The sequence below is a fragment of the Barbus barbus genome (genome assembly GCF_936440315.1).
Source record: "Barbus barbus genome assembly, chromosome: 29".
Taxonomy (NCBI): Eukaryota; Metazoa; Chordata; class Actinopteri; order Cypriniformes; family Cyprinidae; genus Barbus; species Barbus barbus.
In genome coordinates, this window is record NC_136757.1 from 22918554 (window position 1) to 23019603 (window position 101050).

At 36.8% G+C, this 101050-nt stretch overlaps 3 protein-coding genes across 3 annotated transcripts; all 3 read left to right on the top strand.

Annotated features, from left to right (window-relative positions):
• Positions 1 to 7689: 7689 nt before the first annotated feature.
• On the top strand, positions 7690 to 46802 carry LOC306849861 (centrosome-associated protein 350-like). The gene is made up of 39 exons (XM_079385227.1): positions 7690 to 7827; positions 8671 to 8755; positions 12978 to 13074; positions 13150 to 13196; positions 13407 to 13521; positions 14573 to 14729; positions 14909 to 15468; positions 16981 to 17094; positions 18710 to 18832; positions 20382 to 20498; positions 21502 to 22124; positions 22830 to 22954; positions 23496 to 24388; positions 24912 to 25062; positions 26692 to 26807; positions 27032 to 27203; positions 28408 to 28661; positions 28765 to 28934; positions 29029 to 29139; positions 29386 to 29526; positions 30233 to 30366; positions 30765 to 30872; positions 30977 to 31143; positions 31239 to 31441; positions 31646 to 31833; positions 33566 to 33653; positions 33792 to 33935; positions 34081 to 34238; positions 38158 to 38384; positions 39018 to 39211; positions 39479 to 39632; positions 40626 to 40786; positions 40955 to 41091; positions 41191 to 41273; positions 41386 to 43325; positions 43655 to 44122; positions 44227 to 44373; positions 44499 to 44621; positions 44741 to 46802. Exons 3-39 carry the CDS (start codon positions 12990 to 12992, stop codon positions 44900 to 44902), a joined length of 9060 nt encoding a protein of 3019 aa, XP_079241353.1. The 5' UTR covers positions 7690 to 7827; positions 8671 to 8755; positions 12978 to 12989; the 3' UTR covers positions 44903 to 46802.
• Positions 46803 to 48219: 1417 nt separating this feature from the next.
• On the top strand, positions 48220 to 73893 carry LOC306849904 (sulfhydryl oxidase 1-like). The gene is made up of 12 exons (XM_079385283.1): positions 48220 to 48530; positions 49983 to 50083; positions 51738 to 51786; positions 52949 to 53051; positions 53579 to 53669; positions 53978 to 54123; positions 56973 to 57107; positions 57625 to 57754; positions 63129 to 63251; positions 64259 to 64397; positions 66612 to 66788; positions 72247 to 73893. The coding sequence occupies exons 1-12, from the start codon at positions 48242 to 48244 to the stop codon at positions 73131 to 73133; spliced, it is 2370 nt and encodes a 789-aa protein (XP_079241409.1). The 5' UTR covers positions 48220 to 48241; the 3' UTR covers positions 73134 to 73893.
• Positions 73894 to 85210: 11317 nt separating this feature from the next.
• On the top strand, positions 85211 to 98571 carry LOC306849021 (LIM/homeobox protein Lhx4-like). The gene is made up of 6 exons (XM_079383859.1): positions 85211 to 85495; positions 88595 to 88766; positions 91555 to 91757; positions 94687 to 94841; positions 94923 to 95094; positions 96560 to 98571. The coding sequence occupies exons 1-6, from the start codon at positions 85411 to 85413 to the stop codon at positions 96946 to 96948; spliced, it is 1176 nt and encodes a 391-aa protein (XP_079239985.1). The 5' UTR covers positions 85211 to 85410; the 3' UTR covers positions 96949 to 98571.
• The last annotated feature ends 2479 nt before the right edge of the window (positions 98572 to 101050 follow it).

Consider the following 101050-nt stretch of genomic DNA (forward strand, 5'->3'; position numbering starts at 1 on the left):
TTCTTGAGACAGAAATTCATTTTCACACCACAGTAACCTCATGAGATTAATATCAAAATAACGACAATGATTTAAGCTTTAAAGCTTCTGGTAACAAACAACCGCATACATAAGACTCTTCATTAAGCATTTTTGCTTTAGATTTGCCATTTTTACATCAAATCAAGAATGTCACATCTTTTAGTATGGTTTAATTGGGTAGTTGGATTTATCTCATGTGAGCTGATACTTGACAGTTATAAGAATAATAGCTTGATAATATATGGCATCAATTCTAAGAAAAGTTAGAAGACCTCACTCCTTCAGAAACAAATTCAAGACAGGAAAAGTTAAAAAATAATAAAACAGAATAACATCAAATGTATCCTTTCCTGGAAAGCTACCTGACAGATAAATCCAGTCTTAGTCACAAATGTTTCAGTGCCCCTCAACACAGGACTTAAAAGCTTTCAGCCAGAAGCAGCCTGACCTATAGCAATTGTACACTTTACTGCTTTTGAGGTCTAAATCAAATACATCACTTCAAAGATGATGAAAATGTTTATGGAGTTCTGGAGAAGGAGCCAAAGAAATATCCACATACATATAAAGGATGTGTTAGGCAAGCAGGCATATTTATGTCCAGCGGTAGAACTGGGAGTATGAATAGAATTGAATAATGAAAAATGTAACCAGTAAAAACGATATTTTAAATATGCATATAAATAATAAAAAGTTTAAATAAGTAAAATAATTGAGATATAGCATGATATTTTGAAATTTAAATTAAAGTTTCTCCTGATGTGTCTCCTCTATACTTTGGGGGGAAAAAAAAGATATCAGTCATTTAACAAATTTTGCTCAGATTTATCAAGATACCAAAGTCTGCCACAGAAAGTGAGAAATTTCAATATAACCTCAACATTTTTTAATGAAATTCTTCCAGGACCAAATGATCTGAGCTATGCTAGCCACGTTAATTATAGAGCTCTGTACTCCCACTATGCCAACATTGTCTCTATTTTGATTTCCCAAAGAACTTTAGGAGAATCATCTGACAAAATATATCTATTTCTTCTATCCTACCTCTCAATATTCTCCACTTTGTTTCTCTCTATCGGTGTAATAGCGGCTATACTAGACCTGCATGGTTATCCTAAACCAAGGCTGGGGAAATAAACCAAGAATCTAAGGAAATAGTTTGAGTTTAAAATTCTGCTCCGTCCCCTGCTGTTAGTCTACCATGAAAATTACACTCATTTGCACTATATGCATTTTAATTATCACCACCGTGAATAGAATGAGCCCAAGCTGCTTTGAACAACAATCATCAACTTTGCTGTGGACACAAAGCAAGACTAAACACATAATGATAATCCGTTACTCCTCTTCAAAAAGCATGATGAAACAGCTGAGAGCAGAGAGGAAATATGGCGAAGGCTCAAAGTGCCTTTGGAAATAATTTCTTATGGAGCATGAAGTCATGGGTTTTTAATAGCATGGTTCCAGATTCAAAGACAAGGGCCTGAAAGTGATGAGATTTACAGTTATGCAGACTGTCAGATTTGATATTCAGACAGACTTACACTGATGCTTTCAGCGTCAACCTGTAAGAGCTTCAAAGAAAGCAAACCAAAGCACTTAGTAGCGTGCGGACAATCCATTTGGACAGATTTGGCTAATTTGCATCATAGTTTAAAGTAATAACATTACTTTAATATCTTTGACCCTTGTGATGCATCTCATTGTTTTCTCCACATCCTATGCCATGAATCGCTTGTTTTTAAGTTAAAAAGTCTAAAAGAATTGTGCCTCAAGACTTCTGCAAAGACTGAACGCAAGAACACATCTTCCTTCAATGGCTCCTGAGATGAATAACATAAACAAACATGCTGCTATCGTCTAACTAAAAAATAGGTCTATCGTGCAAATAAGTTAATTTATCTTATTAAGCTCTGAGAGTCGTTATCAAAAGATTGTCACATTTAAGGTGGCAAGAGGTATCACATTCAGCGAAATGATAAAGGACCCTATTACTGGGGTGAAATACAATTACAGCAAGTATAGGATAGCCTGGCTATCTCATTTAGAAACCTGGAAAAACAATACTCGGTTACAAGGCATGTTTGAATTCTGGAGAGCGCTGACAAGTCACCTATAATGGCACGCTAAATGGCCTGTGTCACCATGACGGCTTCGCCCATTTTGAAAATGAGACTCCATAAGTCACGCTGAGTTTCTGTAAATGCTGGTGCTGAAGACCTGAGGAGCATTTGAATTAAACAGCTCTGAATTTAATCAAGGTGCATGTAACTTCCTCTGAGGACAGAGTGGAGACTTTCACATCAGAACAGACGGAGAGAATGAGCTCAAAACTAATCAGGGGCTAATTATGCTGAAAAGATGCTTTAATCGAAGATTGCCAGACCCTGAATTACAGCCTCGCTCATGCATTGGTGCACCTTTAATGCTCTACGCTAAGAACTAGCTGTGATTTATTTTTTATTTTTTGAAAAAGGCCTATTTTACCACTCAAGTACTTGAGGGCTCTCTGCAAATGTTCTTATGGCTGAGTGTTAGGTACAGTACAGTCCTCTAAATCAAATATATTATCTCCCATCTTTTATAAAATTTAAAATATATTCTTTAGAGCAACAACTGCATGATACATTTGAAAGACCATCTCATTTGAGTGAGTTTTTTGGCTGTTTTTTTTCATAATAAACAACAGATGCCCCTGTGGGATATTAATTAATTCTAGCAACGTGTCTTAACATTTCTGAGGTCGCACGAAAGTTGTTGTCAAAAAGGTCATGCCTTCACAGTCACATGAAGTCATCAAATTTTGAGGGTTCAAACAGATGATGCATGAAAGCAAAAAACCTTAATTAAAATTTAAGAGGAACACAACAATGAACTTGAATTTCATCCCTCGTTTCCATGACAACAAACAAAGAATCCACGTCATATACATTAATAAGAGAGACATTCACATTGCTTCATACTCTGTGCACTAGAGAATCTGGATCAATGCACAAGTGTGGTGTATTCACTCAGACCTTATTCACATGTGCACAGCAAACAGGATAAATGGGCTGGGACTTCAATAAACATTCTGAAGCCTTTTGCATGTCTGGTACAAGCCTCTTTAACTTGGCACTTCAGACCAGCAAGTTCCAGGGAGCTCTCGAGACAAACCCAGACATTGAATCACCCTGATGCGGAACTGCTGGCACCCTGTCTTTGCAGGTAACATTTTATTCAGTGTTCAAATTTTCTTATAAAACTAAAATCAATATATATATTACACTGCACAGAGCATATATTGTTCATAATAAATATAGTACAGTAATGATATATTTTAACTCTGTTAGTGCTGAAATGCCTTTATTTTAAATAGGCTATAAAAATTATTTGGTGTTTCATGTCAAAATGACTGGCCTTGTATATCTCTCATTATTATCACCAAATCTTGGATTCGATCTTTTTGTCATGTTGAACTGACTGATTCTAGGGCTCATTAATCTGAGTTTATGCACCTATGTTTTTGAGTAAAAAAAAGCATAATCTCGATCCATGAGGTCTACGATCAATCAGTTCCAAAAAGAAATAAAAAACCACTGTCAACTAAAAGAAAATAAGTTGACAAAAATATTGAATCCAAAGGCTTGTGTGTGTGTGTGTTCCAGTTATTTTTACCCGGAGAGGATTTTTTCTGATGAAAATGCTGATTAATGTTATTGCATTAGTCTAAAGCTTACTGAATTTGTTCACACAGGGTTTAACAACCTCTTTTTGTTCATTTTTTTAAAAGACTGTCTTTCAAAGAATTGCTTAAAAATCTCTCAGATCTTGTGTGCATATGTGTGTGTGTATATAATATAAAATAACAATAATGAAAATCATTATATAACGTGTTACCAAAGAAACCATTGCTGAATCTGTAAAGGCTAAAAACCACTGGTTTACAGCCATATGTATTTCTCAAATTAAAAAGTGAATCGAATTTCAATTCAAGTGCATTGCAATGAACATTACACCTTTTTCCAGTAACTGATTAAGTAATAAATAATGCAGTGATAACTGAATGGGGAAAGCCATTTGTTAGTCCTGTTAGACTGATGTGGCAGTTCTGTAGTTTTTCAAGCAGCACTACATAATGCACCTGGAGACAGCACCGCCTGGGGTGCTGACTCTATAAATGGGGATGTCTGTTATCTATTTTGCAACAGAGAACCTGTATTGACTAACACATTGTTCCCTGACCAAGAATCAATGTGCATTGAGAGGTCCTTGCTCGTGTTATCTTGAAATGAACATTGACTGGCCTGTGGTCAGTGACAGGTGTAGCTTATTCTTTTAAACTGCATTTAAAAGGTTAGGTTTACAATTATTAGTATTTTTTATTTTTTGCTCTACACAACGTGAAAAGATAAAGATAAATGACCTTAACTGCAAAGAACATGCGCTTTGTCTCGTCAATCTTCTCATCAAACGCAAGGTGTTACTTGGCTAAAAAGTACAACTGGCGAACGAAAACGTTTCTGGTAGTGTAACTGTGAACTGTGTGAAACCGGTTTCACTTAACGTCTAATGATCTAGAATGTTCAATCCGAACATGATTTCTATTTATTTCTAGCTACCTCTGTAAACCGCATTTCCAGCTTTCGGACGCAGTCAGTTCCTGCACTACAACCTCGCTTGATCTACGGTGCGCGCAAAAGATGCAACACGACCAGTGTAGTTCGATTCCAGTGCGAATGACTTACCTGAGTCGGTTCTTTTTAGTGAACCGCATCTCGCGAATCCCATTCAAGAACAAATGGATGACCGACTGATTCGACTCTTTAACAGATTCTTATGAATCTTTTTTATTTTTAATTTTTTTATTAAACATATAACATTCACAGGGGATACAGTCAAAGCAAAAAAAAAATAAATATAACAAGTTATTGCTTTGGAATTGAGATTGGCTATTAACTGTGATATGTTAAGGCTCTTGCCACTTAAATCAGTAGGCTGTGGAAACTTACTGGTTGACAACATGTGACACTGAGCAGTTTGATACACAAATACACATTATGAGTTTTTGTGTCGTTTTATAAAAAAAAACAATAATAATGAATGAACTAAATTAACACATTTTTGATTATTTAGTGTTGTCGCCTATGTGAAAAGTAATTTTAAAAGTCACACATGCACACTGCAACTATTAGCCTATACTAGACATATTTCTAATAGCCTATGATATCTTTTCTGTTGAAATAATACTCATAAATCATAATTTCATCCCAGCATAGTTTTTGACAGCCGCAATGCAATAAGAATTTAAATTTCACTTTGATTTGATGAATGACTCAACATGACAAATCACGTCGATTTACTACAAATAAGACTAATGGCAAACAAATAAATAAAAATGAATCAAAAATTAATTTATCAGCATGCTGAAAGAAGTTAAGCACAATCTATTGTAACCAAAACGTCTGTAAGCACTGCAATTATACATTTAGAGTGAATAGCAGTGTTAAACATAGACATCAATGTTATTGCTCTGTGCAATAATGAGGACGAATAAAAACATAAGCTTACCAACATCAGATACAAGGAGCGCAGCTACAAGTGCTCTGAGCTCCATCACCGCAATAGCGCGCAGGAACGCAGAGTTTCCTTCAGTATTCCTCGCATTCACCTGCGAGTGGATGCCGGTTTTCCATTTCTGCCGTGCCCGTATTGTGAAAATGTGTTTCTGTTAAGCGAGTAAGTACATGTCTTTGCCTCGCGCGCGCTCTCTGATACAGCACTTAATGCACGGGAGAGATTGCGGGAGCTGAACACAACTGAGTACGACAGGTTATATCACCAGAGGGGGGCCGAGAGTCACTGTCTCGGTAATTAGGAAACATCAATTATTAAATGTGTCACATTATGGCTCTAACACAATAATAGTAGGGTCAGCAGCTCGGTTCATAGAACTATTATTAAAAGGACTGTCTAATCTGGAAATATTAGTTTGGGGTAAGTGGCGCGTGAAATTTCTCGCATTAGACTAAATGCATGGCTTGTTTAATTTTATTGGAGAAAGAAATTCCGAACTAACTAATGGTGGTTTGTGGGCTATCAGTCTATCTTTGGCTGAGTTATTTTTCAGTTTTCTTTTATGTCAATAATACGGAAATTCAAACGATTATGAATAAGCTTCATTAGCCTATTGAAGAATATGTTTCAGTTTTTCTTAATTTTGCCAATATTTCCGCATTCATCTGTTCTAAATGTCTGTTATTTATGTAAGTTCAGGTTTTAAATATTCAAAAGATGTTATTCATGTCCATATGTAATTTAAATGGTAATTTTGTAGAGCAACCCCCTTTTCCTCCATAGCTAAAGCTATAGTTTTTCTTTCTTATAGCTTTTAATTGGAAAATCTTTCTTGGCATTGCATCTGATTGAGGCAGAAACTGAACATGTCTGTGACATTAGTCATTAAGTTTTGAATAAGTGGTGCATTTAATGGTTTATCTTAAAGGTATAGGTCACCAAATTAACTCACCCTCGGGCCATCCAAGTTGTAGATGAGTTTGTTTCTTCATCAGAATAGATCTGGAGAAATGTATTATACATTACATCACTTGCTCACCAATAGATCCTCTGGAGTGAATGGGTGCCGTCTGTTTGAGAGACCAAACAGCTGATAAAAACATCACAATAACTCCATCTCCATCTGCTTACATCTTGTGAAGTTAAAAGCTGTGCGTTTGTTAGCAACAACTCCATCATTACAATGTTTTTAATATTAAATTGTTCTCAATTCATAATATTGCTTTCTTCAGTGAAAAATTTGCCTCGTCTGAGTCAAAAGAGAAATATACATGGATAAAGTACTGTATTTAAACAAAAAAGTTGGTAGCCTAACAGTTCTGTAATGTCAGTTTTGATTCATTGGAGGATGCGATATTATGGATTATGGACTGGTATTTTAGCAAGTAATTAAAATGGCTTAATTATAGATTTGGCCTCTTACAAACATGCAGCTTTTGCCTTCACAAGCCACCAACTGATGGAATGGAGTTGCATGGATTACTTGTGGATTATTGTGATCTTTCTATCAGCTGTTTGGACTTTCATTCTGACGGCACCCATTCACTGCAGATGAGCAAGTGATGTAAGGCTTCTGCAAATCTATTCTGATGAAGAAACAAACTTGGACAGCCTGTAGGTGAATAAATCTACATCTTGGATAGCCTGTAGGTGAACAAATTTTCAGCAAAATTTCAATTCTGGGTGAACTATTCCTTTAATGATTTATTGGAGAAACAAAATGACAAACCGACTGTCATGGTTACTATAGGATTTCTGTCTATCCTTTGATTCAAGAATCCACCTTACTCTGCTGTGGGCAATCCTAAAGCAAGACAAAACACAGACGATCCTTCTTTCAAAAAACCTGCTCTTCGCTCCAGGAAACTGTGCTCCTCACTCTGCTTTACAACCACAATAACAACAATAAAAATATTTATTATTATACACAGAAAATGCTATAATAATTGCTCACATCAGAGCTTGGCCTTGTTTTGAACTCTAACAAGGGCTTTCTTGTCCCATGTCTCAAGGATCAAAGTAATATGATAGTTGTTGCAATTCCATTAGTGAACACTAGATGTCAAACACGGCTAAGGAAAAATCACGTTCTTCACGGAAGTATCGCGAGTTTCTCTCAGACGTGAACTTCCTGGAACGGTTGTTTGGATAATGGCGGACCGTCAAATCTAGCCAACGACCGTCCTAACTTATCATTAAAGCCGGGAAACACACACCAAAAGGCGGGTAGCGGGTACAACAAACTTTTAGGTAGGTACTAACTAATTGCATTCTGGCCTAAATGCTTAACGAAAGACAATCACAGAAACGCAAAAAAAGTTTGTTAGCGAGCTTTAATGGGTTAGCCGGTTAGCAGCAGCTGTTAGCAATAACTTTCGCCAGAGCATTTAAAAACGTAGTCCACAAATTTCGTTTAAATATCGTGAAACTGCCCAAGGTACGTAATTTGTCGGTTGAAAATAGACGTCTAATTAGTTGGTTGTTTGGTTGATTTAAGTCACTGTCGGGTTTCTCCTCATGAAGTTGTATTTGTGTGATTGATATTTAACGTTATGTGTTTTGTACGTCAGCTGTTTTTCTTTATATTCGTGTATTATATGAATGTTTAAAGTGTCGTATATTTGTTTTCTTGTCTGTTAGAGTACTGTAGTTCTGATTCTGTATACGTTAAGTGTAAAGCGAATATGATGTTTATATGTTGCTCTTTAGCTGTAATTAGTTTTTATTTTCTCTTTTACTTTCTTTTTTAAAGTTATTTTTTGTCTAACGTTATTTGCTTAGCTCTGGCAAAGCAGAGTGACGTTATGTATATCAATGCAGCCAGACTCGATTTTATCTTGAATTTGAATGTGATGTCAGCTGATGCTGCTGATCTGTCATGTTTCCTTTTACCTTTAATTCAGAGTGATCCTTCTGGGTAGTTATTGGGTGGGCTAATCAGCTGCTGTAAAATTAACTGTGTGAATCCAGCATCTTACTAGAGTGTTGTTAGTTTGATTTGTATAATATTTCTGAACTGGTAACATTAGTTTAATACTTCAAGACTTTGAGCTTTCACTGTCAAACCACCTTTTTCACTGGGTCTCGGTACAGGTGACAGAATCACCAGCTGTCCGATGTGTCCCGCAGTCCGGAAGACAAGGTGGACTCATGTCTCTCTGAATAAAGCTACTGGAAAGTGAGTCCTGGTACATTATACGTTATGCATGAAGGCGTAACATGTCCATCTTGCTCATTAGTCATTAGTAAAACCCTATATGAATGCTTCATCCATTCACTCGGTTGGTATTGTGTAAATGTGAGCAGTCATTAACTGAAACTATAATCTCATAACTGGATGTGTTGTGTAAACAAGGTTAGAAGTTTCAGTTCCCAAAATGTGATATGAAATTGAAACGATGAATAGCTGAAGAGAGAGAGTGTGTGTGTATGAAGATGATGGGTCTTTTATGGGTAAATCAAAGGATATTTTGTGCTTTTCTTGGCAGTTGCTCTGCCATTTTGAACTTTGAAGCGAGTAAAGCTTTGATCCTTTTGTTGTGCTTATTTTGTTCATTTTTGACAAGTGTTGATTAGTTCAAATAGAATTGGATCAGATTGTCGCTTCTCTCAGTATCTCCAGTCCAAAGCGCTTAGTTCAATTGCTTGTTCTGTTTGTACTTCTACAGTTCTAAATCTCTTTTATTAACAGGTGGCCACATTATTACAGGTGACTTTATTTCTTATCAAAGTCCCTGGCAACCTAACATGCACAGGCTGTGTCTTTATAATTGGAAAAAGGGTTTAATTGAACATTTATCTTTGCATATGTCAATAGACTGTCATTGACACAAACCTTGTCACTTTTAAGGATTGTTTGTTATGGGCAAAATCTTTGTCTTTAAAAAGAAATTTTTTTCTTTCTTTTTTCTCTCTGATGGATTCTGTAGAATTATAGATGATTTCCTTGTTTCCTCATTGCTGTGCAAAACTCGTATGGCAGGCTTTCTTCCTTGGAACACAAAAGTAGAGGTTAGGCAGAATGAGGCTCAGTTACCTTTCATTTTTTTAAAATACAGAAAAAAAATATAAATAAAAATGAAATTGTCCATGTAACTTCCTACCTAACATCTCTTTGTGCTGTACGAAAAAAGTTTGGAACAACATGAGGGTGATTAAATGAAGACATTGTTGGGTGAACCTAAACAAAACGGAAAGTATTAGGCCTATATTCTTATTGACAGCTAAAAGCATCAGATTGGCCAAAAATATTTGAAGTGAAGTGACATACGGCCAAGTATGGTGACCCATACTCAGAATTCGTGCTCTGCATTTAACCCATCCAAAGTGCGCACACACAGCAGTGAACACACACACTGTGAACATACACCTGGAGCAGTGGGCAGCCATTTATGCTGCGGCGCCCGGGGAGCAGTTGGGGGTTCGGTGCCTTGCTCAAGGGCACCTCAGTCGTGGTATTGAGGGTGGAGAGAGCGCTGGACATTCACTCCCCCCACCTACAATCCCTGCCGGCCGGGGACTCGAACCCGCAACCTTTCGATTACGAGTCCGACTCTCTAACCATTAGGCCACGACTTCCCCTTAAAAAGAGATAGTTCTCCCAAAAATTTAATTCTGTCATTAATTACTCTCCCTCGTGTCGTTTCAAACCTGAAAGACCTTTGTTCATCTTCGGAACACAAATTAAGATATTTTTGATGAAATCCAAAAGCTTTCTGACCCTGCATAGACAGCAACGTAACTACCATGTTCAAGGCCCAGAAAGGGAGTAAGCACATCATTAAAATAAGTCGATGTGGCATTTAGTGGTTTAACCGTAATTTTATGAAGCTATGAGAATACTTTTTGTGCGCAAAGAAAAATAAAATACACCCTCGTGAACAAAGACTTACCTGGAAGTAGGGATGTAATGGTATGAAAATTTCTTATCACGATTATAGTGACCAAAATTATCACGGTTATCAGTATTATCACGGTATTGTTAAAATGTGCTGGAGATGTTCAAAAAGAACCGATACATAAATCACTTCACCAAGTTTTATACTTAAAAATCAACAAACAACAAATAAAATGACTTTTTGTTTGCATATTCACTAAAACAATAACATTACCAATGAGGTCTGGATTTTAAATGACAACTTGCCTGACACCAGTTTAATAGCATGTTCAAATAAATAATGTAAATGTTCAAATAAAGCTTTGAAAAAGATTCATATAAAGGTAAACCTCACATTTCAGCCTTTATAAGAAAAGAGTTAAGTCAAAATAATTGATTAATAAGGGGAAGGGGAGGGGGGGAAGTGGTGTGTGGCCAAGTATGGTGACCCATACTCAGAATTTGCGCTCTGCATTTAACCCATCCAAGTGTACGCACAGTAGTGAACATACACCCAGAGCAGTGGGCAGCCAATGCTGCGGCGCCCGGGGAGCAGTTGGGGGTTCGGTGCCTTGCTCAAGGGTCTCACCTCAGTCGTGGTATTGAGGATGGAAAGAGTGTTGGTTATTCACTCCCTCCACCTACAATCCCTGCTGGACCTGAGACTCGAACCCACGACCTTCAGGTTACAAGTCCAACTCTCTATCCACTTATCTGCTCCATAAATAATTCTATATGCTTAACTGAATTGTTTAAATGTGTAGAATCCACATAAGCTTGTTTTTCATCAACCGGTTAAAATTTACAGCAGGACATGCAAATTTGGTCCGTTTTTTGGCCAGACAGAAACTGCACACAGGCTGAATGTAAATAAGTGTCTGTAAATCCAGTCTCTGACAGCAGGTGGCGTTATATGGAAAAGCTGAATTACAGCTGATTCCCGTGAACTCCGCGAACAAAGCAGTATTGTTTAAGAACATTTCCTTTAGGTATTACATGGAGCTAAGATGAAAACAAAATGCCATCGAATCGTTTCTGAAGACAGTCAGATCCTTCAGAGGTACATTCATATGATTAATTCATTGATATATTAATTTGTATAATTCCCTTAGCACTCTTTTAAAACCTCCCAGCTTTTCCGCACTGTTTTCACTCAGAATGAAACCACTCCGTTGCTGTGCGCTCGTGAGACTGTTACACTCTGCTTTATGCTGGACAGTATTTATTTATCGTGAGTTGTTCAGATCGCGGTAATCGAATACGGTTTTAATGATAATTAAAATATGAAACGGTAATACCAACCGTGGGGAATTTTATCATAATTTATCTCTCAAACCGGTAATCGTTACATCCCTACCCGGAAGAGAAGAAATTGTTGAATAAAATAATTATTTTTGTTTTCTTTTGCACTAAAAGTATTCTCATAGTTTCATAAAATTGCGTTTGAACCACTGATGCCACATGGACCATTTTAACGATGTCCTTACTATCTTTCTGAACCTTGAACGTGGTAGTTCTGTTGCTATCTATGCAGGATCAGAAAGCTCTCAGATTTCATCAAAAATATCTCAATGAAATCTGATATGTGTCAGATCATCTGGTATACATCACCAGAGAGAAGTCTGTTGTTTTCGCTGGACATCCATGTAATGTTTTGATTACACTGTCAAGTCAAAAAACACATAAAACAAATGTATAAACAGGTTAATTGTTTACTAAGGTCTATAAAATGCATTTAGAAATGAATAAGGTGAATTTCATGCTGACTTTAAAGTTGTTTTCCTCATTCCAGACACATTTGGTGTCTCTGTTACTTTATTGAATACTGTTAGAAAAGCAGCAGAGCATGTTTAAATGATTCTTCACCTCTGCTTTCCAGCATAGGCCTGAAATCAATGAAATATGCATGCAAGCCTCTAAGATATGTCTTATGCATGCATTATTAATTCAATATAATTCAAGGTTCTGAGCAGGGAGTGATTTCAGTGTCCCTTTGGAATACTTTGTGCATTTGCCACAGTGCTTTAGACGTCTGTACAAAACTCTTTTTTTACTCTAGAATAGAGAGTTGTAGAGAGACCATTGAATCTGTTTGCTCTGGGGACTTACAAGGACAGGGACTCTGTTATAATGGTAGTGCTTGGAGGAAGACAGTGTGATTCAAATGACTTGAAAACCTCTGAGATGTCATATGTCTGGGCTCCAGGCAATCGAACAAATTGTACACCGTTGCTATAACCCTCACTTTGATGAAACAACTGAGGTCTGTGGGTGAGACAGTAAATCTATAAGTCATATGCTTTGATCAATCTATCTTCGTAACTATCAGTTAAACTTATGATTTGGCTAAATTTACAGCTTCCTTTTGCTCAAAGAGTAATGTGAATGAAGTCATGTGCTTTAGTGCCACTTAGGGTCATAATCTAAGCAAGGTATTGCCAGAGAATACAATGTTTGACAGCAGATGTTGACAAAATAATTGCTTCTCTCACATTATTTGCCTGTTTTTCCCCTTTTCTCTCAGGTTGTCATAGCGATGTGGAGTCGCTTGCGAAGTGAGGCGGGGCCCCCAGCCTCTGTCTCTTCCCAGGCTGCCCTTGCTGGGCAAGACAACAGGAGAGGTTTGTCTAACTCTTACTTCGAACATCATCATGAGCATGTTTGCGTGATTACTTATGTTAATGTTTATCTCTCAGCAGAGATATCTCATGCCTGGAACAGTCTAAATCAAACCAAAGCTGCCGTGAGTATTTTTTAACACCTGTCAGATTCTGGCCTACTTATGATGCCAAAAGAGATACCTGTTACATACATAATAGTTCTGAAGAAGCCCAATTATAAGAAATCAGAAAGTAAGATTCAGAGGTATACTCTGTAGGTTTAGTATTTGTAGCATTATCCCCACGAGTGCAGAGATCTGTTGACTCAGTGGCTAATTGTGGTTTTGTCTCAGTTGCGACACATTCAGAATCGTCTGGAGGCAGCACCAGGCACTGGAGTGCTTCTGGACTCAGTGCTTGACACAAAGAAAGCATCTGTGAGTGGCGGTCGGAAAATAAGCCGCAGAGGTGAGACAGACACATCCTCTGTAACACATACAGAGGCAATCCATTAGAGACTATTGTACATCCCTAAGCTAGGTGTTTTTAATGTCAACTTACATAGTATTGTACCAGGTCGCTATGAAACATACGGTGAAATGTTTTAAATAAAATATCTTTTTAACTTGTCAAAGCAGGGTTTTTTTTATTTTTAATATGTGATCAGAATTGTATTTTTGTATGTTTTAAAAGTAATTTTGTTTCATGTTCAGTCTTTTAAAATGTATTCAGTTGAATTGAATTTAATTAATTATTTTTTATATTTTTAAAATGTATTACTAGAATTAGTTTCATGAATATTTAGTACGAACACTTTTATTGCTGCATTAAAAGTCAGATATTACTGTAAGTATAGGCTTGAAATGCAGTGAGTCATATGTTAATTTATAAATAGCTCTGTGAGTTTTGAGTGATTCATCAAAAAACTGACACATGAGAGTCATTCGTCATTTGTGAATTGGGCAACATTAGTTGCTGTGCTTGTTTTTGATCAAGCCAGTCAAGGTGACGTGACTGTTTACATTAATGTTTCTAATTCTTCTACAAGTATACAATGTGGAATAGAAAATATCACACACACACAGTGTATGTATGTATGTATATTAGTGCTGTCAAATGATTAATCGCATCCAAAATAAAAGTTTTTGTTTGCATAATATATGTATGTGTACTGTGTATATTTATGCATGTATAAATACACACACATACAGTATATATATATTTTTTAATATTTACATGTGTATATACATTTATATTTTGTATTATAAATAAATATATTTAATATATAAACATATATTCTTCTTAAATAGATACATGCATGTGTTTTATGCAGAATAATTACACACTGTGTACATATATTATGTAAACAAACTTTTATTTTGTATGCGATTAATCATTTGACAGCACTAATATATATATATATATATATATATATATATATATATATAAAGAATAGTACAACATACTTCAGAGTTCTGCCTCTTCCATTGTTTATGTGTTTTCCATGTATTTACTACAGATGGGCGTCATGTGGAGGAAAGTGGATCTAAGTCCAGAACACGGAGTCGACGCAGTCCAGATAAAAGTTCCCGTAGTCCCTTGAGGAATAGCACTCTGGACAGTAACGCCAGGAAACCTAGTGCAGTGGAGTTCAGAGAACCCCTCGTTTCGTACAGGTTAAAGCTGCAAAGACATTAATAAGCTAAAGCTGAATTGGTTATTTGCAACCAGAAACTGCATTAATAATGATCGTAGCTTTTTTGTCTTGGAAATCCTCTTATGCTCTTCACTTTAAACTGACATTGTATTTTTAAACTGACTTGTCTTTTTTGTTGTGTTTTTGTTTTTTTTATAGGGAAGCATCTCCACTGCCAGTGTCCCAGACTCACTCTGAACCAGAAGTCCATTCGTTACCAACAGAGATGAGCGTCCCGCAGGCTGACTTTGCTCTAAGCCAGCTGGTCTATCAGCGTGACACCCGAGACATGCAGACTGCAGACCTGGACAGCCCACGCTCCTCAGCTGTAGACAGCACATCTGTACGCTACCTCAATGACCTGTCTGCTCTCAACGCCATTCACCAACCTGACCAAGCCCCGCTAGGGTCAGAGGTCAACCCCAGAACACATTTACAGGCCGAGACATCCCTGACTTCCCTGACATCCGTCACCGGTTCAGTCACAGCTTCCCTACGGCTGGAGAACCTGCGCCGTCGGCAACCTGATGAAAAGCTGGAAAAGCTGAAAGAGAGAATCCGCAGACAGAGGGAACATTTGGAGGAGACAGAAGAAAGAAACAATCTGCTGGGATACTTGGAGCAACCTGTGGGTATTGGAGCGACAGCACATAGTACCACAGTACCTACTGCTAAAGTTCGGAAAGTGGCCCCAGCCCCTCCAGCGCCCATTTACAAAGGTAAGTCGACTACAGAGAGGCAAAGTGACCTTAATTGTATTGGGCTGGTAACCAAAAGGTAGCAGATTCAAACCCCGAAAATGCTTTCACCATTGAGCTTGAGCGAGGCACTTAACCTTAGGTTGCTCCGTCCCAGTAATAGTTGTACACAAAAATACTTAGGATTAGGGATGTAACGGTATGAAAATTTCTTATCACGATTATAGTGACCAAAATTATCACGGTTATCAGTATTATCACGGTATTGTTAAAATGTGCTGGAGATGTTCAAAAAGTACTGACACATAAATCAATTCACCAAGTTTTATTTTTAAAAATCAGCAAACAACAAATAAAATGACTTTTTGTTTGCATAATCACTTAAACAATAACATTACCAATGATGTTTGGATTTTAAATGACAACTTGACTGACAACAGTTTAATAGCATGTTCAAATAAATAATGTAAATTTTCAAATAAAGCTTTGATAAAGTTCCATGTAAAGGTAAACCTGACATTTCAGCCTTTAAATAAAGAAAAGTGTTATGTCAAAATGATCATTTATTAATAAATGATTATCCCCCAGTTTCACAGACAAGGCTTAAGCCTAGTCCCAGACTAAAGTGTAAATCTGAGCCGTTTTAACTGAAAGAAACTGACAGATCTTAAAATATATCAGTGCCTTTGTTTTGTCTTAAGATGCACACCAGTAATGTTTTTTTCTAAGGCATTTTAATAAAAATTACTTAAATTTCCTAATTGAACAATGGCCTAATCCTAGTTTAGTCTAGGTCCTGTCTGTGAAACTAGGCCAAAATGTATTTTATCTGTTACATAAATAATTCTAGATAACTCATGAATTGTTTAAATGTGTAGAATTCACATGAGCTTGTTTTTCATCAACCGGTCAAAATTTATAGCAGGGCATGCAAATTCGGTCCATTTTTGACCCGACAGAAACTGCACACAGGCTGAATGTAAATTTAAGTCTCTGTAAATCCACTTACTTGCAGCAGGTGGCACTTAAGGAAAAGCTGAATTACAAACTCTGTGGACAAAGTAGTATTGCGATTAAGAACACTTCCTTTAGGTATAACATGAAGCAAAGATGAAAACAAAGTGCCGTCAAATCGTTTTTGAAGACAGTCAGAACCTTCAGAGGTACATTCATATAATTAATTCATTCATATATTAATTTGTATAATTCCCTCAGCACTCTTTTAAAACCTCCCAGCTTTTCTGCCCTAGTTTCACTCAAAACGAAACTACTCTGCACGCTGTGCACACGTGAGACTGTTACTTAAAACTGTTTTAATTTTATTACTGTATTTATCGTGAGTTGTTCAAATCGCGGTAATCGAATGCGGTTTTAATGATAATTAAAATATGAAACGGTAATACTAACCATAGGGAAATTTATCATGATTTATCGTCAAACCAGTAATCGTTACATCCCTACTTAGGATGAATCATCAGATAAATGTTTTATGAGGTTGTCGAATGAGAGGAAGCTCACTTCTGTGTTTTCTAGGCTTCAACACCAGTGAGACTAAGATACGCACACCTGATAGGAAAGTGTGGGCAGAGGAGGACTTCCAGAACTTAAGCAGGGAAATATACAAAGACCTGACAAAAAAGCTTACAGGTATACATAGTTTTCCAGAATGTTATAATATGTTGAATAATATAATGAAGTATACATTATTGTAATATCTTTGTGTAAATCTTACGAGAAGTACAGCAATACAACAACAGAATAGCCACATTATTTAGCCTGTGCTATAAGAAACAACACATTCACACTACATGAGTGGTGTAATTAAGGTGCTCACAAAAATGTTGCATTATCTCGATCATACAAAGCTCATTGGTTGTCATCTTAAAATCACTGATACTATAAATATGTTTTACATTTGAGTCATCCTCTTGATTTCAGCCTAATTGCAGTGTAGTGAATTGGGCTTTTTTTTATGTATATGGAATTAAAATGTTTATCCATTGATGTGATGGAGCTCAAATGTGTTTTACTGCCCTATGAGTCAGGAAGCATGAGTAATGAACAGGAATTAGGACAACAACACTGTTTTAACCTGCCACTCAAAGCAGATGAAACAATTTACAGAATTCATGTGTTTCTGCCGGATTGCAGTGTGGTCAAAAAGTATGCTTAATCCAAACCGCTCTTGGACGATGACTTACATGCTCCTAATTGGCTCAGAGTTTCCAGGCGTACTGCCACAGCCGTAGTTACCAGTTTTCATGTCAGCCCAGATTGTTCTTAGGAGCTTTCTTCAAGGTTATTTGTAAGGATTGCATCAGTTTGCTCAACTATTCCTTAAAATAGCATTATGGAACAAGCTCATTTATAATATGCGTAACAATGCTGCTTAATTCCCTGTTGGCCTACTATAGATTTGAGTTGCTGTCATTAAAGAGGCCATATGGTACACATTTGTAGCAGTCCATTTTAGTTGTTTTATAATTATATATTCTTGCTTCACAGAAAAATCCAATTTTGATTTAGATGTCCATTTTCCATACTCTATCTGTTCCATATTTTGAAAAGACTTAAACAGATTAAAACGGGTAGTTTGAGCGTATTTACGAGAATCATCTGTCTTAATGTGCTCATACCAAATAGATGTCAAATTAATTTAATGATGGTCTTTAGGACACTTAAGGTAATTACAAGTGTATTATATAATTTTGTAATTTTAATTTTTAATTTTATATTGTGAATATTCATTGAATCATTGAAGTTTTACCTGTTTTACTATTATACCGGGCAATTTGATGAATAGTTATTGATGAATAAATATGGGCGGTTGTGTGGTCATTATGCATCGTTAAGAGTGTAATGCAATGAACAGCAGTGTAATTTTAGTATTATTTATGTTATTATAGTTTTTATTTACATTTTGGATTAACATTTAATTTTATACTTGTTACATTTGAGTTTTTTTTTTTTGTGATTTTGTGTTTTTCTTTTATTCAAATATTACTATTTAAGATTAACTTGTTTTTATTTCAGTTTTAGTTTAGTTTTGGTTTTCATATATTTCCTGCTAGTAATTGTAGTACTTCAACTTAAACATTTTTAGTTAGTTGCCAATGTAACATTTCTCATTTTAATCTATTTTTAATCTATTGTTTACATTTTATTTAAATTTGTTTTAAAATAAAATGTTTTTAATATTTCAGTTAATGATAATTATACTGATCCGTGTCAACCAATTTAATCTTCTCTCTGTCCTTCACAGCAGAGAGCACAAAACCAAAGCAGAGGCCTGCAGAACGAGAAAATGTGAAAGAGAAGAAACCATCCAAACCTGTTAGGAAAGTACACCGAGCTTCCTCGGCACCGGACTCAAATACTAAACCAGGTCTGAGTTCTCTGTCATTTGTCGTCCTGTGTTTTTCACACACTGTGTTTCTCAAACAAACATCTGTAGCTTATTTAAGCAAATGATATTGAAATTCAGCATCTGAATGCACATATAACAGTCTTTAATTGTAGTTTTGCATATGAAGATCACAATCTGAACTAAAAATGTGCAAATGTTCGCGAACACACACACACTTTCTGGCAGCCCTGTGTGAGCCTCTCTTGACCTGCCAGCGTTACTGTGCCTTGTTCTCTACAAGACATTCTTGGAAACAGACGTGTGTGTTAATGTCCGTTTGCAAGCACAAGCTAAGTCTCTTATCCCAACAGATATTTCTACAATGTGTAGCATGCAGATTAACAGGATATCTGTGGCAACAGTGACGCAGGAATGCTTGATGTGTCCCAGCTCAAACCGCTGTGGCCTCGCTGACAGCTGGAGAGGTGTCAGTCTAGTCACGACAGGATGGAAAAGTGAAATCGGACTCCTCCTTCCACCCCTCAACTAGTTTACCCTGTGCGCCCCTAACTTCAGAAATAGTACTTCGTACTGTTCTCACGGAGTCTCTCTCAGTTTAGTTCAATCAAGGTGGCATATGCAGTCACATATTCTTGGTTTGTATGTGAGTGCATATGCTTCTAGCTGCACAAACTATATTTTATTTGATGCTTTCCAAATGTTTTGGAGTGCAATGCAAAAGACATTGCTACAAACAGACATTAGTGTGAATTGTCAATTATCAGTTTTAGGTCACCTACTGTCAGGCCAGTGCATTTTTTAGGTGAATCTTGCTGAGCAAGTGGAACAGTCAAACTAATATGTTTGTAAGAGGTTATTGAATAATCTGGTTTTAAACAGACATTTGAAGGTAACTTTATCACCACTGTGACAGGGCTCAAGAATAAGGATTTTTTCTGTAAGCCCAGTTGGATCAGACATTCAGATTTTTATTTACCGTTTTTACTGAGCCTACCACAAAAAAAAAAAAGAAAGAATATATAATATGTGATGGCAGCATTCACATTGTTTTAAACTTCTAGAATTTATGTTTTTCAAAATGAAATTACATTGAATGGTATTTGAATTATCCACCTTCGAATGTGAAATAAAGACATGGTATTGGTTAATATTTTTCTCCTTCCGTGTGGCCTTGATTACGTCAACATAAAAGTAAATCCATTTTAGAGGGTGAGAAATGTATTACAATTTGATCTTGTTAACATTTTTGTTTTTTATAATATCATGCACAGATTAATCATGCACAGTAAGACCAGAATCATTTATTAAATACAGTAACTTTTGCATTCCCGCTATCATTAAATGCGAGCGGGGGGTTTTCTCTGGAGAAAGATAATTTTTACCAGGAGGTTTGGTTTAATTAAACGTCTGTGTGAATGTGATTCAGTGCAGCTATTCGGTCTCTTTATTATTAGTTACTTTTGTCATACTTTCCCCTCTGCCTTAATCACACTTGTTCAAAAAAAAAGTACAAATTAATTGTGGACCAACTGTAGTCTCAAGGTATCTGCGTAACCTGTCTCCACAGCAATCAGCACGTCGTCGTGGCGAGATGGGCAGAAGCTGGTGAAGATGATGCTGGGGCCGCAGCCACGGTTACACAGAGAGCCTCGGGCGAAGTCCTCGGAGACACGGATGAGAACAGGTGAGAGGATGATATATTTTACAGGCTTCGCCTCTGTCATCATACTGACCGTTAAAGCTCAACCGAACCACAAACAAAACTTAAAGTATCTATATTCATTTCACCTTAATTGTGTCAAGCTATTTGGTTTATAACGTCTTATATTTTGAATGCCCAACCAAATGATGTCCTTGAGGTGTTTTGAATTAGTTTATTGCCAACCGTTATTAAACACTACATTTGTTGCAAAGCACTAGTGTTACAGAAGCTAGTAGCCCAAGTGTCAGGTCTATTAATAAATAAAGATTCGGACAGCCTCCCCGCATTGGTAAACTTTGCTGCCCAGTGACCATAATGAATAGGGTTCGACTGGGTGTTTCTGACTCGCTGCACAAGTCGACCTGATTCCTTCCACAGTCTTGCTGTCCTCCACACACGCAGGTCTGGACCCAGATTTTATACAGCCACTCTGATACTGATTTATTGAACTGCAGAGACGGAAATGCTCAATGCTGCATTGATTTAAACATTATATGCAAGCAACTGCTGAAGGGGATGTTTTTCCAGTTCAGACATAAATACAAAGCCTGTGACGTAAAAGCATTGTGTTTTGTTTGTCGAATTATCTATGTTTTTTTTAATGATCGATTTAAACAGATATGTATTTTTTTTTTACATTTACATTTAATCATTTTGCAGATGCTTTTATCCGAAGCAAATTACAAATGAGGACAATAGAAGCTCAGCTGGTTCTCATAAGAGCACATAGAAATTAGTTTTACATTTATATGTATATATATTTATGTATATTTAAGTATATGTGTGTGTATTTTTATTTATATACATTAATAAACATTATATATGCATTTATTGGTATATATTGTGGGAATTCTTATCTTTCATTTATTTAAACGTTTTTGACATATTAAAATATTTGTAAAAAAAAGTTTACAATTCATATTACTTTATATTTAAGAAATATAAATTTGGTCTCCTATTAGCCTCTCTCTGTCTTTTCCTGCAGTCCCTGGTCCCCGTTCAAGCTCTGATCCTCGTCTTGAGCGTAGCCGGCGTTCAAGGCCCACCAGTGCAGAAAGACCTCGCAATCAATTTCTTCCAGAAGACCCAGCTGGACCCTCCAGATCAACAGGGGGTGATAGAAGAAAATCTCCCAGCACAGACCTGCTCCCAGCAGACATCCGTGGCATCCTAGATGACCTGCAGTTGGAGAAGGACAGCAGCAGGAGGGCAGAAGTGCCCAGCTCGAAAGTCCGAGCCTCGACCAGAGTTTCTCGTAGTGCCAGCCCTGCCAAGACTACCAAGAGATCAGATCCTCCTGAGCATCCCATGGCAAAGAAACGGCACTATGACGCAGAAGCAGTGCGACTGTATATTGCTCAAAAACAAGAAGAAAGGAAAAAACGGCAAGCAGAGGAGAGGAGGGCTCAGCGGGAGGAAGAAGAGAACAAGAATAAACGCTTACAGGAGCTTTACAGGAGACAACGAGCTGGAGCCACCAAGGGCCCAGTCGCACCTGAAGGTCCAATAAAGAAGCGGCTGCAGGAAACATACACCAAACTTCTGCTGGAACAGACTCAGCTCAGAGAAGAGATCAATGGTGGTGCCATAACAAACATAGTCCAGCAGGTAAACCTTTATTGTACAGCATTTTTGCAGTTAAACATCTTGTTGAACTTGTATAATTATTTAAGTATTTTTATTATATTGTTACATAGAAATTCACAAATATTTTGAGTAAAATAATATTAAATTCACATTTTTAAGGTACACTACCTTTCAAAAGTTTGTCATCAGTCTTTTTTTTTCTTTATTGAATATGAAAAATGAATGAAATGAATGCTTATTCAACAAGGATGCATTCAATTGTAGTGACAGTAAAGACATTTACTGTTACAGAACATTTCTATTTCAGTTTAAGGCTGTTCTTTTGAACTTGCTATTTATCAAAGAATCCTCAAAAATGCATCACAGTTTTCATAAAAATATTAAGCAGCGCTACTGTATTCAAATTTAGTAGTAATAAATGTATCAAAACTGAAAATTCAGCTGTGCCATCCCAGGAACGAATTCCATTTTAAAGTGTATTAAAATAGTAAACAGTTCATTTAAATTGTGATGATATTTCATAATATTACAATTTTAACTGTATTTTGTAAAAAAATTAATAAATGCAGCCTTGGTGAGCATAAGGGACTTCTTAAAAAAAACAAAATCTTATATAACTACATTATATACTGAATATCACAATTATATTAACTATTGGACACCCTGGTGTCTAGACAAAATCCATAATGATCGACCACTATTTTAAGTGTTGTTGTTACACTGCAGCTGAGACCAGTATACCAGCCATCTGGAGAATCTGATAAAGAAAACAAAAGACATGATCGACCTCAAAGTGCCACCTCCAGCAGTGATCTGTCTCTTACGGAACAATGCCAGCCTCCTTTCTCCAGGTAAAACACACATTCCCATTCCATTACATCATCTGTATCATAAGTGTAATGTTTGGTTTTCCAGCTAAAAAAAACTGCTTCGGTTTGATATTTCCACAAAAGAGCTTCCTTTTTTATTGATCTGTTCTAAACACTGAAAAGATTAACAAAATATCTGCTTTCTCTAAATGGGAAGTCATTTGTATTCCCTTACACAGGTGACATGCTCTTATTTCAAGTAGTTCTGTAAAATCAGATTAATCCGTCAGCTCAGTGCTTAGCGAGAAGTGTTTGTTTCTAGCCCGTTTCGGTTTCCATGGCCACCTTTAAGTGCATGTAGTTTGCGGCGTCTTCTGCGTATTGAGTTTGTGAACACAGGATGTTCCTAAAAATGGATTAAAGCTGACGTCTGAATCTCCTAATGAAATATTTTGGTTAGATTACATGATTTATGCCATATAATATGACTCGATTTAAAATATTTGCTAATGTTTTTTTATACATTAATCAGTCTTTTTTTGTCATTAGTATACTTTAATAATCTTTTGTCTTGTTTCTGTAGGAATGGTTTGGGTTTTGCAGGGTCACCCTGGCTTCAATCTGACCAGCGTAGTCCTGCTCTGAGGGTCAGCAGCTCCCTAGCACCTCCTTCTGGCCATATCTTCTCTCAGATGTTAGAACTTGATCCAGAACCTTCACTACCTAACAGAGAGTCCCTAACTGCACATGCGGCGTTTCCCTCAACCATAGGCCGCAAAATGAGCCGTATTGAGGCTCTTAAGGCCACAGCTGCCTCTCTCTCCAGCCGTATTGAGAGCGAGGCACGTAAGCTAGCCGGTGCCGGAATAAACTACGGTTGTGCCAGGGAGACAGGCACGGGTCTTTTAATCCCTAACAATGACCATTGGGCTAAACCTGTCAGTCCGCCAGTCAGAGAAAATCCGACAGATACCGATGACCTGGTTGAGACGATTAAAAAACTGCTTGCTGCGGGTCAGAGTACCTATGATCAGGCCCTTCCAGCCGTGGGCAACCTGCACAGCTTTAGGGAGAGAATGGAGACTGGAAACAAACAAACACTTGCGCCCTCTGGCCTCACGTCTAGAAACACACGCAAGACCCCTTCTCCTCCAAAGCTCATTGTTCAGGAAGTTGAGCTGGACTCCAGCGGAGGTTCTATCAGTGAGGGTCCTCTGCTGAGTGAGGGCAGTATATCTGATGAAGACCTGCAAGAGCTGCCCAGATCAAGACTGGGAACCACAGGATACAGTGCACATCTGAATGGAGACAGTTTGAACCCAATTTCACGCTTTCAGAAAGAGGCAGAGAAGCACCTGCCCTTTAATGTGTCAAGTATGGTACAAGGAGGAAGCAATGGACCATGGGAAGAACTGGCCAAGGGAAGCCCACACAGTGTTATCAATATATTTACAAAGAACATGAGCTACAGCAAAGGTGAGAACTTCAGAAACATATTCTATACATATTTTGTCAAAACCTATAATATTAAATGTTTAATTATAATATTAGACCATTTAAAAATATGTATATAATGTAAAGTCTTGTTTTTGTTTAAAATCACACACACACACACATATATGTGTGTGTGTATATATATATGTATGTATGTATATATTAGAAAAACAGCCGTTACTCCAGCATTCAGTTTTAAATTATCCTTCAAAAATCATTCTAATATGCTGATTTGATACACACACAAAAAAAACTAATCATTATCATTGTTGAACATATCTTGTTATCAGTGCTTCTTAATATGGTTGTGGGAATTTTTCAAATGAACAGCATTTATTTGAAATAGGCAACGTTTGTAACATTATGCATATTTTTACTGTCACTTTTCATCAACTTAATGCATCCTTGTTGAATAAAAGTGTTAATTTCTTTCACAAAACAAATGTTGCTGAAACTATACTTTTGTGATTAAAGTTTGTTAAAAAACATATTTGTTTTTTTGCAGCGTTTGAAGAAAGGGGCAGTAAGAGTTCTCCGGCTCTCCGCTGTGCTCTGTCTGGTGCCAGCTCATTGGATGGAATGGTCTACGAGGAAGACTTTGTTTCCTCTCACGCCAGTAGCCAGTCAGCATCCAAGAGAAGTCCCAACAGACTCAGGTAAAGCAAAATAGTTTTTAATACTCAATAGATAACTACATTGTATATCCAAAAAGCTTTAGAATTGGAAAACGGAAGTAAATACAATTTCTAGTATTCAGCCTGAAGAGGGCAGTGTTGCTCTATAATCATACCATCCCTCACATTTCACATGCTCTATGAATAATCATATACAGGTACATCTCAAAAAATTAGAATATCGTGAAAAAGGTCTATATTTGTTGTCACTCATTTCAGAAAGTGAAACCCATATATGATAAAGATTCATTACACACAGTGAAATTTTTCAAGCCTTTATTTCTTGAAATTTTGATGATCATGACTTACAGATAATGAAAACCCAAAATTCAGTGTCTGAATATTACATAAGATCAATAAAAAAAGGATATTTTAAACAGAAATGTCAGGCTTCTGAAAAGTATGTTCATTTCTATGCACTCAAAACTTGGTTGGGCCTCCTTTTGCATGAATTACTGCATCAATGTGGCGTGGCATGGAGGCAATCAGCCTGTGGCACTGCTCAGGTGGGGTTCAGGTCAGGCGTGTTTGTTGGCCAATCAAGCACAGTAACACCATGGTCATTGAACCAGCTTTTGGTACCTTTGGCAGTGTGGGTAGATGCCAAGTCCTGCTGGAAAATGAAATCAGCATCTCCATAAAGCTTGTCAGCAGAAGGAAGCATGAAGTGCTCTAAAATTTCCTGGTAGATGGCTGCGTTGACTCTGGACTTCAGAAAACATAGTGGACCAACACCAGCAGATGATATGGCAGCCCAAATCATCGCAGACTGTGGAAACTTCACACTGGACTTCAAGCAACATGGATTCTGTGCCTCTCCACTCTTCCTTCAGACTCTGGGACCTTGATTTCCAAATGAAATGCAAAATTTACTTTCATCTGAAAAAGGACTTTGGACCACTGAGCAACAGACCAGTTCTTTTTCCTCCACAGCCCAGGTAAGATGCTTCTGATGTTGTCTCTGGTTCAGAAGTGGCTTGGTAGCCCTTTTCCTGAAGATGTCTGAGCGTGGTGACTCTTGATGCGCTGACTCCAGCTTCAGTCCACTCCTTGTGAAGCTCTCCCATGTGTTTGAATCAGCTTTGCTTGACAGTATTCTCAAGCTTGCGGTCATCCCTGTTTGCTTGTGCACCTTTTCCTACCCAAATTCTTCCTTCCAGTCAACTTGGAATTTAATATGCTTTGATACAGCACTCTGTAAATAGCCACACCTTTCAGTAATGACCCTCTGTGACTTTACCCTCTTTGTGGAGGGCGTCAATGTTCATCTTCTGGATCATTGCCAAGTCAGCAGTCTTCCCCATAATTGTGGTTTCAAAGAACAAGAGATACCCGGAATTTATACTGTAGGGATGGTCATTAATTGAAACTCAAATGTAAATGTTCTAATATTTTGAGATACTGATTTTTGACTTTCATGAGCTGTAAGCGCTAATCACCAAAATTAAAACACTTTTGAAATGTTTTACTTTACATGCAATGAATCTAAAATATATGAAAGTTTCACTTTCTGAAATAAGTTACAAGAAAAAAATTAACTTTTTCATGATATTCAAATTTTTTGAGATGTCCCTGTTCATACGGATAAACTCTGATGCCTTCTTTCCACAGTAATGGCCACAGTCGGTTCAGTCCTCCAGATGAGGTGCTAAGTGGCAGATCTGTATACAGTAACAGCCTCACACCTCTTTCTTCTCCGCACTCAGCCAGCTCAAGCAGCAAGAAAGGTCAGATATGTTATAGAGGGCCACATCATGTGATCTTGAGTGCGAAATCCGTTTCTTTGCTCTGTGTACATTCTTATATGGATAAATCAGAAGTACTGCTACTTAAACCCCAGTATATTTGTAGAATTAGCAATACTTACTCAATTTCACTTATGTTGGTTTTGAACACTGACATTTTTGTATCATGATTACATTCCTAATTTTATCTGTGTACATTCCTACAGCTTCAGAAAGGAGCTTGCTGGAAGGACAAAGAAACACATCCTCTGCAGTCTCTGATCTCCCTGCTGAGGGTTTTAAGAAGAGCAGCTCAGATAAAGCATCTAGTCGCAGCTCTCACAGGAGCGTAGGCACAGACAGCACATTGGGGGGTGTCTCAGTCCACTCCATCCATAGGTACGGCCTGGTAAACACATTAGCTCACACTGATATCTGCATCTGAACAACCTCTTGCATGTATCTTCATGCCATTTTTAATGTTTACATAGTTGGAGTTCTAAAATAGAAAAGCTTTGATTTTTATTTACTAGTACAACCATCTTTCATTGCCATTCTGCTAGTCTGCATGTCACCGGACATGAACTCGGACATTTTGAGTACAGACCGGAAATATCTTTAAACGCAATATCCATGCTGTTCCTGTTTATCATAATTATTACAGCCCAGAGGAGCCAGTGTCAATATTAGTACTACTGTATGTCGGGTGGAGGGTATAAGTGTTTAGCCTGCTGTAGCCCTTCAGAAAACGAGGCAGGAGGCAACGTACACATACACACTGGCTCTTTTGTTCAATAGGTTAGCTGTTCTGCAGGTCAGGCTCATTGCCAATGAGATATTTCCCCCTAGTGTGACATTCGAGCCTCCCTGTGGCATTTGTTGAAGCCTGTGAGTCAGATTCCCTTCATGCCTACCTGCGTTTTTAGCTTTCAGAGAGCTGTATCTTCCAGAGATGTGGTCTCTGGATGGGTTTATACAACCGCAGAGAGTTTTAACTGGATTAACATAAGTTTAAGGGATATTCCCATCATCAACGCACTTTTTGGATGTAATTTCCAGCTACAGTAGCACAAAGACCCTATTGCTAATAGATACTGGACTATTGGAAGTTTTGGTGGCCATAGTAGAGCGGTGTGCACCATTCAGCTCAGCCTGTTAGCTTGTACCATTTTTTTTGCCTTATTAGTATTTTCAGCACAAATAGCTTCTCTTTTTAGATGCATTTTTAATTAGAAAAGCTTGTTAAATAATCTATGTGAGGTTGGTTTGTTTATTAAAACAAATATAACAATAACAAAAATGCTATACAGCTATACATAATACAGCTATTAAAATGCATACCTTTTTTAAATAATATTATCCTTATTCTCAATTATATTAATAATTATATATATATATATATATATATATATATATATATATATATATATATATATATATATATATAATTTTTTTTATTATATATATATATATTTTTTATTATATATATATATATATTTTTTTTTTTATTAGCTTACAGGCCCAAGTACTACTACTAATATTGTTAATATTTCTTCTTATTCTTATTATTAATTAATTTTATTTCCCTGTTTTGTTTCATTAGTCATTTTGGCTCTGAAGGAAAGAGATCTCCCCGAAGCACTCGTACAACTCCTGCTGCTGCTTCTCCAGCCAGCTCTGGTTCTTCCCGGTTGTCTCCAGGTGACAGTATCTCAATCAGAGGGTCCGCCCAGGGGTCGGGTTCCCCTCACGCAGCTCTGCCCAGTTCCTCCTCATCCTCCTCATCAGCTGCCAGGGCTAAATCCAACCCCTCACCCCATACTCAAAGCCCAGGAAGAACAGAGCACAGGACTGCAGGTAAACTAACATCTCGATTTTTGTCTAACTTTTTTGCTGTAATTTAATAAGAATTTCAGTTCAGGGATGGAATTGGTTTACTTACTCTTCTATGTGTCCCCAGGTTCAGCCGAGCTCCAGTTTGCTCCTGGGGTCCTCCAGCAGCGCCTGTCTGCTGAGCTCAGTTACCTGGATGCAGTGGAGGAGTCAGTGCGACAGCTCGGTGATGTGGAGCGAGTGAGAGGCGTGTCCCTCGCTCAACAGGAAACTGTCTCGCTCGCTCAGATTCTCAAGGTGAAGTTATGTACCTGCTAAAGCAATTATCTTACCTGTTGTGGTCATGTGGCCAAGTATTTGAGAGTAACCTTTAACCCTTGTCTTATTGCAGTCTCAGCAACAGAGGCATGAGCGTGAACTGTCCTTGCTAAGGATGAAGGCAGAGCAAGAAGCTCTCGAAACACAACAGCAACTGGAAGAAAGCAGACAGAAAGCTGCACGGGTATTTGCACCACTTGTTAATTGTTAATAGTTTAGGACATTTTGTTGAGGATATTTCAAGTCAATTTGGTTTGATTTGAAAGCTGTTTATATAATGACTTCATAGGTGCATTCTGGTATACATTTTAAACAGTACTTAAGTTTACTTAAATGAAACAATGAAATCGAAATCTGATTCAGACCATGTTAAAAACTTTGTTTAAATGATTTGCACTTTTTTAATGCAAGGATGCTTGTTTGATTCAAGGCCCATGCAGAGCTGCAGGAGGGTTTGCTCCAATCTCAACAGCAGGCATTAGGAGGTTTGCATGAGGCCACAAACAAGATGATAAACCAGCAGGCTGAGGCTGCACGCCACACAGCAGAAACGGCACTACACATTAAAGAGGTGAGCTAAATATTAGGGTACAAGAAAACAGCCCACACATACAGTGAGATTTTTTTCTAACATTAATCTGGATCGAGTCACTGAAATTATAATTCGATTTTTAAATGTAGTTACTAATTTTGATTATTAAGAAGCATAAACAGGACAAAAACCGTATCGATAAAATTATTAAAACCTATTTTGTTAATTAAATATAAATATAAGATAATTTTTTTGACAATTAGAAATGTTAAATTGCTATCTCAAAATAATTTAAATTCAACAAAAATTTAAATGACAACTGAAAATGATTAAATAAAAGTTAATATAAAATATCAATGAATACTTTAATAGAATATATAAATAGCACTGAACTAATATAGAAGTTCCATGTGGCATGGATCTTTATTTCTATTAGCACATCATAGCTGACATTACATATAGAGTCTTAACAGTATTTGGATTAATTTTGTACTTCAATCTTAAATCACTCAATTAAAATGATTGATGAAATGGCTAATCTAGACTCTCAGTCTCACTAAATATCTAATAAAGTCTTGGGTATTTAATTGTGTGCTAGAAAACCCCTATAACAAGCACAAATGTTTAGAAACAAGGTTACTTGCTTATCTTCTCAGAGTGTAGTATCCTCCCTCAAGGCACTCTTTCTTTAAAGTCAGCTTGAAAGATTAAACATGTATTTAACTGTCTCTCTCTCTCCCTATAGATGACTGAGCTGGCTCGTTCACAGATTGCAGGAGCGCTAAATGTTCCTGGCCCCTCCATTACGACCCTGTATGATCAACAGAAACAGCACAAAAGCGGTTTAAAACAGCAGCAGTCACACCCCCACACTGACAGGTAACTCACTCACCTCAGACATGGCCATTCACTATTCTGATTCATCTTTCTGTGCCATGCTTCAGCTTCATTAAGCATAAAAGCCAGATAATGTTCTGCATTAAAGGAATAATTCATCGGGAAATTAAAATCTGTCATTATTTTGTCGTTCCAATCCTTGGATCTTATGTGAAAGTTTGAATTTGCAAAAGTGCAGATGAGAAATGATATCCATGGCAGGGAATTTGGAGCAACATGGAGATGAGTAAATCATGATGGTATTTTCATTTTTGCGTGAACTATCCTTTTAACTGTGTTTTCACTTTCCATTTTCTAATGTGAAAGATTTTTTTAAAATTTGTCATAATAGTGATCATGATCTATACATCAGTAATGATGCTGTTTTGGATCTTCTCCAGTAGCTGGAAGAGTGAGCTGTCTCCTGAGAGACGTAAGAGTCCATCAGAGGTCGAGACTCCACCAGACAGCCTCTCAGAGTCCATTACTTCCAGGAGACCCACCATCAGGTAACACAGTGTACTTTTCATTTGAGTTGATTTTTCTTTTACAGCTCAAATGAATGATATTATAGAACGTAGAGTGTGTAAATGCTAATCTCTCTGTTTTTAAGTGGTGGCGGCAGCAGTAGTACCCAGTTGAGTCCACCTCGTTCTGATCAAAAGGAGAGGAAGACACCAGGAAAAGACAGGAGCAGTAGTTCAGTGGAGGACCAGGCTCACACCGCTGCCGATGACTCCCTTTGCTCGGACAACGTGCGCAGCCCGCTTGAAGAGAAAGGTAAAGCTCACATTTTTGGGGACAAGCAACTTTAAATAGTTTATCCTGAGAAATGTAAGCTGTTTTGACCACTTCCTGTCTATTCCTCCAATCAGCAGACAGTGCCTCCATCGCCACAGAGTACTCTGTGAAGTTTGATGACTCGATGACAGAAGATGACATTGAGGAAAGATCATTCCGCTCTCTTTTACCATCCGAGGCCCACCGTCGCGAATCGCTAGACAGGAAGCCCAGTCCTTGTCCCGAGTCTGACGACGACCACAGCCATGACAGATCCAGCCCCAGAGCGAGCTCAAAGGTGACGTCCTGTCAGCTCTGCTCATGCAGCATAACTCTGACCCCAGTTGTGTTCTGTATAAATAAGCCTGATGTGTTTTGTTCAGTTTGGTTGTCATAGTTAGAGTTTGTGTTTTTCTGGTGTGTTGATAAGAAGCTCTTTATATGGAATGGATAAGTGACTCATCTCTTGTTTTTCCCCTGCGCCATATCACGTTATACACAGCAGGATGGCAGCATGCCCTTCTCAAGTGGCCAGGACAGCTTCTCGAAGTTCACCATGGATTTGGTGCGTCAGTACATGAAGGAGGAGGAAGTTCGCGCTCAGCATCAGGGTTCACTGCTGCATCTGCGTCAGAAGGCCCTCCGAGAGAAGACCAAGGCTGAATTGGCCTGGCTGGAACACCAGAAGAGGCAGGACAAACATTCATTATGATTATCAGAAAAAATTATATTAAATCAAAATGGATCATATTTGCTTTCTTAACAATTGCTCTGGTTTATATTAGTATTATTCAAAAATGCTAATTTTTCAAAAAACATTTTTTTTTACTTTCACTAAAATCTAATAACATTCACTGCCTCTGAAATGAATGACTGTTCTTGTAATCAAGGTTGCACAGGTGGGGAGAAAATTATATCTATACATTTGTCTCACCCTACATTTTCCACTCTATATTCCCTGCTTGATAACTTATATATATACACAACTGTTCAAAAGCATCCGTAAGATTTTGTAAAAATGTTTTTAAAAGGAGTCTCCTATGTTCACGAAGGCTCCAATTATTTAATCAAAAATACATTATAAACCAGTAATATTCCAACATTATTACAAATAAAAATATTCTATTATATTTTCAAATGTAATTTATTCCTGAGATGGCAAAGCTGAATTTTCAGCAGAAATTCCAGTCTTCAGTGTCACATGATTTTTCAGAAATCATTCTAATATGCTGATTTGGTGCTCAAGAAATATTTATTGTCAATGTTAAAATTATTTGTGCTTTCTTTAAAAGCATTTATTTAAAGTCCCCCTGTAGTGAAAATCAAGTTTTTTATGTTGTTTATGTAGTGTTTTTAATTTGCTTTTAGACAAACCAATGTGCCAATCCATTAATCAACTCCATTGCTACACCATTTTCTTCTTAAAACTGTAGTTTCCCAAAGGCTGACCCAGAAACGCGGTTTGAAACAGCCCTCGGTTTGCTACGTCACAAAACTCGATAACCAATCACGTCAAGGGATAGATTCCTAGCATATCCGTCTCTCCATTTACACAAACGTGGCACGCATAGAGATCATAGAGATTGCATGCAAAATATGTCAATAGGATTGCCAGCAAAAAACCCATGAAGCCATGGTTTAACGTGAATTTAGAACCACTAACTTCAATAATAATCCGCAGCAACAGCGTAAAAGTAGCCCAGAGTCAGACCCACCTCTCCCGCATCGGCATCTGCACTTCACACATGTATGCTCGCGGGCGCGAATTAAGAATCACAAACTTAGCTGCATTCAAGTGTTCAAGGCATGTTGAGGACAAAATATCGTCAAGTAAGTAACTTTAATGACTGTTACAGTACCCATTGTAGTTGTCCGCTACTAAAAACATAGTTTTATCTGTCATTATCCATGGATCAGGAGGCCCTGGCTGGTGTGACTGAGTGAAGGCGGGGCTAATGTGCATATTCATAGTTCCGCGTATAGTAAATGAGCCAAGGGTGTAGAGTTACATTCAAGCTATTTTAAAGTATGCGAATTATTTTCACAAGAAAAAAACATTCGAAATATGTAATTTTGATGATCGAAGATGAGATTTAAAGGATAAAATTTCTGACTGCAGGGGGACTTTAAAATATAAATTTTTTATAACCTTAAGAGATTTTACTGTTACTTTTGATCAATTTAATGCTTCCTTGCTGAATAAAAAAAATCAGTCCCCAAACTTTTGAACAGTGTTGTACGTCTGATAACTGAAATTAAATATGTTGTGGTATGTTTTGATCAAGTTGCACTGTTTTTTTGTCAGTTAAATCTCATATGTTGAAATAGAAACCCATACATTTAAAAACAGTAGTGTGATCAGCTTGATTTAAAATTGTTGAACTGTAGTAACATGCTCCTCATCTCTTTTCTTCTTCACTAGACATCTCAGAGATAAAGGAGAGGACGATAAGATGCCACCCCTTCGTAAGAGACAGAGAGGCCTGATACTGAAGCTACAACAGGAACAGGTGACAATCATATGTGGCTTTATGAAAGGATCTCCAAGCTACATTTGCAAATGAATGTATAATAAATTAAATAGTTATAACTGAATTACTTAAATGTTGTCATGTGAAAGGCTAAAATGTTGCTGTGTTTATCCCCAGGCGGAGATCAAACGACTGCAGGAAGCCAATAAAGCAGCGAGGAGGGAGAGACAGCTGCTCCTCAAACAGCAGGAGGAGATCGAAAGAATGAGGCACACAACACTCAAACTCAAAGAGCGTCTCAAAAGCGCCGACACAAAGCTGGTCAGTCCTCTGAAAGATTGTTTCTTAATCTTCCCAAATAAAAGCGTTTTTTGGTTTCTTGTAAGTACTCTACTCTATATGTAGTATGTATATATGTATGTAGAACAAATCGCACTTCTTTTTTTTTTTTATGAAACATCTGCAGGAGTCATCCGTTTCAGGTGTGGCGGAGGATTCGGCTCCGCCCAGTGTGATTGTGACAGACGCAGAGACCCGTAGCCCCTCCCCCATGTCTGTGTCGGGCAGTGAAACCAGCAGCATCATGCAGAAACTGAAAAAGATGCGCTCTCACATGGACGAAAAGTAAATAAACACTGACGCATGTTTCTTTTCTATCCTTCAATCTTTTTCCTCTTCTGTCCTGTCAAATAATGCATTTGCTTGTAAAGTCCATTTGATTATATTAACCAAACTTTAATGATTTTATGCATATGTTATGTAGGGCAAACCTCTTTCAAGAAGGCCAAACAAACGATGAATGATTAAAGTACTCTGGGGCGATTTCTTATTTATGACTAGCTAATGCTACTAATAACATGTATTCATTTCTTCGAGGTTCGTGTACAGCTTGCTGACCATGTGACATTTTAAAGTGTTTGTTTATTTCTGTGTGCACAGTGTTTGGTTTGAACATAAGCGTGCTCTGTGTAGGAAAACACCCCTCTCCCTTAATGAATGGAGGAATCTTTCACATCTAAAATAGAGAACAGCTTCCTTATGCCACTAGTAAACAGGATGTACATTCTGCCAGTGAGATTTCTGAAACAATCTGCAGGTCATGGTTTCTCTAAGGTTTCTCTAATGCGTTTCGTAACCTCCACATGTTTTCTAAATGCTTTATCCATTGTGTGTGATCTCATTCTCCCATATTCAGCCACTCAGATTCTTGTTTACAATCATATCTTGACAACTGGTGAGGGTCGTCCCATTGTTCAGAAACTTTTCAAAGCACTGACACACAAATATTTTTGTCCTGAGAAAAAAATTGGTACACAGAGGGAAGGGGATTTCACGCTTGTCTGATTCAACTAATAACATGCTGTGTTTCGATTGTAGCACCGTTCACACACTTGTGCTCACTTTCTAGCTCTCACTAATAGCATGATGATCTCTTTTGTATAACTTCCAGCTGTATTTATTCAGTACTCATTGGTATAAGCACTTTATCCTGCATCTCATTCAAAGTGATTTGTAATCCAGTCTAGGCAGAAGATAATTGTGATTTGCATTGTCGTCTTCCCTTTTTTTAGTTCATTTAATATAATAATGTATTTACCCTCTTTTATCACAGCAAAATTAGCAGAATTAGTCACTCAAACCTGCATAGAGAAACAGCTTGTTAATTTCACTAAGAAATGTCTGGGTCATAGATCTATAGCATAAAAAGTTGTAAATTAAATTAAAAATAAAAAATGAAATCAGAACAAATGAATTCATACTACCATTATGTATATTCACAGGTGTTCATCACAAACGTACTTGTGAATAATTCGGTTTAAAAAATATTTTTATTGAATTTATAATAAAATACTACTACTTTTTTGTTCACTTTAGGCACTTAGAATTGAACTTTAATTGTCGGTCCAAAAAGTCTTAACCGTCCTAAATGTTATTTTAATTTTGGGAAGACTGAATTATGACACAGGTGTTTCTGATAATTTTGTGAGACTCTCCAGACTGCTGTTTGGGCCAGATAAATGTTTCCAGGCCGCTTTTCCAGGAAAGCTTGAAATTACCAAGACCTTTCATTTTTTAACTTTTTTTTTTTTTTTTGACTTGTATCACACTCAAAGGTAGTGGCTTGTTGAGGATTTGCATCATGCAGTTAACCGCTAAAAGTCAATAACTGGTTGATGTGTTTGTTGCACAGTAGCTAGACAAAAATAAGGATACACGTTTACACTCAATCTCTCTTTCTGTCTCCATATCTGTGTTTATGTCTCTCTCTCTCTCTTTTCTTTTATTGTTTCATTCTGTTCTTCTTGATTTATTTATTTTTTGACTGTCCTCTCCTCTCTTTCTTCCTTAGACACTGTTCTCCTGTCCATTATTTCTTCTCTGTCTTTACGGCTCATCACTGGGCCTCTCTGTCTGTCTGTCTCCCAAAACTCCACCCCAATTTCCAGCTCTTTATCTACAGCCAGTTGGTCAGGTACAGTTACCCACAATCCTCCTCTTTCTTCCCGTCCCTCCCTCCTCCCCTCTCTCAGCACCTATTTCCCATGGAGCATGCTTTTGTTCATCCACTGCCACAGCTGGGTGGGTGGTGATTAAAACCAGAAAGAGGAATGCCGTGATGAATGAAAATGAACTGGCTACACCATGCTAAAATAAGCTGATTCTTTGGCTGAAGCTAGTTTAATATGAAGTTATTTAAGTGAAGTTATTTATCTGACTGGGGAAGATTATTTTTATTTCCAGTTATTAAATGATTTACCAAAATCCTTTGTTATTGGTTTTTGAGACTTTATTTGCTGATCAAATACAGGCAGTTTTTTTTTTTTAAATGATTACCGTCAATCTCAAAGCCAAAGATCAGACTTGTTTAAAACATGGTGGGTTAAATGAGTGATTTCTGGGTCTTAAGTGTTTTGTCTCTGTGGTGTGATCCTGTCCAATCCAGTCTTTGCCTTGTTGCTAGTCTGTCTTGTATTAATATGTAAATGTAATCTATATATGGTGAATCTCACGAAAACATGCCTACATTTTACATTAAATTCAGGAGGGAAAAATAAAAGTCTATTTTGCATGCATGAAGCCTGTTTTTATGACCATCAAATTTTTTGCAACATTATCTTCATGACAGTTAAGAAATTGTATACCTCTAAATGTTATTTCCTGTAATGCATCAAGATTATTTTTACATGATTTCTTTTTTTTATATCGTAATGTTTCATTTATATTTTGATGGTCATTATACTCTCATTAATGTAATAAAAAAGTTAATATTTAATATTTATTTAAATACATATTTTTTTGCATTACAGAAATAAGGGGGATTGAATTGTTCAGTAACCTAATTGTCATGAAAATCACAATGCAAATAATCTTGATGATCTTAAATATAGGGATTATTGTCTTTTTGCAAAATACACCTTTTAAATACAACTCCAACTTTCGTGAGCTTCAACCATGCACCGCACACAAAGCGTCTCCGTTAAATCAGTTCTTGAACTTAGTATTGTGGTGAGTGGAGACCGGGAGGAATATCTCTTTTCAGACAGGCTGGGCAGACTGATATATTGTATGCTTCTGAATAATGCTAGTTTAGGACTTCTTCATCTGCCCAATGGCCACAGTAAATCTTAACTCCAGCCCCTGATTAAATAAGTGTAGCCCGCGATGAGCTAATGAGTATATATGACTGAGGCAACATAATACAATTTATGGTTAGATGAAGATGGCCGCTGTATTCACGAGGCAGGACGATTGCTTTTAGATAAAGCCATCTGTTTTTCTCTAACATGTTTTTAATTATCTTAAACCTCAATGAAAAAGCCAGGCGGTTTTGATCTAACAGACCAAAGTCATGATCCATGGAGGGCTTTTTCTGAAAAAAAAAATGACCTGCCTTCAGTGAAGCACAAGTTTTTACATGGCACAGCTTGCTAGAAAAGATAAATATGTTGTAATATTCAGTACAGCTTGTAAAATTCTAATTATTCAAATTTCACTTTAATGTGTTTTAATTTGTCTAAGAACTATACATTTGTATTGCCAAAGAACTATTTATATATTTAAAGCAAAAGTACAATCAAATAATTCCATTGCAGGATTGCACTTACAGAGACAAAAGCCTAATACTGTTTGTCAAAACCCTGGGTGGAACCTGTGTGTTTCAGTTTGTCAGGTGGTCTCCATGTGTGTCACCCATGAGTTGTATCAGATGCATGAGTTTTACCCTGATAAGGATGTTAAAGGCACAATAGGGCTGTTTTCCCCATTAAAATGAATGCAGGTCTCCAAGTGGAGCCGTGCCTGTTTTGGGAAGCATGTTTTGGAGTGTGAGTGTGTGTATGAGGGTTTGTGTGGGCACACATCTTTTGCAAAAGAGACTAATCTGGTGTTTGAAGAAGGTGGGTGAGTGGCATTATTTTAACGTCTGCTTTGCCTGCTTTTGTGGTGGTCTGTTTACAAATTGTCACTTTGCTTTACACAATCTTGTTCTCCCTTTTTCTGCCTTTTCTATCTCTCTTTGTCTCCCTCACTCTCTGTCCTTTAGGTTTCTCACTAAAAGGGAGCAGCAGTTGATGCAGAGGCGCAGACATGCGGAGGAGCTTCTTGAATGGAGACAGAGGTTGGATGCAGAGGAGGCAGAAGTGCGGCGCATGGAGAAACGAGCTCTGGCGGCCTGGGAAAAACAGCAGCAGCCACGCAACAGAACACCGCGCAGCCGGGAAAGTGAGCGCAGTAAAACCAGCAGTGGACAAGAGAGCCCCACAGGACAAGGTGAAGAGTGTGAAAAAGACATTGAGAAGGAAAGGAAGTGAAATTGAAAGTATTCTTCTAAAGAGCGGCCGGTATATGCACATCAGTAACCGCAGATCAGTTGTACTCCATCTATACTTACGTACAAAAGAAATTATACCTTTATTTGGCAAGAGCAAATTAAATTGATCAAAAGTGATGGTAAAGACAATAAACAATAAATGCTGTTCTTTTAAAATTTCTATTCATTCTTGAAAAATGCACAAATATTACGTAGCATTAAGCAGCACAACTGTTTTCAATTTTCTTCTTTTTTTTTTTGCAGAAAATTTTGCCATCACAGAAATACATTTTAAAATATATTAGAGTAGAAAAGTTATTAAACTCTTAGTGGCACTGTATTTTTGCTCAAACAAATACACCAATTTGAAAGATTTAATTCAAAGACATTTAAAAATCTTACCTACCCCTGAGTTTTAAATGGTTGTGTAAATATGGATACTTGCTTGGCAGCCATTTAACCTGGAAATGTTTTCCACTGTTTATCATGTTTACTCTGTTCACTAGTTTTGTAAGTCAGTGTATAAGAGCATCAAAGCAATTATTATGAATTGAACTGTTACATTTTGTGTATCTGTATGCATGTTCTCACAGAAGCAGGCAGTGAAGATGATGACTCCCCAGCATTGTCCGTGTCCAGCGTGCACACCGATTTGTCAGTTCCAGAGCAGCTGGCCAGCCCTTCCTCAGACCAGCCTGTCTCTGAACTCCACTCTCCTCTTACAGGCAACAGCCCTGCCCCTGATACCCTCTACTCAACTGAGTTTAATGCCACAGACAGCAAACAGGTGAAAACCTGATGAACCTATATGAACCTATACATTGTGACAGAGTTTTGTTTAAAAAAAAAAAAAAAAGTATTTGTTTCTGCTTCTAATGTTATCTAGAGCAATTATTGGATACTGAACATGGGGATATGCAAAGTTGTTTGCATCTTACAAGTAGTCCAAAGTTGTTTATGTGCTGTTACATTAAACAGGGTTGATTCTGGCTCTCTTTGGTGAGTGTGATTTACATGTCCTGACCTTGGATCCCTCTTCCTGTATGTGTTGCAGTCTCCTCCAGAGAAAGCCAGCCTCAGCTCTCTTCGACATTCAGACAGTAGCCAGCCTGGGATTGTCACTGGCACCAGCGGAAGCAGCAAGATGCAGGTGCGCTCCAAGACCAGTGAGGCCCACACCAGTGACCCTCATTCAGCCACTCCATCCGGTAAGATCCTTGCTGCCCCATCAGACTTTGAAAATCATCTGGATTTACTCTATCAACGTAATGTAGATCTTTTTTGGGGTGTTTTTTTTTTTTTAAGGCTACAATTTATAGAATATGTAGCATTTTGCTCTCTTAATCCATTTTATCCTTGGTCTTTATTTTTTTCAAATCATAGTTCTTAAGGTGCTACATACCTGGTATGTTAATTTAGCCTGCTCCAGTTTATCCTTTACATCATTTCTAAATTGGATATGTGAATACAGGAAGAGGAACACTGCCAGCAAAATAATGCTCTGTTTATCTCTGTGTGTGCACTTTTCTGGATCAAACCGCTTAGTCATGTTATAGAAGACTAGATGAGTCTTCCTGCCGGTCACACTTTATATTAGGTGGCCTTAACTACTATGTACTTACATCAAAAAATAAGTACAATGTACTTATTGTGGTCATATTGTATTGCAAAACACTTTTGCTGCTATTGAGATGGGATATGGGTAAGGTTAGGGGTAGGTTTTGTGGTATGGGTAGGGTTAAGGTGTAAGGGATGGGTCAACAGTGTAATTATAAATGTAATTACAGAAATTAATTACAGATATAACTACATGTAGGTCTTTTAAAAAATATAAGTACAATGTAAAAACATGTATGTCCACAATAAGTGCATTGTATCAAATGATTACTTAAAATGTAAGTACATAGTAATTAAGACCACCTAATATAAAGTGGGACCTACTTGCCATATACAAATGATCTGTCTTAAAAGAGAGATTGTGCTGAAAGAAATTGTGCTTCTTTTAGGTGTATTGTCTATCTTTATTATTTAAATGTTGTACTATGTCACTTCTAATCTTTATGGAGACAATCAAATGTTTGGTGCCCTTTTAAGCATTTTTTTTTTTTTTTTTTTTTTAAGCAAAGACAATGTGTTGACAACGGTGATTACTTTTTTTTTTTTTTTTTCTTTTTTTTTTTTCTTTCTTTCTCTTACCTCAGAGGCCACATCTGATCAGAGTGATATTGAGAGCCGTATTTGGGCCCTCAAGGATGAGCTCCGTAAGCGCAAATCTGTGGTGTACCAGCTAAAAAAAGAGCAAAAGAAGAGGCAAAAAGAGCGACTGAAAGCTCAGGAAGCGAGTCTGCTGAAACAGTTGGAGGTCAGCCATCATCACCTTTCATATTCACTTATTTCACTGTGTGCTGTTTATCTTAAAGAAAGCGCTTGTCTTACTGTGGTATTTTGCGGCGGTGTTTTTTTTCAATTGGCTATAAAAAAAATTCAGTATGCTGTATTTGTTAATGTTTGTCTTCCTCTGGTTCCGCAGTCATATAATGATTTTATTCAGAAGACCAAGGCTGAGTTGAGTAAAGAGCCAGACAGCACACCAGCTACTAAACCCCAGATTAAAACTCCCACATCAGCCACTGAAAAGCCTCGGATAAAACCCCCTCCGCTTCAGAGGTCAGCCTTGACATTTACCAATCATTTTTTATTTACTCTTCATTCTGAGTTTTTTTTTTCTATACTTCCACTAACATTTGATGCATGTTTACTTTACAGGCCTGAGACTAGCAAAAACTGGAAGATCGTCACAGAATCTGAGAAATCAGAGACTGTGCCCACGGAGACATCAGCAGATAAAGGTGCAATGCCTTTTAGACTAAAAACATGATTATTGGCATTAACAATATTGATTTGGACAAAATTTTAAGTATACATAATGTTAAAATTGTGTATGTTTCCTGCCTTTGTTAGCAGATGATGTTGCACCATCAAGACTTAAGTATTCATCAGAACATGATGACATTTCCTCAGATGAAGATCCTCCTACAGTAACTCCAACTCCAATTATGGGAAGTCCAGAACATATGGACGTTTTGAGGCGCTTGCGTAGTCCAGAGTATCCAAGCCACCAATCAGAAGATGCCCCCTCAATCAAAGAACTTTCTACTAGACCAGAGGCCAATGACTTCCTTTCGGAAGATGAGAGCGTGGTCTCTAGCCACAAGTCAGGGAATATGGAGGATATGGAATATGACCAATCTGACCAACACTCACACCCTCTGCTTAACCTGGATCTTGGGCTTCAGATTCCATCGCTAAATGATATGAAATCCACATTTGAAGAGGAAAGGTTGTCTGAGAAACATGCTGATGACAAACCAGCAGTTGAAGATTCTGCAGATGCTGCAGAGAGTATGAGATTTATTGACTCTCCTGTGGCAAAATTAAAAGATATAGACTATCCTTCAGCCATAGATCATTCTTATACCCCTGACTGCTCATTGTCCAAGAGGGAGGATTCACCAAAGATGAAAGATACACCATCACCCTCAGGTGACGGCTATAACGATGACTTTGAGTCTTCCATTGGGTTGTCATTTAAGGAGGATAATCATGAATCTAAGCCTACATCACCCTCTGCCCCGGAGCCCAAAGAAAAATCTGTTAAGTCTCCAATATACAGCAGTGAAGAGGAAATTGAAGAAGAACTAAGTGTCCGATCAGGAAGTACTAATGGCAGCTTCCAAACTGAAAGTCATGCAGACCTCAATAGCCTTGGTAAAGGCTCCAAAGAAGACATCATGAGTCATTCAAAATGTTCAACTTCGCCACAGCCCCAAATGCCAGTAAAGGACGAATTGCCAAGCTTCTGCAGTGGAGACCGGGTTCTGGTTAGTAATATACAACCAGGGACACTGAGATTCAAGGGACAAACTAACTTTGCCAATGGATTCTGGGCCGGGGTTGAACTGGACAACCCTGAGGGAAGTAACAATGGAACTTACGATGGGGTGGTGTACTTCGAGTGTAGAGAAAAACACGGTATATTCGCCCCGCCGGACAAGATCTCTCATCTTCCAGAGAAATTTGAGGCCAGTGCAGATACTGAAGATGAAGATTCATCATGTGATGACCAGCCAAACAGTAAAAACAAAGGTTCTGAGAAGCAGTTAGAGCACAGAAATCTGCTAAACAAAATTAAAGTAGAAAAATCTGACCTAGATTTGCATCCTGAGACTAGAGAGCCTTTGGATGAGCATGAAAAGCAATTGGAACTTAATATCAAACAGCTTTCCACTGGGCAAAGCACCTTTTTAAAATCTCAGCATAACCTGGATTTTAATGCTATTGACTGCATTATCATTAAGGACTGTGACAAAAGTCGGCACACAGTGCCTAACGGCAGAGACAGGGACATCATTCTCGAATTCGAGGACACATCTGTTGATAATGTTGTTCCATTGCTCAATAATTTGGATAAAGGGACATCTAAAAAACAAAATCAGGAAGAGGAACCAACAGCAGTCATTTTGGACCTGTTGGTTGAGGATAAGAAGTCCAGAGTTGATGGTCTTCCGGAATCTACTGACATCTCAGTCAAGGAGGCCACTCTCGATAATAGAGAAGACTTGAATAACAAAAGGGCTTTAACTACCTTAGCAGATAAACTTGTGGAAAACTTCTTAAGTGATGCGGTGAAGCAATTTCAGAAGATCAAGAAAGACAAAGAGGAGAAGTTATCAGCTGCTAATCAGTTGAAAAGAGACTTCATCAATGAAGATGATGGACTTAGAAGCAACAACTTTAAGTCTCAGAGCAGGTCTTCATCTAAAGCGAAGACAGACAGTTTCCGCACCTTCTTTAATGATGATCAGGAGGAACTTTCATCTCCAGAGCATTGCAACAGACCTGTAAGTGACAATTTTGATTTATCTAAAGATACTATAAGAATAGATGAAATTAGAAACCAGTTCAAAATAACGCAGTCTTCAAAGTTATTTATTGAAATGAAATGAATGATTTACCCAACAAGCTGATAACATTACTGATGTGTACTGCTTAAGTTTACATTTCAAGCTGTATTGACCGATATCTAGGGGCTGATGTTACCTTGGAACCCTATTTAGGCCTGCAGTGTGTTGCAAAGTTCAAAAAGAGAATGTAAAGATAAATCAGATCTTCTCTTGATGGAAGTTGTAAGAGGTGATCTTGATTAGTGTTAACTATGCTTCTTCAACAGGAGAGCCCTGTCCTGGGTACGAGTGGACAGGAAGAGCTAGCTAAACGTCTGGCAGAACTGGAACTGAGCCGTGAGCTCTTCGATGTCCTTGGTGACGAGCAGGACTGGTTCGATGAGGACTTTGGTCTCAGCTCACGAAAACAACAGCAAAAACGTCAACAGCAGCAAGATGGGATTTCTAGCTCCTTGAGTTTGGGTGCAGGGGAACAGGTCAAAACACCGCCCAGGCCTGAACTTCCCATACAGATGAAGCAACCAGAGGAACCTGCCATGATTGTTCCTCACACTGTCCAGGAGGTGGAGAAACTGGTCATCGCTGCTACTCAGGAGATCTGGAAAAGCTGCAAACTGGGTCATGGTAGACCAAGCCTGACTAGAGTACCCAAACCTCAACCCTCTAATATTTTCCTGGAAGGAGACTCCAAAGCCAATGACCTGGAGGCTCAATGCCAACAAAGCTACAAACTGGTAGGGATCAAGATGCTGACATTGAGGTGTAACCTTGGCAAGGTTTTTGAAGGCATTTCCAGGAAGATAACTAAAAAAATCTTTGCCGTTGTATTTATTTACAGGCCGTCTTTGATTTATCATGGGAGGTCATTCAAGACATCTATGCAGAAGATCCAAAAGTTGATCAGCCACAATGGATGAAGCCACGTCGCCTTAATTCCACGTACTTCCATCGGGTGAAATGCCCCAATGACATAACAACAGTCCAGGTATGCAAGATATCAATGCTGCTTTACAAAAAGTGGCATCTCATTATTATGATTATTGTTATTCTATATTTTATTATATATAATTTAAGTATGTTTATTTGTTTATATACATATTGTTTATTCAGGAATTTGTCACCATTGAGGTATTAAAGTTGTGTGGTCTAAAGAAAGAGCAGAACTATAAAACAGACTGGCAGAAAATGATCAAATTTGGACGGAAAAAGCGAGACAGAGTTGACCACATTCTGGTAAGTGTATTTAACCTCACATTCAGAATGCTGTTGTCTGAAATTGCAAAACTGTGCTGATTTATAGAATTATTTAGACATTTAAATGCATAAGTCTATAATCACTCTTCCCCTTGTAGGTCCAGGAGTTGCATGAGGAGGAATCCCAGTGGGTTAACTATGATGAGGATGAACTTTTTGTAAAGATGCAGCTTGCTGATGGGATTTTTGATGCCTTGCTAAAAGATACAGCTGACGTTCTGACCCAAATCCATGAGAAAAAGTCCAAAAGAACTCTTTGATGTTCTCATCTGTACAGAGAAATGTTTTAGGTATCTTCTGTTAAACACAAAATGGAGGATTTGGCATAAAAGGACATTCAGTGAGGAATTCCCTTTCAGTCTGCTTGTACAGGCCACGCAAAGTTGTGGATTCAGGATTCTAGACCTTGTCAGAGGTCTGACTTGTTATGGAGATGTTCATATTCTCTTCCGGGAAGTCTGATGAACTCCGCTCTTGATGGTCCGGTGTTAATTGTAGCAGCTGCTTGGGTTCAGATTCCCCATACTGTGTCTGTTCATCATTGCTGCTAAAACTGGCTCTGCCATTCTTAAGTCTTATGATTAAAACACAAGGGTCAGATCAAATCAGGACAGACCTAAGGACTTAAAGACTTGTTTTTATTTCCAATTAGATTGTATCATAAGAAATACTTGTTTTTTTTCCTTTAATACTATTAATTTATTTTAAAAAAAGTAACATTTGAATTTGAAAGTAACGTTGGAAAGTGTTTCTAGAAAAGAGATTATTTTACCATTGACATGATTAATTGCAGAACTAAGCACAATAAGTACAATTTGAATGTTGAAATGGCAATACACAGTGTAAAGGGATTTGATGCAAGATAATGTTGAATGCAAAAATATGTAAATTATATTTAACTCTGCTTTTTGAAAGCAACAGGAAAACTTCTCGTAATGGTTTTGTTTTGGTCCGTACACAACAGTGTTGTATTGGCAACACCTGCAACAGTTACTGGATGCCAAAAGATTGAATTGAAATATATGAACTGTGCTAAACACGGACATGCTGGGTTCTAGCCTTAACATTTGCCTTTTATCCCATTCATTTTAAGTGCCTCCATTGTTATGTTTGCTCACGCACGAGTGACTTTTCCCAGCCTTCCTTTGACCAGTGTCGTAACGGTCCCTTTTGGCTTTAATCTTGTCTTAACTTCTTTCTTCATAGCTGGACAAACCTCTAATACTGTAAGATGTACATTTCTGCCTTACTTTGTGCGTGTGCCCATCATCGGAACCTTTTTAAAGTACTTTTTTGTGTTTAAAAAAAAAGACAAGTGGTAATGTTACGTTATCACTGGCACAAGGACACATTTGTTTACTTTTAAGACGTTTTACTCATTGTGTACCTTTCCGAGGAACTGCTCAAGGGCTCAGTACGTCCATCTCGTCTGTTATCCACGAATACTGTCATGTACATATTTGTTTGTAAATCAGTCGCCATTACAAGCCTGGTCTCATAAGAAACATATTATCATCTTATATGTATAATTAGCTGTAAACAGCCTTTCCTCTCCTCTCTTGAAGCTGTACTTCCTGAGCCAGTCTGTCCGATAGTGACCTGCAGCATCATTGTGAGGTTAGAGCTAGAGTATTGTGCCGTGTCAGTGGGTTAAACTTCATCTATGCAGCAACAGAGTCTCTGATACCCAGCATCAGTCGCTCATCCAATAGCATGTCTAATTATATAGGTAACGGAGATCTCTACCTCGTTCTGAGAAATAGGCTACTACTAATAGTCCTTTTGGCTAATGCATTTAAACTTTTAACTGTGGGCGGGAAATTAGGATTCGTGTGGCACAAATGGTTTGATAATCAGTTTCTACTTTTAAATTGGTAGGTCGTAGAAATGTTTCACATCCCGTAAGTGTATGTGTATTTATAATGATGTACTGTGAGTGACAGAGGTGCACTTGAAGACTTGTAAATTGTTTTACCCATGTAAATATCGCCGTTGCCTATCTCCTGTGAGTGGACTCATGGAAGATTGCTGTGAAAATGGACGCGGTTCCTTTTGCTTCCATGTACATATTATAGATATATTTGTTAACTGAACTGATCCTTTGGAAATTGTAAATAAAGATCTCATTTCTCAGTCATAATATTTGCTGTGAAATCTTTTACTTTTTTTGTCATGTCTTTTTATAAACAGAATAGCAGGCCTTTTTTAACAATGGTTAGTAAAAGGTGATGTGCATGTCTGTTTAAACCCCAGTTTTATTGTCATTTTCTAGCATGAAACATTAAATTAAACACCAAAATAGACATTTTATCAATAAAACTGAAGCAGAAAGACATGTTAAGTTTTTGGTTGTTGCACTTTAATATTGAATTGCATGTCAAATAACATTAACAGCTGCTTTTATCTAAAAAGATAAATAAATTCGTCAAGGAGCCAACAATATTTGTAATGTACAATTCTAGGTTTATTTAACTAGATTAGGAAGTGTGAGAAGAGGAGAAAATGATCATGACGGAAGGACGGTGGGGGGATGGGGTAAACAGACATTTGATGTATAATTTTGTTAGATACAAGTTCAACACATTCAGCAGTTCTCACAATAAATAAATGTGTGACTGCTAATGGCACAGCAACATTTACTGTAATTGTAACATGTGCCTTGTGTAAAATGTTTAAAGTTTGCCTGGGTGGAATGTACCCAGTCAGAAACTTTGGACAAGAGGCACATAAGCAATATGTCTATGTCAATATTTGAGTAAAGGGTGATTCTGAACGAATGGATCAAGGTGTCAGTACTATGAAGGACCAAACCTACTCTGGCTTACATAAGTCTAATAAAATCCAGAGATTAATATCATAGTTTGGAACAAATATATATATCCTAAAATTGTGTTATTTTTTAATTATTTGTGGCAACAAAAAGATATTGATGAAAGGAATAAAAAAATGGATCCGTCTGAGACTTTATGGTTTAAAATTTCAAAGGCTTGTGACTGATGTGATTAATTAATGTGATTAATTCTGCAAAAAAATCAAATAAAATCTATATTACATTAAGCATCCACATATTATCAATGAAAATAATTAAACATAGGCCCTATAAAACAAGATATATCTATCTCCCTCCATGTTCAGTCTGTAAATAATAAAACCAACACTTGATTTTTTGTTTATTTTCTTTCTCCACATTTTATAATTCATAACAAAAAAAAACCTGAAAATTTTGTTCACGATGGAAATAATAAATTTTAATTTGTATACAAATAGATCATTTCAAAATTATAAAATGAAAGTGGTTTATATTTATCTCATTCTTTGTTGGGACTATTATAGATTTAAACACATAATTAATATAATAACTGGGCTTGGGACAAGATAAAATGATTCTATTATTATATTAATGTGACCTTCATATAACAGAAAGAAAAATATGCATATTAAAACACTGGGACATAAAAGAAAAAACACCCATATTGATGTGTTCTGCTGTGAGCTATTTAGAGTTCAAAGTAGAGAGGGAGTTGAACGTGTGACCAGTCGCAGTAAACTTTCTATCACTTTCTTATAGACTTAGTTTAGTTTGAGCTGAAATAAGGAAGATGGCGCGGCGGAGCTGCTGTGCCACGTCTTGTTACACGACAAAAACCCAATTAAATCCCTTTAACTCTTTCTTATGTGCTTTTATTTCTTTTATAAGTCTTAGTCCTTTAATCGTCGATGCTGGGCTGTACACAGCGTCGGATCAGATTATTATTTTATCACCGGAGAATGTGGACTCCGTGCTTTTTAACTCCACCGCGGCTCTTCTCGTGGAGTTTTACGCGACCTGGTGCGGACACTGCGTCGCGTTCTCACCCACCTGGAAAAACCTCGCCAGGGATATTAAAGGTTAGTTTGCTCCATATCGCCACAGAGTGAGGATACTGTCGCACAGTCAACAGCTGTTCGTGACCTGCAGAGTTACAGTATCATTTACCATGGTAACCTGTTTCCTACACTAGCACTGTAGTATTGTAATTGGTAACGTTATTTGCCACAGATGTTGTCAAAAATAAATCAACGCAATGGCAATAAGCGTCTACAATGTTTAAAGGATATTTTACAAGTGATTTTTTGGTACCATAGGGATTTTTTTTTTTGTGAGGGGTTTTATCCTAACTCTTACTCAAAACACTGAATTCTGTTTGTGCAAAGTGTTTACAGAAAACGTCTACCTGCATCAAAGTTAAAGTGCAGCAGTGAAGATGAATAATTTACCTACAGATGAGTTTTATTAGTGGTCAGTGGATAGTTATAAACACAGCCAATTGAGAAAAGCTGGTAGACTGCTAACTAGGTTACACAATGACTAGTGAGCTGGCTACAAAGGTACTGACCTAAACATAAACAAGCAATGTCTCAAAACTCAAGCTGCCCATCAAATGAACTAGTGAACGGTCTGCCAACTGACCTACCTAGTAAGCCTAAATGTGACCCTGGACCACAAAACTAGTCATAAGTGTAAATTTTTTGAAACTGAGCTTTCTCCATCATCTGAAAGCTGAATAAATAAGCTGCTTTCCATTGATGTATGGTTTGCTAAGATAGGACAATATTTGGCTGAGATACAACTATTTGAAAATCTGTGCAAAAAAATCTAAATACTGAGAAAATCAACTTTAAAGTTGTCCAAATTAAGTTCTTAGCAATGCATATTACTAGTAAAAAATGAAGTTTTGATATGTTTACAGTGGGAAATTTACTATCAGGGTCACAAATAGTGATTTAGAGAGTTATCTACCATGTCAGCTTCTTTGGTCTACCAAGTGAGACTGCCTAGTGAAATAGTGAGCTGTCTACCTGGACAGCATTTATGGGCATCATTGGTGCATTTCGAGTTAATTTAGCTATTTACAAATGCAGGCAGTTCATTTAGGTTTTGAGACACAACCACTTTAAAGTGCACATATATTTTTTCCTCTTCTGTAGCTCTAGGTTTGAGGTTTTTGAGTTGCCTCATGTAGGTTGACAGTATCACTGTTCATCAAAAGCACACTGTTTTGACACCTGGAAGTCCCCTTTGTGAAAAGTTAATGGAGCATATGTTGTAAATGAGAACACCATATCTTCAGTGTTGATCAGAAACTCTGCTTGGTCATATTGTGCCAGATGCTCTTTGACATGTTGACATTGTATTTGCACAGACAGATGTTTGATGTTTTTAACCACATACTCCTTACCGTAATAACACAAACTTTGCAACATGCAACTGAAATCCATTTGCAAAAACACTATCGATCTCATTCTGTGCATTGATTCAGTTTCGTAAACTCTGAATTCTGTGTTGTGTTGCTGTTGTAGAGTGGAAGCCTGCTGTTGATCTGGCTGCTATTGATTGTGCTGATGAGAGCAACAGAAAAGTGTGCACCAATTTCGGCGTCACTGGATATCCCTCTCTGAAGGTAGTGTGCAATTTAGAGAGCATGCAATTATTGTTGCTGTTGTGGTCGTTTATAATTATAGTTCAACGTCTGCAGGAAAGAAAACCCACAAATGTTTTTCATTTCTCAGTCGCAGCAAGCAATGTGATTAAATGGAAACTTTTCCTCTTAAGAAACCAACCCTAGTAATTTCAACTCCAGAGTTTCAGAAGAGATCTCAACAATTTGTGATGAGATTCTGCAATAACAAGTCTGAGATTTAAATATAAATGGAAACATGTTCCATTGAATTCTAATTTATTTCCCATTAATTAATTTGATATAAAATAACATTTTATAGTATTTACATATATGATGTTTATTTGCTAAAACAGATAACTCCGTTTTTTTTTAAATGTTCAAAAATCACGTTTTTGTTATGTTATCAAATGAACTCTTCATATACTGCCATTCAAAAGTTTGTGGTTCATAATTAATTTTCGATCACCAAAGATGTATTAAATTTATCAAAAGTGACACCAAATACGTTTATAATAAGAAACGTTTCTTGAGCACCATATCAGCATAGAATTATTTCTGAAGGGTCATGTGACACTAAAGACTGGAGTAATGGCTGATGAAAATTCTGATTTTCAATAAATTGCATTAAAAATATTATTGTAATGATATTTCACAATATTTCACCATGTGTATATATAATAAAATAAATGCACCTTTGATAAGCATAAGAATCTTCTTTCAAAAACATTAACAAGATCTTACCAAGATCAAACTTAAGAACAGTAGGGATATTTCATAATTTTCTGTTTTATGCAATGTTTATTTTATACAACTGGAATTGAAACATTTAAGAAAAAGCTAATACTTGGATTAAATGTCTTCTGAGCTCTGAAAATGCAAGCAACACCTTAGCAATACAATTTTATCTTCTGAATAACCTTATGTGCAGGATCAGCAGTAAAAAGTATCATATTATACAGTTTATTTTGTAAATTTGTGTGTGTGGTCAAATTGCCCATAAATGGAAATAAAGATAAGAAATCATCTTTAAAAACGGTTGACTGCATTTATTGGTCCTTGTTCGTGAAATATAAGGAGAAATTGTGTGTATTTTTCGTAAAACCATTCTTATGTAAATTGTTAATGCAGTGACAAATGATTTACATGTAAATGCATTCTGCTTGTGTTTCATGAATGAGGTCCTCTGCTGAGCACAAAAGCATGACTTGTGAGTTTTTTCAACACAAATTAATCCATTTTATTCATGAATAACTGTTTGTTCAGTCATGCACTATGGGTACAGGCTATGTTGAAGCCAGAGGGACGAACTGATGTAACTGAATCTGTCAGTTCTTTGTCCTTTCTCTACATAAACATTTAACTGTTACCATTCCTTGAATTATTATATGGCATCAGTTTCCTTCAGGGAAACATTCTGAAACTCATCACCAGATGTTCCTGCACTATCTGGGTGTTTTTGTATCTGGATATTGTTAGTCTAGTTTTGTGTTCTTGACTTGTAAAATAAAGTCTTATTAAGGGACATAGTGAAATTCTTCTACAGCTTTGATGAATTTTAAGGGGTTAAGAGGAAGAGCTGTTGACTAAAGCTGTCAATGAGGCATGCAACTGATGTGAAGGGCTCACGTTTCTGATCTCCCTCTGTCTTTCTCAGTTCTTCCCTGCTTATTCAAGCAGTGAGTCCAAGGGCCAGGAGTTCAGAGGTAAAAATGTGTCTTTATTTATTCTAGTATGTCCTTAAAGGAATAGTTCACCCCAAAATTAAAAGATTTTTCTCATTGTTTACACGCACTTTTGTGTTTTGAAATTTTAAAGAATTATTGATGATGCTGTTAAAATGTACAGAATTTAAAAACATATATTCTATATACAGTGGCATGCGAAAGTTTGGGAACCCCTTGCAGAATCTGTGAAAATGTGGATAATTTGACCAAAATAAGAGAGATCATACAAAATGTTATTTTTTATTTAGTACTGTCCTGAGTAAGATATTTTCCATAAAAGATGTTTATATATAGTCCACAAGACAAAAAAATAGCTGAAATTATTAAAATAACCACATTCAAAAGTTTGGGAACCCTTGGTTCTTAATACTGTGTGTGGTTACCTGGATGATCTACGACTGTTTTTTTGTTTTGTGATGGTTGTTCATGAGTCCCTTGTTTGTTCTGAACAGTTCAACTGAGCACTGTTCTTCAGAAAAATCTTCCAGGTCCTGCAGAATCTTCAGTTTTCCAGCATCTTTTGCATATTTGAACCCTTTCCAGCAGTAACTGTATGATTTTGAGATCCACCTTTTCACGCTGAGGATGATTGAGGGACTCAAACACAACAATTAAAAAAGGTTCAAACATTCACTGATGTTCCTGAAGGAAACACGATGCATTAAGAGCCGGGGGTGAAAACTTTTGAACAGGATGAAGATGTCCAAATTTTTCTTATTTTGTTGAAATATCATATTTTTCCATTTAGTACTGCCCTTCTGACGCGACAGAAGATACTTGCATGTTTCCTGGAAGACAAATGAAGTACAATTTACCTTGATCTTCAAATTCAAAAAGGTTTCACCCCTGTCAGGATTTACTAAAGGCAAGTAGTGAAAAAAGTAATGAAAAGGCATGGACACATTGACTTCATAGCATATGCATTTGGAACAGTCTCCACTCCCATTGGCTCTTTTATGGGATTGCAGTCTAACATTGATTTGCCCTGTTTAGTAAATCTGGCCTCTACTATAAATTGTAATTTTCAGGTGAACTATTCCATTTCATCCAATTCTTAGCCACTTAATAAAGATCTTTGATGTTTACTTGTGATGTACTTCCCTTTGTTTATGTATGAGCATGTTTTTAAATGTTCATGTAGGATTTTCGAGGGATGTGAGAGGTCTTCGGCACTACATTATCAATAAGTTGGAGATGCACAATGAGACGTGGCCACCTTCTTGTCCACCTTTAGAGACAGCTAGGTTAGAACACACTGTCCTACACACTTGTCAACTTAATTAAAAGCATATTTTAATTTGCACTTGAAATCTTAAAGGTTTGGATGTTTAAGATACATCTTTTATCATCTGTTTGCTGATGTATCAGTTCTGAATGTAAATAATGCTTGCTTGTAACGGTCAGTGAGCATGTTGGTTTTGTTTGCTTCTAGTCGACGCTACTGTTCAAAAGTTCACTCAAATAGGGAAGGAAAACAAATTTGATTTGTATCTTATTTTTTCTTTTTTGGTGTCGTCTGTCTTCTGAGAGCCAAAAAGAGAGAAAGCACAGAAATGTCAAATAATTTACACAGGAGTGTTTTTATTAATTTCAGGGGGGGAAAAAATTGTAGTTAATGTACTGTAGGTTTTAGTTCAAGGCTCAAAACATACTTTTAGTAAACTCCCTAGCATATGAGTAAACTATACAGTCAGACCATGCACTCATTATTGATGGTTTGCATTACATTATATCAACTTACTTGAATCAATTTTTTTTTTTCTCCTGACAGTGAGGCAGAGATAGACAACTTCTTTCAGACCAACAATGTGAAGCTCCTCGCTCTTGTGTTTGAGAGGAAAGACTCCTACGTGGGGAGAGAGGTGAGATCAGTTTACACAAGGATGATTTAAAGGAAGAATTCACACAAAAATGAAATTGTTGTAATTTATTCACTATGTTGTTCCAAGCCCGAATTCCTTTCATGGAAGACAAAACAAAAGATTCTGATTAATTTATTCATAGTTTTTTTTCCATGCATTTACAATTTTCAACCTTCAAAGATATGCATTTTTTAGACTTCATTGAAAAAAATACACAATACCTGTTGTTGAGGATTTATTTGTACAAAATCTGTACATTTTAGATTTGCATGATAATGACATTTGACAATGAATGCGTTTTTATTTAGGTGACACTGGATTTGTTGCAGTATGAAAACATAGCTGTGCGCAGGGTTTTGGACACAGAGACAAGTTTGGTGTCCAGGTTTGGTGTGACCGATTTTCCTTCATGTTACCTGTACAACGCATCCGGACATATCTCTAGACTCAAAGTGTAAGTGCTTCATTTCCTTCATATGGCCCTGTAGCATATATACAACTTCAGACTAATGTCATGGATTTTTCAGGACTATATTTTACAATAAATCATGAATTAAACCTGATGTGTAGATAATTTCGAGAAAAAAAAATTCATAAGACAAGAGAAGGATTTGGGATGTTTGAAAACTAATGCTACGCTTTAGTTAATGCGTATCACTTTTAATAAAGCTCATATGTAAAATTATCATATTAAAGTAATATACTTAAAGGTGCAAGATTTAAGATTTTTGCTTGGTGTTTGATAAAACAGCTGAAAAAATCCCATAGACTTGTATTGGAGGGATTGAAATTACACGGTTCACCTTTAATCTCTCTTTCAAAGTGCATTAACATGAGCTAGAGCTGAGGCATTTTACTCTTAGATTCTTATAATTAAGCATTTAGCATTTGCCTGATCTCGTCTTCTCAGTTTTGATCATAAGCCATTGCAGGAAAAATCCCGCAACATCTGGCCATGTTAATGAGACAACAGAATTTTAATACATGCAATTATTCAAGATCACAGAGCTTTCATAATCATTTCTAACCAGGAGCATAAATCAGAGGTTTGCTCGCTTTGTTATGCTTATTTGAGAAAAATAACTTGGCATGGGTGTGGGGCCCTTTTAGATGACAAATGCAAAAGAGAAGTGATTTATGGTTGGTTTATGTTGTTTCCGTCCTGCTTGATGGTGTGCATGGGTGTGTTGAGGGGGGTTTTAATCTTCTACGGCGAAACAATGGTGCTCCTTTTCTGCGTTTCACCTGCCAAGCAGTCCCTGCTCTGCAGAGCAACAGATGGTGTCCCGTCAGGTCTGAATGCGTGATTGATCTTGTGTAGCATGCTCAAAAACATAAACACACACTGTATCTCCACCATCTCGGGTCCTCGTGGTCTCAGAAGCGTGCCGTCAGACCCTGGGGACCTCAAGCTTCACCCAATCCCTCCGGTGAGGGTTGATTGAAGCTTTGGTAGATGAGGGAGTGTGTGTCCTCCTGTGCTGGAGACACAGGAATGCACAGTGGTGTTTATTGTTTGATTGCCAGGGTTAGTGAAGAGGGTAATGATCAGTATTGACATCTCATCAGCAAGCCACACCCACCATCTGTTCATCTGAGGAAGAAAGGTAAATAGATGATAGAGGAAAACAGGAGAAGAGAGACATGGGAGTAAACTCACTTTTTTTAAGCAGCCATAAGCACAATGCATTTCTAGACGGTTTTGGAAAAAAAGTAGTTTTAATACTGCTAATTTCTAGAATTGTTAAAGGGTACTGTCTCAAAAACACATCTAACTTAGTGAAATAGTGGTTTACAAATATGAGCATATCAATGTCCAATACTGATAGACTGTATTGACTCAATGGTAGATATAAAGCCAATTAGTAAAATAAGATCAGTAAGATTTTTTGGCAACACTTCGGTTTAGAGACCAATTCTCACTATTAACTAGTTGCTTATTAGCATGTATATTACTAGCATAGTGTCTGCTTATTAGTACTTATAAATCACATAATACCTTATTCTGCATGACCATAATTTACATAACGTATCTAAACTTAACAACTACCTTCTGAACTATTAATAAGTAGCAAATTTGGAGTTTGAGGCAAAGTCATAGTTAATACTTAGTTAATAATGAGAATTGGACCTTTAATTGTGACTTATTTATTTAAAGTCATACTTTTTTTTTCAGCAAGAATGCATTAAATTGATCGAAATTGACAGTAAAGACTTTTGTTACAAAAGATTTAAATTTCAAATAAATTTTGTTCTTCTGAACTTGCTATTAATAAAATAATCCTAAAAAAAATCCTCAAATATTAAGCAGTTTTTAAAAGATATTATTATTGTATTTTTAAAAAAATAAAATAAATGAAGCCTTAGTGAGCATGAGAGACTTTTCAAAAATGTTTGAACGGTATGAAAATGAAGTAAATATTTATACAGTAAGCGCAACATTGTCATTTCTGTACCTCTCCATTGACTTGTTTATTGTTTGTTAATATTTTATTATTTTGCTAATATTTACTTACAATACACATTATATGAAGTAATCTGAAATTTATTCTGAAAAATACTAGTGCTTTTTCATGCATCCATAAGGCTGTCAGTATATTTTTGAAATGACACCAAGGCAAATTAACACTTCAGTTATTCAGCAAAAGTAAGGGTAACCTGTTTTGTCCCTCATTATGAGAATTTCTGTGAAATTCGAAATATGAACTAAACAGCAAATCTCAAAATGTTCAAACAACAGTTGATTAATCTGCCTGTCCAAAATATTGATCTCTCTAGTCACAAATGATTTTCCCTCACTTCCTGTCGATAACTCTACTTCCAGCTGTAACTTCAAAGCTATGTTCAAAATCACACACTATCAAAGTATGTAATGCATCTAATAAATAATATATTTCTTGACAAATTATTTCTAAATTGAATGCAGTCCTGACGTGCTACATCAGCCACGCTGTTGTATGCACTAGTTCATATTTCATCTACTGTTTTATAAATACTGACATACTGCTTTTGCAAACTATATATTGTAGGGAAGTAGGTATATTTGGATGTAGAGTGACTGTCTGTACCCTAACTCGACTCTAATCCAGACCCAAACCTTAACCCTAACTCTTCTTTTAATTCCTGCCCCAAACTGAACTGATTCAACAAGCAGCAGCTCTATAAACATGGACTAGTCTCAGCTCTTCTGGAGTCTGGCAGACATGACACCTACTCCACATTCTTTTGTCACATGTTGTCACACACTTGAGGTTATGTTTAGTGGTTGTGCGGCCCTCACTCCTCTTTTTCCTCCTCCATCAGACTCAATGAAGCTCGTACCTTTTACTCATACGCCCTCCAGAGGTTGCCAGGGGTAGTGCGGACAGGCAAACCCCAGATTCCCATCACTGATCTTATCAAGAACTCAACTCTACAGGAATGGAGGCCGTTTAACAAGTCAGTGCACACAAACTGACATAATTAGTCATTTTCTTTTTACATTTAGGTTTATTTTACATATTAATGCATCATTTAAATTCAGTGCATTCTTGTAGCTCAAACAGTAAAGCATGGCACCAAGGTCATGGGTTCATTTCCCAGGAAATGCAAGAAATTATAAAACAAAATTATACTTTGAAAGCAATGTAAGTCGCTTTAGATATAAGTGTTGACCAAATGCATAAATGCAAATAATGCAACAATTATTTACATAAGATAAATGCACTGAGATTCCAATTCCAATATACTTAACAAATCAGTAGTTCATGAATATTCACATATGGCCATACTTGAACATTTATCAATCAAAGTTTTATTTGTTAAGTGGTGTAAAATGTAATAATGTTTTATACAGTAGTGATCTATTGTAGCTGAAGTCTTTAACAAAATGGTTTACTGAATCATGTGGAATCTCTCATAATTTTAATGGTGCACAGTTATAATCCTACATATATTTTTGTGTGCATTCATATAGGACACGTGTATATATGTCTGATTTGGAATCAGCGCTGCATTATTCTCTGCGTGTAGAGCTGTCTGGACACATCAGCATCAGTGGAGACGATCTGATTGCACTCAAAAAGTACATAAATGTACTGGCTAAGGTGAGTCACATCAACATGCACACAAACAGATTAAATATCCACTTGAATTCTTCAGCCTAGTCAGTTCACAAAACAAGCCACTAGAGGGACATACACTGAACACTTCAATCCAAGATGTGGTTTTTTTTTTTCAAGCCTTTGCATAAAGATATTTTCAGTGTTTGTGGTCTTGAATGAAAGTACAACATATGGGTGTTTCAGGGTGAAAATGTATCAGTACTTGTGACAAGCATGGTACAGCAATTGAAATATTGCTGAAAATATCTACACAGCAGCATGTTAAAAAACTGCTAATGTTGTTTAGATTAATTTCTGACATTTAGGACACATCCAGTATATTATCCACATATATTATCCACATATAATTTTTTGAAAATTATTTAGGCTGGGATTGCTTATCGTAAAAAGCAAAAACATGCAATGCATATAAAAAATGTATCTATCTCTATATATATATATATTACATATAAAAACATGAAATATTAAATTTCTTGACTAGTTTTTTTCAGATTAACTCAATTCTCTACTCCCTGTATCTTCTCTACTGAGCCATGCTCTACTAGATCAGACGTGTGCCATGGATCTCTTTGATGAGGTCTGAGACTATGACCTTTCGCTGGCTTTGCGTCCGTCCAGCATAATTCTGCCAATCTCTCTGATTATTTAGGGCTCTCTGGGGAAGGTCTACACAGATGCCTGGAGGAGTGGCAGGGGCCCTGGGCAGGCCTCCCATTAACTGTGGTTAGTTTTGTCAATATTCCCGGCTCCCTCTAGTATTCCAGCCTTAGCTGGGCCTCTTCAGAGTGTCCTTGCTGTTTTTGGCTTGCTCTTTTGAGCTGCCTTGTTAAACAGACACGCCGGCTGCATTAATTGACACTCTGTGAAGAGGAAGTGTTTAACCCCACTAAAGCAAAGCATAGAGAGATTAATGGTGGCACAGAGGAACAAGCACATTCACACACACACACACACACACACACACACACACACACACACACAGTGTTCTGAGCTGAAGATCTGTACAGTGGCTTGAATGCTAAACACAGTTAGTTTGCTTACAGGTCTGGTACTTTAGATTAAAATGCAGACAGACTGATGTAATGGGATAATCCTGTGAATGTCACAACCTGCCCTCTCATTCTGAACCTTCTCCTGCACAAGGTGACCCAGGACTTTTCTGTGCCCACAGGGGAAAGAATAGACTTGTATGTATGTACAGTCCCATTAAAAAGTTTGGGGTCAGTAAAAATTTTTTTGAAAAAAATAATTAATCAATTAATCAAAAATACAGTAAAAAATATTTTTTTTGTGTGTATATACATATATAATATTACAATTGAAAAACTTTATAATTTAAAATAACTTTTCTATGTATACTAATGTAATTTCTTATATATATATATATATATATATATATATATATATGTATGTATGTATGTATGTATGTATGTATGTACATATATATATATATATATATGTAATACATATATGTGTGTGTGTGTGTGTGTGTATACATATGTTTACATTTGCATATATAGTAGTTCTCAAATTATGAGCATAGATGAACAAAATGTAATGAATAATGTTATGACCAGTACTAACCAGTACTAAATAGTAAATATACTGGTGGAGTTTGATGCAAAGTGTTTTCCTCGGTCACGCTGTTGCTCAATGTATCTGGGTTTGCAGCACAATCCGGATTTGTATGAATCAGAACATGTATTTCAGGATTAAAAGAGTGGATCTTGGAGACATGAGAGCATTACAAAGAGGTTTTAGGATTACTCATCTTTATCCTGCTTTCTTGAAAGAGGCTTCCCGCCACGCAAGAGGGAGAGAATAAAACAAGGAATTAGAAGGCAATTTGAGGTCCAGATTCAGCCATGACTCCATCTTTTATCAGAAGCCACGGTGTCCTAAAAGACTGATTCTGCATTTCCTGTTTTCATTCGAAAAAATTTCAGAGACCCCGATGTTGGTGAACAAATAGCACCTGCTGTTGGGTAGTGCTGTGATAACAGGGAAGCAGTTTAGATGGCTTTTACATGGCCCACTTGTATATGTGTCCCAGAGGGTGAGATTAAACAGGGGTCTTCTTCAGGGCTTGGCCGACAGATGCCTTCTTTTTTGAACCTCTGCAGAGAGAGAGAGAGAGAGAGAGAGAGACTGTGGTTTTCTCAAATGCTGATACTAATCGGATTGGAGATGACATATTGCTAGGGTGAAGTGGATTGTCATGGTCTGAAGGGGAGGAAGAAGGGAGAGCAGGGGGGTGGGGGGCTGAATCAGTAAGGACAGTGATTGGAAAGGTCTGTTTGTGGTTAGTGATCTATATCCTTGTTTTGGTAGATGGAATATGCAGAGGCTATATATACTCTTACACAGCATGATTGACCGTGTACTGTTGGAAAAACTGTCTGAATAACAGAGAGTCTCAGAAAACATTGTCTTCTCATTAAAATATAAACACTACAGCAGTCACTATCAGTATTAAGACACTCAAGTCTTAAAAAGAAAAAGTCATTGCATTAGATGGCAAAATATCTTGACATCTGCAAACAAATTACTTTTTAGAGCCGTTTTTCCTGTTAACGTTAACAAACTAGGCCCAATTTTTCATAGATGTGTGAAGTCAGTTCCCCTCAAGTTCATATACAGTGGGGCAAATAAGTATTTGATACACTGTCGATTTTTCAAGTTTTCCCACTTACAAAGAATGGAGAGATCTGTAATTTTCATCGTAGGTACACATCAACTGTGAGAGACAGAATATAAAAACAAAATCCAGAAAATCACATTGTATGATTTTTAAATAATTAACTTCCATTTTATTGCATGAAATAAGTATTTGATACAATAGAAAAATAGAACTTTGTGTTCAGTAGTATAATACTTTCATTTTAAATTATACACCTTGCTTTATGTATTAATATATGTAGAATTTAACATTAACCTAATGAATATTATGAGTATTATTCATCACTATTTCAAGATAACTGTGTTAGCTGATTGAACTTTATTGTGACCTGTTACCGTTTTGTAACTTAAAACGAACACTGATTAAAAAATAAAAATGGATATTTCTCTGAAGTTGGTTGATATTTTGATAATGCAATGGCATGCATACATTTTACACTACTGTTCAGAAGTTTGGGGTTGGAAAGATTTTAATTTTTTTTGATGATCACTATATTTATTTGAACAAAAAATAGAATAAAAACTAATAATGTGAAATGTCATTATAAGTTAAAATAACTTTTTTTTTTAGTGTATTTGAACTAAATTTATTCCTGCGATGGCAAAGCTGCATTTACTCCAGTCTCAATATGCTGATTTGATGCTCAAGAAACATTTCTTGTTATCCATGTTAAAAACATGCTTAATATGTTTGTGGAATCCTTTTTTCAGGGTTCTTTCATGAATAGAAAGTTCAAAAGAATAGCATTTATTTGAAATAGAATCTTTTGTGACGTAAATATATTTACTCTCACTTTTCATCAAATTAAGGCATCTTTTAAAAGAATATATCTTACTGACCTCCAAACCCTTAAACGGTAGTATATGTAGTATAAGTGTTGCCCGAGTGTCTACATACTTTGAGGACGGTATATATCAAAGTGTGTGAGCCAGTTCACAGCATTCTCATCTTTTCTCAGATCACACTTTTAGTTCTCCTTTACAGTGTTAACCAGCTCAAATATAGAGTCTATTATGATTTATCTGTTTACTTTTTCTTTGCAACACTTAAAGAGACCTCACAGTATAACAGAATGATTCCACAGCCTTTCATTCACTAGCTAAACCCAGAGAGTGATTCACATCGCCTTTGTTGGGTTTTTTTTTGTTCAGATTCAGAGCAGAGTTTTCACTAGTTTTGAACAATACCTTTTGTATGAGCAATCCCAGATTACTCTCTTCAACATCCAGGTCTGGTAATGAGCTTTTCACACTAGTTAGAGGCCAGACCAGCACACAGATCTATTCAATGACACACACACGCACACACACACTCAGGGAAAGACTAGAGACTTTCTCCTTTTCCCACCTGTGCAGCTCTGATTAGCTTTCCGCCTTGGCTGTGTTCTCAATGGCCGAATCTCCCAGATTAAGGAAACAAATCAGAATGGAGTGGGGCGTTGGGGTTAAGTAAATCTCTGCAAGGCCTTTTTAAGTGAGCTGCGTTTTAATAGAGATCCTGTTAGAGGGTGATGAATAGAAGGCCGCACCATGCTGAACAGATGGCCACAGGAAAATTGAAAAGACGCAAGAGCACAAATCAAAGAAAGGTGCACCTCTGGGATCCTGTAGAGCCTCCCCACAAACACACACACACACACACACAGGCCTTGGCCTGCACTAATGTGGCTGTGTTTATGGGGCCGTGACGGAGTGTTAGCGTTGGCTTTGTGGCCCCTGCTCAGACACAGAATTGTAAGGTCAGCACTGGCGTCCTTCCAGGGCCATTGAATCTGTCCATTCCCTCGTGCCACATGGCTCAGGCTGGTCATTACTTCCAGAGAGTTCCACACACACACACATTCTTTAACACTATTAAATTTGCACTGGTGTAAGAAAGAAGCGCGTTTACCAATAGCAAATTCCGTGTTGCTTTTTAGTACTAAAGAACAACGAAAACTTAATATTTTAATATTTTAAATCATTAATTCATTCTATGTTGTTATTTGTGTTCTTTGTTTTGTTTTCTTTTCATTTAAAAAACTAATTTTAATATAATAATAATAATTGATTTATTGGTCATGGAATAATTATATTTTTAATGGTTAATGTGCCATGAAATAATAATAATGATGATGATGAATATTATTAATAAGTATATTATTTGAAGTTTTTAAACCATAGAAACAAAGAGCACAATATATTTTACCAAGAAATAATCAAGAATAATTGCCTAATAAATAATAATAGCAATAATAATAATACTACTAATAATAATAATTATTATTATTATATTTTTAATGTTTAAACTGTAATGAAGTATAACATAATTCATTATCACAATAATAATAGTAATTATGATTATTATTATTATTAACAACATTTTATAATGGTTAATGTGTTCTGTGATAAATATATATTCATCTTTAAAGGGGCATTTTCTCACTGCTTTCCCTGACTGTAAATCTTCAGAGCATTGCAATGTGCATTTTCACTGTCACTTAGCATCTTCTCGTTGCACATTAGCGAATCTAGTGATCTCACCATTTGACAACAGCTACTGGTGCTGCAGAAATAGCTGTCACATTTATTAGGTTTAAAAGGACTTATGTAAATAATGAGATGTTTTAGCCTAGCCTGGTCCCAAACACAAGTGTATGACTGTGTATGTGATTATGTGCTTGTTTTGTTTGTGTAGTATTTCCTAGGTCGTCCATCTGTAAAGAGTGCACTGAACACGCTGGACAGCTGGTTACAACAACAGAAGGGGATGGAGATCAAATACAGTGATTTTAGAGATGTCCTGGACAACACTGTGCAGGTTAAACAAGCTTACCTGAGCAGAATATCTCAGAAAGAGCTTATGTTTTTTTTTCGTTTTTTTTTTCATGATTTGTTTTTATTTTATGACTATGAATGATATTAAAAATTATAAATGAGAATTTTGACAACCAGACATTTGATATAGCAAAATACCACATTTATTTGAAAAGGTACCTGAATTTGTCAATACCTTGTCGTAAGCATTTCTCCACTTAGATTTGGGTCATGAGTTCAGTGTATTGGGATGCTGTCACTCATTTAAATTTATTAAAATATATATTTGAACTATTTAAGCCACTGCAAGCACAATTTCAAGCCATGGCATTCAACATCATATCCAGCTGCAGAATAATACAGAACACAAAAGAAGATATTTGGAAGAATGTTTCAACTGTTTTTGCCCATACGATGAAAGTCAATGGGGTCCAAAACACATTGGACTCCACTGACTTTCATTATATGGACAAAAGACACTTAAATAACAGAATTGTAATATTTGATTAAACAAGATTTTGTGATGCTGTCATAATACTAAAGCTTGCATGCCTACACACACAAACATACACAGAAGCAGTTAGTGACATCATTAGCTTTTAGCCACCCAGTCAATGAATCAATGAGGAAGTAGGAAGGCGTCCCATAAGGAAAAGGGCTGGTGTCATCAAGTTCATCGCCTCTTAAAGAAACACCCACCAATCAACTGCTGAGTGACTCTGCACAGGAGACTGACCAGTGGGAGATCTGGATTAATTCCAAAACGGGCCAAAGAGTTTAATGCTGTTTGATATGGGCTTTTAATTATGCGTTAAGTGAAATATGATTGAAAATTATCCCTGATGAGGTTTTATTTCTTATTACAGCCATACCTGCTTCAATTGCAGTATCCACCTCACTTCATTTGAAGAGTGACTGAAAGGAAAATTGATTGACTTCAATTGATTCTTGTTGTTTAAGTGAAACGCAAGTCAATTGAGACTGCATGTTTGTATGTGTGTGTGTTTTTAGACGAGTGATGCAGTGTTGCCTGAGAGTGTACAGTGGGTGGGCTGCCAAGGATCCCAAGCCCATTTCCGTGGATATCCCTGTGCTGTTTGGACCCTCTTCCATGTGCTCACGGTGCAGGCTAAAGAAATGTCCAGCCCAGGTACTATTAGTATGCACAGCACCTTAACTAGACTGTTAGTTATTTAGTAACTTGTGGGTCGTGAACCTACAGCCTTCTGGTAATGAGCCTAGACTAAATGAAATGGCATTCTCCAACTATATTACTTCTGTAATATGATGGATCAGAGTGAAACAGAGTGTTAAATGGAAAAAAAGTGGTATTAATTTATCCATTGGGAATTAATATTAAAGGGTTAATTCACCCAAAAATTCTGTCATTAATTACTCGTCTTCATGTCTTTCCAAACCCGTAAGACCTTTGTTCATCTTCGGAAACACAAATTAAGATTTTTTTGATGAAATCCGAGGGTTCTCTGCCCCTCCATAGACAGCAAGGGTATGGGTTTTGGTCCATTTACACTGAAACGCAACCCCTGAGTTTTCAAACTAAAACGCAGTGCATTTTCAAGGGTTGAACATGCCGGAATAGTGTAAATGACAGGTGTAACCATAGCAAAAGTTATGCGTTTTAAAACAAAAACACACTAGTGTAAACGTAGCCTAAGATAAGAAACAGTGTTCCTGTAGCTCAGCAGAGCGCACCAACGTCGTTGGTTTGATTCCCAGGAAACTGATTAAATGTATACCATGAACGCAATGTAATGATTTGTATGAAAGCATCTGTCAAATGCATAAATGTAAATGTGAATGTATTAAAGTAAAAAAAGATCAAATTTCACTTCATGACTTTTTAATGATTTCCGGCTTTTAAAAAGCAACATCATCTTTCAGAAATGCAATGTGCTGAGAAGAACAAATCAATGAAACACCAGGTCGCACAGTCTGATATGTTGATCTTTGATTTTTATTTTTTTGTGTGTGTGTGTTTCTGCTATAGACCGTACATATTTTAGACTCATGTACTGTAAGTGGTCTAATGAAGCTCAGGCTGCATTCTGTGGCCCATCTTGGCCTATTTTTGACCTCAAGAGCTGCCATCAGCTGCCCTATGTCACAACCTTCAAGGCCCTTTTGAGATGGATGAGCCCAGTCTGTTGTGTAAAGAAGGCCGACATGCGTCTGTACTGGGCTGTGTGTGGCCGTCTGTGCGTTCCTTTAGCATGTTTATAGTGCTTTTTGTTGAAAAATCCATCTTCGCCCCTTGTAAATATACACAAGAGTGTCATGTTCCAGGAAACCAGTGTGCCGCTGTTATTCTTAGACATTCTAAGTTATTCATTGTTAAGAATGACATGCTAAGACATTCATTGTTATTCTAAACATTCCTTGTTTTGCTGCTGGAAAAGTAATTGTGTATAGGTAGAAAAGAGGGATTTGTTTAGATTATTGGAATCTGAAGGGTTAATATAAGACCCAGTGAACACAGCTTCTCCACTCACACTTAATCCAGCAGCTTACAGTGGGCGGAAGAGAAGCGGAGGGGGCATCTGCGTGTGGATGCGTGTTTGTGTTTGTGTGAGTGGGTGGGTGGAGGGGGGTCACGTAACCTGCAGATGGAAGGCCAGGGACGGGGTGTCCATCTGTCCACTGGCAATAGCTCTGGATTATGTCCACCAGCTAAACACAGAAAGAAAGATGTGTACTAACCACAACACTAAACCAGTTTTCAGAGGTCAGAACTGACCTGTCTACCTCTCCTGGTAACTGCAGTGACTTGTCCTCAGAATGTGTTGTGTTTGAGAGAATAGATACACAAGAATTAGTGTAGGCTAATCTGGGGTCCAGAGGTCGGTTAGTTAGTAGACTGTTGTGTGTCTGAATTAATAGGTTACTACATTTTTGTATAGATTATTGATCAACATTCATGTATTTGGAAGCAATATTTAACTATTTGCTTGTGAAGATACACAGAAGAAGGTCAAATATTATGTTATATTATATTATAAGTTATTATGTGCTGTAGTATATTTTTATGAGGCTGTTATTGTGGAATTATGCTTTGTTAGAAGTTTTTCATTATTTATAATATAATAATAGATTAAATTACTGTAATATCACATTATATGTATATTATATTATCAAATAAAATGTATTGTTGTATTATTATTGTATATTTAATGTATTATTATTTTTATTAATGCATGAAATAAAAAAATAGTAATATTTCATACAGTTCATGCACCCAAAGTTGGCAGTGCTTCTTTTCTCGCAATGGCACTTTCATTCTTTTTTTAACTTCCTTTTTTTGACCATTTCCTCTTTACTTTCTTCTCTTTCTGTCTCTTGATCTTAGACCCTCAGGAAGTGTTGCAGGCAATGAGAAGTTATGTCAGCAGTTTTTTCGGGTGCAGGCCATGTGCAACTCACTTTGAAAGTATGGCCCAAGAGAGCATGGATCATGTGACCTCGCTGTCCGCCGCTGTCCTTTGGCTTTGGTCTCGCCACAACCGGGTCAACAACCGTCTGGCAGGTTAGTATTTTCAGTGTAAATAAATGTTAAGTGCTAAACACACATGACTAACACTTAACGTGTAGGCTATACTGTGGCCCCAAAAAGTATTTGCATAGTGTTTTTTTTTTCTCCACTTAAAATTGGAAAAGCACGCTTTTCCATTTACTCTACTAAAAGCACTTTTCTGAGACATTTTTGCAATTACTTTAAACAGTTGGTGGTGTAAGAGTGACTTTTTGTGGATGCGTGAAGTCAATTCTCAAGTTCTCACAGGCATCCTAACAGAGTAACCACAAGTGTTATTCATCACATTAAGTATGGACATGTTCATGTGACCAGAAAGTGCCACAATATTTTTTGTCTACATTTTGAACAGTATACCTACCACTTAAAAATCTAATAAACCATTTTCTTGAAAGGTTGGTTTGCGCTATATTTCTCTGTACAATAAATGCCACTTGGTATGGCTTTTAAGTGTGTCCAAATACTTCTGTGGGCCATAATAATCCAAGGATATTATTCAGTCCTGTCACTCCTGTCCGTAGGATAGAGCAGGAGAAAAGAAGAGAGCACACCAGGAGTTTTTTTTTTTGGTGGATTTTTCCTCTCCAGAGCACCAGTGCAGCTTCTTCCCTTTAAATCCCTTTAATTCGGCGATCCTCTGGGCAGACACCAGCTGTCCTGTTCTCTTCTATCCGTCTATCTCTCTATTTCTCTCTCTCTCCAGTTACATCCATACCTTTTTCTATTTCTCACACCTTCTGTTGCTCCCCATATTTTTTATTTTTTTTTTGAAGTTATGCTCATTTATTATTCAGGTAGGGACATTGTGTTTTTTAACCTTACAGTTTTTAGTTATAATTCCCAAGTAAAAGTGAACATATTTGACATTTCATAAATAAAAAATCTTATCTCTCTGACAACTTGTCAGCTTGCATATTTGTTATCCATAAGGGCTATAAAGGGAGTTAGTTGCCTCTCTTCACACTTGCTTAATTCATTTGTTTGTCATCTTTTGACGTCGACTGCCTCTTTAGCGTCTGTCCCTTTTTAACCAGCCACGAAGCCATGAATAATTGGACAAAAGTCCCCCATGCGTGTACCCCTATGGCTCTTCTGTGTCCCCTGGTCCCCCGTCACTTCTGCTGATTAGGTCTCACTGTCTCTCATGTCCCAGGAGAGTCGTTCCAGCCGCTTGACAATTGATACAGCAACAGTGTCTCCTGCCTGGGGCACGTAACCCTCTTTTCCCCAGACGGCTGGGACAGCAGGTGGCACACGCCACGCCGCCAGCATCAAGCCTTCCTCTGCTTTGTAATCTCTGTCCCAAGTAGCTAACACAAAGTGTGTGTTTCTGTGTGTGTGTGTGAGGTGGGTGGCATTCTCCCCTCCTCCTTTGCCTCCGACACCCTTTATTCCTCTCGGTTCCCAAGAGGGACCCTCCTCCTCCTGATCGTGAGCCTCTTTAGTAGTTCCCTCCCACCTCGCACACACACAGCTAACCAGGCATGAATAGTGGCCTATTAGTATCACTGCTGCACAATTAATTTAACTGGCATAAAGGCCCAGGCAGCAAACTCAGCCCAGCACTCCTGCTACTTGTCGAGGGAGGAGAAGGTATACAGAAGGAAGACAAATAAGTTTACCTTTGTGAGCTTCTTTATTTGCTCACTCACTTCTGTCTTGGCTTATTGCATATTGTGATGTATACTGACTATATATTTTTTTAAATAGCATGAGAAATAGTATGCAGTATGCAGCATGTGACCTTGCAACATTGCTTGTTTAATTTAGCAAGTGCTGTCATTTTGTTTTCTCAGAAACAAATGTTTTTGTTTTTTAATTTTTCTTTGACTTAAAAACATTATTTGATCCATCTGCCAAAATGAATGAAGAAAATAACACAATGCTGCAATGTTCTGTGTAGCTGCCAGGGCATTACTATGTGTTGATAAGGTGTTCAGAGAAGTTTTTATTGAGTTGATTTAATATATGGTTGGTGATTGCTAGGGTGTTTTTTAATGTATTGCTGTGTGGTTTCTAGGTTGTTCTTAGGTGGTTGCAAACTGGCTCAAGTGAAAAAGCCTACCCACGAGTAGATTGTAACACTTTAGATTTGGGAACACTATTCACTGTTATCTAGTTGCTTATTGGCATGCATGTTACTAGCATCTTGGCTGTTTATTAGTACTTATATTGCACACATTAATGCCTTATTCTGCATGATTGTATTCTAGATCCCTTAACACTACAACAATACCTTAACTACATTACTATCAATATATACTATCAGTAATTAGGTTTATTGAGTTTATTGTAATTAGGTAATCAGTTTATTGAGGGAAAACTCTGTTAATAGTGAATGTGTTCCCTAATCTAAAGTGTTACAATTGATACTAATGGCTGTGCTAAGTATACACAATAGCAGTTTAAAAAATCACAGTTGATTTTGTGTATTTATCTCATTGGAAATGGCAGGTCAAGTCAGGTATATTAACAAGCTTATAGTTAAATCTGTTAGTAGTGTATAGGTTTATAGTGTTTTTTACTTCATTGTTGTATGTCTGTATTTATGTAGCACCGTGGTCCTGCAAGACACGACATTTCGTTCCACTGTATGTCCCCACATGTAGCGGAATGACAATAAAGCTCAACTTGAACCTGAACTTGAACTTGTATTTCCATTGTGGGATATATTTTTCATGCAGTTTACACTGCTTTTATACTGACATTCGTTGCATTTTTTGCATACTACAAAATTAGCATGGTAGTATGCAGTTCTAAACATAACTATTGTTCCCTCTTTGTTCCTCTGTCTTGTCCTCTGGTTCTGTTGAAAATGCCCAGTAGAAGATTGACCTATATTTTTGTTCAGTGTTGGGAAGGTTACTTTGGAAATGTAATGGGTAACAGATACTGTATATATATTTCAATTATATATTGAATCTATACTGTAACTATTTCAATTACTGCATTAATGTAACTGATTGCATTTCTAAATTTCTAATGAATGGTTTCAGCTGTTAATCTTTTTTTTTTTTTATTATGCAGATTTTTAAATAGCAACACATACATGTGTGAAAATCAACACAACCTGCTATTTTTTTAAACATCCATAGCAATAGATGAAAAAAAAAATATGTAAATAACCAGAACAGCTGTCAATCGTTTTGAAACAAACCTTGCATCTAACAATGCCTATAGGAAAAAAAGTCAGTCTTAAAAAATAAAGGATATACATAAACCCTTAAGGAACTATTCTGTGTCCTAAACTCCTGAAACATTGTTGTCTAATATTTTAGAGCAGTCAAAACTAAATCAAATCTGTATGTGTGTGAAAATATTCAGATGGAACCCCCTTTGTAATCATTAACATTTTCATAAGTAACTGTATTTTAATTACACTTTATTGTAAGGTGTCCTTGTTTGTTGCTACAACACCTTAAAATCAAGTGTGACCTTTTTTCTCAGTAACTGTAACAGTTAAATTTCCGCTACATGTATCTAGTTACTCCCCGACACTGTTTGTTTTGCATTCGTTTAGTCAGTCCTCCAATCCTCCCTTCATCTGAATACAGAAGCCCTGCCCACCCATCGGCACTCACATTCACTCCTGTTTACTAGAACTGTCCCGCATGACGGCTCCTTCTCTATTCACATGCATGAATATTAATGCACCGCCCCGGCAAGCTTTGTATCAATGTTAACAGTGCTACAGCTGAAGTCACCTTTGTGCTGAAGGGCTCCATGATTAAAAGTAAGATCTTCATAGGCATTGCATCACAGCCAGATATGAGTGCTGTCACAGAGCCATGCATAAAGACCCCTGGGTTCCCGTAGACACATAGTAAAATTGATGTATCTCTTATGTAAAGTGTAGTATGCAGCCTACGTTCACACATGCATATATACATCAGATTAATCTACGTAAGAGATGGGGGGAGGGATGTAAACTAAACGCTGCTGCACCTCTTGTAGTGTCCCGGCCACCCTGTGACATCCGCCACAAGCAATTTATTAGCGGATGCCTCTGTCTGGGGTGGCATGTGGGGGGGAGGGAGGAAAGGAAAACATCTGAAGGGAAAAAATAGTAATTCATTAGAGGGAGAGCTGCAGCCCAGAGGTGCTGGCTTTCATATTCAATTTGGAGATGGTGGCATGTTCATAGGGGGTGTGAAGAGAAGAGGCCGGTGTGTGTGGATGGGGAGGGGTGTCTTGTTCACCCCAACCTCATCTATTATCTTCATGATCCTCCCTCTGGGAGAGCCCACAGGTCTATTGATCATGTCTTTAGACCTGTCACACGCACACACACACGGTTCACATAGCACCTCAAGGTTGGGCAAAATTCTGAATTTTGAAAAGGAATTGCAGCAGAAATTCAACAGGTACTGTTTTTTTTTTTTTACGAGTCTAATTTAGTTTTTCCCATTTATTTTCTGATATGCAGAATGAGTTTTGTTGTACAGATTTGAATCTACACAATATGGTTTATATAGATACTTTTGTAAAACTAAATACTGATGTCAACATTTTAATCTATGATCATATGACATTATTAGGTCAATTAGATAATCATGGGAAATTCTGAGAAAAGTGTTCTTCTCCAGGTTGTGTTAAGCTGTCAACTCAGAATTGATTAACGTGTCATTTGGGCTTTTCCCACTTAACTTAACACCAAGTTAAATAATTAATCTTTTTAAAATGGGTTTAAGCCTGTTTTAAGCCTAAGCAGGTGAATCTTATGAAAACATGTCCAGGTCACATTTAAATGTAAATATATAATACATTTAATATAAATATGATTTATATTATGTATAAATGAAGCCTTTTAAAGGTTTTGCAGTGTTTAATTATTTTCATTACAATTAAGCACATTTTCCACTTTTTTTTAATACAGGCAGAAAATGTACTTTGGATTTTGTATTCAGTTATTATCAATAATTGTTCTCATTTGATTCCTATCATTTTAATTATTACTTTTTTTCTGTTTTAGATTTTTTTTTTTTCCTGTAGTAGAAACAAAATGGTCTTTTATTAACCTAAATAAATTAAAAGTTGTACAAACAATATCCATGATGTATACAATAAATACTTAATAATTAATTAATTAATATATATATATATATGTATATATGTGTGTGTGTGTGTATATAATTCTATATAATTGTTTTGTTTTTTATACTATAATGAGGATGGGATTTCTTTTGTTGTTTTTGTTAAAATAGGCTTAATTTTCTTCATGCAAAATATAATTTCTACACACACACGTTTATTAATAAGACTCGGAACATGTTCTTGAAAAAAGCAATATTATGTACATGATAACATAATTTCAGTGACAGTTGTGATTTAGTTGTTCATTGTCAAAACTCGTCCTTTGATTTATGGTTGATCTGGTTTATAGAACTGCTCTTTTGACTGTTTATGAAATTATGAAACTCCCCCTGACAGCTGTTTTTCTTATCCCACACAGGAGAACTCAGCGAGGACCCCCATTTCCCTAAGATTCAGTGGCCGTCTCCGGAGTTGTGTCCTAGCTGTCATGCTTTAAAGAAGACCGGTGAGCACAGCTGGAACCAAGAAGAGGTGCTGACCTTCCTCCGAAACTACTTTTCTTCAGCTCACATTCTAACAGACTACCTGCAGGACGAGACCCAGGCTCTCATCTATCAGAGGAACCGACTCACAGCAGCTCGGATGGAGAAAGAAGCCGGACGGGGGGCGGAAAGGAGAGCTCGAGAGGTTCTGGACAACCACCCTGCCGAAGAGCCTCAAGAAGAAGAGCAGCAGGAGGAGGAGGAGGAGGAGGAAGAACCAGCACTGGAGGAGCAAGCTGGTGAGCCATACCCTGCGGGGTTAGAGAGAATGGTTGCAGCTGAAGCAGACAAGGCTGATAACCAGGCACCTTGGGAGAAGCCACAGCTGCCGCAGTCCCAACACAAACCAAAAATTGTGGGAATGAAATTACAGGAGCCCCAGGAAGACATAGTAGACCTGGATTTATTTGTCAACCAACACTATAAAGCCAAAGCCCTCCGAGCTGCAGCCATGTCTGGCGTAGTGCGACGGAGGAGTCTGAAGAAGGAGGAGGATGTGCAAGACCTCCAGTTTGAAGGAGGCTGGAGGGTGAAGCGAGACCTGGGAAGCCAGGAAGAGAACCTCGGTGCTGGGGTCGGGATAGAGCCGTACCCCAGACCCCAAAGCAAGCGCTGGATGTCCCTGCTCAGTGTGGGATTCTCTAGGCTGGATGTGAGCCTGTGTGTCCTGCTGTACCTCCTCTCCACCATGTGTCTGCTCGCCATGTACCTGTATTTCAAACTGAGGATAAAGCTGCGACGTGCTAAAGTGTCTCTGCCCTAGAGAATCGCTCCAGTGCAAACTTTTACTTTTTAGCAGGAATGACCAAATCTCACAATCTGTGGCACAGAGAAACAGAGAAACCGTCAGCTTCAACGCCAAAGTATTGATGCACAGAAATCGAGAGTTTACAAAGAACTGTTTTTAATTTGATGGTAATTAATGTTGTTTTACAGAACTTACACTTTTTTAACTCCTTTTGTGAGTGTCTTTTTTTGAAGCATCTAGCGATGGAAAAATTATAATCGTAATTGATGTCTTTTATTTGTTTATCTTACAAAAACAAATTTTTGTATGACCACTCATCAACATTTTATTGCATTCAGCTCACATTATTTTTAAAAGCACCAACCATTTTGTATAATTTTCTTAAAACAATATTTAGAGTTAAGAAATACTTTATCGCAATAATATAACATCTTTAACATGACCATTTTTTAAGTAAAATAATTCAAACAGTCAAAATGCATAGTTTTTTGGAATTTGGGCCCCAATCAACTCTTACCGTGGTTATCACAATGAAGATATCTGTGTGTTTAATTATTTTTAATTTCACCGTGATCTCACTGCCTGTCCATTCACTGTTCCTTTCTGATCAAATATTTGATTTTTGTCCGATTTTTTTGATTTTTCTCTATACAAGTACCTGAAACAATAAGAATCACAGACATAGTTTTTTTCCCACTAGATAAACAAGAACTAAATATTCATACTGAAATGGAATGCTTTGCTGGGTAAAATCTGATTAAAATTATTTTTTTCTAAAAACGTCTTTCTTGTATTGTTTTTAAAACTATTTTTTTCTGCCATGTTTTGAGATATGTGTTTTGTTTAAAACTTTTTACATTTCCAGTATCTTTGTAACCTGTAGTTCGTGTGCAGACCAAACTAACCTGACTGTAGACAGTCACTTGAAGATATAAAGGCTGGAATAAACTGCACAACTTTTTTAGCAAAATTTTAATTTATAATTATATATAAAATAATTTTTTACTCATTTTACTCATTTCTCAGTCAAATTTATGTAAAAAAAACCGTAAACTTGACTATGTAACCGTTCCTGATATACCTTGACTATAACATCTTTCTCCATTGTAGAATTTCTATCATTGCCGTGTGTATGTTTGTCTTAATGAATAGCTCATGTGTTGTGTTTAAGGGTGTCTGGGGTGAGGAGTGGTCTGGAAAGGGGTGAGCGGCCCACAGGTGGAAGAACAAGCCTGTTGCCATCTGGTCTGTTTTGCTAGCTAAATCCTAACAATTTCATTGGGATTATAGCAAGTGAGTAATCCTGCTTTCCTTTGGGTCTGCGGGAGATTACCACGGGGATTAGCCCCCACCGATAATAAACTTTATTAAAACGCAATCGGCTTTCAAGGCCTCTTCCCTCACACACTTGGAAGTTGGCTGTGCCCGAGAGGGGGTGGTGACCCCAGGGAGAGAGGATCTGAAGAGGAGCGCTGGAAGACAAGGGTTTGAAGTGTTCCAGATTACAGGCTCATTTGAGGGACACCATCGCTTGATCTTGAGCTTTAGGGTTTTCGTGGAAATCTGAGCTCCGCCCTTTTGTCCCACATCTCTATCTGCTTGTCCCATTTTTTTCCTTTACTAGATGTACTGTATAAACCTTTGTGTTGACAGTGTTGAGCGTTTTGAAAACTGTGTTGGAAAGCTCTGAAGTTCAAGGCTTCTAGCAGAGGACTAAGAGGATGAGTATAGATCAGATGACCAAAAAATAGAATTTTCTCAACTTGCTGCATTTAAAGGGACAGTTCACCCCAAAATCATCATTTATTCACCCTCATGTCATTCCAAACCTGTATGACTTTTATCTGTGGAACATAAGATATTTTGAAGAACAACAATGGATTCCATTCGACTTTTTAATTGTAAAGACAACAAATGTTCAAAACATATACATTTCATTTTTGGGGTATAAACTGTCCCTTTAAGACTTATTTAAGTGAGCTGTGCTTTTACTTTTCAGGTAATTGGAGTTATATTTTTTTACAAGAGATTCAAACATCAGGAACGACTTTAAAGGAGTTGCCTGAGCCATATCCAGACATCAGAGTACCATAGAGACTAGAGGATGGACTCTTGACATTTTTTGATCAGTAAGCAAACACGCAAAACACCTTATAGGAACTGCATAGCAATGCTATAAAAAAAAACACCTTAGCAACCAAAAAGCAACACCCTGACATAGTGTAGTAGTAAATTTTGCACAGGTAAACATCTAATTGGGATGACTGACAAATCATTACCTTAAAATCCAAATCAAATCAAACCTTACTTATTAAAAAAATTACCTACTTATTTAAAAATTTAAATAAAATGAATGTACTTCCTACTTAATCTTAATTGGATAATTTAAATTCTTAAACTTATTTTTTTAATCATATAAAAAGTTAAATTATTATTATTATTTTATGTAGATTGCCCTGTATATTATATATAACTGTTTTAAATTCGCAGAACTGGCAGAGCTTTGTACATCCTAGCTACTTTGCACGTACACTGGCGAGTAGTTCATTATAAAGTCATGGTTTCTCTGTCCATCCTTGCCAGTGTTTCTATGTACAAATCAGACTGTATAAAACATAATACGCTTCCTATTCCCTGCCAGACCTGAGTGAGGGACCTGTTTGTGTGCCATGAGAACAATGGAACAAAAGCAACATTCCCAGCCCCCAACCAAAAGCGGCAGAAAGCAAGGGTAAAACATCACCTTGTATTGCTGGTGTTCTGTTCCATAAATTAGACAATGCTGGGTTTTATTGCTGAGGCCCTCCAACATGTACTTTGCGTGTTTATGGCCTATCGCATACTGGTATTAAAATGCTGGACAGGTTTGATACCTCTGCTGTCATACCACTCTGATTTGAATAATATAATAAAGCTTCTGCTATAGATGTACACTGGGTGTGTGAGTGTGTATTCACACTGAGAGTGAATTAATTCTGTGAAGAGAGAGAAGGGTTAATATATGGTTCTGTTATTATAGCTCATTTATTCTCTGACCCCTGAATGCCACATTTAGCCCTAAAGCAGGAGCCAAACAGGTCAGATTAATCTAATTTTACTACCGGCATTCCTCCCCTTGTACATAATACATATTTTGAGATGCAGCCCTCATTCCCAGCTTTAATACTGTCAGTCAGAATGGACAGATGGACTGCTGACATGAGAGGAGGCACAACATGCTAAACAAGCCCTTACTATAGTTACTAGTTGCACTTGAGGGAAGGTCTATTATATTATATTATATTATAAATAATGTTAAATAATAATAATTGTATTATTCAAAATTTTAACTGTATATATTTGATTCTATTACTACTTGTGTAAAATATACATAAAACATATTAAAAGAGATGATTATATATTTAAAAATGTTAAATTGTAGCTTAACATTATTTGTGTATTATATAGTTCATTCATATATATATATATATATATATATATATATATATATATATATATATATATATATATATACACATACACAGTATCTCACAGAAGTGAGTACACCCTCACATTATTGTAAATATTTTATTATATCTTTTCATGAGACAACACTGAAGAAATGACACTTTGCTACAATGTAAAGTAGTGAGTGTACAGCTTGTATAACAGTGTACATTTGCTGTCCCCTCAAAATAACTCAACACACAGCCATTAATGTCTGCTGGCCAAAAAAATTAGTACACCCATAAGTGAAAATGCCCAAATTGGGCCCAATTAGCCATTTTCTTTCCCCGGTGTCATGTGACTCGTTAGTGTTACAAGGTCTCAGGTGTGAATGGGGAGCAGGTGTGTTAAATTTGGTGTTATCGCTCTCACTCTCTCATACTGGTCACTGGAAGTTCAACATGACACCTCATGGCAAAGAACTCTCTGAGCTGAAAAAAAGAATTGTTGCGTAGGCTATATGTAGATTGTCAAGACCCTGAAACTGAGCTGCAGCACGGTGGCCAAGACCATACAACGGTTTAACAGGACAGGTTCCACTCAGAACAGGCCTTGCCATGGTCAACCAAAGAAGTTGAGTGCACGTGCTCAGCATCATATCCAGAGGTTGTGTTTGGGATATAGACGTATGAGTGCTGCCAGCATTGCTGCAGAGGTTGAAGGGGTGGGGGGTCAGCCTGTCAGTGCTCAGACCATACGCCGCACACTGCATTGAATTGGTCTGCATGGCTGTCATCCCAGAAGGAAGCCTCTTCTAAAGATGATGCACAAGAAAGCCCGAAAACTGTTTGCTGAAGACAAGCAGACTAAGGACATGGATTATTGGAACCATGTCCTGTGGTCTGATGAGACCAAGATAAACTTATTTGGTTCAGATGGTGTCAAGCGTGTGGCGGCAACCAGGTGAGGAGTACAAAGACAAGTGTGTCTTGCCTACAGTCAAGCATGGTGGTGGGAGTGTCATGGTCTGGGGCTACATGAGTGCTGCCGGCACTGGGGAGCTACAGTTCATTGAGGGAACCATGAATGCTAACATGTACTGTGACATACTGAAGCAGAGACTGGGCCGCAGGGTAGTATTCCAACATCATAACGACCCCAAACACACCTCCAAGACGACCACTGCCTTGCTAAAGAAGCTGAGGGTAAAGGTGATGAACTGGCCAAGCATGTCTCCAGACCTAAACCCTATTGAGCATCTGTGGGGCATCCTCAAACGGCAGGTGGAGGAGCACAAGGTCTCTAACATCCACCAGCTCTGTGATGTCATCATGGAGGAGTGGAAGAGGACTCCAGTGGCGACCTGTGAAGCTCTGGTGAACTCCATACCCAAGAGGGTTAAGGCAGTGCTGGAAATTATGGTGGCCACACAAAATATTGACACTTTGGGCCCAATTTAGACACTTTCACTTAGGGGTGTACTCACTTTTGTGGCCAGCGGTTTAGGCATTAATGACTGTGTGTTATTTTGAGGGGACAGCAAATTTACACTGTTATACAAGCTGTACACTCACTACTTTACATTGTAGCAAAGTGTCATTTCTTCAGTGTTGTCTCATGAAAAGATATAATAAAATATTTACAAAAATGTGAGGGGTGTACTCACTTCTGTGAGATACTGTGCATACATATGTATATATACACACACACAAATATATATATATATATATATATATATATATATATACATATACATGTGTATATGTATGTATATATATATATATATATATATATATATATATGTGTGTGTGTGTGTGTGTGTATACATGTGCATGTTTATGTGGTTTATGAGGACACAAATTTGTATAATGACATGGGTATGGCAGAGGTATTACAATATGAAGGTGGTTTATGAGGACACTGCCTATGTCCCCGTAATTCAAAAGGCTTAAAATACATACTAAATGGTGTTTTTTTGAAAATCTAAAAATGCACAAAGTCTCCTGTGAGGGCTAAGTTTAGGTGTAGGGTTGGTGTAGGGCAATAGCACACACAGTTTGTTCAGTATAAAAACCATTACGCCTATGGAGAGTCCCCATAAACCACAAAAACCAACGTGTGTGTGTGTGTGTGTGTGTGTGTGTGTATATACAGTATGTATATATATATATATATATATATATATGAACTATGAAGTACAAAGGATGTGCACAAATCTGAATCCATGTAATGAGATTTTTTATATAAACCCCCCAAATCTGGTTGAAAGGTTAAATAAGAAGGAAAAAAACTTTAACCGATTACATTATATTGTCTAGCCCAGGGTTCCTCAAATCTTACCCTGCAGGTCCAATCTGCTGCAGAGTTTAGCTCCAACCCTGATCAAACTCACCTATCTGTGATTTTCTAATGATCTTGAAGACTCTGATTAGCATGCTCAGGTGTGTTTGATTAGGGTTAGAGCTAAACTCTGCAGGAATGGTCCAGATTTGAGAATCCCTGGTCTAGCACTTTAGACAGGTTAATTTGTTTTTTTAAAGGTTCTAAGTATCTCCTTTTGTTTTGGTAGTGTTTTTGGAACTAACAAGAACAAGTCAATTTCCCTACATACTACTGTACATAACCAAATATTTGTGGTCCTCTTTAATCAAATCCTTGTGTATTAATAGTAAGTCTGTCTTTTCTGTACTGTTACAGATTCTGTTCTCCTGTAAAGACTTTGGAACATGAATGCAGGTATTTGGTCCCATTCAGACACTATAACATCAGTAAGGTCAGGCAGTGATGTTAGATTACATTCATTGTTCCAATTCATCCCCAAGGATTTCAGGTTTGGATTTTGTGAAGGTCAGTCAAGTTTACATTATCGTCTTTTGAACCAATGAAAGCAAGTAGATATATGCACAGCTTGTTGGCATTGGCTGTGGATCTGCTGACTTGAGATCAGTGTTACTGGTCTTCATATACAGACTGCAGAATAAAGTGAAATAGGTTGTCTCAGATCAGCATAAGTCTAACCTCTATCCTGAAAGCTTACATTCTTCTCAATAAGATGTCAATAAGATGGGTTTGGATGGCTTCCAGAGCATGTCCATCAACATGCGTTAATGAAGCAGAATGAAGTCTTGTCAGCAAACACCGGAAATGTAATCTCCATGAAGATGTTTCAAAGATGTTCATCAGTGTCGTTTAACCAATTACATATTACTAGCTAAATGCCCTTCTCTTTTTACCCCAATCTGTCTTAAGTCACCTCAGTTTAGGATTTTGTAAATAAGAAGCAGGTTAATTATTTGGTCTGGATAAACTTGTGTTGTATTGGTAATAATTAAAAGAATAGTTTCTACCAAAAATGAAAATCTGCTGAAGATGTATACTCACCCACAGGCCATCTAAGATGTAGATGAGTTTGTTTCTTCAGAACAGATTTGCAGAAGCCTTACATCACTTGCTCACCAATGGATCCTCTGCAGTGAATGGGTGCTGTCAGAATGAAAGTCCAAACAGCTGATAAAAACATCATAATAATCCATAAATAAACCATATTATTCCAGTCCGTCGATTAACATCTTTGCGAAGTGAAAAGCTGCATTTGAGGAAAAAAAAAATGTTTAAGATGTTTTTAAACATTAAACCATCACTTCTGGACAAAATAACAGTCCATAATCCATAATAACGCTTCCTCTAATGAAAAAATCCATACCCTGTTGACCTCTCATATCAAAAATCTGTGCATATTTCTGAAAAATAGAGGTGATTGTGCTTTTTCTATTGTTGGTCCTAAGTTGTGGAATAGTCTACCAATTCATATTAGAACTCCCTCGACAATATCTGTCTTTAAGTCTACTCTAAAAACCTATCTCTTTTCCTTGGCATTTAATATTTTTTGACTTGTTGTGTAATGATTTTATTCTAGCGAATCTCATTCATTTTACAGTTTGTGTTTTATATATATATATATATTTTTTGTTTGTTTATAAACTTCTCGACTTGTTTTTGTTTTGCATACTCTGTGCAGCGCTTTGGTCGACTTCGGTTGTTTTAAATGTGCTATATAAATAAACATTGTATTGTATTGTATTGTATATTTCTCTCCTGAATCAGACTTTTTCTGGAGGAAGCAATATTATGGATAGAGGACTCATATTTTAGCCAGCATATGTTTGAAGTTAAAAACATCTATCACGAAGCTCATTCTGATGGCACCCATTCACTGCAGAGGATCCATTGGTGTGCAAGTAACGTAATGTTACATTTCTCTAAATCTTTTTCTATGAAGAAACAAGCTCATCTACATCTTGGATGGCCTGAAGGTGAAATCATTTTCAGCAAATATTAATTTTTAGGTGAACTATTCATTCAATATTATAGTGTCATGTAACAAATATTAGGCTCTATGTAAGTAATTACAGTACCAATTACAATGTGCATTCATGCTATCAGAAAAACAAACAAACAATTAGACCTACATAGAAGTGCATGGTGTACATTAGTATTATTCAGTGCATATCTAATTATACTATTAGATGTGCATTTTAGGGTATTTTCTTTAATTGAATAACACAATAAAAATCATGCATAAGATCAGAATCATTACGCTTCATGGGAGCCCACTTAAATACACATAAATAAAGGTATCGATTGCTGAAGCAAGTGAAAACATTACAGGGGAACCTTTATTGTTTAATGGTAAGCGTAAGGTGAAATACCGTCACCTTTAATTAAATTTCTAACCTAATAAGGATCTAACCCTTAGCCAATTATAACGTATTAGACAATTATAATGTATTATCTCTGACCTGGTCTACAATGGCCAGCCATCACTGTGTTGCATTGTTTTGGAGGGTCATTGTTTACTTTTTAGGTTTTGCATGCTTCAGATTTAGCCTACTATTTGATTCCATTTATTAAATTACACAATCATCCAGTACACCATTAAAAATGCATTTTATTTGATTATATATTGTATTGTGCATTGTATATTGCATACTAGATGTAGGCTATATATTGTCAGTGTAACATTTCCTGTACAACTAACTGATCTGACATGTTAACTGTAATTTTTGAAGCTTCCAACCAATGTCTCCTAAGTGTAACTTACTAAGCCAATAAACCTGAATTCTGATTCTGATTAAACAATGCCGAACCTCGTACTTCAACTAATTACGTAAATGGACAGGACCTGTCAAGAGACAATAACTATTCCCTAATAGAATTTGCCCCTAAGAGCAATTTAATTTTCTCTGTTGCCCTCTCTTGAGGTCTCTTCGTCTCTTTCTATCTTTCCTTTGCAGGGAAAAAGGGGGGAACGGCTTCTGACATTGAGGTTCCAGCCTTTATTTAGGCTACTCTTTTCGAGGACTAGAAACCACCAGACTGATGTAGACAGGTAACGTTTCTGTAGTCTCCCTTTGTATTTGTGGAACGAAAATTCTATATCGACTTCCTGTGAGCTCGAGCGCTGTCCAGCTTGAGTAGTGAGCTAGAAATGTACATGGCACGCGACTGTCGGTAGGTTTGCACGACGCTCTCTGAGACGCGATGTGCTTCATTGCTTATTTTCGAGTCGTATTTGTTTAAGATGTTTTTGCGTATGAAGCTGTCTCAAATGTTTTATATTAACAAACAGAAGAAATGACAACAAACAGCATTTGACATGAAGGCTGTTAGTCAGAGGGAGAATTATTTGTTTGTAACCGTGTGTTTGTCAGCAGTAGAAAAATATTCTTGTATTTATGTGCAACAAATGAAACTTAGAGACTGGCAACTTCTGCTTAAATGGTGTAAATTACAGACAAAGAGAGCGGTTGTCAGAACCTGCCTCACTCCGGACCGGAGGAGGGTTGTAAACATAAACGTTTTAAATCTTGTGCATAATTATGTCATATTTCTAGTAACGTAATTTAATTTTAAGATTTTAGGTCAAAACAACAAATAGAAACATTTATACATTTATACACTATCCCATTTTGTGCAGTATTTGTGGCTCAAGTACAAGTACAAACTCTCCCCATTTGATTAGACATAGCCTATATTTATTTCTCTCTTTATTTTTTATTTTTTTAGGATATGGATTTAGAGAAGTTAAGTGGATTCTATATATCAAATGAACTTTCTGATTTAGATTAATCTATTTAACATTATGAATCACGAAAGTGGGCATAATAAAATACAAATGTTATTGTAGGTAAATACATATTATTCTACATATAGGCTATTCTTCAGCTTCTCAGGAGGGAGAGGGGTCATGATATGTCATTTATAATTGTTTAAACTTATTGTGTCTCATCAGGGATGCTTTATTTGAATATAATGATAATTAATTTTATTTTCCTCTGAATTTCAGTGTAGTTATAATATTCACAGGGATTTGTCCAAGTATAAGCTCAGTGGCCTTATTACAGGAGGAGGTTAAGGGGTTGAAATCTGATCTCTTATCGATCGCGTTCAGAGACCTGTATTTTACTGATATGATGGTGTCAGAATGCGGATACTGTGAAATACTGGCAGTAATTAAAGGTGCTCGGGTCAGCGGGAGTCGCACCCTTTCGCTGAATTATAGTGCACAGGTCTCTCATTGTTCAGACAGGTGCACTTGCATTTTATAGTGACTTAAACTGACTTTGAGACGCAAAAGAGCTGCGCGCTCCTGAAAACGCGGATTAATGTATTTAATCGTGTGGCAAAACATTGAGCATTAAGAGCATTTGCTCCGCTGTTCTGTTTAAGCAAGACTAAATTCACATTTTCACTTGACCATCAGCGTAATTGAATAATCTGCATAATAACTCCTCGCCATAATCAAAATGAAAATCAAAAGCGTGGCCCGGGATAATTCCCATGTCCACCATTGGCCCATGCAGAGGGAATCAGGTGAAGCTTGAGGGCTGCTGTGTTTGCCACCATTTAATCAGCTTGATGATCACTTTCGTTTAACTAAATTACACTGGAGCCATTAAGCGAGACTGTGGACGGGGTTGCGTTGTTTAAAACTTGAAGTAATCGGACTTTGATGACATCCACGTTTTATTTACATATCCCTGTAACATAGCTGTCCATGATTTATAATTTTATACACTTTTTTTTTTACATCAGGCAAGCAAGATTATCAGGGATTGAAATACGCTGTGTATATAAACGAGATGATTTTATCTGTATTGGATGTTATTTGTGTGCCCCCAGCCTCAAGTGGAAGAATTTAGATTGTTATTGCTTTTCATTTATTATTGGTGTTTTGAAATATGGCATTAACTAGTTTCACCAGACTGAGAGATATAAAATCAGTTAAGTGTTGTGTGTTGGGTAGAATTGTTTGCTTGGAGCTAGGTAGAATTACATAATGCATTCGTATAGAATTGAATAGAATTATGAAATAGAACATAATTTTCACAAATATTTTATAAATAGTATTTACAATTTATAAAATGTGTATTTCTATTTACAGGAAAGTACAATTTTCAGTAGCCTATATGCACAGTTTTGTGTTTTACGCATCAGCCTTACGCATCTCACAGAGCTTGCAGAACATGTGTTGTAATATAAAAAATGTGCTTTTATGTAGGCTATTTGTAAAAATGAGCATGAGAGGAGTGGGGTATGAGAAAAGAAACACAAAAGACATAAGTGAGGTTACGTGGAGAAGCAGCCAGACTGAGAGCTCCATCTGAAGCTTGTTTTCATGAAGCGGTGACTGTCAGAGACTCAGAGCCGCATTATAGTGTCCATGAAGAGAATTGGAAGTGAAGATTGAGTTCATCTCGCTTGAACTCCGCTCTCTCCGGAGGGAGAAAAGCTCGAATGAAACGAGTCCTGTCAGGATCGACTGTGTCTAGATAGCTGATAAACAACGTAGAGGCTCACTTCAGTTTGTATTTTTTTAGCAAACCCAGGCACTGTTGAGTCTGTTTGTCCTGCGAACTGTTCAGGTCAACAGGGCGAAATTATGAGAGCTATTTTGAGGCATTTAAAGTGTAGCCTAACATGTAGGCTAATGAAAAAAAAAGATTAAAAGATAGATTAAAAAGAAACTACTTTTAAATAAAATGTAAACTAATGTAATAGTGCACGGATGGAATTCACTCTAATTTTTTAAACAATTTTAACAGTAAGTTATCTATAGTCTATACATGTGGAGGATAATTTATAACTGTAATTCATAGTCCTTCTCTTTTCTTTTTTACAATTTCTTACAGTAAAAAATTAGCTAATTTACATTGTATTAGTTTTTTATTTTATTTTACAGTGTATGTTGAGGTAACTTAACATTTTACTTATTTTTGTTATTAATATTTTACAGTAGTCTAGCTATGCTAGGTCTAAATAGGCTACATATCCCAGAACATCCCAATATAACGTTACGTATTCGATGCGTTTACATAGTCATAGGCTATCATCTAAAGTAACGCTGAAATAAAACTAGGTGTTAAATATTCACGTAGGCCTAATATTTATGTTACTTGCTTGACTGACCCCTGCCAGGTCACAAAAGGGTTTAAAAACACTTCAGATCCTGAGGTTTCGGTAGCAGCACTGTATTTATCATCATCACTTCCTTATTGTTTTTTCCACTCACCTGAGAGCGCGAGCCGCAGAAGTCCCCGCCCCTCTCGCTCCCGTCCACGCCTCCGATTGGCCCCCCGGGGGAGTGACGTCAGGGCCGCCCCTGCAGTGTGAATGAATCAAGCGGTTTGTGTGACACACAGCAAAAGGACGCACGAGCCCGAACTCACGCGCGACTATTTTACGAGGATAACCACAGGCGCGAGGACTGTAAAAGGACACTATCCGGGGAGAAAAATTACTTTACGCACATCTGAGATTCTCAGACCTCCACGAGCGGGTGCATGTGCGCGTTTTCTCGGACTGGATGAAAATGATGCAAAGTGCGGCTGTGTTGCCCGGCGAGAGCGCGGGGAAGGGTCTGCCGGACATCCTCGGAGTGCCAATGCAACGTAAGGGCTTTTTCTTCTGCTTATATTGATTAGTTCATCAGAAAATTGGCAGGCCTCCTCCGGGCGTCTGCAGGCCACCACTGTTGAATAACATGCAGGTTTTAATTAAACTGCACTGGGGAATTATATGTGGGTGGTAAAATCAGATCAGACGCATAGAGCTTTATTATATTAATCTAAATAGCTTTAACTGTATATATGGTTAATCAGAAATTCTGATGAAATCTCGTGCATTAGATCCCAAATATTATTTTATGATGAGAACTGATGAATGCTCTAACTGAGATCTGCAACAAAATGCATGCCATAGTAGCGTAAAAATATGTCTGGTGTAAGTGCAGTGTTTTATAATCTCACAATGTAAATTTAAAAATAGATATGTATAGACTGATTGCTGATTAGTCAGACTAATGTTAGATCGCACAGCTGGCTAGAACAGTTACATTGCATCTTTTTTTAATAAGTTCTGTTGGTTGTGGTTGGGAACAACAGTCTAAAAGGTGCTAGAAACTAAACAAATATAATAATAATAATAATAATAACTAATCCGATTTTCTATAATACATTGGTTAAAAGGAGCGGATTGCATCCCATGTGATTTGTCACAATGAAATAGAGATTATAAAACCATCTAGATACAGTACATGAACATGTAATATAAAAAAAGGCATTGCCTATTATCTTCGCATCTGGTCGCAAATTAATCTGCGTTAGGCCTATATAATCTGATCTCACAATCAAGATGGAGTTTGAATTGGATAAATACCTGACCTAATTATTCACAGTCGTGCTTCAGAAATGTACAGATGAACCTCATCTTGTTTGAACCAGACTTGGTTTGTACCTCTTGCAATTTTAGTCATTAGATCCGTCCATAATCAAATAACAAAGGGTATTTAACTGAACACAATAAAAATAATAAAAAATCATTTGAAGGAAAACGAACCACGTTATTTATTCATTCATTTTTAAAGAATGGCCAAAAGGTTAATGCTTAATTTCATTAAATGATAGTAGATTAAAAGATATTGCTACTCAACCCCCCTTGGCGTATAATTGATGGATTAAATGAGGATTATTTTAAGAATAATCTGTTTTTGCGGTATGGATCTAAATATTATTATTCAAATGAATAAGGTGCTATTAAAACAACATATGGGTAATTATTATTATTATTTAAAAGAAAACATTCGAAAATAGATGCCTGCAAGAAACGAGATACAAATGAGAATGCGTTGAATGATAAAACAAAGTTTAAAAACCAGTATCAGACGAAACTGTTAATTGGTATATTTCATATGCATACGTTGATGTTAAAGGAAAGCCTGTCGTGGTAGCCATCTTTTAATTGACTGGCTAATCAAATACATCCTTAGAGTAAATGAGCGTTAAAAGCTGAGGATGGTTGAGTGAGTGAAGCTGAGCTGGGCGCTGTTCCTTCAGCACCACACACACTGAGCTATCAGCAGGCTTTTCAATGGAGGAACAATGGAAAATGCTACAGTAAAAATAGTTAATCACCTGTAAACTAACTAACTAACCAGAAACGGTAACACAACATTATTTTATATTTTAAAATACTATAGGATATACACTGAGGGTAAATATATATTTAACAATATATTTAACTTTTACGGTAAAATATTGTGTTAGGTACAATTGTAAAAACAAAACAACAAAAAACGCATGTTAGTTTATGAGTAAGGGTCATTCACAGAATCACATTTGTTTGCATTACGTTTTAATGTTTGATGTTATTTACATTTATTTGATGTATTTTATGTTACAGTGTTTAGTTAATGGTGTTTCTTGGTTGTGTGGATGTTCTCTGTCATTGTGATATTATTGGCTGTGGTTTGCTAGAGGTCAGTTTTGATGAACTTTCAGACATTTGACGTACGTTTACATAACGCATGATTACGCATTTTAGCACTTAATCAAAATTCTTTCTTTGATAAAACTACTATCCTCTTGCGTCATATTAGAATCCTGGCTTTTGTTGAATCCATTAAAACAGCACGTGTGAGAACTTGCCGACAGAAAGAATAGAGGATCAGAGGTCAAATATCGATATTAAATGTCATGATATTGTGATTTGAAGAAATTATATCTAGTATTGCTCTTGTCTGAACGCTTAAACTGGGTTTCCTCTATTTTAAGGAATAAGATCAATTGCATTTTATGTTTGTTTGGTTTTAGATTTCCGGTGTGTTTTGTGTTTGTTTTGTTCGAGCACTTGTTCTTGAGCAACAGTAATTGAAGTGACAGACTGTCTCTGTTAAAGAATCGATGGACCAGTTATATGATTTCAATCTCAATGTCCTCATGTCCTCGCCTGTTTTCTTCTGGGATATTGATTATTTACCAACAAATGGACATCTTTCCTCACCTGTCCAGCGTTTACCGGTCCCATAGGTTGTCTCGTGGAAGCTAGCCTACTCCAAATTTGCTTTCACAATAATCTCTAACGTCCGTTATCTAATCACTAATAATTAGCATTTATATATTTTATAGTATTTTTTTATACAAGTCTTATTATAACAATTCCATGCGCGTAATATGATTAGTAGTATACATTTATTTGTTTTTATTCTTGTCTTTTTCAATGCTGTTGTCATAATTCTTTGTCAGTTTTTTTTATGTAGTTTACTTTTTACAAATATTAAATGTTAATTACATTTTAAAAAGTAGAGGTATCCCCAGTATTTTCCCCATCCCTATTAGGGTTTTATTTCATTTGACTTTAACAGAAGGTTGTACGTTTCTTAATAATGCACTCGAGCGGAGTAAGACCTACATGCTAAAATTATTTCGAGTCAAGCACCTCGCGATTCTTTTTTTTTTTCATGTCACTTATTCAATAGCTTTTTAAATTAAATAAATATGCATAAAGTATGAAGCGTAAATTCACAACATTTCTATTTATTTCAATGTGCAATACCTAAAGGTCTGTCCAGCATTATGTAATGCAACCATATTTGTTATTGTCTTAAAATAAGAAATGTCAGTGTTACTTTATCTAAATATTGTTTAAACCAAGTTCTGCATTTCTGTAAGCACATTTCACCCAAATCGCTTTCTGTGCGTGTGTTTCTCCAGAGATCCCTCAGTGCGCAGGCTGCAGTCAGCACATCCTGGATAAGTTTATTTTGAAGGTGCTGGATCGACATTGGCACTCAAAATGTCTCAAGTGCGCCGACTGTCACGCGCTCCTGGCAGACAAATGTTTCTCTCGCGCGGGGAATGTCTACTGTAAAGAGGATTTCTTCAAGTGAGTCCATGTTCTCGTACACTGTTAGCCTTTACCTTTCCCCCATCAGGTTATATCTTATATTAATGTTTCATGCCCATATCTATCTATCTATCTATCTATCTATCTATCTATCTATCTATCTATCTATCTATCTATCTATCTATCTATCTATCTATCTATCTATCTATCTATCTATCTATCTATCTATCTATCTATCTAGTCTAATTTCTCTGTTTTATTCTCGTGTAATAAATTCTATGAAGCTAAACAATAAAATCAAGGCTGCTATCATAAATACTTTAAGCACATACTGTTGTTGTTGAATGCAAAGCAAAATGTGATTTAAAAAAAAAAAAAAGAATAATTCTTTTTAGAATATGACAAATAGAGATCACATAACTAAACAAACAGAAGACAGTCAACCTTTACTTATCCAATTAAATAAATGCATATTTTAAGTCATTAATGGAGCAAAATCTTGTGCAGGCCAGTACATAATTGTACATAATATGGTGAGAGATGTTATTTAAATTCTGTTCTATGCTGGACATTGTTTCGGTCACTAGCTGCATGAATTATCAAGGACTGGAGAACCAGACAGTTTCAGACAACAGCTTTGTCAAATCTTTTCACACAGAGGCGTTTCGCATCTGATTCCTTGTGCTTTTTAGTGCTGTTTGGCACTACCGTGCGTGTGTGTCAGTGTGGGAGTATGTTCAAGGAAAGGCTAGCACATAGATTCTCTGTCATGGTTAATAAAGTGCAGTGTTTCATTTTTCTCGTGTCAGGTTAGGAAGCACAGTGTGCTGGAACTCAGCCGCAAAGACCACATGTTCCCAAATTCAATTCCCAGTGCTATATAAGAACTCAAGAAAGCAACTTTGCTTTTTTTTTTTTTTACTCTTCTTCCCTGTGTCTTCCCTTCCTTTCTTCTTTTTTTTTTTTGCGATTGGATTTTCCCCTTAGCTTTAAGGAAGGAAATTAAGTTTGACTTTTATCCAAAACAGGATCAGTAGTGGCTTTTACCAAATCATGTTTGAGAGGTTTTAATGTCACAGGCTTCAATGAGACCTAAAACGCTAGCAAGACTCAGAGTGGAGGCTAACTTTATTAGCAAGCCCGTGGGGACAAAAGGAGGGATTTTAATGTTAAGACCGCGGTGGTGCTGCTGAGGAGGATGGGGAGGGGGGATGGAGGAGGAAATGCTGGCGGTTCAGAGGCGAGGGGGGCGGGGGCTGGCCTTCCCGTTAATGTTGCAAAAACTTCACCTTGGTTAAGTGAAAGGAGGGTTTATTTAGCAGTATTTACACTGTGATTTAATGCCTATTCTGACTCAGTGCTTTATGAGGCATTCTGTACGTGCGTTTAGTGGTCGCTCTCTCTCTCTCTCTCTCTCTCTCTTTCTCTCTCTCCTGTGAATCTCTCTGCCTCTGCTACAGTGATTAAGACCATTTGTCAACTCCAGGGACATGACAAGCACAAACAAAGATGCCTTCTATAGTATTCTGAGCTTTTGTAACTTATTACAGCCTTTGCAGTTATAAATAGATTGCTTATGAAAATAGCCACAGTTAAATTCAAGATGTAATTGAATGAAATCCCTAAAACGAGTTTGGGTAACACTTTACTATAAGGTTTTAATTGTTAACATTGGTTAACATTAGTTAACATGAACTAAGAATGAATAATACGTGTACAGCATTACATAATCTTAACTAATGTTTATTTCAACATTTAATAACACAGTCCTGCAACTTGAAAAAAATAATGCTGATTTGCAAAAAAATTAATATTACCTAATTTTGTGTAATATTATTTTGTATTATATAATAATATTATATAATACAATTTTGTGACAATGAGTTTAAAAATATCAATAAAAACTTAATTTTAATAAAATTTAAAAATATATAATTTATTATACATTATTTATATTTCATCACACACAGTTTTGTTCACAAAGAAAACTTTTTAAAATGATATATGTATCATCTTTAATGCACTTATCAAAATAACAAAAGGTAGCATTCAAAAATTATATATAATTATATATATTTGATATATTTATATTTGATAGCCTATACAGTATTTATATTTGCATATATTTGAATACTTATATTTTGAATTAATTATCATTTTAATATTTAAAAATATTCTCAAAATGTATATGTTCAAATTAACGTTATTATTTATCTACATGCATATATACTGCAAAGATTATAAAATCTTTATAATCTTTTTTTTAACAAAATAACATTTTTCATATTATATATGTATAGATCAGCTTTAATGCACTTATATAAATAACAAAAGCAGTCAAATGTCAAAAGTTTCATTTTTAATGGCAAAAAGAATGTATCATTTAATTTATAATCTGCAAAGGAGTGGGAAAATATGTTCACATACTCCATTTAATGTCAATGAACGTAAACATACCTGTGATACATAAACACAAGTTTATAAATAAGCATTTGTTCACAAAATCTGTTATTTTCTGTCACTGTTTGGATGTAGTAAAACATCCATAGATGTAGAAAACATCTGGTTCATGTTTGCTTTTTCTTCTGTTATTGGCCATAATTGTAACCTTGGAATATGGATTAGGCATAAAATAATGTCTTCATTACGTGAAAATCTTTGAACAAATGGTTGTAACCTGGCTCAACGGAAAATAGGAATCATGCCTTTGTGGCAGCTTTTGCTGGTAATTAAAGCATAATAAAAAAACATAATAAAAGCATAATTAAAGCATAATTCCTAAATTTGAATCTGTATCAAACTGAAGTGTCTCTATTTGTACCTGCAGACGTTTTGGGACAAAATGTGCATCTTGCCAGCAGGGGATTCCCCCGACACAGGTGGTCCGGAAAGCTCAGGACTTTGTGTACCACCTTCACTGCTTCGCTTGTGTAATGTGCAGCAGGCAGCTGGCCACCGGTGATGAGTTCTACCTCATGGAGGACGGGAGGCTCGTGTGCAAGGAGGACTACGAAACAGCCAAACAAAATGGTGAGATCGGTGTAAATCATACCTTCGGGAACCAACAATCGGTCGCTCCTCTTATGCAATATATATTGAGCTTTGTAACACGTTTGTGTTATAATTTGAGGAAGTATTTCTATAAAAGCAGTTGGAATTCTATATCAGAATTCCAGAAATATGCCCATTAAGTAATGCAGCAATAATAATTGATTGTTTTTACACAATGGCAAGATAGGGATAGAAATAAAGTGCTAATCTTAACCATTGCTCAGTAAGTGACTGAGAGTTTACCTACATGAGGATTTCGATCCTCAATAAGTAATTTATATATATATATATATATATATATATATATATATATATATATATATATATATATATATATATATTTAATCCACCTTTTGAAATTTTGTAAGCAATTTTTTAAATCATATAATGTTCTGTAATTTTATCACATATGATGGAATGTATTAAAGTGAGACAAATCAAACCACAAAACATGACAGAACAGTGAAATGATGTGCCTAGAGAATTATGTCATTAAGGAATTAACTTTTTATTAGTTAAAGGCATTTTGCATGAAAAGGAAAGTGTGGTCACCAAATTCATCAATTAGAACATTGATTACAACACACACACACACACACACACACACACACACACACACACATCTATATCTACCAACGCTATCTCACGACCAATTCATATGTATTTTACGAGGTGGCTAATTCGTACGACCTCACTCATACGATTTAGTACGATTTGTCTAAACCCCAGTGATGGGTAGGTTTAGGGGTGGGGTTAGGTGTAGGTCATTCGTTCATATGAATTAGCAACTCGTAAAATACGTATGATTTAGCAAAAATTGTATGAATTTGTGTGAATGTTTATACGAATTTGTATGAATTAGCCACCTCGTAAAATATGTATGAATTGCCATGGGATCGGGCTGTATCTACAGTATATATATCTTTCTATCTATCTATACATGCATATATACAGAGGGATAGACAGACAGACATAGACAAATAGATAGATAGGTAGATAGGTAGGTAGGTAGGTAGGTAGATAGATAGATAGATAGATAGATAGATAGATAGATAGATAGATAGATAGATAGATAGATAGATAGATAGATAGATGACTGACATTTTAATTAAAATATATTATAACATATATTAACTTTTTTTTTTATACATGAGTCATGCCAATTGCTACTGACCCATTAGAATAGTAGCTGTTTGCTGAACTGGCACGTGATATGCTTTTAGACAGTGGCTGTGGTATATAGAAGCATTGTCCCAGACTCTACTCATGTCGCTGGATTTTCTGTCCCAATTGGAAATCATTCTGACAGCAGAGTTCAGGAGTGGAGATGGTGTAATTAACTTCTTCTTTTACAATCATACCGAGACACTGAGAGATCAGAGGAGTCAACAAGATGGTAGTAAGGAGACAAAATCATCATTAACTACAGTCTAGTGGGGTCTCAGTGTCTGGCATATCAAGTCCCTCTGTGATCTGACCTCTCATGGATCTGCCTCTGAAAGCCCCTCACGCTGTATTTATGGAGATTTCTGTGGGCTGTTGATTGATTATATTAAGTGATGCAATGCACTTTTACGGTAGGGCCCCAATAACTCGCACTGGCATGCCATTCTCAGGAGAGATTTATTCCCTCTTCCGCCACAGTGTGACAGTTTCAGGAGAGTATCGACTGGCCATGTGTGAGCACTTCCACTCAAAGTATCCCACAAACTCTTATTTACTCGTACCTCACGATAGATGAGCTCCTGATATTTTGCTTCATGCTTGAAAAATTTGCTTTACTTCAACTGTGAATCAGTTAAGTTGAATTAAAAAATTTTAATTCACTTTTTTGAGTTCAGTTCAGTCCTGCTCATTCCAGCTTTTACCTTTGTGCTTGTGTTTTTCATTATGACTGTTATCTCAGTTCGTTTAAAAGTTGGTTATTTAAAATATTATGAACTTATTAGAACACACTTTACTGTTTTGGTTAATGGATCAGTAAAGCATTTTATGTTATAAAAGATTTTAGATTTGAAATAGATTGAAATCGATTGATGGGCAATGATTAATCGCTGTGTATATTTATTATGTATATATAAATACACACACATGCATGTATATATTTAAGAAAAAATATATTATGTTTATATTTTAAATATCTAAATAATATTTTAAATAATATAAATTACATGAATATAAATATATACATGTAAATATATTCTAAATATAAACTGTATGTGAGTGTCTTTATATATACACAATAAATATACACAGTACACACACATATATAATGTACACAAAAACTTTTATTTTGGATGCAATTGATCACAATTAAATGCTGCCGGCACTAAATAATATTTCAAAATATTACATTTCTACTGTATTTTGTAAATGTAGCCTTGGTGAGAATAATATACAATATTGTAAAAATATATGCAAGGACATCTATAAATGTGACCCTGGACCACAAAAGGGTCAATTTTGTTTTTTTAATTGAGATTTAATATAATTTGAAAGCTGTATAAACAAGCTTTCCATTGATGTATAATTTGTTAGGATAGGACAATATTTGGCCGAGATACAACTATTTGAATATCTGGAATCTGAGAAAATCACCTTTAAAAATTGTCCAAATGAAGTCCTTAGCAATGCATATTACTAATCAAAGGTTTTCATATATTTACTGTAGGAAATTTACAAAATATCTTCTTGGAACATGATCTTTACTTAATATCCTAATGATTTTGGGCATAAAAGAAAAATCAATAATTTTGACCCATACAGTGTACGGTTGGCTATTGCTATAATACCCGTGATACTTATGACTGGTTTTGTGGTCCAGGGTCACAAATAAGTGGGGCGGATTGACCAATCAATGGCAGCACAGTTACAATTTTAATAAGTTCTTCAAATTTGACTGTTACAGATGATTCAGAAACAGGAGCAAAACGTCCACGAACCACCATCACAGCCAAACAGCTGGAGACGCTAAAAAGCGCCTACAAGAACTCACCTAAGCCTGCACGACATGTGCGCGAGCAGCTCTCCTCAGAAACAGGCCTGGACATGAGAGTAGTGCAGGTGAGACTATAAGTCAGACTTCAAGTGTTTTATATGATTAAATGGCTGTCCGTGTCTTTACTGAGGCTTGTCTGTCCACAGGTGTGGTTTCAAAACAGGCGAGCAAAAGAGAAACGGCTGAAGAAGGATGCTGGTCGGCACCGCTGGGGTCAGTTCTACAAAAGCGTCAAACGCAGTCGAGGGTCCAGTAAGACGGAGAAGGAGAGCTCAGCTGATGATGCAGGACTCAGCGATAGCGAACTTAGTTTCAGAGGTGAGTCTATTTACATCTCCCATGATGCCTTGCGTTGTCTATCTCTCTGTATTTGCATTCTCTTCAAAAACATTTTTTATTTCCCTCCGTTCATTAATTTTCTTTACCTTTTGAAAATATGTCACTTTGGTGGATTGTTTGGAATATTCAAATGAAGTGTTTAGTTCTGCTATGTGTTTTTATGATTATTTCATTTTTGTCAACCCATTTGGAGAACTCATAAAAGTCTAGAGCCGCTTTCAAAGGGAGGCCATGTTTACGAGAAATGAAAGCAGCGATGCACAAACTCTATAAAATTGGTGAAGCTTTTAGTCGATTAGAGAGGAAGCACACAGGGCCTTTGCTGTTGTTGAAAGAACAGAGTCTGCTTGCACTCCTGTGCTTATGGAGAGTAAATCACAAATGCTCACCGCGTCTCAGATATTTCCAGAAGCATGTAATCCCCTTTTTAAAAAGGATATTTATGAGGTCTTTGTCATAACTGCAATTCTTCATCTTCTATGTGTAAATGCATCTCTACACTACCATACAGCTTGGTATCAGTAAGATTTAGTTTTTATGTTTTCTATCAAATTTGCTCAGTAAAAATGGTAATGTTGTGATTATTACAGTTTGAAATAACTGTTTTCTACTTTAATATGTAATTTATTCCTGTGATGGCAAAGCTGAATTATCTGCAGCAATTACTGCAGTCTTCAGTGTCACATGATCCTTCAGAAATTATTCTAATATGCAGATTTAATAACAGTTATTATTATTATTATTATCAATGTTGAAAACAGTTGTGCTGCTTAATATTTTTGTGGAAACTATTTTCAGGATTCTTTGATGAATAGAAAGGTTTATAACATTATAAATGTCTTTACTATCACTTTTTCGATCTATTTAATGCATCCTTGCTAAATAAAATATTTTTTTAATTTATTTTTATTTTTATTAAAACTAACTCACCCCAAACTGTTGAAAAGTGATGTACACTGTAAAAATGTCCATTTATTTCTAAATAATTGTAAAATTTACTAGCAATTTCTGAGTGAAAATTGTGTCTACAACAATCTTTTTTCAATGTAGTTGTATTTTTTTTGGAAACAATCTCGAAACTGATTTTGTCTGCTCTCTCCAACAGAAGACCAGATCCTGTCAATTATCAAAATTCATCAATTAGAACATTGATTACAACACACACACACACACACACACTCACACACGCATCTATATCTACCAATGCTATCTCACGACCAATTCGTATGTATTTTACGTGGTGGCTAATTCGTACGACCTCACTCATACGATTTAGTACGATTTGTCTAAACCCCAGTGATGGGTAGGTTTAGGGGTGGGGTTAGGTGTAGGTCATTCGTACAAATTCATATGAATTAGCAACTCGTAAAATACGTATAATTTAGCAAAAATCGTATGAATTTGTATGAATCTCGAAACTGATTTTTTCTGCTCTCTCCAACAGAAGACCAGATCCTGTCAGACCTTGGTCATGCTAACGGCTTGTACGGCAGCGTCGGAGACATCACGAACGGCAACATGCTTAACGGGAGCTTCTCCCTGGAGGGGGGTGGGCAGGCTTACCATGACCTGCGGGCAGGAAGTCCCTATGGCCTGCCACAGTCCCCCTCATCCATCACTTCCCTCCCAGGCCACACCCCGCTGCTCAACAACTTAGGCTTCAACATGGACGGCATCATGGGTCAGGGTGGTCAGCCTAATGTAGGTCAAGCTCTGAGAGCAATGGCCGGAGGACCCACCTCTGACCTGTCGACAGGAAGCAGTACGGGCTACCCAGACTTCCCCACTAGCCCTGCCTCGTGGCTCGATGAAATGGACCACTCCCAGTTCTGAGGTCAAAGGGCATAATGGAAAGTGCGGTACTATGGACAAGAAATTTGAAGATTTTATAGACATCTTTCCCAGAACTGGTGACGTTTATGTGGCGAGGCCCAAAACGGCACCTACTTTAACACGGTGACTTGACCTTGCTGAATGGCGTGCTGATACAAGCAACCCGCCGTGGAATGTCTGCGCTATATCATAATTTTGTAACTCATATTTTTTCATTGTTCTCAAAACTGGATTGGACGATTTCCAGCATGAAATGGCGCGCAGCTGCGAATGGCGTTCAAACCCCAGACCACCCTGGAAAAACAATCACGATCCACCACGTTTTTGAGAACAAGAGGGTCCATGCATGTTTCTGAATGAGGAAGAGAACCGTCCACATTCAAAATGGTGACGCACTTTACTATATGTTCCTCCTCGACTGCACACGGCAGGCTGAATACGGGAAAGAGAGGAGCGCATCGAACAAGGAGAGATATTTAAACAAGTGGCACAAGTGTATCTTTCCTACTTACAAGGGTTTGGGATTTTAATGGTTGAAACTTTCTAAACGGCTCTACTAGAGATGGCCCTTCACTTTAGGTCTGAAGAACAGATAAAAATTATTTTTAATAAGGATGAATCCGCATGCACTGCTCTGAGTTGTCATAAACATCTCTGTGTCATTGGTCCCTGTCTGTTCAATGTTTTTCTCTTAACTTCAGACATTTTGGCTCAAAATGAAACAAAATAAATAATTTAAAAGATTAAAATTACAGTTAATATTTATTTCCGGTACGGTTCAGTATATTTGTTACTGATAAGGTTTATAATACCCTCAAAAAACATTTGTTTCCTATTCATTGCTCCATGAGCAAAAATGGATATCAGAGCAGATGACAAGTGGATTTCTATTACACAGACCTGTACCTTAATGGCCTGACCAATTATTATCAAGCAAAACATGTGAAAGGGAAATTTACACTGTATGTTTTTTTTCTTATCTGACACATTTAAGCAACAACTATGAGGATTTAGTGTTACTTATTCCTGTTATGGGTACCGATGTCAGTATTATGAAGAGTTGGATCATGGGAGAGAGTACAGTGGGTTGATGTAAAACTGGTGATACAATTGTAAACATGAGGAAAATTTGTTGTGGCAAAATTTGGACCCACATAATGGTAAACTGAGTAAAGATGACGCTATACTGAAAGAGTGAACATATAAGCTAACAAAGAGCAACATGGAAAAAAGAAAAATAACCATTCAGAAATAATGTTTTGTTGAATCTATGTTGAGTCTTAATGGCTGTAAATTTTGTAAAGTCTCAAAAAGTGTCGACAGTCTTGTTTCATGAGCACTATTTATTGCTATGGATCTTTGAAAAAAAAAAAAGAGCACTGAATTTAGTCCTATATGCCTTCTGTCCAATGGTATGAATTGTGTACAGTCAAATCTATATGGAGAAATAAAGCCGAATCGTCTTTGGGTTACTTGTAGTAAATTATTTGATTCCCATTCAAAAAAACAAATAGCCTACATTACAAATATTGTGGAAAAAATGCCCTAATATATACAATCTCACAACACTGGCTTTGTGTGTAGCAACCTGGTTTAAAGTCATTAAACTCAACAACTGATGTCACCATGTTTTATGATGTCATCTCAATTCAATCTGGCATTTGGTCGCAAACTATAAAGGAATTGACCAAGCAGGGTTTTAAGTGTTTATTAAAGGTCTCTAGCTGAATTACTTTTGGTATTGCGCGCACGTGAGCAAATACTCAATTCGCGGTTATTAACCACAAAACATCTATATGTAGGCCTATATACATTTTGGATTTCACGGGAACAAAGGAATAACATTTCTGCAAAGCCCGCCACACACACACACACACACACACAAACAAACATGTGGAACTTTCATCAGACGCACATCTGTTCGCCGGTTCCACACGCTCATCCTTCTGCTTCCATAGACTGTAGCAGATTGCTGTTTAGTCAAACCTTCCCTAATCCTCTAAATGTTACCTAATTGTAAACTGCTCCGTGAAATGAGGACAAACAGACTGCCTGACGTTCTCAACGGCCAGAAAACACTACTGTGAGTAAAATACAACAGACAAAAGATGTAGTAGCTATATTTTCAATTTGGACACGTGCATTTTCAATGTGAGGATTCGATTTGTATGGGAATGCGCATTCCATTTACCATAAAAGCGGCATATTTATGTATGGATATGTATCATGTATACTATATAGACGTTTTGTTTGCTTCTCAAAACCACTGTCTGAACTATCCCATTAGTTAAACCGCATAAAGGCGGCAAAATGTGTTATCTAAAACAATAACATTATAGAAATAATTTGGTTAGGTTATATGTTAGACTGTGCTTAACTAGAAAACATGGGAGGCGTATCGATTTCATGGTATGAAAGCAATATTTAAACAGAAAAAATAGCAAAACAGGCGCTCTTTGCAAAGAAACAAGCTGATTTCACTCAGCCATTGATTGGGGCTGCCGCAGCCATTAATGTACGGCCTTTAATAGTTCAGTCTTACAAAGATAAACAGCTACAAAGACAGTTGGGATAATTTACACGCCACTTACAGCACTAGTATACATATAAATCTGAGCAAATTCCTGCACTGTTGCTTTTGCAAAGATGACAAACACAAGCGCAAATGCCATTATCATCGATCTGCGAGCTTTTATTACGAACTTCCTGAAGCCAACGATTCACCAGCCTCCCGGGTGAGAAGGAATAAATTAACATGCAAATAGTTATTCAGCCTAAATTTAATCTGGGCTGCATAGACGTGGTATTTTTCTCTTGTGTATGATGGCGTTCACTGACATCTTGTTTGGCATTATAATTCAACAGCCATACAAATAAAGAAAGGGTCATTTTGCAAGGACAAACGGTCATGTGTTAGTATTACTGTAGAGGTGTAGTGGGGAGTATTCTCATTTGCATTTGATTTAATAAAGAAGCCTGAGCTCAAATTGATAGCCTACTCAATGCATCAGAATGACCTCGGCCTTTGATTGACTGGAACTCATGTTTATTACTGGGCTCTCTGGAATATTTGATTCTGATTGGTCAATGTACCATCCAGCGGTTTGGAATGTTATAATATTCAGTGTCACCTAGGCACTTCTCAGTACACTACATGGTTAAGTAGCCTACATAGTGCATAAGTACATAGTGTATAAGTGAATAATGCGCCATTTGGGACACACTATTTATTGAGTGCTGCAGGGATGACATTTTTTAAGCCAAAACCTGTGAGTTTGCATTTTAGCATTTCTGGTTCCATCACCTCAAAGTCGGTGGGTTTTTTGAATGGGTTTTTGGTTAATACATCCAAGTGGCTAAATGGGACTATAGAGGTTGTCGGTGACATTAAACGTAATTACACCGAACAGGAAAAGTCATCTACTCACTAGGCCTTGCTGTCTTTATGATTGCGCTTCTGAAAACTGTTCAAACTCAAACTTTCAAATGTTTTTGAGATAAAGATTGAAAAGTGATGGCCACGCTGAAGTCATGCAACCATTGCATTATTTGTTTATAGCCCACACTTACATTTTTACTTTTGTATTAAGGCTTAAAAATGCATAAAAGTTGTTTTCATTTGAACAAAACGTGTGAGAAATCATAAATGTCTGTTGGTCACAGCTTATTTTTTGCAATAATTCAAAAGCCAGTCCTAATGAGTGGTCTTAACTTTTGGTTTGGTCTACAAAAATACGTCAGCCTACTACAGCCTTTTTTTTTTTTCGAGATATTAGTGGGATATTTTTCAGCATTTTTTTGCTGGCTGGCAAATTCTAAGTGAGGGTGGAGTAAAGCATTGCATTAAGAGTAACCCAGTACATGCCATTCCATTTATAAGCTGGACAACCGGCTGAATAGAGAAAGAGACAGACAAAAAGAGAGAAAGTGAAAGGGACAGACAGTGAGAGAGAGAAAAAGTGAGAGTAACAAACCTCCACCATCTGCCACTAATGGTGTTAGAGAAGCATCCAGAGAAGCGACTTGTAAAAATGCATAAACGTTAAGTAAAGAAAGCTGAGCAATATGGGACATGATTTTAGAGGAGTCCGTGTCAAAAGTG

Coding starts and splice junctions, on each gene's coding strand:
- LOC306849861 (XM_079385227.1), top strand. CDS start 12,990: ATGTGGAGTCGCTTGCGAAGTGAGGCGGGGCCCCCAGCCTCTGTCTCT. Junction 13,197..13,406: donor TAAATCAAACCAAAGCTGCC/GTGAGTATTTTT, acceptor GTTTTGTCTCAG/TTGCGACACATTCAGAATCG. Junction 15,469..16,980: donor TCCAGCGCCCATTTACAAAG/GTAAGTCGACTA, acceptor TGTGTTTTCTAG/GCTTCAACACCAGTGAGACT.
- LOC306849021 (XM_079383859.1), top strand. CDS start 85,411: ATGAAAATGATGCAAAGTGCGGCTGTGTTGCCCGGCGAGAGCGCGGGG. Junction 85,496..88,594: donor CCTCGGAGTGCCAATGCAAC/GTAAGGGCTTTT, acceptor GTGTTTCTCCAG/AGATCCCTCAGTGCGCAGGC. Junction 95,095..96,559: donor TAGCGAACTTAGTTTCAGAG/GTGAGTCTATTT, acceptor TCTCTCCAACAG/AAGACCAGATCCTGTCAGAC.
- LOC306849904 (XM_079385283.1), top strand. CDS start 48,242: ATGGCGCGGCGGAGCTGCTGTGCCACGTCTTGTTACACGACAAAAACC. Junction 57,755..63,128: donor ACATAAATGTACTGGCTAAG/GTGAGTCACATC, acceptor TTGTTTGTGTAG/TATTTCCTAGGTCGTCCATC. Junction 66,789..72,246: donor GGTCAACAACCGTCTGGCAG/GTTAGTATTTTC, acceptor TATCCCACACAG/GAGAACTCAGCGAGGACCCC.